At 44.3% G+C, this 143,643-nt stretch overlaps 3 protein-coding genes and 1 long non-coding RNA gene across 20 annotated transcripts in view; 1 reads left to right on the top strand and 3 right to left on the bottom strand.

The window, feature by feature from the left end:
• Positions 1-21,273, bottom strand: part of GFPT1 (glutamine--fructose-6-phosphate transaminase 1) — a 52,412-nt gene extending 31,139 nt beyond the window's left edge. For both annotated transcript variants that reach the window (XM_083368263.1, XM_083368264.1), the window contains exons 1-4: positions 21,220-21,273; positions 5,847-5,954; positions 4,037-4,144; positions 599-724 (exon numbers count right to left, since the gene is read on the bottom strand). In XM_083368263.1, the coding sequence (XP_083224389.1) occupies positions 599-724; positions 4,037-4,144; positions 5,847-5,954; positions 21,220-21,226 (349 nt within the window). In that variant the 5' untranslated portion in view covers positions 21,227-21,273. The remainder of the gene's footprint in view (positions 1-598; positions 725-4,036; positions 4,145-5,846; positions 5,955-21,219) is intronic.
• Positions 21,274-28,312: 7,039 nt separating this feature from the next.
• Positions 28,313-41,045, bottom strand: NFU1 (NFU1 iron-sulfur cluster scaffold). Of its 2 annotated transcripts, none has more exons than XM_083368105.1 (8): positions 40,986-41,045; positions 38,157-38,263; positions 37,077-37,212; positions 36,065-36,131; positions 35,040-35,154; positions 33,320-33,383; positions 30,654-30,828; positions 28,313-29,695 (listed from the first exon to the last, which is right to left on the bottom strand). In XM_083368105.1, exons 1-8 carry the CDS (start codon positions 41,024-41,026, stop codon positions 29,654-29,656), a joined length of 747 nt encoding a protein of 248 aa, XP_083224231.1. In that variant the 5' UTR covers positions 41,027-41,045; the 3' UTR covers positions 28,313-29,653. The 2 variants fall into 2 exon arrangements, with proteins under 2 accessions (XP_083224231.1, XP_083224232.1); XM_083368106.1 differs by lacking the exon at positions 40,986-41,045 and adding an exon at positions 39,491-39,546.
• A 5,829-nt stretch (positions 41,046-46,874) lies between these two features.
• On the bottom strand, positions 46,875-138,995 carry AAK1 (AP2 associated kinase 1). Of its 15 annotated transcripts, none has more exons than XM_083368591.1 (23): positions 138,670-138,995; positions 137,859-138,253; positions 109,905-110,023; positions 109,451-109,559; positions 107,137-107,279; positions 106,229-106,350; positions 104,937-105,018; positions 99,245-99,377; positions 98,797-98,900; positions 97,146-97,225; positions 93,177-93,331; positions 90,959-91,212; positions 90,016-90,243; positions 82,049-82,272; positions 80,265-80,422; positions 79,606-79,722; positions 77,241-77,330; positions 75,580-75,624; positions 69,441-69,542; positions 66,823-66,924; positions 65,574-65,684; positions 62,153-62,257; positions 46,875-53,174 (listed from the first exon to the last, which is right to left on the bottom strand). In XM_083368591.1, exons 2-23 carry the CDS (start codon positions 138,022-138,024, stop codon positions 52,072-52,074), a joined length of 3,852 nt encoding a protein of 1,283 aa, XP_083224717.1. In that variant the 5' UTR covers positions 138,025-138,253; positions 138,670-138,995; the 3' UTR covers positions 46,875-52,071. The 15 variants fall into 15 exon arrangements, with proteins under 15 accessions (XP_083224717.1, XP_083224725.1, XP_083224724.1 ...); XM_083368595.1 differs by lacking the exon at positions 46,875-53,174 and adding an exon at positions 58,714-60,693; XM_083368599.1 differs by lacking the exon at positions 75,580-75,624.
• Positions 138,996-139,696: 701 nt separating this feature from the next.
• LOC310643724 lies at positions 139,697-143,203 on the top strand. The gene is made up of 3 exons (XR_014493128.1): positions 139,697-139,722; positions 141,957-142,107; positions 142,915-143,203. It is a non-coding gene; the product is annotated as an uncharacterized lncRNA (long non-coding RNA).
• The last annotated feature ends 440 nt before the right edge of the window (positions 143,204-143,643 follow it).

Here is a 143,643-nt window from a genome sequence, read left to right as displayed (position 1 = left end):
TGAAATTTCTCCTTAGTTCCAGGTTGCTCCTCTCCTTGTTTAGTTTCCATCCGTTGCTTCTCATCTTGCCTTCAGGTGCTTTGGTAAATAGTTTGCTCCCTTCAGCTTTGTGACAGCCCCTCAAAGACTGGAATACTGCAAGCATCACATCCTGGATGGTGGACTTAGACTTGCCTAGGAATAGCTTAAATATTAGCTAGATTCAGTTTCCCATTAGGGACGTGGCCATGGCTTCTCCTGGCCACTGTGACTCGCCCTTTGGTCCACCAGAAGATCCAAGGAGCCCAGAGGCTTTGCTTCCTGGCTTCTGCTCAAAGCAGAAGGGCAGAACATCCCAACGCAGCTGAGCTAAATTCCTGCAGGTCCTGAAGAGCCAATTGTCAACTCCACAACAAACCTGGCTGAAGCCATCTTGCTCGTTTTTGGTTGCCACAAGATTTTATTTTATTTTATTTTATTTTGGGAGGGAGGGGGCAGGGAGAGACAGAGAATTGTTTAGGCTAGCACACCCTTTGCTACAGTAAAAGCCCCCACACCCACCATACAAATCCTCCCCCCCCCCCAAGAAAGCCACTTTGTGATCCCGGTTCCAGCCTACCATTGTCTTTGTCTGATCTCTGCGGGTGGCTGTTGACCGGACTAGGCTCGCCATGGGTGGCCCAGCGGGTATGAGCAATTCCAAGATGCACATCAAATTCAATGTCCAGATCCATATCCTGCTGTTCTATGGAGAAGGGGAGAAAATATTTGTTTCAATGTAAAGGCTTTCTTATACCGGTCACAGAACGAGGAAGAGGCAGCAGTTATAAGTCTCTTGTCTGGTTATGCTTAAATTCACCGATTTCAGAACTGTAGCAACGAAGCAGGACCTCTGGAATATTTGTTGGGATTTTTTTGTATAACGTTGCTTATGCAGTAAGTAAAAAAGAGAAAAAACAAATGGAGAAAAAGGAAGAGGGAAAAGAATGCAGCGCTTGCTTAAGGACAGTCTCAGGGACTGAACCCATTCTTAATCTGGCAACTTGCTATATGTATTTTTTCTTTTTTATGCAATCTCTTAATTTTGGGTAGTGATTTAAAAAAATAAAATTAAAAACAAAGGAAAATTGTGCCTATGAAGAACATTCAAACCCAACCCCCCCCCCAATTTGTTCTAAAACAGTGGTTCTCAACCTGTGGTCCACAGACCCCTGGGGTCCGCGAAGGCTTGAAGAAATGTTATGATTCGAATGTGGAGTTAAGCCTTGGGGGGTCCGTGGCCAGAAAAAGTATTTAAAAAGGGGGCTCTGTGGAGTGGAAAAAATGGATTGATTATATTCAGAATAAATATGGGACTAAAAAGTTTCATCTAGCATTTGAATAAGTATTGATGTGATATTTATATTGCTTGTAGTTATTTTATAAGAGTTAAAGTGCGATAGATTTAATAGCTTATTGTTGTTTGCATAAGGTAGATTATGATTGTTTGTATTTTTATACCCTGTATTGAGCTCTGGGAAGTCGGGGAGGGGGGAGGAGGAAGGGAGGGAGGTGTTGGGGAGGGTTGGGGAGAGGGGAGGGGGTTGGGAGGGGTTTTGTTTTGTTAAAAAAATGTATTGTAAAACTTTTCAATTAAAAAAAGGGGGGCTCTGTGGTGAAGAAAAGGTTGAGAACCATCGCTCTAGAATATTTGTTTATGAGGTAAGTATCACAAAGAAGACGAAATCAGGCAGAGGCAACAAAGATATAAACAGCAATATACTATGATATGAGCAGCCCTTGAATTACAACCACCATTGGGACTGGAATTTCAGTAGCTAAGTGATGTGGTCATTAAGTAAGTCATGACATGACTTGATCCAATTTCACGGTAGTCATTAAGCAGATCACATGGTCATTAAGTGAATCACACATCAACCTGAATCCAGCTCCCCTGACTGACTTTGCTCGTCAGATATTGTGCTCACCTGACCAGGGGGATGGTACAGCGGTTGTAGCTTTGAGAGCGGGTCATAAGTCACTTTTTCCAAGGCCGTCGTAACTTCGAAGCAGTCTTAAATGAAGGGTCATAAGCAGTGGTGGGATTCAGCCGGTTCGTACCACTTTGGCAGAACCGGTAGCTAATTTTTTGTTGTCCAGGCCCAGAACGGACTTCCGGAAGCGGCATCCACACAGAGAACCGGTTGTTCACCTATTTGAATCCCATTACTGGTCATAAGTCAAGGGCTACCTGTACATCACACTTCACTGGTCATATATAATTAAATTCTAATTAAAATTAAATTCTGCATCTGATTGACTCCAAATGCCAAAGGACGCTCCATAATCTAACCAGCCCTTCTTCCGAGCGAGGGAGTCAACCCCAGAAAAGTGCTCTGGGCATCCACCTGGGAGGGCCGCTGATTTTTTTGGAGCTACAAAAATGGTAAAATACAGGTCGTCCTCAACACACAACCACAATTTTCCAAATTTTCATTGCTAGGCAAAGCAGTTGCTAAGGGACTTTTTTGCCGCAGTTGTTAAGCAAACTACTTCAGTTGTTAAGTGAATCCCGTGGTTGTTGGATGAATCTTCCCCCACTGACTTTGCTCGTCAGAAGCCGGCTGGGAAAATGGCGGACGGTGATCACGTGACTGCAGGGCCATGCAACTGTTATAAATACAGGCCGGCTGCCAAGCACCCGAAGGTCCATTGTGCGACTGTGAGGATGCTGCAATGGTCCTAAGTGTGAGAATCAGTCATAAGTCACATTTTACTCGCTAAATGAATGGTTGTAAGTTGAGGACTACCTGTAAATAAATGCAGGAGGAAGAGAGGGAGCAGGCAGAGTACACAGGCTTCATGTTGAACTGGGCTCCCTCAGCCAGAATCACAGCAGCCCAAAGTCATCCCAGAAGCAGAGAGCTCCAGCGATGGAGCGAGCCCCCCCCCACACTGCTAAGGGATGTTGACCCGGAATTAGGAGACAGTATAGGAAGTATCAGTTGTGAATATGTGCAGATGGCCCTGGTGTCTTTGGGCGCTTGCAGGGTCATGAAAGGACAGCTAGGAAAGCACCCCGTACCCTAACCCACCCGAGAACGCACGATGTCTTTAGGGAAACCCCCCAAAAGGAACATTTTCAGCTACTTCTGCTTTCTCCCTTCTTATGTACAGTGTGCCAGAACATTTTCAGCTACTTCTGCTTTCTCCCTTCTTATGTACAGTGTGCCAGACTGACTGGGTGTAATCTTTTTTTTATTGAAAAGTTTTACAAAAACAAAGTTTTACCCCCAAATCCCCCCCACCCCAAAACCACCCACTTCCCCCCCCACTTCCCAGAGCTAAATACAGGATTATCCTGGGTGTAATCTTCATCTTATGTGTGTCAGCTTTGCTAGGTGGACTGCTTGTGTAACCAGAAAGAATAAATACAAGGATTTCTTGTCATTCGGGGCTTCTCTCATTTAGAGGAGCCTGTCTTTGTTCAGCTGAATAAAAACGTAAAAGCTTAAAGGGAACTTCTGGTTTCCTGTATTTTTTTATCAAGCAAAACCTCAGAAGCTGCATATCAGGGACTCCATCAACTGCAGGGTCCAGCATGGGCTGTACTTCACCCATGACGCCAACTGCTCAGAAGCAACACGCCAGAGAGAAGGCACAGCTGGAAAAGCAGGAGAGACGGCATGGAAGAAGGAAAACAGCTGGATCCCACAGCGGCCACCATCCTCCCCCATCAGCCAAACCACGACAGACACACAACCTCGGATCTTGTGCTCGTACAAAATGCTTCCTATTACAGGTCTCGATCATGGCTCTCCAGAAGCAAAATAAACTCTCTCAGGATTATCAAAAGTTAAATTACTTGCAGTTGATATGGTTTTAATTGTTTTTCATTTGTCTTTATGTTTTATGATACACACTGCCCAGAGTCGCCTGTTGGAATGAGTGGCTACAGAAATCAAATCAAATCAATAAGCTGAACTATATGGGCAGCGCTATCACTGGGCCCTTCTGCTACGTTGGGGCCTTTTTTTAATGCAGCCGCCAAAATGAAAAGGAGGAAAATGAGACTTACTGTTGACTTCTTCATCCAAAGCTTTCACTTTCCCCTTCTTCTTAATGAGCATGATCTTGCCAGCGTTGGCCTCCCAATCCTTGTCATTGCCGCCATCAATCCCAACACCTACCACACAGCAGGGAAGAAAAGCAAGAATGGCAGGCAACCCCGTAGCTTCCCGGGCAGGGTTAGTGGTGCCCAGACACACAGAAGGCTAAGGAAAGGCTCCCTCACATGCGCACACCGTCTCTTCACATTCAAGGACACATTAAAGGCCATCTGAATATACATGGACAGCCTTCTAGAAATATCAATGGTGGAACTAAGCATTGGGATCCAATATGGAGATCAATAGAACATCTTAACATAGACCTCTGAAGGAGATCTACCTGGAGGAGATAAAAAAAAGATTTCAAGAATTGACTGGACAACCATTTTACCAGGATGGAATGAGGTCTCCTGCCTTGGGCTAGAAGGGGGTTGGACTAGAAGATCTCCAAGGTCCCTTCCAGCCCCAGGATACTATGATTTTAGCAGCTGCAAGTGATTGATTGAAACCCTGCCGTTTTCAACATGCACCATAAAAAGGGTGGAGGGCTCCAATCATGCAGGCAGTTGTTTAATTTATATAGCCACCCATCTCAAATGGATGGAATAGTTTACAATTTTAAAAAAGTCAAAAAGAATGAAGAGCAATATTAAAATGTATAAAATCGTATTAAAAAAACTAAACAACAAAGCACAGCTGAGGTCTATACAACGACCTATCTGTGACAGGGCTGCCATCTTGACTTCTATGACCATCAATCCCTGAACTGAGGGGGGTGGGGGGGAGGATGAAGCCAATTGGGCAAGGCCACGGCCCTGCAGGTGGAAGCCATCAGGATCTTACCTTTTTCCTGGTTTGTGGGTGAAGGGAAGTCCCAAAGGTGCCTTAGCCAAAGGGCAACTGGACTTTTCTTTCTTTTTCCTTTGAAAATGTTTCACTTCACACCCAAGAAGCTTCTTCAGCACACCCTCAGTTTGCTTAAGAAGCTTTTTAAATAAGAAGTGAAACGGTTTCAAAGAAAAGAAAACCAGGAAGGTCCAGCTGCCTTTGGGAGACTGAGAATCTGGATGATTGAGAATCTCCATAGAAACCGAAGGGAAAAGGATTTGGCTGCTTTTAACTCTGTAAAATCTATTTCAGGGCTCACCTTCCTTTCAGGATTTCCAGCTTGGAAACTGGTGGGAAGTTTTCAGAATTTGCATTTGAGAGGGTCTCCAGGAACAGTGCACCAGATTCTCCAGTTAGACCAAAACCAGCGGTCCCCAACCTTGCTGGCTTTTTGGACCGGTGCACCGGGGGGGGGGGGGCGGGGGGCAGAGAAGAGAGATGAAAGGGTTCTATGTGAGCGGCAGACATGAGGGCTTGCATGCAGCTCCATTTGTGAGAGCAGGGCTACTCACACGTATGCATGAAGCTCCATCACACAAATGTAGCTTCGCACGTGCGCACAAGTGGCTACCACTCACACAAATGGAGCTGCACATGAGCACTTGCCTGTCGCTTGTGCGGCTGTGTAGTCCAGTTCCAAACAGTCCCCGGCCCAGTCCTGGGTTCTAGCCCAGGGGTTGGGGACCCCTAATCTAAACTACAGTTTAGCTTGAAATGCAGTAACGAAGGCAAAGCAAGCCATGTGTAAATGAAGTTGGAAAATTTTGGTTTCCGCTTTTAATATAATCTGAACCAGGAGCCACAACTCTAATATGCAGATGACATTTAATAGCACGACCACACAAAGAAGTTCAGGATGTAAGTGAACCATCCATCACACAAACAGCTTACCTGCAGAGTCATATCCTCGATACTCGAGTCTCTGAAGCCCCTTGATTAGGGTCTCCAAGATCTCCCGTCTGGTCCGGGGAACATGGTAATTCAGGTAAGCAAAGATACCTAAAAGATTATTTAAAATGGGAACAGGAACAACATTAAAGTAATTCCTTGCAGGTCTAGCATATTAGTAGTCTCATTAGCAAGCACATTTAAGACTTATTAGTAGTACATCTAAGCCAGTAGTATTTTTAAGCTAGGGATCTCCAAACTGGGCAACTTTAAGACCTGTGGACCTCAATTCCCAGAATTCCTCAGCTAGGATAGCTGGCTAAGGAATTCTGGGAGTTGAAGTCCACAAGTCTTAAAGTTGCCAACTTTGCAGAGCCCTGATCTAAGCAATGGCGCCTTAAACTATACAGATCAGTAATATCTTTTTATTTTGTTGAGGTGGAACCCCAAACAGCAACTTTTAATGCTTTTAAATATAAATTTTGGGGGGGGAAACAGGACAATCGAATATTACATCTCCTGTTCTCATGACACATTCAAAGCTGAAGCATTCTGGACTGGATGACATCTAAATCAAGTCAGGCAATCCTTAATATGCGGGAAGGATGTCTTATTACAAATGCAAACTCCTATCCCAACTCTGTCCAATCAGCTCCTCCCAGCATTTGGTGCTCAAGGATGGCCCTGCGTTTTGGGGCTTCAGCTTCCCGGAGATGCAATGACAAGAGTTTGCTGCTATTTTTGGCTTGGAATTAAGGACAGCTACGACTTTCTGGATGGGCAGAATTTAGGAACGATCCTAAACCACAGGGAAAAAAACAGTTGTCTAGTTTAATATTCAGCAAGATTCACTGAGTATCCATAAAAATTATTTCTTTTTACTGTATTTATTAAATTTGCCGCCAGGCTCAAGGTTGACTCAGCCTTCCATCCTTCCCAGGTAGGTAAAATGAGGACCCAGATTGTTGGGGGCAATTAAGCTGACTTTGTAATAATGCCGCTTGGGGGGGGTGTGAAAGCCCTAATAAGCAGGCATATACATAGAATGAAGGCTACTGCTAAGCTTGTAAGACGCCCTGAGTCTTTGGAGAAGGGCGGGATATAAATGGAATTTTAAAAAATAAATAAATAAAATAAAATAAAATTGTCAGCTGGACCAGGTCTGAAACTCATCCACAGCAGATTCCTCCGCTGTAGCAGAACCTGTATCTGCCTGCTCTAATCTCAAACCAGGTTTTTTTTCTCTTTATCTTTGCTACTGTTCTCAAAAAAGTTAACCAAAAGTTTTCTGCTCCCTAATTATGGGCTTTAGACCTTATCCTCAAGAAACAAGTGGCATTTATCACTTTATTTTCCTTTTCCTTTAAACTTGATCATTTTTATTCTGTAAAAAGTTCTTCACTAAAAAACAATTTTAAAAATTTAAAAGCTTGACAGGTGAACCAGTCATTAAAACAAGTGATCATAAAATACAATTATTCAGAGAAACCACTAAAAATTCTAGCAATCAGTAGCTCTTTATTTATTATTTATTGTATTGAACTTATTTGCCACCCATCTCATAACGAATGACTCTGGCCAGCTTCCAGCATTAAAATCCTAACAAATATCTTTCAAAGAACAAAAATAGAAATCTGTTAGAAGCTTGGCTGAATAAATGAATTCTAGCAATTTATGATTCAACAACTAAAAACAATGGACTTTGGTCAAAACTTTATAAATAAGATTCAGACAATATATCAGAAACTATCAACAAAAGCAATTGTAAATGGGGATTACACAAGAGAATTTTGACATACGAAAAGGCACAAGACGAGGACGTCCATTATCCCCATTGCTATTTATCTTAACTTTGGAAGTTTTAAATAGAAACATTAGGCAAGATCCAGAAATTAAAGGATTGAAAATAAAAGATGCAACCTACAAACTGCAAGCATTTGCAGATGATTTGGTATTCATTCTAGAGGAACCTTTAGACATTCCTAAACTGTTGGAAAAGATAGAACAATTTGGAGAGATAGCAGGATTAAAGATAAATAGAGAAAAAACTAAAGTGATAGTTAAAATTCTTTACAGAAAAACAAAAAAAGCAATTATCAGAAAAAATGGAATTGCAAATAATCAAAAAGGTCAAATATTTGGGAGTGTATTTGACAGCAACATGTTCAACAATAAAAGAAGATAATTACTGTACATTAAATTGTTAAACCAAATAAAGCTTGATTTGGAAAAATGGAAGAAACTTCAACTGTTGATGTTAGGAAGAATTGCTAAGGTAAAAATGAATATATTACCGAAAATATTTTTATTTCAAACGATACCTATAAAACTGGAGAAAAAAATCTTTGAAGATTTAAACTCTCTAATTCAAAAATTTATCTGGCAAGGAAAGAAAGCTAGAATTAAACTGAAAATGTTACAAGAAGACAAGGGAAATGGAGGCTTTGGCTTGCCAGATTGGGTTTTATATTATCAAGCATCAGTGTTAACATGGATAAAAGAATGGATAACTCTTAAAAATAAAAGATTGCTGTATCTGAAGGGACATGATCTACAACTTGGTTGGCATGTTTTTTCTATGGTACGAAAAAAATAAAATACATAAATAGTTCCAAAAACCACATTAGAAATGCATTATTATTAACTTGGGGGAAAATAAAGTGTAAAATTTATTTGAAAATTCCAGGATGGCTTTCAACAATGGAAGGAAGCTCTGTACATCCAAATCTAGTCAGTCTTGATAAAATATGGACATACAAAGATATTCTAAATTCTGAAGGGAACTTAAAATCCAGTCAAGAGATGGTAAATCAGGGTATCGATTTAACATGGTGGTCCCATTTACAAATGCAAGTCAAATATGATGAAGATATTAAACAGTATGGATTTTACAAAGAACAGACTATGTTTGATCAGACATTATTAACTTCTGATGAAAAGTTAATTTAAAAAATGTACAATTTCTTATTAAATTTCAAAATAGAAGATGAACAAGTAAGAGAGACAATGATAGTATGGGCAAAGAATTTCAGATATAATATAGACTTAGAAAAGTGGCAAAGTTTGTGGGAAAGAAACTATAAATTGACCATGTCAGCTTCATACAAAGAAAACTTATATAAAATATTTTATGGTATAGAGTTCCCTGCTTGAGAGGGGGCTGGACTAGAAGACCTCCAAGGCTCCTCCCAGCTCTATTCAGATTGAAGCTGTTAGCAGAGTACAGGTAGTCGTACGACCACAATTGAACCCAAAATTTCCAGTACTAAGCGAAGCAGTTGCTAAATGACTTTGTCCCACTTTACAACCTTTCCTGCCACACTTAAAAGAATCACTGCAATCTGTTAAGTTACAACAGCACTGGAAAAAGTGACTTCTGACCCCACTTACAACCAGCGCAGCATCCTCACCTGATCAAAATTGGGATGCTTGGCAACTGGCTCATATTTATGACGGTTGTAGCATCCCGGGGTCACGTGACCCCCTTTTGCGACCTTCTGGCAAGCAAAGTCAACAGGGAAGACAGATCCTCCTAAGAGCCGGATTACTAACTTGACGACTGCAGTGATTCACCGAACAACTGTGGCAAGAAAGTTCGTAAAACGGGGCAAAACTCACTTAGAAACAAAAACGTTGGGCTCAAATGAGGCCGTAAGTCGAGAACTACCTATACACGTGGCCAGGTTGAAATTATCTTACTTTGGACACACTTTGCAAAGGCCCAGCTCTTTAATGCTAGGAAAAATGAAAGAAGGGAGGACAGCCAGCAGCCAGGGGGAGGGACGCGGTTACAGTGAGGAGGGGGGTGAGGGCCAGATCCTCCTGGATGAAAATTTATCTAAGTGGTTGAATTTAATTACGGCAGCGAGACTTTTGATAGGTCAGTATTGGAAGAAAGAGGAACTGCCGACCATAGAAGAGTGGACTTTAAAGGTTTCCGACCTGGCAGAGATGGCGAAGATTTCGGCCTATTTGAAAGATCATTCGCAAGAACGTTATATTATGGAATGGAGAAAATGGATTGAGTTTATCCAGAACAAGTATAGGGTTAAGAAGTTTTATGTAGCATTTGAATAAGTCTTCTTTCTTTTTTTCTTCTAGTTTTAGTTTTTTTTATATATATATATATATTTAATATTACTAAGGCTTGTTTTATCCTATATAAGCTAGAGAGTGATGGATTTTAGAGTTTATAGTTGTTAGTATATGATTGTTTATGATTGTTTTTTATATATATATACCTTGTATTTAGCTCTGGGAAGTCGGGGGGGGGAGGGGGGGAGGGGGGAGAGGTAGGGGGGAGGGAGAAGGGAGGGGGAGGGGGGGTTTTAAAGGAAAATTGTATGTTAAAACTTTTCAATAAAAAAAAAAAGAAAATTTATCTAAGTGGCCACTAAGAACCAACACCAACTTGATGGCACATCATCAACCAACCCAAGTCAGCTGCCTGGAGGCTGTTTGCATGAGGCCATGGGTACAAGGCACAAATCCAATAACGTTTAAGTAACGCCCCACTGTGTCTCCAGGGAAAAGCAATCTTCCATTTCAGAGTCATGGTTCCAGCAGTATCATCTTCACTGAAAAATACAAAACCCCTCAAACATAATAATCCCAGGAGAGACTGGCCACTTTCCAATAGCTACAGATCCAAATCTGGTCCTCCAACAACGATTCCCAGAGCAGAACCCTTAGGGTACCATCTCCCAATCACCCCCAAAGAGACAGACTTCAAACAGGCTTCAAGCCTCAAATTGCTCAAGTCAACAAGACAAATCAGGAACAAGATCTCTGCTTCCTTGGCTCACAATTTTCTCCACATTGCATGAATTTTCTAATGAAGTTCCAATGCAGCGACATCCTTCTGGCTAGGAGCCTGTATCTTCTCATCTATGGCAGATATTTGACCTGGGTGCAATTGAGAATTTTCTAGTGGACAAACCAGCTGTAGGATAATTTTTGCCCTGGGAAGAATCTTGAATGTCTTTCATCTTTGTTGACACATTAAAGATGCAGCATAATGACAGAGATTTCCTTCATGATAGGTGAAGTTTTGGAGAAAATCAGAGAATTAAACAATGCATTGGCATTTTTAGATTAATGATACTTCAGAGCAACAGATTCTGAGTATGATGGATCTCAAATGGAAAGATAAAATAATGGCAACAGCTGCAGAGAATTGTTGAAAGATATGCAAAGTTAATAAATAATTTTAGTTGGTTGCCAGGGTGACTGAACATACTTCCTTCACAGAACAATAAATGCTATTGAGGCAACTACACTTTACTAGAATCAAATTGCTACTTACGAATCTGTGATATATTATACAATTACAAAGCTACAAAGGTTATTTGTGCGACTTTTCCGTAGCATGTTTGTTCTGCTACTTCCTCCTATTTTCAGCACAGATTCTCCCAATCATTCCTCAGAGCAGGTTTATTCTAAATTTAGTTATTTGGGTATTAGATATATAAATTCAGTTTACTTTGGCTTTTGGCCAAATACTTTACAAATCACCGAAGCAGCTGACACCTCAAGGCCAGGACACAACAGATGGCTCTGCATTTTCTAGCAATCCAAAGTATAAAATATAAATGGTGTAAAGAAAATATAAGATCAGCAAATTATTGCCGCCGTAGGTCACCTTAACTGGCAGCCCATCCTGCCCAGGAGATGCAAATGGTGCCCATGGCAGCAGGTGCAAAGGACAGGATTTTTCAGAACACCCGAAGAGGAAGAACTGCACAGCTTGTTCACTCTTTTTGCACACCTTGTAAGGTGCAGACGTAAGCCTTGGACGCAAACCCCCCAAAAAAGACCTTCCAGTCTGAAAGACACCCCTGTCCCCCAACCTGCTTAGACATTCAGATCTGCCGGGAAGCCTCTCCATGGAAATCTTTAGTAAAAAGCGGAAGATGTACAGTACAATCTATCGTTGACGCATAAAATACATGAACAAGTAAGTGTACAAAATACAATGATCAAATGTTTACCAATGTTAATGAGTGCATTTCTAGATTTAAAAAAAAAAAAGATCTGCGGGGAAGCCTTGCTGAAAATGTCCTAGGACAGGGGTAGGCAGCCTCGGCTCTTTTATGACTCATGGGCTTCAACTCCCAGAATTCCTGAGCCAGCTGGCTCAGGAATTCTGGGAGTTGAAGCCCACGAGTCATAAAAGAGCCAAGGTTGCTTCCCCCTGTCCTAGGGGCTCCAAAGGGGCCCAGAGAAGAGGGTCTTCTCCCCAAGATGAGGAATTGCCCTCCCCCTGCAGTAGCATTAACCCCCCCCCCTCTTTTTTTACTATGTATTCTATTGGGAGTCAAAAGTGACATGGCACACGCTCAGTCATTTATTTACTCATAACTTATCTCCTGCCTTAGGAAAAGAACCAAGTCTGTCTCTTTCATCCTGTTTCTAACCGTTGCTTTATTTTAGAACTAATTTTTGCATCTTCAATCATGGCTAAAATGATGGACCAGTGGAAGACATCAATGAACTGAATGACACATTTAACAAAGACTCGTAAGGTCAACCCTGATGTTGCTCCTGTAAGATGGATGACTATATAAACCAATTAAACAAATAACAGCTGTGATTATTTATGAGAGATAAGAACAAACGCATGACTAACTCTGACACGGTAGGAGGATTACTCCTCTTAATTTAATAATATTACATCGTAAGGTTGTGCAGCAATGCAGATTCAAAGGGGAGACACAGCCTTTTAGAATGTATTTTTCAACCTAGGCAACTATAAGATTTGTGGACTTCAACCCCCAGAATTCCCCAGTGAGCATGCCTGGACTTTAACATGGTGGCTGGAGAATTCCCAGAGTTGAAGTTCGTATTACAGGTCATCTTTGATTTATAATAAGGAAGACCAGAACTTCCCTCGCTAAGCAATCCAGACATTAAGGGAGTTGTGCCCAATTTTACATTGCTTTTGCTGCAGTTTATTATTTATTTATTTATTGATGGGATTTATATCCCGCCCTATCTCCCGAAGGACTCAGGGCGGCTAACAACAAAACATATAAGTACAGAAATTAAGATAAAAATAAAATTAAAATCATCTGTGCAATAAATTAAAATTGAAAACTAAAAATAAATTAAAAATTGTAAATATAATTAATTAAAATGCCTGTCAGTCCAGGTCAGCCTGGTGGAAAAGGAGTGTTTTGAGGCCGCGGCGAAAGGATTGGAGGTTTTGGGCCAGCCGAAGCTCAGGGGGGAGCTGATTCCATAGGGCTGGCGCTCCCACAGAAAGGCCCTCCCCCTGGGGGTACCCTGAGGAGGCCTTCTCTGTGTGAGCGTACTGGGCGATGGGAATTTGTTCCCGGCAGCAGATGGTCCTGCAAGTATCCCGGGCCTAAGCCATGTAGGGCCTTAAAGGTAAGTACCAGCATCTTAAATCTCACCCGGAGGGCAACTGGTAGCCAATGCAGCTCACGCAGGAGGGGTGTAATATGGGAGTATCGGGGAGCTCCCATCACAACCCGTGCAGCTGCATTCTACACCAGCTGAAGCCTCCGGGTGGTCTTCAAGGGCAGCCCCATGTAGAGAGCATTACAGTAGTCTATACAGGAGGTAACGAGCGCGTGGGTGACTGTACGTAGGGCATCTCGGTCCAGAAAGGGGCGCAATTGGTATATTAGGCGAATCTGGGCAAATGCCCCCCTAGCCACGACTCCAATATGATCTTCAAAACTGAGTCGTGAATCTAGGACAGACATGTCAAACACAAGGCCCGGGGGCCAGATCCGGCCCGCGAAGTGGTTTCATGCGGCCCGCGAAGCCATCCTGGAAACAGTGAGGGAACGGCCCCCACTGCCTTGGCCCTGGCCCAGAGACCCTCCTCCTGCCAGAGACCCTCAGATCTGTCCCACTCCTGTCCGGGCCCCCATAGGCACCCTTGATGCGAACGATGTAGAGCTGGCCACGCCCACCCAGTAGGCCGTACGCACTCTAGCCACACCCGCCCAGTAGGCCACGCCCACCCAGGCCACACCCACCCGACCTCTGGAGGGCAACCGCAATGCTGATGCGGCCCTCAATGAAATTGAGTTTGACACCCCTGATCTAGGAGGACGCCCAGATTGCGTGCTCTATCAATGGGAGGTAAGTTAAGTGAATCACTGCAGTGATTAAGCTAATCCAACTTCCCTCCTTAACTCTGTTTGGGTAGGCCGTAAAGGGCAATCACGTGACCACAGTACGCGTCAACCCTTGCAAATACATGCCGGTTGCCAAGCACCCGAAGTTTTATCTCTGGGGACCCTGCAATATGTGCAAAGATTGTTCTAAGTCACTTTTTTCATGCTGTCAGAATGGTTGTTAAACGAATAGACATAAGTTGAGGACTACCTGTGTTTTAAGCCTGCAATTGTCGGCAACTCTTTGAAGAAGATGCATCTTTTTCACAGGTTACACACTGTCCTGGAAATCATTTTTTATTATATGCCATTATTTTTATTGACAGGTATGACATATGCACTCAGACACTCCAAATGACTTTCTCCCCTTTAAATCTAGTTCTCATTGTGCCGTCTTTCTAGGGAAAGACATGAAACCGACCTGCATTCAGCCAGAAGAATAGCATCCATAATAGTCAATGGGTTTACACTCTGCCAATCCTCAAGTTTAGAGTACTGGAACTAATGTTTTCAACAGATTTCTCTGATTCCTAATGGTCTGAATTTAGATAAAGAGGAGTTTTGCATCCCACACTAAAAGCCAAAGAGAGGAACCTTTGGAGGCCTTTCCAGGAAGGGCATGAGTGTCCACTGTTCCTCCCTGGCTGTGGAGGATGGGTCCAGCTGGGCACCAGCATCCAACCCTGGCTGGCAGCCACTTCTCCACTAAGCTGGTTCCAATGCCAATTCCCTTCCTCCTCCACAACAGAGCCCTGGACTGTACATATGAAGAATGCCAAGGGGTAAGAGAAGCTGACAAAAGACAGAAACTGCCCCCCCCCCGCAAATGAAGCCCCAGCTCAGGTGGGAGGGCTGAGCCAACCTTGGCCGTTTTTGAGGGGGGAAAAAGAGGCTGGGCCAAAGCTGTAGACTAAACAGGAAGTTAAAACAGCATCCTGAATGAAAAGAGTATTTCACGGACACATCCGTGTGCCAAAAAGGATTTTAGCCAACTCACCTTTTTACAGAAAGCAAACATTCAACCCATCCTCCCACTCTTTGCTGGAATGCAATTACGGAGCAGGAAGGAGCCCCTGGATTCACTGCCCCTCCCCCCCAGCATTTATCTAAAACCATGTTTCAATAAGGAAACAAATGAAAGAAACTTGTAATTAATAAATAGGCTAATAAATTTAAATAAATGCTATGACTAATAACAATACTTGTCAGAACAGCTATCAGGATAGGCAGGATGGATCATAGAATCCTAGGGCTAGAAGGACCCTCGGGTGAGACAGGAGACCTTATTCAATTCCAGACAAATGTCTATCCAATCTTTCCTTGAAGACCTCCAAAGACGGAGCACCGACAAGTCCGGGAGGCATTGAAAAAAAAATAAATCAATTTTTTAAAAGCATCAGAAGAAATCACAATTCCGCTCTGCTCCGGAGCGATCAGACCACCTTCCTACTATTTTGGACACTGCATTTTGGGAAGGACCTTAACAAACTGGAAGTTCTTGGAAGAAAAACGCGGGAGGACTGGTTCAGGGGTCCCCAATCCCCGGGCCACAGACCAGTACCGGTCAGCGGTCCATTAGGAACTGGGCTGAGCAAGCGTGCAAAGCTTCATATGTGCACAGGCAGGATCTAGGTCAGTGGTGGTGAACCTATGGCACACATGCCAGGGGCGGCACTCAGAGCCCTCTCTGATGGCACGTGCGCCACCACCAACAGGGGGTCCATCAGGCCACCACCACCACCCCCTGGAGCAGGAGGCCCGCCCAGCACAAAGGAGACGAAGTGGCCGACTAGTAAGCTTGAGTAGAGGGGTAGAGCAGAGGTCACCAACCATGGTCAATTGGTGGACTGGAAGAAAAGGGAGGGGGAAGCATTTTACATGTGTGCATGTGCGCACGTGGCCGCGAGCACGCACACGCTGCAAACGGGGCGGGGCGAGTGCCTGCGTGATACTCACTAGCCCTGCCCCACTCTTGCGTGGTGCAGCGCCTTGTATCTGCACCCTGCAGTGCGGCAGTGGCCGTTTTTGTGTCTTGCAGCACAGTGGCCCATTTTTGCGCCCCCAGTTTTTGCGTGCCAGAGGCGGCACTCAGAGGTGCCTCCCTGCTCCCCCTGAGGGCACCACAATGCTGATGCGGCCCTGGCACTTTGTGATAAATAAGTGGGGTTTGGGTTGCGGTTTGGGCACTCGGTCTCTAAAAGGTTTGCTGTCACTGATCTAGGTTGTAGTGTGTGAAACTGTCCCCCTGCCCCCAGTCCATGGAAAATTTGTTCTCCACAGAACCCGTCCCTATTGCCAAAAAGGTTGGGGACTGGCTGGAGGCCCAGAGGTTGCTCCTCCTGGAGAAGACCCTCAAGCTGATCTGAAGTGAAAGGACTCCCGAAGCATTTCCGAAGGCAGGGCCAGAAACACCAAGGCTTTAAAATGCAAGGGAGCAGATTTCAGCCGGCCCTCAGGAAGAACTTCCTAACTTTCAATGTTCAACACTGGAGGCTGGAGGAGCATTTGTCAAGGATTCTTGCAGGGGGTTAGACTAAGTGATCTCTAGGGCTCCTTCCAACACTCCACGGTTAAAGGGAATCCCTCTCTATCTTTGAGGGCGGTATACACAATTTTGCAGTGCAGTAAATCAGTGTTGTAGATCGGACACTAAAAATCAGAATAAATTGCTAATTGCAAAGAGGAGTTAACAGATCCATTTTATTTTTTGCTAAGATGAAAAATCATTGCTCCTGTAGATCTGACATCTTCCCTTTATCAATTAGCCATTGCATGGAATTTCTCCCAAATTGCACCCTCTCTTATTTCACACCAATGAGTGTTGAATAAGCGCTGATTTAAAAAAAATCATTCCACCTTTAATATTCTAAGAAAAATTGCTATGATGCTTTGATTAATAAGTGACTTTACAAGATTTACTTTCTTTTATGTTCCCAATAATTTAAACCAACCAAGACAATAATCTCATAAAGTGACTATCAGTATTAGAAAATGCTATCCACAGCATATTCAGAGACAATAACATTATTAGTTGTAATGCAGCACACAGCTGCACATCCTGTTTAGAGGACACACAGCCCACAACCCAGCTCTATTTTGACAGTAGCAGCAGGACTTAAAATGCATTTATTTATCTGAAACATTTACACAGCCACCCATCTTACATTGACCTTTACACTGAACTCAGCAAAGAAGCAAAATAACAGCAATAAAAATAAATCCATATGCTTTTTTGGTAACTCTATTTTGGTCTAGCCCAAAATATTCAAATTGCTTTAATGTTATTCCAGTGTATTTAAAAGGATGCACTGGGACACAAAGCACAGTCCAGGCTGCCACACAACAGGCAAGCCCTACGATGAATTTGAAGACACAATGACAGTCTACTCATAGCGAGTTATTTATAGTACCAACTGCCTCTTCTATTGTTAGCATTCTCACAGTTGCGAGTTGCCCTGGGAAATCATATCCTAAAATTCAATCCTCACTCCCCCCCCCTTGCCCCCTATTTGAAAAACAAACACAATTAAACACAGAAGCTGGTTTTGGCTTAGCTTCCAGTCCTGCATCATGGGGTGAAGGGGGGGGGGCTGCCTGCCATCTTAGGAACTCAGCATACCTGGCTTAGTGATGTGTAAAGGCAACCATTGTGAGAAAATAATGGTTTATAGCTTCGTGATGCGTGAAACCAGGCTTTTGCAACAGAGAGCTTCGTACAGGTAATCCTCAACCTACACCATTCTTTTAACAAGCGCACAAAGTTACAAGGCTGAAAAGGTGACTTACAACAGGTCCTCACTTAGAATTGTTGCAACATCCCAAGGCCACGCAAACACAATTGGAGTGCTTGGTAACCCGCATGTATTCACCATGATGGGCATCCCAGGGCCTTGTGGTCGCCACTGCGAGCTTCCCAGCTGGCTTCCGAAAAGCAGTTACTGAACGACCACAAGATTCAGATGACAACCGTGGTAAAAAAGGTTCATGGAATGGGCCATGACTGAGTTAGCAACTGCCTTGCTTGGCAAAGGAAATTCTGATCCTAACCAGGGTCGTAAGTTGAGGACTGCCTGCAGCGACACCAAGTGAGCAGGAAGCTGTGAAGTAGGTAAGTAAGTGGTGATGAAGTGGGGGGGGGGAAGAGGGGTTAATGGGTGCATGTAGGATCCTAAATAAAGGCCCTAAATACTCTATGTGGGGAAGCAGGCAGGATGTCAACTGAATACAGGTAGTCCTCCAGTTACACCCATTTAGTGACCGTTCAAAGTTACAACGGCACCCAAAAAGTGACTTAGGACCATTTTCACACTTACGACAGTTGGAGCATCCTCATGGTCGTGTGACCAAAATTCAAACGCTTGGCGACTGACTCCTGTTTATGACCGCTGCAGTGCCTTGGGTCTTGCCATCCCCTTTTGCGACCTTCCGACTAGCAAAGTCAGTGGGGAAGCCAGATTCACTTAACGACCGTGTGTCTGATGATTTGCTGTGGCCAGAAAAGTCATAAAATGGGGCAAAACTCAACTCTCTTGCTTAGCAATGGAAATACGGTGCTCAATTGTGGTCATAAGTTGAGGACTACCTTGTATACACCGTACAGTCCAGCAGAGAGAGAAAATGTGTGCACACAGCACTTTAGCTACTCGGGAATCTGGAGCTGTTGGAAATGTGGAGCCTTCATCTTCACCGTCCTCACTTGAAGGCCAATTTTTTTCTGCTTCGGCTCTTCCTGCTTCAAAAGCCAGCGTAACTGAGACTTACTGAATTAGCCACAAGGATTTGGCTCTGTGTTATCCCGTTAAGCTGAAAGACATCACTGATGAACATCAACAATGAGGTTCACACAACTACTTATCCCCAAACTAGGCAAACCTCATCAGGGGCTTGGAGCCCAATTGGACTGCCTGTTATCGACAAAGGGGACTGGCTGGGTGGGCAGCCCGGAAGCAGAGAGGCTTTTGGCCATGCCAAGTTTCAGGGTATGTGGGCCCCCCCCATGCCCCCCACCCACAGGAATGCTTGTTGACAAGCAGAGCACAAAGAGGTGGCATGGACCAGGGGACAGGCCTTCTCAGAGTGGCCCCCATTTTATGAACCCACTGGCATTTCACAAACAAGCCAGTTTAATTTACAGGCAGTCCTCAATTGCAAGCATTCATTTAGCAACTGTTCAAAGTTATAACAGCGCTGGAAAAAATGACTTGTGGCTGTTTTTCAGTTCCAACCTTAGCAGCATCCCCGTGGTCACGTGATTGAAATTTGGACACTTGGCAGCTGGCGTGTACGTATGACGGTTGCAGTGTCCTGGGGGTCATGCGATCACCTTTTGTGACCTTCTGACAAACAGCCAATGGGGAAGCTGAATTCGCTTAGCAATCATGCTACTCACTTAACTGCAGTGATTCATTTAAACTGTAGAAAGAACGGTCTTAAAATGGGGCAAAACTCACTTAACTGTCTCACTTAGCAATGGAAATTTTGAGCTCAACTGTGGTCATAGGTCGAGGACCATCTGTACTGTGTGTTCCATTTAGGTCAGGGGTCTTCAAACCTGGCCCTTTGGGAGTTGAAGTCCACCAGTCATAAAAAGGAGCAAGTTTGAAGACCCCTGAATTTAGGTATTGCCTGTTTCTGTGTGGGGTACAATTGTTGCTTTCTCCAATGTCCACTAAATTGGTTTAATGTTAAAGTATTCACAAGGTTAATTATTTAGTTATATTATTTTAATTCTTCCCATTGAAGCTTTCTTTTATCTTGCAATTGCCCTGCCCAGAGTTTATCTCTCTGGCTATCACACCTGGCTTGGGAAGACACACACTCTATAAGAGGCTTTTCAGAATCCAACATTGCACTCCTCAGTGAAAGCCAGGTAAGGCACATCCTGGTTTATTAGCCCAGGACCTTCAGCACCCAGTCATTTGTGCACGCGCGCACGCGCACACACACACCCCACTTTCCCTGGTTTAACTATTTCAAGACCCCATTTCTTCCACTTATTGCATCCCACCTAACAATGCACAAGGGGGTATTCATGGCACGAATTATGCCTCAACAAGCCAACCTCTTGAAGTGTCAACAGGCTAAGACAACAGCTAGCTTCCCACAACACAAAGGCCCGGACTCGGTCACTTTCAACTGTTGGTGACCCAACCCTGCGGGTTGTGTGCACCCAGTCAAGGAGGACTGCAGAGAGTAGATGAGAAACCCCAGTTCTTTTCCCAATTCCTGTTTTGCCTCCCATGCACGCGTGCACACACACACACACACACACACAAGTACGCAGCCCACCCACTCGCCTTGCCCCAGCCACTGAGACAGCCCCTCCCTCACATCTGCCGTGGCCTGCAACAGGGAGCCCGGGGGCGCTAGCCGCGTATCACAGGGTCACCATTTACTAAACTTGTATGCCGCTTGACTCAATGACTCCAGCATCCAAACAATGGGAAAGGAGGGCCTCGCCTGGGGAAAAAACGGGTCTTCCGGGCTCTTCTGAAACCACAGCCAAGCGGGGAGACGCTAAATGATGTCTTCTAATACTCAACACGTGCACAGGAAGAGAGAGGACGCGTCAGGGATCCAACGCCTCCAGGCTACATCTCCACGAGCCGCTCAGCCCAGGTTAAGGCTCCGGGCAGATCTCATCTCATCCTCCACCTTCCGGGCCCAGGTTCTCTCCCTTTCACTCAGCAGGGAGAGCAAACCCGGGTCCTTTCCCAGCATTCAGACGAGCAGGGCTCCCGGGTGGCACAAGGCTGCCACTCTGCCAACCGGGCGCCGGCGGGAACATTTGCCACCGCCCGCAAGGGCCAAAGGGCCCCCTCGGCCCCGGGGACTGACCGACCGACGCCGGCCGCGGGGGAGGCCCTCCCCAAAAGGGCCCCCCTAAAGTTCATCGAGGGAGCCCCGGGCGAAGCGGGCGGGCCGGCCGGCAAGCCACAGAAGCTCGCCAGAGCCTCACAGACACGCGTCGGACGGTTCCCACATTTCTGGACACCCTTCCGGGGATGAGGGGGGGGGGTTGATGCCTCCCGGGCTGACCTCCAGCGGTTGGGTTCACACGATCTGCGAGTCTCGTGTCCGCGCGAAGCTGAGACCCCCAACACTCTGCACGCGCCCCAGAGGACGAGCGCGCCGGGCCGGAGGGGCCCCATCGCGAGGAGCCAGGGCAGGCCGGACTCTCCCCGCCGACCCCGCGAGGGCACTCTGCACATGCCCGGGAGACTCACCACACATGGCGACCTCGCTACTCTTTCCTCCTCCTGCGGCTGCTGCGGCGGCTGCCGGGCGGCGGGTCTGCGGCTGCCGGGCGGGGCGGGCGCGGGGAGCATGCGCAAACGCCGTGTCGCCATTGGCTGGCGTGCGGAGAGGCGGGCCCGTCCGACGCCCCGCCCACCTGGCTTGCTGGCGCTGGGGACGTGGCAGCTGGATCCGCGTCCGCCAGGAGGGAGCTTCGGTGGGCGGGCGCAGTCTACCTGCCGGCTCTTCCTGGTCAGGGGCTTCCCCGGCCTGAGGCGACGGGCCCGCTCGGAAGAGGGGATGACCCTCCCCCGAAGCCCTGGCCGGGGATAGGAGACCTAGGGCAGCGTTTCCCAACCTTAGGAACTTGAAGATGCGTGGACTTCAACTCCCAGAATTCCCCAGCCAGCTATCTGGCTGGGGAATTCTGGGAGTTGAAGTCCACGCATCTTCAAGTTCCTAAGGTTGGGAAACACTGACCTAGGGGTAACCCCGGGGCAGCGGGGGAACCGGGGGAAAAGCCGCCCACCTCGCTCCTTGCAACCCCCGAAGTCCAATTGGGCTTCTCGGGATGCTAAAAAGGGGTGTTTCCTGCTTTTTTTTAAAGGGGGTGCTGGGGTGAAAGGGCTTGGCTCCCCTATCCGGGGTTGGGCCAGAAGCCCCTGCGCCCGCTCCCGACTTTCTCTGCCCTGCTGAGCCCTGTATTATTGGACCATGGTTTAATCAGACATCTCTGGGCCATATACCATGGTTTAAAGATGATGGCGTCTGGTTCCAAGTCTGAATTATGGGAGGATTGCAATGGCTGCATTTGTGCAATGCCCTTGCACTTCGATTTTCTGAATCCAATTTTCTGAGATTGCACCATCAGCTGACTCACCCCAAAATATAGTTTGCTAAATTCTGTTTCAATCTGTCCTGCAAAGAGGAGCTCTGAGGTCTGAACCCACCAACTGGTGCTGCTGTAAGAGAGTTTTATTTACTTATTTGAATGTTTAAGCAGCCCCATTCCAATTTATCCTTCGTGTGTTTGTTTGTTTGTGTGTGTGTGTCAAAACTATGAATCCTCTTTCCATATAATACATCTCTTAAGACTGCAATTTGGTGCACATTTTGCTAGAGATCACACTATTTACTGAATTTACCCCCTACTCTAGCACGGTGGTTCCCAACCTTTCCTGCTTTGCGGACCGGGCTGTGCAGGGGGGAGAGGAAATGGTTCTGTATGAACAGAACCATTTGCATGAGCAGCAGGCACTCACACAAATCGAGCTGCGCACGTGTGCTTGCCTGCTTTTTGCACAACACAGTTCCAAGTGGGCCACGGCCTGGGAGTTGGAAACCCCTGCTCTAGTGGAATATAGGAGAGGAGCTTCAATTTTTTCCTAGCTTATATGGCTGAAGCTTTGAGTACTTGATCAATTCAGAAAATTTAAGATCTCTTCCAGTTTCTTCCAATCTGTCCTGTCCAAGCACTTTCTGTTTAACATGCAAAACATTGGGGCAAAGTTTTCTAGGATTCCTAGCATTTAAAAAGCAGGCAGAATTCATATAGTAGTTTCAGGTGATGCAATCCCCAGACAAGGGAGATTTCATTCCTTCCTATTTCTCTCTTCTGAATTTCCCCAGCCACTGCCACCATGTTCACACAATATTCTTTCTCCTCTTTGTCCCCAACTTCAAAAAACCCACCCAAAAAACTGGTCCTGCTGATCCGGGATGGCACGTGCTTGGCAGCTGGCCTGATGCGGATGGCAGCTGACTCAACTGGAACAATCCAAACAGAAGTGGACAGGAGAACAAACACATTTCATGCCAGTGAAGTTCACCGCACAGGTGATCTGGAAGTAGTGCTTCAACAGGCAGGTGGCAGCTAGAAAAAGATGACGAGGTTGCTGGCTCCTGGAATTGTCAGCACTTGTTGAATACGATAACTCTTGCCGTCTAACTTGCCCATAAATATAAATCTCGGCATGAGAATTAAGTACTCCGGGAAAGGGGCTGCCTGGGTTTTAAATCACTTCTGAATCGACTCTCAAGGGTCAGTTTCTTGGATTCTCTGTGTTCCCTTTCCTGATCCGGTATTGACTAAACCAGGGGTGTCAAACTCAATTTCATGGAGGGCCGCATCAGCACTGCGGTTGCCCTCAGGGGGCCGGGTGGGTGTGGCCTGGGTGGGTGTGGCCTACTGGGTGGGCGTGGCTACAGTGCGTATGGCCTACTGGGTGGGCATGGCCAGCTCTACATCATTTACATCAAGGGTGCCTATGGGGGCCTGGGCAGGAGTGGGGCAGATCTGAGGGTCTCTGGCAGACGGGGGGGGTCTCTGGGCCAGGGCCAAGGCAGTGGGGGCCGTTCCCTCACTGTTTCCAGGGTGGCTTCGTGGGCCGCATGAAACCACTTCGCGGGCCGGATCCGGCCCCCGGGCCTTGTGTTTGACATGTCTGGACTAAACCTTGTAAGCTCATCCACCCATCTTTGCCCCTGAAACCTCCCTCAAATTGCAAAGCCCACAAGCAGAGGCTGCCCAAACGTGAAACCAGCAGAGCCTGGTAACTTAAGGCCCACTGCAGGTGTCAACGCTGTGATGAAGCCAGAGGGGGGGTGTTCTCAGCCAAAACAATTCAAACACATGGGAACCAAGGTCATTGCTGATAACATTTTGGAGAGTTGGGAGGAGTGCCCACGTTTTCTAACAATTGGTGAATGTGATTTATGACAGCAAATTGGGATGGGAATTGCCACTTGCAACTCTGTAACAGAGGTGAGGGGAATTTAGTCTTGGGTTCACCTTTGTATGTGCCGTTATTTTGTAGCCAAATAAAAATGTTCTTTAAGGAAGAAATTCTTGCCTTGAAGTTCTTTTAAATGGTCTCATCTATCGGAACCATGACAGCAGGAATGGCAAACCTCTTCCCTGTGTCAAAGGCGACACAACAAAAGCATTGGGTGACATGCTAGGGTTCAGCACCTGACAACTATTCTTAAAAGCACACCCTGTTCTTGTGTGATTTTTTGGGAAGTTCTGGAGGCCGTGCAAGGATGGGGTTGCTCTCACATGGCCTCAACCCTCCAAAAAAATTAAGTGTTTTACTTGTATTTCAGTTTTGTAATTATTTGATGTTTCTTTGTATAACACAGCTCCATAGATTGAACTGTATTTTTTAAATAAAAATATACAAAGAATTGTTTTCTCTTGGTTTTTTTGTGTTTTTTTTGTGGGGGGGAGGCAGTGATATTCCAGCAAAGTCAAATTAAGCATTTTCCAAGTTTTTGACATGCAGAGCCCAAATGTCTTGGTAATCACTGGCCGGTTTCCTTAAGGTGGCCTTGGGCTGCTTCAGCTGCCAGCCCTCCAGAAAATGCTGTGGTAATACATTCTACGCCTCTTGGAGAGGGTTGAATTATTCCAGTAATGCTTGAGTATCCTTTTTTCCTGCCATCAGAAAGGTTTTATTTGTTGATTGTATCATGCCAGGAGACAATCTGGCTCTGGCCAAAGCAGAGGCGAGTAGCATGGTTTTTTTTTCTTTCAGAAAGCCTCACTGAGAAGGAAGTTGAAGAAGGTAGAAAATTAAGTTCCTTCCCATCCCAGGCCCAGAAGTGAGGGACACCCCACCCACCCATCCCTGGGCACGGAAAGGAGCAAGAAGGCCATCTCAGGAGCTTCTGGTTCATTCCTGCTTTGGGAAGAGGCCTTGAGGAACTTCAGAAAACCACCCACTTTGGGGGCTTCTAAAATGGAGGGGTTAGGGTGCCTCTGCCTTCTCAGGCATTCCTCCATGTCACACCAAAGGTGTCACCTTGGATTGCCAGTGTCAGAATCCATTTACGTTTCATTTCTAACTGCAAATCTAAATCTCACCCCCTCACTGGATTCTGCCATTCCCAAGGAGGGGAAGAGAAGGCAGGATGTTAATTGGCCATCTCTATCCCTTAGGTGCAAGGTTTGTGTATTCAGCCTGCCTGGAGGCCATCACAAAAGACCAGGGAAGAAACCCTTTGAACTAAGAAGAACAAAGAAAGAGGGAGGGGGGGAAACTCTGATTTGTATCTCCAACTGGAATGTTGAAGGGGAGGAAGTAATAATGTTGCAAATGTACTGGGGGGGTCTCCTTTCCCACGAGGGGTTTGACACCTGAAACTCGACTGATCCGGGACTGACCAAATGGACTGAGGGGAGGGGTTTTACTCGGGGACACTTTAAAAGTACCTCTACTCGGCTTCCGGTTGCCCTCCGGGTGAGATTCAAGGTGCTGGTGATGACCTATAAAGCCCTACATGGCTTGGGTCCGGCATCAAGTTCCCTTCGTCCAGTGTGCTCCCACAGGGAGGGTCTTCTCAGGGTGCCACTGGTAAGAGATTGCCGGGATAGGGCCTTCTCAGTGGGGGCGCCTGCCCTTTGGAACCAGCTGCCAGTGGAGCTTAGGACTGCCCCTGACCTTCGATCATTCCGCTGGGACCTGAAGACCTGGCTCTTTGAGCTTTCTGGCCTGGACTGAGTATTAACCGGGGTTTTAATTGTATTTTTAATTGTAATTGGGGTTTTTAGTTCAAGGTTAGTGTAATCATTTTAATTGCTTTTAATTTTTGTAATTTGTTGTATTGTTTTTAAAAGACCTTGTGAACCGCCCTGAGTCCTACGGGAGAAGGGCGGTATATAAGTCTAATAAAACAAACCCAGGAATTTTCTTTCTATTTTTGTAAAAATTGCTTGGCATGAGGAAGACAGTTTAGGTAGGGTATTTTTTTTTTTGGGGGGGGGGGGGAACTCCGCCCATTTATATTCCTTAAACAACTCCCAGTTCCTTTCTCCCTCCATTTCTTTTCAATCCGTCTCCCAAGTTGTAACATTTCCCTTAACAGCTCTATATTCCCTTTTTAAAAATCTTTTTCCTTGCCATCATATATATTTTGCAGACCTGAGGGGTAGAGGGTCTTTTGCATTGTTGTTATAGCTAAATCTTGCAATATTTTATTTGTATATAGTTAAACATTTCCTTTCTTTTATCTCTTCCATCTCTAAATCCATTTCCTCTGTTTCGTCTTCTGATTTCTGGATTATTTGTTCATACTTTGTAGTCATTATCTGGGAGCTTTCTAGTTATAGATTTAATTTGGAGATTTGCTCGTCTAAATGTTTAGTCTCTTTATTCCTTTTTATGTCCTCTTGTAGCATAGAATATATTTCTTTCTGAAAGGTGTTTTATTTTTTCTTGAGGCATCCAATAGATTTCAAAGTATAGGTTCAGTTCTGAAAGCAATATTTTATAGTAATCCCTTGTCTCAAGTATACCAAACATTGTCAATCAGGCAAGGTTATAATCCACAATCTTTAAAGTGTTCAAAATGTTCAACAGCTCAAAAGTCTCTCCCAGCCCGGCATAGTCCAAGGTCAAATTTTTCTTTCTCTCCCACTAGCTCTTGAAGTTAAAAGTCCAAGCTCTGTAGGTATTTATAATCCAAGGTCCTTTATTACCAGCTGTTCTCCAGTTATATTTCATTTCTATCTATCTTCTCTGATATAAAAACCAATTCTTACTATCTCCTGGATTTCGTCATACTACTAAAGGGAAAGGGGTATGCATGGGGTTTTTACTACTTTCACTTCCTCTATTCACTACAAAGTAACCTTTTGTTGATTCACCTTGGGTCTGCTAACCATAACAATGTGGCCATCTGCCTTTCATCCTATGCCCCCCTGAACTTCTCTTTACCTGGCAGCAATGGAAAAATGGGGGGGGGGAGGAGGCAACACCTGGGATCTAGGTAAAGAGACGATTGAGTGATCGTGCGAGGGAGCCGGACTGATATTATTTTTCCTGAAGTTAACACCTAGAAATCTGCTGGTTTGAATCGCCCAGAAGAACTGCGGGGTGGGGGGCTGCTTGGGAACATTTTAAAATATTGAATGGTACAGGGGATCCCCCAGATCCTGTCTAGCATGCCTTCTATCAATTTCTCTTAATAAAAATTCCTGTTGGAAGAGACCGTTTCCAAGAGTTCTGTTTTCTTAAGATGTAGATTGAAGTGGGTCCTTACAGGTGCTATACACCAATCCACCACTAGATGTCATTGCACTCTTTAAACAAAGAATTGATTTCTTATATTTCACCTCAATGTTTTTTTCCAAAGAGAAAATTTTAAGTTATCTCAGTTCTCAAATCTATTGAAACTGTAGCTTTATGTTACTTCCACTTCAGTATTGTATGTTTCTGTCCCTCATAAAATTAAAAGGCCGCTTCCGTTTACATTCAGAGGTTTTTAGCTTCTTGGGAGCCTTTCCCAGGAAATTCAGTTGTAAAATAGTAAAGAAAGGATCAATATTCTCACCCAGTTCCAAACATGCTGTTTATGACCTCTTAAGTAGTGCTTTTTTCTCCTTCAGTTGTCAGGAGCTAATGGCCGGCCACAGGAATGTAGCCAGTCTTTCCCCTGCCGGTTTGGAGGGCTTTCCTTGGATCAAACAGAAAGACTGCCATCTTTCCATGATAGACAAGGCACCCCTCCTCTTCATCACCTCTTCGAGGCAGTTTTAGGCCCTTTTCAGGACCCTCAGCAGGGTGAAATTTGGTGCGGAAGGCAGAGCCCTGCCTTCCTGTGTCCCGTCCTGCTGCGACGCAAACTGGAAGTCCTATACTATTCCCCCCTATAGGAGGGGTTCCCTCAGAGAGCGATTCAAGTCAAGATGGTGGCCACAGCTATGGGATGAAAGTCCTGCCCTCTTTTACACCTCCCCTAAAAACCAGTGGGGCTTCAGTTGCATGGCTGTGGCTACCTTGACTTTTTTGACCCCCATCCCACAGCACCACTAAGAAACTCCTCACTGGCACCCGAGGCCCTTGTGTTGTAAATGGCGAGGCTTGCAGGAAGATACAGCAAGACTTGCCACATCACAGCAGGGTAGCAGTTTGTTATTTATTCTTCTGGCCAGCTGTAATGTTTCTGCAAGTATGGATTCTACACACATAGGTGGGCACATCACAGTTAACCCAACACCTTTTACTTTGTAGTTGTACTCCATCCTATGGGGCAAGTAAAGAATGGCACTGGCACCATGAAAAGGCAGCACAATTTTAAACGTAATTTTGAGCCATGTTGCGTCTTTATTCACAATGTGCAGGCAATGTTACAAATCTAGAATGACCACACTTGTACATTCCAATTGCTTTAATTTAAACTGATGTTAAACCTTTGAAATCAGCCATCTCAAACTTCCTGGATTCTTACGCGAATGTCACCTTACAAGTGACCTGTCTCAGCTGCTGTACTTTGCCAGGTTTGAGCAGCACTGTTCTTCTATTTTCCAGAAATAGACGAAGAAGCATATAAAACTTCCAGCTTCCCATGTCTCTTTCAAAAACCCAATTTGGCAATGGAAGAGTCAGCCTGTCCCCTCAATGGCGCCCACAGATCCACAAGACTTCTTGCTGTCCTTGAGGATTGATTTTAAGAAGAAAGGCAGGGCCCATCTCCAAAAGCTCTGCCACCCAGCTTCAGGCTAAGCCATTTTTAAATTCTACCTGCCCCCAAAAGATCTCACCTTTAAAGGAGGAGACCCAGATCCTCCTCGCTCCATGCATTCCTCTAAAATGTAAATGCACTTAGTGGACTTTATTAGATCACAACACACTCCAATTATTTTCCTGCAATCACAGCATCTGCGAACACCTCACTGCAACGAAGGACGACTTGGAAATGGATTAGTTTGTTCCACGGATTCAAGGCATTTTTCTGGAGAAGTTCAACTTCACACGTGAGATCATCATTCTGGATCCAAAGCGTGATTATAAGTGTGCTCAGGCTCCAGTGCAAAAACTCCCTAGTCCAACTGTAAAAAGGATTTTTGGTTCCCTTGGTATTACCAAGCTGTAGTGAAGTCTGCTGAATTTTGGAACAAAGTATTATATGTACATAAGGTAAATGACCATGGTATTAGTAATATTTTATTGAACCCATGGGCATTTTTTAAAAAATGAAAAAATTTAAACCTCCTGATGAGAGCACAATTAAAAGAATTATTCTTGGAATCTAAGTACCAGGGGGAAAAGGTTTTTTTTTTTTTAAATGCAATGCTCTATGACCAAATCATCTGCAGAAAGTGATTACAGTGCAATGAGAGAAAGCCTGCTAAATAAATAGATGATTCACATTCAGGAAGATATCTGGAGATAAACTTGAGAAAAATTTGAATCCAAGGGAGGGAGGAAGTATCTTAGAAACTGTTAGGAACATCCCTATTCTGTATGCTTTCCTCTTTTTGTTCATGGAAAGCAAAGATGGGCCACATTTTTATTATTCGCTTGTTTTCTTATACAATGAAACAAAAACTGAATTGGCCCAATGAAGAAACTGCCTTTGGGCCAATCTAGACAGACCCACCAGCCAGATAATTTCTGCCTACAGTCCAGGGCTCTCTCTGATTCAGGTTGACTTCACTTCTTTTTCTTCATTATCATCAACAACCTGAAAAGCAACAGGAGGCAGGAAGTTACGCCAAGAATATTGAGAATCAAGCCCAGAAAGTAGGACACCTTTTAAAATAACCACAACATTGGAACGTAAAGGCACGTGTTGCTTATTGCAATCCTTTTCAAATTAGAACAGGGTTGGGCAACATGACTGACTTGAGGCAAGAGCAAGAAATAGCAGACACAAAGCTAAACCTAACCCTAAGGAACCATTACAAGGTTACGCCTGACGTGCAAGAAACCAACAGCTGAAACACAGCTAGTCTTTGACTTATGACTACCATTGAGCCCAAAATTTCCATTGCTAAGTGAGACAGAAGTTAAGTGAGTTGTTAAGTGAATTGCTGCAATTGTTAATCACACGGTTATTAAGTGAATCCGTCTTCCTCATGGACTTTGTCAGAAAGTTGCAAAAAGGGGATCACGTGACCCGAAAAGCACACGGCCGTCATAAATACATGCCAGCTGCCAAGTGCCTGAATTTTGATCACATGACCCTGGGGATGCTGCAATGGTCATGTGAAAAATGGCCACAAGTCACTTTTTAAAGTGCCGTGGTAACTTTGGTCACTAAACAAATGGTTGTAAGCCAAGGACTACCTGCGCTGTTTTCTTTTATTCTCTAAGCTGGAGTGAGGAGGGGTGGCCATCTGATTTGAAAGAGCAAGGCCACTGCATGGCACAGGTTCACACAATTTAGGCCAGGGATCCATGCTGCTGCACTGGAGGCCAGCAATGTTTTCCAAGACAGCATCATTCTCATCTTGCCTGGGCAGTGCGGGCAGCCTCCAAATTTGTTCAAAAAATTCCGAGATTCTGATATTAAAAAATCCAGAAGGAAACCCTAAATATGAGTCAATCTCTGTTTTAATTTTTTGCCCACACCGTGATGATTTGGGGGAACGCTGAAAAGACAGGTGGAGCCCAGCACACGTCCTCCCAAAGGGGCTTACCTGCTCCACACCTTCCACCTCTGGAATATAGAACTGCAGCATGTTTTGTATTCCACTCTTCAATGTGACGATGGAACTGGGGCAGCTGGTGCACGAACCCTGCAGTTTCAACTGCACGATCCCGTCTTCAAAGCCCTTAAAGATGACATCTCCGCCATCCTCCTGAACTGTTGGCCTGAGGAATATTAAGCCAGATGCATTGAAACCCATAGCCACGGGTCTGCGATGGACAAAAGACCATTACCAGTAGAAATAAATGCTCAAACGTTTCCATTACGTCTCAGAGTAAAGCTCAGATTCTCGGCCAACCCACCGGCCTTTCTCCTCTCTTTTCACATAGCCCTCTCTCCGCCTTCCATGAGGCACTGCTGATTCCTGGAGCAGCCTAAAGCTCGTTACGCCACCTTCCGCTTCTCCTGGCATTAGCAGCTTTTTCCTAAGACATCTGAGTCAAAGCTGTGGATACTCTGTTTACCCCAAAGCAACCTCTCAGCCACGTAAGCCTTCTGAGAAAAGAATCTGGCAAAATTTAGTCGCGCAAATTTAATCAGCCCGCATAAATATGCCACGTTTGCATTGTTTACTACATTCTGTCAGTGCCAATTGGGTTGAGATGGCCTGGAGAGCAGGCAGCGTTCTGTTCCCACTCAATCCTACTCTGGCTCTGGAACTGTCACAGATCAAAAGGATCCTACTGACCCAGTTAGAAAATATGTAAAATTCACGGGCTGGCGTGAATTCTGTAACTGAGAAAGAGTAACTTTTAAGGTTAGTTTGTGAGCACTTTCATTGTTTCCTTTCATTCCAATACTGAACAACTGAAGAAGCTCCTTGGATGAGAAGCGAAATGTTTTCAAGAAAAAAACTAAGGAAGTCCAATAGCCTTTTGAAAAGCACCTTTGTGACTTCATTCCAATACTTTTACAGCAGGGGTGTCAAACTGCCAGCCCACAGGCCGGTTGCATCACGCAGAGGCCGCGCCCACCCCAGCTCCGGCCATGTGAAAAAAGTCACGCTATGTCACGTCACATGACGCGGCGAGTTTGATACCCGTGTTTTACAGCAACACAAAGAGCCGTCTTTCTGTTAATCAGCTTGACTATTCAGGGAAGGTAAAACTCCATCTTTGTTCAAACTTCATTTTTTCCCCTTGAAAATTGAAATACTGCAGAGGCCAAATCCCAGAGGACATACTTCTCTCCAATGCATGGAATGAAAGCAAAAATTGTTAACTTGACTTTATATACAGGATCTTTTGATAGCCATTTGCGTCTGAAATGAAGTCATGGATTAACTTGGCAGAGGTCATATTTACCTCCACTTTTTATCGCCAGCTAATACCTGATACCTCAGCTGTCAGAAGCTGAAGAATGAACACACGGGATTTAACATGAATAACACTCTTTCAAGAATGCAGTAATTCCAATGCAATGAAAATCGGAGGCTTTCCTACCTCTTGAAAGTTAATAACGAACGTCCTGTTTGCACATTTTAAAACTAACACTAACACATTTTAAAATCCTGCTAATGTAGGAATGTTGAGAGAAGCACCAAAATGTGACTACTGTTTAAAGAATTTTCAGTTGATCTTCATGTTAACTTTTTGCTGAACACAAGCAATTTAACTGAAATATTCGGGACTTGAGCAATAAGGGTGAACATGTAAGGACAGCAACATTTGTTATTACATTTGTAGCCTTCAAACACAATCATAACTCTGCAAAGCATACAATACTAAAGTTTAAAAAATATGCTACAAAGAGAAATGTCTGTGAAAAATAAAATAAAATAACTTCATAAAACCAACAGCACACTTTAGCCAAAGACCTGGGGAAGAGCCAGGTTTTAAACAAGGTCGGAGTGGCTGGTTGTTCCAGAGGGCAGGTGCTACAACAGAGAGGAACCCCCCTTTTGTGTCCCATCAGAAGACCCTCATTCACGGATCGGGGCTGGAGCATTCTGCCTGATCATAAAGGGTGGGCATAAACTATGAAACAAATGGCCCCTCTCGTAACTCAACAGCATTCCCCAAAGGACTTAACCAATTATACTGTGGGTCAATTGCACCCACATGCCTACTGGCACCTGAAGCAGCAGTAGTACCGTATATGGGTATATTGGTATATGCCAGGGGTAGGCAACCTTGGCTCTTTTATGACTCGTGGACTTCAACTCCCAGAATTCCTGAGCCAGGTATCCTGGCTCAGGAATTCTGGGAGTTGGTCCATGAGTCATAAAAGAGCCAAGGTTGCCTACCCCTGGCATATGCCTATGTTACTGCATTCCAGGACCAACTGCAGGTTTTAAGACACTTTCAAGGGCAGTCCCATGTACAGCACACTGCAGAAGTCCAAGTGCCGGGTGACCAAAAGGTGAGAGGCCATCTCAGAGGTCTTCTGGTCCACATGCAGGCATCAGTGATAAAAACTAAACCAGCGATCTCCAAACTTGGCAACTTTATGACTTGTGGACTTCAACTCCCAGAATTCTCCAGCCAGCCTGGCGGGTGACCTAAGTGTTGGCCCCTGGAAACCAACTGTTTGAAATGCATTTTCCCAGTGTTTTACAAACTTGGCAGCTTTAAGACATGTGGACCTCAACTCCCAGAATTCCCCAGCCAACATAAACATTGCCTTCTATCAAGCACACACAACAGACAAAGGTACCTGATTCTGGTATCCAGCAGCTCTTTTATCATTAATACAACTTCATCGTCTTCTTCAGATGGGGCTTCAATGGTTTATACAAAACAGAAACAATAAATCATGTTTATCTCATTTAGCAAACAGTAATTAAAATACAGATAATCCTTGACTTATGACAACTGAGCCCAAAATTTATGTTGTTAAGTGAATTTTGCCCCAACCTCTTGTCACAATTGTTAGGGGAATCACTGCAGTGGTTAAGTCAGTAACACGGTTGTGAAGTGAATCTGGCTTCCCTGCTGACTTTGCTTTTCAGAAGATCGCAAAAGGGGATCCCGTGACCCCAGGATGCTACGACCGCCATAAATATGAAACAGTTGCAAAGCATCTGAATTTTGACCACATGATGCTACAACAGTCGTAAGTGTGAAAAAGGGTTGTAAATCCCTTTTTTCACTGCCATTATGACTTTGAACTGTCATTAAGCAAATGCTTGTAAGCCGAGGACCAACGATACTGCCTTATCCAAATACATCTGGCAAATATAATTAGTCAACACACCACAGAAAATACCGAAGATGCAACCAAATCAAGCTTCACGCCCCCCCCACCCCAGAGTAGGGAACAGACGGACAACCCACTGCAGCCAGAACGTGACACTCACATTATATCTAAAAATAACATCATTTCCATCACTTGGCATCACCTAAGAGACCCAGATTCTAATCCTCTCTTAAATGTGAAATAACAGCAACTGGCAAATGACATTATGCAAATGACATACTTTTTGCCAAATTCTGTATAGTTTAAATAAGGATCTCATAATGCAAGTGACAGAACTGCAATGAATGACATACTTTGGATTTAATGGACTTTCCTGAGGAACAGGCACCCCTCGCCCAATGGTCTCTTAAATTAAGATTTTATTGTTCTTTTATAGCCCCAGCCAAGATTCAGACTTAGGGGACACAGCCTTTTTTCTCCTAGTCTCCTTGAATTAAAACAGTTTTTCCTTCTCACAAGGAAAAAGGAGAGGCGGCATTGTCTCTCTCAAACGCAGAATCACAAGGAAAAGAGCCCCCGAAAGAAACCAAACAAAAATAGCTACAAGGAAAAAGCAAGCAAGCCAGTCTATTTCTATGATCCTATTAGAGCTCCAGAGGCCTTGCTAGGAGCCCTTATGAAGAACATGAAAATTCCCTGAGCCCCCCACTGGATCAGACAAAAGAAAACAGCCTTATCCTGTGTGAGTACAACAGAATACAGAATAACAAGAGTGGGAAGGGACCTTGGAGGTCTTCTAGTCCAACCCCCTGCTCAAGCAGGAGACCCTACATCATTTTAGACAAGTGGCTGTCCAGCCTCTTCTTAAAAACCTCCAGTGATGGAGCGCCCTCAATTTCTGGAGGGAAGCCATCCCATTGATTAATTGCTCTATCAGGAATTCCTCCCTAGTTCTAGGTCGTGTGTCAAAGATCTGCAAGATGGCAGGCCACGATGAGGGAGACCCTGGCCTTTCCTTACATTAAAAGGGGACGGGGGATGGGAGGGCTTTGACTGCAGTGATGCACTGGCCATCTTGCAGATCTCGACCCTTTGGCAGATGCCTCTGTGTGCAGCTCTACTGGAGAGTCCAGCTTTGCAAGATGGGTGGTGCAGTGGAGCAGTAGAAGCCTCGCCCGGGCAGAGCCCAAAGGAGGTGGCTTCCCACGGTTGCCAGCATCTGAATTTGCCACTGTACCTGTATCTGTACGAGGGACCTCTTCTGTGACAATGGGCAAGCCTGAAGCATAGAAGTCCATAATAGTGGCATAGATATCGGGCTTTATTAAGTTCCAATCCACATCCTCACTTTCCTATGAAGATTTAAAAAAAACAGGCCATAAATATGGAGAAAGAACTTTACTGGATTCCTATTCCTGGACATACCAACCTCACATAAACTTCTAGGAATCTTACTAGCCGGGCAAACTCTCCAGGAGTTTGTCTCCACGCACGCAGACTCTCTAGGAACTTGTCACTACACACACAGTTTCTACAGTCGTGAAGTATGATTTGTAAATGGGGCCTACCCATTAATAGTCAAAAGGACACTGCTATTTTTCATCAATTATGTCTGGGGCTGGTTTGAACAAACCCGAAAAAAGGGAGGAGGTTACGTATCACTCTTCGATCGCAAATGGCTCCGCTCATCCTTGTCTTATACATGTCAGACTGATGTCAATCAATCCAACAGAAAGACATGAAAACTAATCTTTTGAATGTTCAAACACTTACAAATGGACCTAAAATGCAGTCCAATCTCAAATAGTGGGGTGGGAGAGAAAATATTACCTTCTGCCATAGCAGGACAAACATTTACCAAATGTTACACAATGTAATGCCCAATTCATGCCCAGCAGACCAACAGAGAAAAATGTTAAGCTTTGGACTTTGGCAAACCTACAGCAGGACAGGGCACCATAACTGGGTCTGTCTTTTGTTTTATTTTTCAATTTTATGGTAAATATATTTTTACTTTAAGGTAAATGCACTTTTTAAATTTTTATAGAAATAGTTAAAAATTCTCAACACATTTCACTATTGAAAAGAATATTCTTTTTGAATTGAAATGTGATGTGTAAATCAACAGTGCAGAATTCCAAATGTTGTTTCACTGATATAAACCATCTCTGTGTTCTAATTCTGTAGTATATTGAGACAAAAGTCCATTATATGGCTAGCAATTTAGACTACCAGGCTTGTGTATAGTATTTTTAGATTTACCTTTGTGACAGTAATGAAGTCTGTTCCAAAAAATATGCTTTTAATGCCTTCAATCCGAAAGAGCTGTCTAACCAGAAAAGAAAATGAAGACTTTGAAAAGTAATGATCACCATTCAAACTAGTCATCAAAATCCCATTTCTTTATATTGGTTCACACATGCATGTTTGTTGCTTCATGACTGCAGTTTCTATAATGCTATTATCCTAAATCCTAACTTCTTAGCTAAATTCATTAGCATCATCTTTCCAAGAAACATGGATGGAGTTTTAGACACATCACAGCAAATCAACTCTTTCTGCTTTATATTTAATCCAGAACCTGTGCTAGTAGCAATGACTTCTAAGCTGAAAAAACTTTGTAAATAGAGATAGGTCTTATTGTGGGCCTTCAATCTTTGACGAGCAACTAGTATATGCTATGTATGGACAGCCAAGCATGCCAATTGTGGGCTAATTTGGAAGACTGATTCATAAACCTTCCACACGCCTGATAATTATGCAAATGGCCTTTTCATCCAGGACTGTGATAATTGTATACAAGGAGAAAGTACATATTAAGCCTGCAGCTGCATTGAATGGCATCCCCTCCCCGCTCCCTTTGGCTCAACCACATATCCTTAGGAGATTTTTTTTCCCTTCCAAGGAAGTGCTAGGAGGAGAAACTCATTTGCGTGATCCTCAGTCATATGGAAAAGGCCTGAGCATAAATATCCACTAAAAATCAAGCCAAAAATCACCCACGTCCAAAGATTTCAAAGAGAACCAAGCTGCACTTCTCTCTCTCTCTAATATCAGTAAGATTTACATTAAATTACAATCAATTTCTTAAAAGTCCTAAGAGAGGCAAGTTCCCCCTTCTCTGATTTCCATCCCTTTACAGGAATAGATTACATGGTCTATCCTCTGATTTTGGTGTCTCCAACTGCAGTCCAGGGTATCTTTGGCCCTAATCAGAGACCTGACTGGGACAGATTTCCAAATCAACCTCACGCTACATGCCACCCCTCCAAACCTTGCTAGCGGAGAGCAGTAGGTGGAAGCAGGAGACAGGAATTCCATTGTTCTGGACTCCAGGACCGGTTTTCCTGGAATAAACTTTAAGCTGTTTGGATTTGGAGTCTCCTGCGTCTGAATAAATAGAGACCTCACTGAAATTAAGAAAAGATAAAATAAATTATTTTGAAACACAGTAATTCACCTCGCCTGGATCAGAGTAAGCTACCTTCACTGACTCTTCCTGTTCTCTCTGCCCACCAGGAAGCAGCCAGAAAAATCCAGGTGCTCCTAAGCAAGAGAGGATAGCAATGAAATTCTAAGGCCTTTGTCGCCAGCGGTTGCATATTATATGGCCTAGAATATTCGGATCCGTAGGACACACTTGACAGTAAGAGTACAATAGAGTTGGAAGGGTCTTTGGTCGTCAAAAGCACGCAAGATACTAAGGATCTCATCCTAATTCACAAAATTCTCTTGTTCACATCTAGCATTCCATGGGCTCTTCACAATACTGCAAGATTTGGGCCATTAAAAAGAGATTAATTGGGCAGGTGTCACTGCACTCCCTGACCCGTTTAATGAAATACACAGGCCTATCCCATTCTCTCCACCCTGAGGTCTGATGAAATGAGCAGATTTAAGATATTTATCTGGTGATTTTTCAGGCAGGTTCAATTAATTGATAATCCACTAACCAAAAGTAATATTCATATTGAATATTAAACAAAATTGGACAGACATGAGTAACTCATGTGATTTGTTTAACCTTAACTGGTTAGTCCACAGAACAATTAACCCCAAACATATTGGTTTAGTGAAATATGTGGATCCAACCTAGAAAACATTAGACTCCTTTATTCTATTCTCATGCCTTTTTCCCAATTTATAAAAGCTGAAGAAAAGTGGCCTTAAATCTGAGAATAGGACAAACACATCTGCCCATCACACCAAGATGACATTCTTCTAACTTACTGAGAAATTAGGCATGCGGGGCTGAAACAAAATTATTCATCATGAATACATTTTAGAAAAGAATCATAAGCATCATAAGCATTTTCATCCCACAGAACTGAAAATGCACAAGCAAAACACCCACCTGGTATCTGTGGCACTGCAGGAAACAGGAAAGATTTGTGTGGTATAACAAAACGTTGGGGTTGTTTAATCGATACATTTGTGCTCTTTAATCCCAAATGACAAAAGCTGAATGGGGAAAAAAATACAGCTAAGAATGTCATAATTTGATTCTTAAAAACAGTTTAATGCAGGCATGTCAAACTGCTTACCCGCGGGATGGATGCGTCACACCGAAACTGCACTCACCCCATTGCTGGCAATGGGGAAAAAGTCACGACACGTCATGCAACGTCACGTGACATTACAAGTTTGACATGCCTGGTTTAATGGAATTTCCCATACTTCAACCCAAATAATGATGATAGACTTATTAAAGGCTGAAAGCCAATAGGTTTAGATTTAGTTTTGACTTGAAGCAAGGAAGAATAAATATTTCAATAAATAACACCACTAAGCAGTGAGGAAATCTGGGCACCTAAAGCATTGATGGCTGGGGGAAAATAAAAATTCTAGCAATTTTTGCTCTCCTTTCTCCTTTCCTTTCTCTGTATGAAAACAGATGTTGAATAGGCTGCAGGTCCTATTTGTTTGCATGTAAAGTTGCAAAAACAGGCAAGGAGAAAACTCATTTTTGGGTTACGCTTATGATTACCCTCAGCTTAGCACTACATGTCTGAATCCCGTCATTTACTTTGCAAGAACAGTCAAGAGTATTAAAGGACTCTCAGTGATGTATAGACAAGGCTGGGGAATTCTGGGAGCCGAAATCCACACATTTTAAAGTTACTGGGGTTGAGAAATACTGCACAACATGTTTGCATTACAGACCAGGCAATCTAGATATCAGCAAGACTGCCTAGGGGGGGAAAAATGAAATAAGCATCTGGCTGGCATGTTTTGGTGTGCTAGTCTTTGCGTTCCTTCTTCACAAAACTACACAGAAGATCAGAGCTTTGGAGAGCCTTTCTCTGGATAGTCGTGTGATTCCTTGCCCCTCCTGTTATTTTTTTTTTATTAATGCAATCAGCAGGAAACTAACATGGTTCAAAGAAAAATGCTAGCTTTCGGCTCCATCCTTCTTTCTCTCATTGCCTTGGAAGTCAGACCTGGGCAACAAACCAGATCCAAAAAGAAAAAGATGGCTCAGAGCACAACTAGGTACACACTTCCTCCCTTCAGCAGCACCTTAAATCAACCGTGTCTTTAAGACCTTGCTCAGAGGTGTGACATTTGGATTCCTGCATGCTTTGAAGCGCACTCTCCCCTTCACCCCCATTCAAAATCCTTTCCCCCACGGAAGCTGTGAGACCCTTGGAGAATGAGGAAGGGGGTAATGCCAGGGCTCCTAAGCACCTGTGAGAGACCATTAAGCACGAAGTCTGTAATTCTGTCCTGCAGAGACAAAAACAGTGACAAACTAATTGCAGGTTTTTAAACTAATCGTTCAGGCAGGGGGATCTGGATGGGCAGCAAAACATCTTTCGTAGTTGAGTGCAGATTTGTTTTTGTGTGTGGTTTCTTTTATTAACCTGCATATCCTTTTATATGTTTTAAGTTCTCTGTGTAGTTTTTAATTGCTACAAGCTGCCCAGACTCATGCATTTAACGGAACAAACGAAGGTCCAGTAACTCCAGACCGTCCTAAAGCTAAGGCAGAGCACCCAGTTGACCAAACCTCCGAAAGAGCTTCTTAGAAAAAGCTGTTTAGAGCCCATTCAGCAAATTCAATGCAGGTGACCTTTTGCTAAGCCAGATCTTTGCTAAGCCAGACCTGAGCTGCTGGGGGGGGGGGGGGCAGAAGTGACAAAACTCCTGCAAAGAGGACCAGCCAATGGTGCCATCTCTTCCCTACTTCCTGCACTTTTGGGGGGGGATGTCTCCAAACGTGACCACTTTAAGACTTGTGGACCGACTCCAGCTGGCTGAGGAATTTTGGGATTTGAAGCCCACAAGTGGCCCCATCCTACAAGAAGCATCAGTCCCTTTGCAGGAGTCCTATTTTCCACCTCCCCCTTCGGAGACCCTCCCCAGAAGGGATGGCCGACAGCTTCAAAGCAGTCTAGAGCAGCGTTTTCCAACCTTAGGAACTTGAAGATGCGTGGACTTCAACTCCCAGAATTCCCCAGCCAGCTGGCTGGGGAATTCTGGGAGTTGAAGTCCACGCATCTTCAAGTTCCTAAGGTTGGGAAACGCTGGTCTAGAGCAGCAGTAGGCAACCTCGGCTCTTTTATGACTCATGGACTTCAACTCCCAGAATTCCTCAGTCAGCTACGCACAACACACTGGCCTCACAAGTCAATCATACACAGAGTTATTTCCCATTCAGGAGCCTGACAGCCCATGGATCAGGGGTAGGCAACCTCGGCTCTTTTAAGACTCATGGACTTCAACTCCCAGAATTCCTCAGTCAGACTGAGGAATTCTGGGAGTTGAAGTCCATGAGTCGTTAAAAGAGCCGAGGTTGCCTACCCCTGCTCTAGAGAGAGCCTGTCGGGGGGGAGGGGGGGTTGAACGATGAGAAGAGAGTTGAATTGAGGCCTCCACAGCACACCCCTCACCCCCTTTCCCACCACCTGCTGTGGGATGGACTACAACACCCGTAACAGGAAATAAGGGGGAACGCGAAAGCGGGCAGCGAGCGAGGCAGGCCAGTTTCCAAAAGACATCAGCCGAAGGGAGGGGGAGAGTCTGGCTGGGGATCATGGGGACGAGAGTTCAAGACTGGGGAAGGACGCCGCGGCCGAGGAGAAGGGGGGAGGCAGGGCAAGGGCGGCTGAGGATCAGGGGCGCTTGGAGGCGGGGAAGCCCCCGGGAAGGGAGCGGCCTAGGCGCCCCTCCCGCCACCTACCGGCCCCCCAGCGCCGCAGCCAGACGCCGCGCGGCCGCCATCTTGCCGCTCTCCGAGGAAGGACCGCGCAGGGCTGAGTGCGCAGGCGCCTGAGGAGCCCTCCGCGCGCGGTATCGCGCCCAGAGCGGCCTCTACCGGGCGGAAGCGAGAAATGCAGGCTGTTCGGTCCGAGACGCCCGGGAGGAGCCGCGCTTGGGGGCCGGGGAAAAGTGGGGGTCCCGCCCGCCCCCCCCTCCCGTGGGTTGCAGCAGCTCCCCGGCTGTGAAGGAGCCGAGCCAAGGAGGATTCTTTCCCCTTTTTCCCTTTTGTCAGGACAGGCTAGCCCAGGGGTAGGCAACCTCGGCTCTTTTATGACTCATGGACTTCAACTCCCAGAATTCCTGAGCCAGCTATGCTGGCTCAGGAATTCTGGGAGTTGAAGTCCATGAGTCATAAAAGAGCCGAGGTTGCCTACCCCTGGGCTAGCCCGTTTCTAACCCTGCGGCTGGCTTTGCCTTAATTGTGCCATATTTTTCTATGGAATCAATTATTTTTTCAACATTTTATTCAGATGTAAAGTAAAATACAAATAGTTAGGACACAATGGGGAGGAAAAAGGGAGAAGAAAGGGAGGGAAAGGAAGGAAAAAAAGAGAGATTGACTTCCAACTTCCCCTGTTGCAGTAGAACAGGGGTGCTTTTATCCATGGGCTGTTAGGCTTTTGAATGGGAAATAATATAATATAATATAAACTTAATAATATAAACTTTATGCATAATTGACTTGCGAGGCTGGTGCGTTGTGCAATTAGCTCACAGGGTGTAATAAGATGGAGGGTTTATGTCACTGTGAGTTGGGGGTGGGGGCACGAAGGGAGGCTCAGCCAATCTCAATGTATACACGGTTGTACTTTGACAATAAAGGTTCATTCATTCATTCAAACTCAATTTCATTGAGGGCCGCATCAGCATTGTGGTTGCCCTGGGTGTATGTGTGTGTGTGGGGGGGGGGTAGGTGTGGCCTACTGGGTGGGCGTGGTCAGCTCAAGGTCAATTGTGCCAGGGGCCCCTGGGTGGGCCTGGGCAGGACTGGGGCAAATCCAAGGGTCCCTGGCAGAGGAGTGGGGGGTGGGCCCGGGGCGAGTGCCAGGACATGGTCCACTGGAGGAGCCTCACTGTCCCTTTCAGGCTGGACGGTGGCATGGACTGCCCAGAGCCCTGGGCAGCAAAGGTCAAGTGCCCAGCCCTTGAGCTCCCACATCACCAGGACCTCACAGCCTTGCCTAGCCCGGCCGCACTTCCTGGAGGGGGAGCCCAGCTGGGCTTACCTCCTCCTTGAGGCTATTGCTACTGTGCTCACTTTCCTTGGCCTGGTTGCTCATGGTGGGTGCAAGTGGGCAAAGTGTGTGGGTCAGAGGGAGACTCACTCCCTCTCCATGTGAGGAGACCCGGCTTTGTAACCAAATCATCCTCAGCAATACGATGGAGACCACCAGGTGATGGCGAAAGGGCAACAGGGCTGCTGGTGGCCAAATGCTAAAGCAGGACTTCCCTCAGACCCTCCCTCCCTCTCTCCTTCCCTCCCTCTCTTCTTTTCACTCCCATCTTCTTTCCTTCCCTTTCTTCCTGTTTCCCTCCCCTCCTTCCTTCCTTCCTTCCCTCCCTCTCTCTGTGTCCAGGAAGGGATGAGGGGAGGGGGAGAGGTTGGCAGCGCTTCTCTCAAAGAATAAGAGAGTTCGAAGAGACCTTTGAGGTCTTCTAGTCCAACCCCCTGCTCGAGCAGGGGACCTATACCACTCCAGACAATGGAATATCCAGTCTCTTCTTAAAAGCCTCCAGTGATGGAGCATCCACAACTTCTGAAGGCCTTTTCTCTGGTTAGTTGTTTTCACAAGTCCTTCGTTCTAGGCTGGTCTTCTTTTCATCTATTATTATTTCATCTTTGGAAAATATGTGGACCCCTTCTTCTCTGTGGCAGCCCATAAAATATTGGAACACTGTTATCATGTCAAACCCCTAGTCCTTTTCACTAAGCTAGACATACCCAATTCCCACAAACATTTGTCATATGTTTTAGCCTCCAGTCCCCTTATCATCTTTGTTTACCATCCATTTAGACCAGATGGTCCCCCTTGTTTGGTTTATAGGACAGTGGCCACGAGCAGAGCCTTCTCAGAGACAGCACCCCAATCACAGAGCTTTCTCCCAAGGAAAATACGAATAGTGCATCCATCACCCGTTTAGAGGCAACTCCAAACACACTGTTCAGCCAGGCATGTGTAAAACAACACCACATTTTATGGTCAAACAGCACTAAGTAAATTACTACTAATATTTTTCTTTCTTAAAATACACACTTTTAATATTGTTTTTAAGCAGTGCTGGTGATGCTTTGCAATAATTGTCTTTGACAGTTTTCTTGTAAACCACCCTGAATTTCTCTGAAATATTTAATTTTGAATTAGACATTGATTTAATAAATTAGGCAGAAGAAACAAATGTTTACATCTAAATCCCACAGACTTACTGCCTCCTAGGCGCATACTGCAGAGAAAATAACGCATTGCATTTCTAGCCAGCGTAGCCACAGGATCATGGGAACTGTGGTCCATGACACCCAAAAGACATTAGTTTGGGTAAGTCTGGATTAAATTATAAAAGAGCAGATGAGGGGAAGTAGAAGCAAGAAACACTTTCCACGTCTCCAACAAAATAATGGGGGAGGGCAGTTGACTTGGCCTTTTAATTTCAAAACTGCACCTGGTTTTCTGCCTATAAGATCCTTTGGGAAAATATAATATTCTGCCTTTTTAATATTTCTTCTCTGGGGGAGGGGGGCTGACTTCCAACAAAACAAAGGTACTTGTATTCTTTTTTTTAATCAAAACAGTCCATTTTGCCATCTCTGCCAACTCCATCAGCTTCTGTAGCCATTCGTCCATAGTGGGAATAGAAACATCCTTCTTTTATGGAATCAATTATTAAGCTGCCCGTGTCAAACAGCAAACCATAACCCATAGAATTAAAATATTACAACATCAATATAAACATTACAGAAATTTTAAACATGGCAGTTTCGTACGAGACAGAATAAAAACCAGGGTGGTTTGATTTGGTCTATTACCCATCAGGGAGAAAGTGTGAACATTGCAGTCCTGCAATCCCTTAGTCCACCGTTGCTCAAACTTGGCAATTTTAAGATATCTGGACTTCAGCTCCCGGAATTCTGCAGCCAGCATATTGGCTGGAGAATTCTGGGAATCGAGCTCCACACATCTTAAAGTTGTAGAGATTGAGAATCACTGTCTTAAAACGATGGGTAAATCCACATCTGCCCCCCCCGCCCACAAAGGGAATTGGGAATAAAAAGTACTACAAAGAACTCAGCCTTGCCCTGCAAATTACGCAGGAAGGAAACAAAATGAGGAGAAATCTCTCCAGCATGTTTGCAGTGCAGGAAGTGCCTGTTGGTGCCAGAGAAGGGTTTCTGCACCCTTTGCGGATGTGCAGCATTTCCCATTCCATCAATCAAGGAACCCGCACACTCCTGCTCCAATCTAAGAGTTGTACATATCACAGGAATCCACCTGCCTGACATCTTAGGGTGTGGGGCAACAAGGGCATTGCTTGACCTCCAAAATCGTGGGTCGATTTTGGCAGAGCATAAGAAGACAGACATCTGGCAGGGCAAAAGGCCCAGAAGGGACCCTCCCCTAGTTTCTTGGGCTGTAAAGGAGACCAGGTGGGGGAACATTCTACTGTCAGACGTGGATATTCCCAATTGTCCAGGTCATGGTTGTCCCAAGGGTGATTTCTCCAAAAGGCAACTGGACTTTCTTGGTTTGTTTTTTTTAAAAAATGCTTCACTTCTCATCCAACAAGCTTCTTCCAAACTGATATTCTTGGGCATATGTATATAACAAACACAAGATTAAACATTCATGTGCTTACACACATCTCCTTCTGCAGAAAATATGATTTAGGCAATACGACAGCAAAGTACATGTTGGGAATGGGTACAAGGAAGGCAGTTATCCTGCTTGAAAAATGCCTGTTCACCTAAAGCAATCTTTGAAGGGAGAGCTTGGTTTTAATCACCAAAAATAAAATGGGAGGAAAAAAATGTTTTAAATGGGAGCTGAATCCATGTAAGTAAAGTGTGTAACTTCAGTATGATTAAACCATCTCAAAGGCATGCATATTCTCTGTATTACTCGTTTTTAATGTTTGCTATGGACCTTGACAAAACAAATATTTGGAGCAGAGTGGGTCAACTGTGGGCCACAGAGTGAGAATTATGGAAGACAGGTCAGAAGAACAGAATCCCGTTGGAGAAACATCTGAACAGCATCTATTCTGGGGCTGATTATATTGAATATACTGGGGTGAATCTTTATACTAGTGCAGTATAATCTTTATACTTTTATACAGACCACACTTGGAATATGGCACCTAATTCTGGTCACAAAGAAGAGCACTGTATGAAGAACAGTTGCAGGATTTGGGCTTGGCTACTCTAGTGAAACGATGGACTAGGGGGACATGATAGCCGTATTTCAGTATTTGAGAGGCTGCCACAAAGAGGAGGGAGTCAATTTATTTTCCAAAGCACCAGAAGGCAAAACAAGAAACAATGGGTGGAAACTAATCCTTGGTGGAGCAGTGGGCTAATGCCTCCTTAAGTAACACCAGCTGCCTGCAATTAGTGCAGGTTCGAGTCCCACCAGGCTCAAGGTTGACTCAGCCTTCCATCCTTCCCAGGTAGGTAAAATGAGGACCCAGATTGTTGGGGGCAATTAAGCTGACTTTGTAATAATGCCGCTTGGGGTGTGTCTGTGTGAAAACCCTAACAAGCAGGCATATACATAGAATGAAGGCTATTGCTAAGCACGTTGGTTTGTGCTTTAAATTGTAAGCCTCCCTGAGTCTTCGGAGAAGGGCGGGATATAAATGGGATTAAATGGGATAATCAAGGAGAGGAGCAACTGGAATTAAGGAGGAATCTCCTAACAGTGAGGACTTGCCTTCAGAAGTTGTGGGTGCTCCATCACTGGAGGTTTTTAAAGAGATTTGTCTGAAAACTGTCAGAGACTGAACAGAGATGGGCAGTTTGGGAGCATTCAGGTTGTGAAGTGCCACCATCTAGCAGGCAGCAACCTGTCCTGCCATTCTGTTGAAGGGGGAGAGAGGTTGCCATTTCTGAGATGCTTTTGCTTTTGCTGCATGCTCCCTCCCAGCCTGTTCCAAGGCCGTCGTGCACTGAGAGTGACCTGCTATCTGCCCAGCACCTCAGTGTTCTCAAAACATCTTCTCGGCATTGCACTGGCTGCCGAGGGACGAGTCAGGGGGGAAGAATTGCTTTGTGCTTTGCGTGGGACTTTCAGATTCCATCCAACTTTACTGCAACCACTTTCTCTCAGTAAAAGTTCTTTTGATTCAACTCAGTGGATTCAAAAACCTTGCTTTCCTGAGGGACTAGCTGAGGCAGGTCCTTACAGTATTGGGTCTCCTGTTTGAGCAGGGAGAGAAGACCTCCAAGGTCTCTTCCAGCCTTAAGATTCTATGATGTCTATGAATGGGTTGCTTCTTCACTGCAATCACTCACATTTTGTTTAGCTGGAGAGATATTTCCCTGGCCGTATTATGATATGGTCCACTTTCTGCATCAAAGTGTCTCACAATACATCCTGGCACTGTGCCGATGGAAACTAGTCCTGTGTAGAGCTTGAAGTAAGAGTCCAACAGTGGATCCTACATAGAACAAGGAGGCAGCCATCAGGCTCACGAAGTAAAGTGATACGGATAGTATCTTCTGATCAGCAACCTGCCATTGTTACAAGGTCTAGTAATGTAATCCTGGGCAGTAGTCCAAAGGCAGCAGGAAAATAAGACAGACCAAACACTTGGTAAATGAGCTTTTGTCAATGTGTTCAACTTTTATTTCATTTGAACGCTTCAGAGAATACAAAATGCTTACATTACAAAAGGAAAGAATTCCTATCGTATACTGATTGTCATCCCAACGTTTTCTGACCGTTATTGATCCTCTGTCATTCCCCATCATCAGCATCCAACAGGGCTCTCCCAAAGACTCTTCTGGTTCCTATGGAGGATTAGAGGAAGTCCTGCAAGTCAAAACTTCTCAGACTGGGTTATTTTAGTACAGGGCTCTCCAAACTTGGCAACGTTTAAGACTTGTGGGCTGGCTGAGGAATCCTGGGAGTTGAAGTCCACAAGTCTTAAAGTTGCCAAATTTGGAGACCCTCTTCTAATGTGGGCACAAAGAGGAAGGGGCCATGCCCCCACCCTCCCTGCTTTGCCAAATGGCTCAGGACCAAGCTGGTTGGCCCCATAGGCCAGCTCCTCCTAGAATAGATGAATAAGGAAAAAATGGGTTGTGGTACGCAGGGAGGAGAAAGCTGCCAATCCTGCTTTGCGGGTCACGATCCTGCCCTTCAATCCATTCCCACAATGCAGTCCTCTGGTCTCCTTGGTGCAAAAGGGAGCCTCTTCCAAAAGGAACAGAGGTTTGTGTGTGTGTGTGGAGGCAATGGAGTGTTGTACGCGTGTTTGTACATCTAGCTCACTCGCATTCCCAAACCACAGTCCCCTTTCCCCCACCACAACCTTCAGAAGCTACTGTTTAAAAAATACAAACAGATTAAACGTATTCACATGTTTAATGTTGCACCTGACTAAAAAGCTGAACACATGACAGAACTTCATCACCTTCACTCCACGCGTCTCCATCAGGAACGACAGCACTTGCATGGGTCTTTCAAGAGTCCTATAGGAACGCTACATTTCAGGAACATTTAGCAGAATATTCCCCAAATTTAGATGATCCCCATTTTCATCATTATTATGCAGCAATGGCATGAATTTAAATCTCACAAAATAAGCAATAAGAGATAGTAGCCCACACATGCATACAAACACAAACCCAAGTGATTACTATATCAATACATTTCAACTCTGCATTATTTGGCTCATAATTTTATTTTGTTTTTTGTTTTTTTTAATTTACGCCTACCTTTTCCCATCACCATCAAGATTAAGACTGGGACAGGGGCAGAAATGAAGGGAATGCTTTAAAATGCCAAATAAATACAAGAAATCTATTAAGGTCTACATGTGTTGCATTCTCAGACACTGATATGAACAGAGAAATACCTGCACCCAAAGGACTAATTAGGTAAGCTGGAAAATAGCAGAGTGTTGGATTCTGTATTCTACAGTAGCGTTTCTCAACCTCAGCAACTTTAAAATGAGTTAAACCAATTAAATCTTAAAGCCACCGTGGGTGAGAAAACAGAACTACTGTACTATTAAAAGTACCATCTGTCAACCTTTGTAGAAGTTTTAAACTATTATTACTACTACAATAATAACATTAATATTAATAATACTAGCCCGTTCAAAAGCACTTTCTTTGAGGAGTGATTTCTGCAATGATTTTCAAAGCACCCAACTAAAACTAGTAGCAGCTGAGTTAACTGATTGTAACAGTGAGGTAAACATCAGAATTAGTTCTGAAGGTTCTGTTTATCACCAATATAAAGTGAAAACATTCCCACTGTCTTCAAGAACCATATGAGGAGGCCAAATTTCTATAGATCCCTAATGAAAATGCAACACAAGGACTATGGAAAATTCAAAACGGACATTTGTCTGCAATTGAACACAGATCACAGGTGTCTTCCTCAAATAAATCCCTTCCAGATGCATTGGATGTTCATGCTCCCAATTTGCTACCTGGCCAAAAGACCAACACATCTGGAAAACACCAGGTTGGAAAGATTGTGATGTTTTGACTCATCAAATGATGTCATCTTACACAGATGACCTCTTTCCACTTCCCAATTTTCTCACAATGGACATTTTGGCCTTAAATTATATCTTCCAATGTATGGCCTGGAGGACCTTCCTAAGAGCTATGGTTTCTTAAGAGTGGGTCTTCCTGATGTGTTTAGGAGCCCTCTCAAACCACAACACATAATATTTAACTTAACTGAAGAACACAAAACAGCATGGCAGTGCTCATTCAGAAGCAGAGGTACAAAAGTCTGCATCCATGCTTTTGAGAATTACCTCTCCCTCTTCCAAAAGATATCCAAATTTTTGAACCATCAAATTTCTTCCTGTAAGCTGTAATTGATAATATAAATTATGCAGCAAAAACTGGATTTAAAAACGAAGCAAACCAAACCCAGAAAAAAACCCACTCCGGCACCTGCTTAAGAGATGAGGTAGGTGCGCAAGGAGGGAGTCGTGGCCAGGAAGTGTTTTGAGCCCCATCGTGGTGTTGGGCCAACCTACAGCCAACCTCCTTTCTTACAGTCCAGGAATGTGTCAGCAGGTAATACCAGATGAGATGTTTCCATTCATCCAAAAGTCATATCCAGCATCTATTTCCTAGGAAGGATGAACCATAACATCTTGTGGGAAAAGGCTTCTGCACACGCTTACATGCGTCTGTTTAAACAGAATGCATGAACAGTTGCAGATCCCAGAAGTCAACATGGGAAGACGGAATAAAAACGGGTCTCCCTTTAGGACAGGAGGGCCCAGGCCATGGCCTGTTCGGAACCGGGCTGCACAAGCAGCAGCTCAGGCACACAGCTTCATTTGCACGAGCGGTAGGCACTCCCACAGGCACATGAAGCTCCGTTTGTGTGAGCGGTGGACACAAAAGTCAAAAATGGAGCTGCGAGTGTGCACACTCCCCCCACCCCGCCGGTCTGCAAAGCGCGAAAGGTTGGGGACCATTTGCTTTGGGAATCATTTTGTTTTTAGCATCTAAGTTATCTACATCCTTTCCAGCAGTTTCTGCTATCATTCTTGTAATACTCGTCTTTGAAAGATGCATTTTATTCTCCTATGAAATAAATCTGATCATTTTCAAAAGTGCAAGTTCTCCCAGCAGACCAGGGAACCCCAGAATCTAGGAGTTAGTTATTTGTCCAAAATGCTAAGACTGCGCATGCAGTTTACAGTCTTTTTTATAAAAGTCTCAACAAAATGGGAGAGCGTTATTTTCCCCGACTCAGGTCATGCCACTTCCCCACCAGATTAATGCAACAACACAGCCCTGGAGAATGGTAGAAAGTGCGTCCCCCCCCCTTCAAAAAGGAGACATCAAGTGAATATACTCCCCATTGCTAACAGGTTCAAATCTGAAGAAAAATACAAGTGTGTTCTTTGATACATTTTCAAGAGGTAAAAAATACGAGTCTCTTGCCTCATGAGCTCAGCAAATACGCAACAACATTTTTTCTAGAAAAGGCACATTGCAGCAGGGTTCACAGTTGAACGTCAACCTGTGGCCAGCAACTGAACTTCCCCAGCACGAGTCAGTTCGAGAATAGATCCCATTCTCGGTTCTTCTGGCTGGACACGGAGATTGTCCTAGCAAGGATTTAAACAGTCAACAGTCTTTTACAGAATCCGATTTCCACTTTCAAACACTGTCAAAGAAGAGAGGTTTGCAGAAGGAAGACCCACCCTACGCGGAATCCCATGACTGTAGTTAGAATGGGATGAAGCATTTCATTTGTTGTCCGTGCAATGCAAAACAAAAACACGGCTACTTGAAGAGGATCGACTCTGAACATCCAAGAGATGTAACTGCACACAGAGTTGTGAATGGGCTCTCCTGTGTATCGAACAGCCATTCCCAAACACGTGCACCCTAGGTGGGGTGAGACAAGTTGGCTGGAGGTTATGAAATTTGAAATCTAGCACAGGTGGAGAGCATCAATTTGAGAGAAATTGTGATAAGAGGGGACCCGTACGTGCCCTCCTACTCACATCTGCCCTTGCCCTTCCACCAGGACAGAACAAATTCATAGCAAGGCAAAACGGTCTGAATCACCATATTTGATGGTGGAAAAGTAGCACACCCAGACCAAGTGCACCAATTTTGGGCTTAGAGCTACATGTGAACAAAGGGACGAGGGACATCTGATTTTCCTTTCCTCCCCCATCCATTGACGAGGGGCAGAAGAGAGGAGGAGGTGGAACAAGGCTTATCTCATGGTTCACAAAAGCTAAGAAAAAGTGCATCATTCCTCAGAAGTTCCTCAAAGGTTCAACAACGGAGAGACTGCTTGCCTTCATTCTGCAGAGTTGGAAGGCATGACGGCCGGAGGCAGCTAAAGCAATTTTTCAGATCTGGGGGCTGCAAATTCAGGGCTTCAATGGCAAAAGAAGGGAAAAACATGCTCTGAAAGTAGGAAGCTAGGAAACTCAGCCCTGGAGAAGGTGCAGTTGAAAGCCAAGGAACTGGGAATTTTTCCCTTAACCGTTTTTTGATGATCTCACCGGTCTCATAAAGAAAAAAAAAAGCTCGTTTTGCAAAAAATGAAAAGCAAATGATGGAAAGCTTTACAAAACTTACAAAAACTCCTCTTAAAAGGTCAGCAAAAACTCTCTTTAAATTACCAGGCTCCCCAGGCTTATGCAAAGAACAGAAAATAACAGAAACTGTCTATAGTCTACTCAATTGTCTGTTATAGTGTCAGGCAAGACTATACCCTAAATCCTAGCCAACATTTGCCTAGAACAGGCTTAGGATAGGAATTAAATTCAGGTAAAAAGAACTAATGCACATTGTAGAAGAAGACTTGTTTCAAATTGATAATTACTCCAGAATCAGTAAACATTATCAGCATCAACTAGAAACACATGCCGAGTCCTCCCAGCTTCTTTATGAGACAAACAAAGCAAAATCTGGTTGCCTTTTTTTCCAGGTACACATTTGACATGATGTTAAGATGTTGTGTTAACCTTCAGTTGAGGTAAAACCGGTCCTGTCTATTAGATTCCCTGCGGGATTAGTAGCATAAGGACAATATTTACCCAAACAGCTTTAGACTGGAAAATGTCTTGGTCAGTGAAAGTGGCTGCAGAACAAATCAAGTCTCCATCCTTGGCTATTAGTGCTTGGAGGAGAGGACTTCCTGTGAGGCAGGAAGGGCCCACCACAGCAAGAGGGTTGAACATGATGGTTGAAGTAGAGTGCATTCCGTTTCGTGGGGTCCGTTTGCAATTTCTTTGGGGGAAAAAAGATACCTGTCGGAAGCCACGTACTGGACAGTAGAAACCATTTAAGGCTTCTGCTTCCCCAGTTTGGAGGGAAAGGGGGCAGATGCAAATGGGTCGCTAACGGACAGTTCTTTAGTCCTGGAAGACAGAGAGGCAATAGAAACGGAGCCAGCTATCACCTGCTTGTTGGTCTGAGATACAACTTTGTAGGCTGCTATGGGTTGGGCACTGGTCCCCTGCCTGCCCTCTGGACTGTAGTGTCGGGAGTATTTGGCTAAGGACTGTGGGTGGAAAGGCGGGCCGGTCTTTGATCCCAAGAAGCCTTCCTGGAGGACCAGCTGTCTTTGGAGTGTATCGTTGGAAATGGGGCTGAGCTCTCCAGTTGCGCCTTTGGGAGGGTGGGCATCTGGACCCTCACTTGCTCTTGGGGGCTGAACCAAGGAGGCCCCTGAATACTGACCTTGGGGAAGAAGGGAGCCGTGGCTTCCCACCTCCAGGCTCGGGAAAGTGGGGGCTCGTGTGTGCTGAGCCACTCCAGCTGAGCCTAGGAAGGCCCCGGTGGGAGGAGGCTCCTTGACGAGACTGTGAGCCGCCAGCTCCTCCAGGCTCTTCCTTTTTGTGAACGGAGCTTTAAGGAACACATCGCCTTCATCCGGCTGCCTAGAAAACACTTGGCTTTTGGAGAGAAATGGTGCTTTCGTGAAAATGTCCAAGTCATCACAGTGGCTCTTGGAGTTTCGGAAAGGAGCCGTGGCAAAGACATCGGTCTCCTTTCCAGACGTTTCTGCAGGTTGTGGTGGAAAAGTGTCGAACAGAACCGACCCTGGAACATTCTGGGCGGCTTGGAGGTTCAAGTCCTTTTGGGAACCACCTCCCCTTTCCTGAAGCTGGGGGTTCATTTTACAAGCCTCTTCTTCCTCTTCCGAGTCCATCAGCAGAGGTCTGGATCCACTGCAGTCCAAGATGTCTCCCTCATGGTCGGTCCCTTCTCCTTCACTGCTGTGAAAGGAGCTGTTGCTTGAAAGACCATCCCTCACCAAGAAGTCAGCTTCTCCTCCAGGTTGACTGTGCTGTTGCTTACTCAACGGCAAGCCCCTGGCGGCCCCCGGCCTTCGGTCTTGCTCAGTGCTGACCAAGAAATATGCAGCTGGGTTCCCCTGCAGTCCTACAAATTGTAAAACAAGAGTATTACTTGCCAATCTTTAAGATATTCCAAGTAAAACTAAACCACAGAGGTGTAATGATGTGGGATTTAAAATCAGCAGCACGCATGTTGGGGTGAGGAGGAAGGGAGATGGAGGGAGAAATACATATAAAATAAAAACCATACAAAAGTGAAGCCAGGTAGTTACAACCAACAGACACAACTCAGCATTTCTTCACATTTCAAGATTCCGCAGAACGTGGGTTAGAGAAAGTGATGGAAGGTGTTAATAAAACAGACACACAAGCCTCACTCAAGACTCGGGAGGATGATGAGAAGGGGGAGGAAATGGTTGTCCCAGACATCAGGAGCAGAGGGCGAGCTGGGTTTTCAAGGAAGGCAAGGTTCTAGATCTCATGATCCCGAAGGGGAAAATGGGAAAATAAGGGGGTCCATTTCTTCTCAATTCCAGATAAATTGAAAGTAGCTCAGGTGAAGCACACACAAACTGCATTTCTGCTGTCTTCCCATAGGGTTTCCTTGCTTTTCTGTCTATGATTTTCACCTCTCCCGCATCAGACTTTTTAGGAAAAATACTTAGGAAAATAAAGAGAAGATTCAAAATAAAATGTGTGCTAGCTTGCTATAACCAAATCTCGCTTCCTTTGGGGCAAAATGTTAGAAATGAGAAAGCTTTAGGAATCATCCGACTGGACCTGCAAGCCCCCCTGGGGAAGGCCAGCTGGAAGGCCTTCCACTCTGGAAGGACCAAATCTACCCATTCAAAGCTGCCACTAGTCTTGGTCTGTGGATGGATGGGGACCAATCAATTACATTGCCCCTTTGGGCTTGCCAGCTTTCTCAAGAGAAAAAACAACCCTCTTAAATGAGGGGGAACACAAGTCTGTTGCGACCCTAGTTTGCTGGTGACAAGGAACAGAGCTGGTTCAGTCCAAGCCAAAGCCTGAAGATCTGCCCGCCTTCCAAATGAGGGAAGGTACAAGCAGAAGAGTTTGCTCTTGCTACACACATGGGAAGAGATCAGATGAATCACACACATAGTTATTAGAACACAAGAGAGCTTACCTTCCAAGAAAGAGTAGCAGGTTACAATGTTAGCGAGAGAGCAGGAAAAAGTCACATAAAAGCTAAACTTCGGAGAACCCAAGTTTGCCACTATCCATAGACGTCATGGGGCATAATTATGGGTATCACTCAAATTCGGAAGGGGGGGGGGAAGAGGAATTTCTGCTAACTTAGGGAAGGCAGAGGATCACAGTTCGCCAACGGGCATGGGCTAATTTCTGGCGGACCCTTCTGAAGTTGATAGTGATACTCATCTGGTCCACATAAGGTTTGCAGTGTTCTTTAAGCAAAAATGAATGTTCTACATCCACTGTGAAGAGAGGGCTCTTTATAAATTTAATAAAGGTCTGGAATACAGGATCTCTAGTTCCGTTTATATAAATCTGTTTGAGCTTCAATAACATTTCTTAGCCAAGGTCATCAACTGTTAGGATATTAAGCTGCTTCTCATGATTAAAGACAGGACTCATTGGACAAGCATCGGCATTTTATTAACATAGCATTAAAACTAAGTTACATGATAAAATAAAAGCCATGCCAGATAAGAGGTAGAAATTTCTATGGCACGATGCTTAAAGTTCTTGATTGTTGATTCGTAGTTTTCAGCCATCCCATTTCTCCATTTTTGATTGGCTTATTTGCACTGCAGATCCCTCCAAGAAAAATCAGAAATGAAAACCAGCCAAGAATTTCCTCCTATTCAAGAGTCATTTGTAGTGGAACAGGCAATGTTATATAATAAGATAGCCTTTATTTTAACTTTCTTAGATGAATCCTTACTATTCCAAGTCTTTTTAATTTCTCTGAAATAACACAAATTATTAAATCAAATTTCAGCTGTTTGTAATTCTGTAAACAGGAACTAAGGCCCTAGAATTATTTTAGACATAGGAACTTTTCACCAGTTTAACCCACAAACACTCCTCCTAACCAGAGTTCCTGGCAGTGTGCACTAATATGGCCCTGAAAATCTCTACAGCCAATCTTTTTGTGCTCAAGGCTATTGTTATAATCTGGGGGAGTGAAGGGCTAAACATGTGAGGGGATTAGTGCCATATCAACCAATAAGCAAATCAGAATTTGGGACTTTCCTCTCAATTGTTGGAGTGTTTAAGGGCTTTGTTATTTCAACCAGGTTAATTTTGTTTGGGGGGGGGTTCACTCAACAGAAAAGCCAACTCTGCCATTGATTTTTGGCAGCAATAGTTGGTGGAAGGGGAAATCCTAGGCTGTTAAATTGTTCTACAACAGGGGTATCCAACCTTGGCCACTTTAAGACCTGTGGACTTCAATTCCCAGAATTCCCCAGCCAACTAGGGAATTCTGGGAGTTGAAGTCCGTAAGTCTTGAGGTTGCCAACTTTGGATACCTCTGCTGTACAAGAGTATTGTAGAAGCTGATGTTTCCCCTCTCCTTGTTTTCTTTAAGCCACACAAATGTTTAAAAGTTGAATTTTATTTATTTATTTTTAGCCTGAGCATCATAGAGAACAACTTTCTCCACCACACAAATTGGAGCACCAGTCTGGTCACACTGCTGAAATAAGACATGGGTAGAATTTGTCAGAGTGACTGTCTTCTGTGGTTCTTTTCTAGTATTACCCCGAAGACAACCTCGCTGCAAATTCAAGCTGACCAATAAATTTTATCCATAGAGCCAACCATTTCCAAAATGATCTCTTGAGCAGTCCAGATGTTTGCTATCTTCTGTTGTCTTGACCAAAATCTTCTTGCCTGTGATTCTTCTCTGGGATTTCCTTTCTGAGATGGGATTTCTTATGTCTGTTATTCCCCACCCCTTTGGCAGAAGATCTGGCGATTTTTCCAAAAGTCAACTGGACTTACTTTCTTTTTTTAAAATCCTTTGCTTCTCATCCAACAAGCTTCTTCAGAACTGATATTCTTAGGCATATGCATATACAAACACAAGATTAAACACTCACGTGCTTACACACATCTCCACACTCTTCTCTTCATCCATATTTGCATCTGGAGTTCCAGATAGGGGATTTTGTGGGCTGATGTTTCCCAGCCATTCTGCTCTCAGCTTCCAGAAACTTGGAGCGAGGCCTTTCTCAACTTTTCTGGAGGTCTTTCAAAGGTGGGGGGGGGGGGGAATGAAACGCAACTGTTTGGTATTTCTCCGATTGACAGTACTCAATCAATCGGAGTATATACCGGATGGGTGAAGAACAAATTGAGATATTCTAGCAAATGTTTGTACTAGTCCCAGTGGATTGTTAGCTATAAGATCAGGAATTTTCTGCCTTAAGAGCCCTGGTTACTTGGCTGGCCTCTGTACCTTGACTTGGGAACACAGAGGAAACATTGGTACACTACTAATGACAAAATGTCTTAATAACAGCAATGCTAATCTAGAAGGCATCTGGAACTTGGAAGTTGAAAATTATGTTTTCTGGAAACCTGGGACATGTAGGTATGTGTGTGCGTGTGCATGAGATGACTTCAAAACTCAGTTCTGATTGTGATCAAAATAGTCTAAGCTGTTCCTGAATTCTCAGCACCAACCTCTAGCAATGCGTGGAAGAGGCCAGCAGATCTCCTGTTCTTGTCCCTCCCCCACGGCAAAGTGATGTTCAGGGCAGGGAGCTGGCATTCAAAACCCTTTGGCATCTGCCAGTCAGTCTGCAAAGTCCTTCACCTAAAAGGGTTTAGCTTTTCAGAAACAAATAGACAGAATGCACCAGCTCATCTTTCAGAGTGACGTATGCCACCGGTACCCCAAGTAGTATAAGCAGGCAGTCCCCATATGAATACTGTATTAGAAGTTGCATTAGAATGCTGTAGGAATGAAGCCTAATATAGCATCGATAGAAGAGAATATTTGTAGCTTAGGGTTGAACTGTGGAGTTGTTAGTGCTCTCTTGGCTTGGTGGTTTGCTTGCAGATGTTTCATCACCCAACTCGTAAACTGATGTTATCTAGCTGACTAAAGAAATATCAGCAGGAAAACAACCAAGCTCAGAGAGCACCAAGGAATCCATGATCAATATAGCATATCACGTCTAGCTCCTTGGCTTTGAAAAAGGCATAAAAAATTATCACACACATACGCACACGTGTTAAATCTGCTTACCAATGCACAAATGTCCCTATTAGAAATGGGTTAATTTTATTTTTCCTTTGTCCTCCTTAGTCACAACTCAATCCCAGTCGCACAATTTTTATCTCTAATTAGAATGGGATTAGGTTTGCAGGAGAACTAGGAAGTTGTGGTGGTTGTGGACTATCTGTATTTAGTAGCTGACCTCTGGGCCTTTTGGCTAAACTCTGGCGCTCTGTGGATAAGAGAACTGGGTCCAATCCAGATAGCAGAACAGGGAACCATTTCTTGTGGGACATTTGTGTGATGTCCAGCACACTACAGAGTGCAGTTGAGGGATTGGGTACCTCTTCTTCATTCCCGAGATCTTTACAAAATGCTAATCTACTGGGCCCGGAATCTACTCTTGCCGGGCACATCTTCGATTGCTGGGTGATCCAGCAACCTGAACAGATTGCTGTGATTATCCCCATGGATCGGTGAGCTACTGTATAAGAACTATATGAGATAATTCTAGTACTGGAATCCCTGCAGCGGATCGCTGTCATTCATTCTTCAGATCTCACCCCAGGAATTGGAGTCAGGACAAATCTTTGCCTTGGTCTCAGTTGCCGGGAGGGGCAGAAAAATTACATCCATCCCAACTTGTCCTATGGTAAAGATCGGAATGGCCATTAGTTGGCCTCACATGAATGAGGAACGTTGTAAGAATCTATTTCCCAGGTTGCAATATGAAGAAATTCCAGGGACTATTATAATGAAATGCAAGTTCAGCTTTTAATAATCAGTGTTCTACATTTATTGTCTCTCTTCCCTTTGTTTTTCTGCTCAGAGATTATAAGCAAATGACTTATAGCAGATTCCATCTGCTCCTTGTTTTGGTAAAAAAATATCAAGTTGTGTCCTTTTGGTCAAATAAATACTACTTTCACAAGGAATAGTAAGAGACAATGGTAAAACATGGCCAAAGTTTTCAGCCCATTTTGGGCAAAGAGAACCAGATAATGGTGCCTTTGATCTAAATACATCAATGGAAAGATTAAGACAGAGCAAGACCACCACTGACGCTCAGCCCCTCTGAGCTGGATCTCCTTTCGAACAAGAAAAACAGCTTTTTGCAGCTTCTAGCAATGAGCCAAGAATCCACCATTCCCAGGTCAACCTTATCATGGTTTGTCACTGAAGCATTTCCATGGTGACTAGTAAGCTTTAATTTACGATATCCTTTCAGTTATCCAGCTAACTGGAGGAGTCATTTCTTGGGTGGATGGGAAAAGACAACACCCCCCCCCCATTCATACTGATTAGTTAACAGCACTATCCTCACGCACCCAGGTGCTTCTGTAAAATTCCTTCCAAAACTCTTCAACAAGTTAATTAAACTTAAAATGTTAAAACATTCTTTTTTAAAAGTACTTTAATTCACAGGGTGTTTTTTTTTGGTTTCTAATGTACAGCAGGTGATTACTTTGTTTAAAAAAATCCATTCTTTTTTCCATATATTTTCAGTATCATCTGACTATACAATAACATTCTATCTAAAGCTTTGTCCATGTGATCCAACTCCAGTTGCCTGCACTTCAGGAATCAAGAGTCAAGAGAAAGAATCAAAGAGTCTGCCCCAAAATGTGAAGAACTATCGACAATTTTGCTACGATCGTTTTCATAGTTTTGTCAGGTAAGTCAGGAAAGTGCAGCAAAACGACCTATGGACACACACATCACACAGAAGCAGTAACTGTTTCATAATGAAGAGCGTCAGCAAGTAGGCTTTTAGAAAGATTCAAGAGAGGATTGACACGACAGTGAAATTCTATTTACATAATTTGTTGAGCTAACTTCTGGAAGGCAGAGATTTGTATGGGGTTCTTGGGAAAGCTGGAGAAAAATACTCAGGCTTACATCAGAAGGTCTTTCAATCTTGTAGGAGAGGCCGATACACCTAGAAATTGAGCCATTCATACACTCACACATAAGGAAACTGCACTTTTTGAACTACTACAATACATTTGCACATACACGAAGTTAGCATTAAGCTAATGATTATTCCACTACGGAGTAAGAGTCATCCTCCTTTTCAGAAGAACATCTTGGACGGGACCATTAATTTTGGACTTGACGATCAGAAGCCAATAAAACAAGTTTACTATATCCAATAGTTTGATGAAACTGAGCATATCAACATGAAAATAAAATATAAAACTGTTCAGATACACCTAAGCTGGAAAGCACTTACTGCAAACCGGTCGGCAAGGAGTTCATGCTAGTTCAATAAAGAAAGAAAGATCTAACTTAAAAAGTACAGTCTGTCTATCAAGAAGGGGGGATGGCTTCATATTACTGTGTTCATATGATATGCAATTACAGAGAAGAATAGCAAAAACTGAGAAAGAAAAACAGAACAAAACATCAGTCTTACCTTCAAGAAACTCTGACATGTGCATACAATTTATACAAATCCTCAATAGACCAACCACCCTAGTCACAAAGGCTTCCCCCCTCCTAATGTTAGTTCATCCAACAGAAAAGATCTTAGCCATGCTGTTTGACACAATATTATGGTTCACATTAACCATTTTGAGTAGAATAATTTCCACAGCTTTAGTATCTTTATTTATTGATTGATTTATTTTAAGCACAATCCATTCCTAAGCAGATTGCAAAACAGGAGTTTATGGAGCAAACTGTCGTCTTTCAGGGCTTGAAATGTCTTTATCTAAAATCATCAGGCCTCAAACTGAATTTTGTCTTTGGAAGACACTCTGTCCAGGCCCCAATCCGTGATAGGACTTCCTAGCACCGGAGAAGGACAATGCTACTTCTCTTCACTGCCCTTAGCCTCCCAGCCCTAGGTTTTTGTTTTTTGTTTTTAATCAAAAAAAAAGTTGACAGACAATTTTAGTTAGCATTATTTTAGGCAGATTAGTCGTACGTATTTCTAGCAAGGATCATACATAGATTACATGGGGTTTTTTACAATTAAGAGTTTTGGTGGCGCTAAGGGATAAATCGTAGCAAAGTGATTAATACACGGTAGCACTCCCTTAAAGATAGTAGAGAATTGCACGAGAAACTGTCGCAGGTTGCATCAAGGCTGTGCTGGAAACAAGTACAGATAAATCCTAACAGAGGGTACAATTTCAGAGCAGGGTCCTTCCACTGGGTGTTATTTCAAACAAAACAAAAGCAAAAACCATCCAACAACTAAAGATTAGCTCTGTTAGGAGAGAGAGAGAGAGAAAAGGAACGAAAGGATTTTAGGTACGTTACAGAAACCGCCTGTTACTGAGCGACTGCTACAGGTCTATGAGCTGATCCACCAGCAGAAGAGACCTGGCTAGGTTGGGAAGACTGGATTCAGAGCTTCCACTGCTGTTTCTAGAATGCCCACCTGAAAGGGTGAGAGACAGCGATTTAGTATCCAGCAAAAGACACAGGTGTAGAAAGTTAGCTTTTTAGTTAAAAAAAGAATTAGGAGAAAGACATCCACCCAAAAAAAAAGAAGAGCCAGATAAAACTGAAGGGACCTCGGTCTAGGTCAGGGGTAGGCCACCTCGGCTCTTTTAGGACTCATGGACTTCAACTCCCAGAATTCCAGAGTCAGCTGACTCAGGAATTCTGGGAGTTGAAGTCCATGAGTCCTAAAAGAGCCGAGGTTGCCTACCCCTGGTCTAGGTGGTATCTACACAAGCTTTGGCTCTGTTAGAATTGCTGTCTGGAGGGAGAACTTTTGCAGAGGCTCTCCAACATTGAGACCAGGCCATCAATCAAAGCAGCCTGCAGCAACAGAACTCAACCTCAGAAGCAAGAAGAGGAACCCAAAGGCTGGGTCTGCACCTTCAGTCATCATCACAGACATTCATTAAGTAGGGCAGGATTGACACCGGCTTTGCGGAAAGGACCCTACCCCAAGTTACTTGATGGCTTGGACTAGAGAGGAAAGAACAGAACCCAAATTTAGAATCTGAGTGAGGATGGTGGAAAATCCAATGGGTCACCTAGAGAAACAATCTCACCCTTGCCTTTTACGACAAAAGATCCTGCACTGGGAATCCCTCTGGTAAGACTCATTCAGTGTTCTACTGGAAGCCCCTAGGTAGGGAATTTACACTCTAGACCTCCCACAAAGCCAAGCAGTCAGGATTCTGATCAGCAGAAAATTAGCACAGAGGTCCGGTGCAGGCTAGATCTGAGAATCTCAACCACTTGGTGGCAACGCTGCTTTTGAGAATGAAAGGATCCATGAAGTTATTTCAAGTAACCCTGGAAATGTTATTCATCTTACAAGCACGGATGAATCGGAATGAAGGACAGCTGGATTTTCCCCCCCCCCCAAAGCTGTAAATTAGAGTTGCAACACAGAGTTTCCCTATGTCCAAGAAGCCCAACAGAAGACTAGGGAATGCTCAACTCTATCTTTGCCCCATAAACTTTTGTATGGTATGATTTTAATTGCCCTGTAAACCGCCCTGAGTCCTACAGGAATAGGGCGGTATAGAAGTCAAAATAATAAATAAATAAATAAATAAATAAATAAATAAATAAATAAATAAATAAACAAACAAGTTTGAGATCTGAAAACAACCTGGTACAACCAGACGCTCTAAAGCACGGGTGTCAAACTCGCTGTATCATGTGACATGTTGCGACGTATCGCAACGTTTTTTGCATTGTCGGAGCTGGGGTGGGCGCAGCCTCCGCATGATGCAACCGGCCCGCGGGCCAGCGGTTTGACAACCCTGCTCTAAAGAAACTGAAACCAACGAATTCTGGGTGGGCAGGAACAGTACATGCAAACACGTGACCATAATGCATTGCCTGGGCTTCTCCCTTGAAATCTGCCTGCTTACCTTGTGAATTTTTGGATATTAACACAGGGATGGGGTCAAACTCATCTTCTGCCACTTTTTCAGAGCCATCAGGGACATCAAAGCCTGATATCAGGTTAGTATCTTCTGCAGCACGATGGGGGAGGGTTGAATTTAAAAAGGATGATGAAAAAGAGCAGAGAAAGCTGGTTAGGAACCACCAAAACAACATTCGCCGTATGTGTTTTGTTGCAAGGGACCGTTAAAGCAAACTGGGTATTTAGAAAGCCAGGGAAAGGAGAGAAGTAGATGAATATATGAAAATTATATGGAAGGGAAGCAGCAGCAGAAGTAGTTTGTCTGAGAGGAAATAGCCAAGTTGCACCAGAGAGTTAGTGATGAAAACATTTCTTCGGGAGCCGAGCTGAGATAATGGAAAGATGAAAAGACTCAGATTCTCATCCTGATTAGATGACTTCCTTTGTACAACTGGTCTCACTACTCCTCAAATGCACGTCAGGATTTATAACACCGGAGTTTTCCACCACTGGTGCTACTTGTGAAGGGCTGGGTACCCATTTCAAGATGCTGCAACTGCTTCCCCCTCATGGCCAGTTCTTGAGACTCTTGGAAGAGCACCGCTGAGGCATCAATTTGCAAACATTTAGCTCTGCCTTCAAGGCTCACATACTGAGGATAAGGATCACTTCATCTGATTGAGACCCATTCTTATGCCTTATGCCTAAAAGGTTACAGTTGTGGTGCACATTTTTAAAAGAGCAGCATTAGTTCCCTTCTCGGACACGCTGTTCAAACCAAAGAAAGACTTCAGTAATAGCCAACAGGGGCCCTATGAGGAAACTTAAGGTCCTCCGCTGGATGCTTTTCTTAGGGTGCTGGAAGCACAAGCACAGCAGAAACAAAGCTTTGAAAACTTTTCACATAGTAGGAATAGAGTGTCTTCCCAAAATGTCTAAGAGGTTTTTCGAAAGGACTTGGCTCCTACACACTCCTACACAACTCAAAACTGTCTTCTAAGAGCAAAACATCAAAGTAGATAACAAATATAGTAGTTTAGTCAGACAGATGGCCACCTATGCATTGATTCTTATTGGTCTGTGAAGAATATCATTTGGATTTTATCAGAGCTTTTGGTGGGGAAATATTTCCATACTGAGCATGGCTAAGGTGCTCCACAGACTTCAGTTGCTTGGGTCAACACAGTCTCTCAATACATTGGGAGAGGGGGGGGGGAGAAAAGAGAACCATGTGCTTATGGGGACAATGGGTCAGTTGTATGAACACACAAATGAACACCAAAGAACTTAAATCTGTTCACTGGGACTGCTATGGGCCTCACACACAGGAGACTAAGGAAAAGTATTGGGACAGGACAGCCCTAAAAGAAAGCCTCACCTCACAGAATGTAGTCAGCCGTGTCAAGATTAATGGTTGAGGACTAAGAAGCCATTTGCATGTTTGCCCAGACAGAAAACATATCTGAGAAACGCTCTCAGGGAAGCAGCCACCCTGGTGGGACCAGACTCAGTGTTCACTGGAGATAGTTTATTCTTATTCTACCTTATTCTACAAGGCTGTAAAACAATTCCTGACCTATGTGCTCAGAGCTGTAGAGTGCATGAACAGAAAGAGGAACTCTAAACCAGAAGAGCATGTCCCATGTTGTGATCAGAAATAGCAGTGGTGCTCATGTCTAATTGCCCCTCCTTCTCCAAGGCTGAAGAAGGCAGATTGGTCTCTCTTTCAGAGGAGAGAAAGAAGAGCTGCTGTGGTCACTGTGAAGAATCAACGTGGGTAAATTTAGATACAATTGATTGAGCGTGGCTCAATTCCGACTTCAGAATTGTAAAGCAGGGGTCTCCAAACTTGGCAACTTTTAAGACTTGTGGACTTCAACTCCCAAAATTCCCCAGCCAGCCATGCTGAAGTTGAAGTCCACAAGTCTGGAAGTTGCCATGTTTAGAGAACCTTGTTGTAAAGTACAGGAAGCAGAAGTGTAGGGAGAAAAAGATTTCTTCTTCCAGGAGAGCTGAAGAGGGATTCATTGGCAGGAATTCATGCAGTGGTAGGGTTTGTTGAACTCAATAGCATAAGCCATGGTAAACATCCAGTGAAATGAAATTAATATTTGTCCAGGTGTCTCAGAAAAGTTGAGATGGCTCCAATGAAAGCCCTCATGGAGATGAAGAACATGAGTCAGAAGCACCAGGTAGGATGGCAGCTCTCAGCTTCCTCATCAGCAGGGGATGGGAAGGAAAGCTGATTCTGAGGACTCCGTTCTTGACTGAAAGGCTCAATGAAATTGGGACCCCCACAAAAAAAGGGCACGGAGAAGAGGAAGGAAGGATTTAAAGGGGCAAAATTACCTTTTGGATAGTGGAATGACTGTTAATCCAAATTAATGATCCTTTCCCTTTCAAATGGTAGGTATTTTGCTCCGTGCAATGTATCTTTATAAGCCCCAAGAATCTAAGACAGTCCTGCTTCTGTAGCACCAGGGTTTTGGGCAAGACTGACGGCTCACTCAGCAATCAACCACTTTCTCTCTAAGAATTCCTAGTGGACTTTGGCACATCTGGATGATGCCCTTTGCTGTTTATCCTTAAAAGACAGTCAAATGCTAGAGACTAGATCAGCAACCGTTTTCCCTCATAGCTTACAGAGGTTTTGAATGGCTGCTTTTCCTCTGCTGCACCTGGTGTCGTCCTGGCCTTTCGTTTGTGGATGCCTCCTTTCCCTGCTTCCCCGCCAGGTAAGCCGACGCTCCTGGATGGCACAAAGCCCACAGGGATGATGGGCAGAGAGCACGAATTTTTTTTAAAACCCTCACATTTCTCCAAGGGACCAAATCCATTTCCAAATCGCCACCGGCTGACAAGTTTTGTTTCACAATTTTTCTACTATCATAAAAATTTCTGTTAGAATGGATGTCCCAGAAATTGTTAAAATCCAGTGCAGGAAATTAAAACTAACATTGCTGTATTTTCCAATATTGGAAGAGGCTGTTTCTCTCTCCTTTTCCAGGATAATACTGGTCTCACTTAAGCACCAAGGTAACAATGTGAATCCCACAAATGCAGAAAGGAAATAAAACCTCAACATTCCCAATAAGAATATAACACTGGAACGGGTGCCAGAGAAACAGACTTTCTTCTCTCAGTCACTGGATTCAAACAACTGTGGTTCACAATGGACTGACTCAGTGAACTGATTTGCACAACGGAAAGCCGGATTTTGGGCTGCCACTGGAGCCTCAACAATGCTGACTGAGGTGCAGTGCAATCTTACACAATGGACAGAGAACCATCAAAGCATTTAGCAGAAATCACTGACCAAGGAATTATTCTTACATACACCTGCCTGCATTCCATCACGATCTATTCAGACCTTTGTTTTTTGGTCTCGTCTCTTCGTTCAAATGAAACTCTAAAAAGGAATTTACCTTTGTGAGTTTGGGATGAAACAGCCAAAGGAGCGAACTCATCCAGGAGGTCAGTGCCAGGGTTAGAAAGCAGAGAGCAGTCAAGCAGGGACTCCTCCACGGTGATGGAATCTGGAACCAGGAGAGCAAGCAGATCACAGCACGGAGAGGCATCTTCCTTTGGGTGGCGGAGGCTCATTTCCAACCCTCTAGAGCCATCCTTTGTTTTGTTTTTGTTTTTTTAAAAAATGACCTGAACTGGGGCTAAAGTGCTCTCTCTCTATATATAAAGATTTGTTAAATTCCTTCCAAAGTCAGCACTATATATAAAAAAGGTGGGGGGGCTTTGATTGCATACCCGTGGCTACCAGTTTAAGTTTATTGACCCTCCTATGGGCACCCCTGGACCTCACATAGAGGAAAGGTATGTTAGAGCCTTGGTGGAGCAGTGGGCTAATGCCTCCTTAAGTAACACCAGCTGCCTGCAATTAGTGCAGGTTCAAGTCCCACCAGGCTCAAGGTTGACTCAGCCTTCCATCCTTCCCAGGTAGGTAAAATGAGGACCCAGATTGTTGGGGGCAATTAAGCTGACTTTGTAATAATGCCGCTTGTGGGGTGTGTGAAAGCCCTAATAAGCAGGCATGTACATAGAATGAAGGCTACTGCTAAGCTTGTAAGCCGCCCTGAGTCTTCGGAGAAGGGCGGGATATAAATGGAATTAAAATAAAATAAAATAAAAATATTTCAATTTATTGAAACAAAGCTAAGAGTCCCCCCATATTGACTTTGGAAGGAATCTAATATTTCTCCAACTCCTGAATCAGAGAGACCTCAAACATCTGAAGAGACAGCTCACAGAAACATCTAAAAATGAACGCAAAAAAGTGTTTATGTACGAACTTGAGAAAAGATTCTGGTTTTCAAATCAGCCTGCTGGGAAATGCAGTGGTCCTTGTTCTAATTTTAGGGGACTGAAATTCCTCTTAACTTGAGACAGACTCTAACAGATTTATCTGCTAGAATGCAAGAACTGGAATAGTAGCAGCTTAATATTTTGCACCCCTTGTAGCTCTAGCGTGCCGGGAAGGGTCCGTCAGTATTAGTTCAACCAGCAGAACTAAGGATGCGCTAAAGGTTAAAGCGAAAGGCTGTCAAGAAAGGAGCCAGTTTCTGTTCCCAGGGAAATCCCAGTGACGGGAATTGGAGGTGGCTGCCTCCATTCCTTCCCAGACCACCACATCAGTGACTGAGCCCCAGCTGCCTCACCAACCTGCTCTGCTGGAAGCCACTGAGTCTGCCTGGGAGGATGTGAGCTGGGGCGCAGGAGCCTCAAGGCCCGGAATGAGACTCTCAGCGGGGAGGTCAGCTTTTCCTTTCCGAAGGCACAAAAGAAGCAGAGCAGAAACCAGGGTTAGCAGAGGCAGGAGGAAAAAGAAAGCAGCAGGCTGGGATGACGACCTCCACTCAGGGGATCAGTGTCAGAATGTTTGAAAAGAGCCATGGCGGCACGGTGGTTAGAAGGCAGCATTGCAGGCTAATTCTGCCCACCGCCAGGGGTTCCATCCTCACTGGCTCAAGGTTGGCTCAGACTTCCATCCTTCTGAGGTTGGTGAAATGAGGACCCAGATTGTTGGGGGCCATAGGCTGACTCTGTAAACTGCTTAAGAGAGGGCTGTAAAGCACTATGGAGTGGTGTATCGGCCTAAGTGCTAGTTATCATCAACCACCACCTGCACAATGCCTAATCAGTTTCAGAATGCTGAGTTACAAACATCTTGAAGACAACTACACTCACAGTGGAGACATCTCCAACCTGTGTCGTGATCCCGATGAGCAGCACTCAAGAATAGCATAAGCTCGTTCAAGTTCACTGGGTTGGTAGGCCTTCACTGAATGGAAACCCACACTTGCTTCTGCATCATCCTCATAAGGTCCATCAGACTAGGAAATCAATACCACGTAGACACAATCTACTTTTATTGCAGATATACCAGAGTTATAAAAATTAACACGGACTGAATGTGCTCTGCCCTCCCTCTCATCACCTTCACCTCAATTGGGGGGGAGGGTGGCGCCCTCTTCTGAGACATTCTGTCAAGATATCTTCTTGTCCGGGGCTGAAGCCCCTCTTATCTAACCATCACCTTGCTAATGCTGCTCCCCCTTATCCTTCAAGGTCATTTCCTATGCCTTCCACATTCTGGTATTCGTATGCACTTTGCACCAATACGGGACCTTCTGGCATTCTGGATGTGTAAGAAGAACTTCTCAAACTGAGGTTGGCTGTTGTTAACGATAAACTTGTTAATGCGTGAAAAAACCCCACTCTAAAACTAAATCTACAGATCAAACAATTCTTTTTCATTGTAAATTCTAATTTTATTCAGTTATAAAGTTTAGGTGACTGACTACCTGCCCAGCATACAAAATAGTTTGCAAGAATCTATTTTGTAAAATTCTTAAAAGTCAAATTGGTTGGCTTTAAAAATATCTCTTTTAAAGTATCTAGGTTGTTGCATTCACTGAGACTGGAACTTAAAAAAAATTATGCTTTCAGAACGCTGACATTTCACTGTCATCATTTCAATTTAAAATGGATTTCTAGAATCTCTTCTTGTTTGGCCATAGTTGTGCCATGTTACATCTGCAAAATTAGTTCTTAATCAACTTGGGGGAGTGTGCAGCACCAAGTAGCTTAGAAAATCTATTAGTATAGATCAGGATGCTTCTCCTAGATCAGGGGTAGGCAACCTCGGCTCTTTTATGACTCATGGACTTCAACTCCCAGAATTCCTGAGTCAGCCATGCTGAGGGGAAAGGGAGAGGTTTCCATGCTGAGCCATGCTGGCTCAGGAATTCTGGGAGTTGAAGTCCATGAGTCATAAAAGAACTGAGGTTGCCTACCCCTGGCCTAGATCACTGGCAGGCAACATTTTAAAGTCATTTTCTGCATTTCTTTTTTATTAGGCCATTTAATATCAGAAGGTCATATTTTGAAATGCCACCAAGAGGCAATCAATCCTTTATTTCACCATATATTATTAACATGGGGGAGGGGTGTCATTTAAACTGTAAAATAATGTGCATATTTTGCCTCCCAGAAAAAAAAAACAAGCATAAAACCTTGACATCAAATTTCAGGGGTACCATCATGGGATTGCTCTGCCAGAGGAAAAACTCTGGTTGGCAGGAGGCAAATGCAAAACCCAAACCCTTCCCTGCTCCTGCCTTTAATTCATCCAGGAAGCAAATTTACAAGTGTAAAACTGGCAAAATGTGCAAGAAGAAACACCAATAACCCTCAAGGGCAGGGGTCTTCAAACTTGGCCCTTTTATGACTTGTGGACTTCAACTCCCAGAATTCCTCAGCCAGCATGCCTAGCTGAGGAATTCTGGGAGCTGAAGTCCACAAGTCATAAAAGGGCCAAGTTTGAAGACCCCTGCTCAAGGGGAAAAAACATTGTGGAAATATCTATATGTCTTCCTTAATTGGCATTTGCACATCCTGGAAGATGGAAGGATGAGGCTGGGAATGGGTTGAGTCCCTTCAAACTTTAGACGTGTTCTTTCATGGAGATAAGATTGTTTTTCTTTAATGATGCTCTTTTACCTGGTTATATTATTCTTTTAGAAAAATGTTTCTTGGCTTGATTCCCAACATTCTACCTGTGGTTTTGCTTTTATAGACATTGAGCCTAATGGATTTGTCAGATTTACCTGGTTTCCTCGGGCCTTTTCCGTTCACCCCCCCCCCCCCGTCACATCTCCTGGGGTGCCATCATTTGGATGCACTGTAGGTGTGTGCAAGTGTGCAAAGCATGCAATCTAAACAGGTGAACGTGCAGGATGGGACAGGAAACAACAAAGAGGGTTCTAGGTTTTTTTTACCATTCATAGCATCAGAGGTGCTACCGAAGGGGTCGGCCAGAGGCAGGATATTGGGGAGCAGGAGCGGAGGCTCAGGAGATTTGAGGCCCTCAATCAGTTTTTCTGGTAAGGAAGCAGGAAAGAGCAAGAAAGAGGAAAGAAGCAAAAAAGAAGTAAAGCAAAAACACAGTAATGAGAGCTGCTCAAGTGTCACAAGCAACTCCTCCTCCAGACTTGGTCATCCTTATCAACGTTCATTGATTTTGACAGAAGAGAATACTTGTAGTTCAGGGTTGAAATGAGGGGTCCTTGGTGTTCTCTCAGCTTGTTGGTTTTCTTGCAGACAACCAACTAGGTCAGACCTTCAGTGCTAGCATGATGATCCTACTTGGGTAACCTAGTAGACACTACCTTCTTGTGCTGATAGTGTGACCTAGTTGAGTAATAAAAGGTCTGTAATAAAACAAGCAAGCTCCTTTATTGATTTAAACATCAAGGCAGGCATCTTTTATTAAGTTTCCAAAACTTGATTTCCTCTGGACTAAGTCCACTGCTCAGTGGGAAGCACAAACATTTCTCTATAAAAAAGACAAGAGAAGACATTCTGATAACCCAGAGTCCTCCAGGTAGATAGATGTTGTATGATCCAATCTGGGCCGCTCAACGGGCCCAGAGGTTTTGTCTTCCAAGCTTTCAGACTCATGTTGGAGTCCATCTACAGGGAACTTCTCTCTAGCCTGAAGATGGGCTCCAATACGAATCCAAAAGCTCAGAAGACAAAACCTCTAGTCCCACTGACCAACCCAGATTGGAGCCTACAACATTATCCTGAGACACGTATATTTGCCTTCAGACGAACTTGTGGTTATACGAAGGCTTGGAATTAAGAGAGTTGGTCCAAGATCTTCGGAAGGCACCATTTTTGAGAAGTTTGAGGAAGGCATTTCCAGCTATTCAACTCTCCCCAAAATGTTGCCTATCACTATTCATCTTCCTGAATGTTTTGGGACTCTTACTCTTAGGGACTAAGGCAGGGGTAGGCAACCTCGGCTCTTTTATGACTCATGGACTTCAAAGTCCATGAGTCATAAAAGAGCCGAGGTTGCCTACCCCTGGACTAAGGCATCTAATTGGCCAGTTAAAATGGGATAAAATATGCTTAAATATACAGTGACACCTCAGTACTTAGCGTTAATTGGTTGTGGGAGGTGTGACTAGTACTAAAAAGGATGGTTCCCAAGCAAACCATATGACTTACCTTGTGACCCTCTTTTCGGCCAGGAAGAACTTTCTGTCTGCCCCTTTTCCTACGTCAGTGCCCTTCTCATAATGGCTGACTTCCTGTCTGTTCCCCCCGTCCTTTTCCCATTACAGCGTGCCGAGCACTAAACAAACAGCCAGTAGTACCGGGACAACATTTTCACATCAAAATGTGTCGAGCACCAAATTCAATGAGTTTTGAAGCAGTCAAGTTCTGAGGTACCACTGTACTCCCAAACAAGGCTAAATTGAACATTAATCAAATTACTATCATCTGTCCCATTTAATCCTGGGTTTTCTGCACACCGGTGGGAATTGGAAGAAGACAGATTAGGTTGCCCACTTCGCTGGATGCTAAATGGAATTCCCTCACGTCTCTTAGAGGACATCTAACAAGAAAATACAAAGAAAAAGGCACTGGAAAATCTGGTGTTTATTTTTTAGTAGCACCTCAGGTGGCCGTAAATCAGCTCCCAGACAGACAAGGTTAATTCAGTTTCATTAATAATGCAGAGCTGCGTGTTAAAAGACCCCATTTTACAAGTAGAGTTGAACAAAGCAACCGTTTCATGCAGCCCTCCCGGCCTGTGAAGCTAAATTTGAAAATACGGTTTGAGGTTTCAGTTTTGAACCCGGAAGCCCTCTGGTCCAACCGAAGCTTGGGTGCCGTTTGCAATCTCTCACCTCCGCTTGCTTCCTAATGTTTGTGACTCTTTTTTGGTTTTGTCTTTAAAATGCATTGATCTCAAATACCATCAGCTGCTTTGAGTGATACACAGGCATGTGGAGAGTAACACAGAACACAGTTTCTCAAACTCAGCAACTTTAAGATGTGTGGACTTCAACTCACAGAATCGTCCAGCTAGCCATGCTTGTTGGGAAATACTGAGAGAGAAGTTTAAAATAAATCCATTTTCAAGTCTGAGGAAATATCTGAGTTTATTTTTGATAACTACCAGCAATGAGCCTGAAATCCAGCTGTGAGGGGCTTAGAGTCTCTTACTCCCTTCAGTGGATTCACAGATACAGAAAGAGAAACAGTTGCAACAAATGTGGATAACTTATGTTATGCATGCACCCCTTCAATGTCAAAAGTGACATTGCCATAGGTGGATATTATAGGCCACCCAACCAATCAGAAGAAATAGATGCCAACCAGTTAACAAATGTACGTAGGAAGCGTACCACAGTAGTAATGGGACACTTCAACTACCCAGATATCAGCTGGGAGATAAACTCTGCAGTGAGTGGGAGATCAAACAGATTCCTAACCAACCTAGCTGACAACTTTGTCACCCAAAAGGTGGAGGAGGGAACTAGATGTATAGCTATACTGGACTTAATCCTTACTAATAGAGAAGAAGTGATAGAGGGAATTGAAATTGCCAGAACCTTGGGTGAAAGTGACCATGTCATACTGGAATTTAATATAATGCAAACACTAGCAATAGAAAACAATCCAACCAGTGTGTTTAACTTCAGAAGAGCCGACTTTAACAAACTCAGAGAGAACCTAGGAAAGATCCCATGGATGAAACTCCTAAAGGGGAAAATAACCCAAGAAGTGTGGGAAACCCTGAAAAATGTGACCATAAAAGCCCAGACCATCACAATACCACTGAAAAAGAAAAGCAAGACATTCAAGAAGAAACCAGCATGGCTGCACAAAGCTCTCTCTGACAAACTGAAAGACAAAAAGGACAAATACAAAAAATGGAAAGAGGGGCACATAAGGCCAATCAATTATCAGCAGACAGCCAGAACGTGCAAAGATGAAGTCAGGAAAGCAAAGGCTCAGAACCAACAAAGACTTGCAACAGAAATCAAGGATAATAAAAGTTTCTTCCAACATATTAACAAGAAGAAAAAAGTCAAGGAAGCTGTAGGTCCACTAAAGAGAAAAGATGCCAAGAAAATAACAGGCAACAGGGAGAAAGCAGAGCTGTTTAACTCATACTTTGCATCAGTCTTCACACAAAAAGAAACTATAGCCTAACATACCAAGAAAGAAATCACTGCAAAAGACAAAATAGAAACAAAAATTAAAATAAGCAAGAAAACGATAAGAGAACACCTATTCGAGCTTGACAAGTATAAATCATCAGGACCCGGCTACATCCCAGAGTTCTGAAGGAGCTGGCAGATGTTATCTCAGAACCGTTGCAACACATCTTTCATAAATCTGGAGCACTGGGGAAGTACCCGAGGATTGGAAAAGGGCTGATGTGGTTCCCATCTTCAAGAAAGGGGGAAAAACAGACCCTGGAAACTACAGACCAATCAGTCTAACATCAATACCTGGGAAGATCCTAGAAAAGATAATCAAAAAACAGATCTGCGAACAACTAGAATCAAACAAAGTTATAACTAGTAGCCAGCATGCCTGTGGCTTCCAAAGGGGTGTGACTGAATTGCGATAGAAGCAGGTGCAGTTATTATTATAGCCTTCTTGAGCTGCTCTTCCCTTATTTTCCTACTAACAAGCAAGTAAAGATGCATGACTTGATTTCTCCATTTGTGACCTTTGTAACCCCCCAAGCTGACAAGAAATCTTTGCCTTTTGTCTCCTTGAGCTAAGATGCATAATTATTTATGCAAATCAAGTTGCAGAAGGGCTACAATTAACTGGGTTCTGCGAAGACTCTTCTAGCAGCTGTGTGCAAATTTCTGCAGGCTGATTTGCTGAGGTGGTGAGAAATGGAGAATAGCAAGCTTGAATTGACCTAAGAATCCACCTACCCCCAAAATAAAAGGGACATCATCAAAGATCTGAGCATAAGACGTCCCCCCCCCCCCCCCGAATGCAAGGCTCTTTAAGATCAAATGCTGGTGCTGAATTCACTCAGCTAACTCAGTTCCATTGACGGCTGGTAGGCAGAGGGTTGTCGTGTGTGTGTGTCTTTGTATAATATGAAGGGAAAGTGGTTCTCAAAGGTTCCGACCTCTTCCCAAAAGCTCTCTTTTCTGCCGTGGTCTGAAATATAGGGCCTGTAGCAAAGCAGCTTTCTTCAACGTTTAGGGCCCACTGGGGCCACACCTTTCAAATTTCAAAGTAGTTGCAACAGCTCCAGAAGACACAAGCTGGGGAAGAACTGACCCTTCTGGATCCTACTCAGACCTGAACTTCATACATTTTAGAACCTCCAGAGAATAAAAGGGAACACTTGGTGAGGAGAGAAGGGTTAGGACATCCTGCTGAGACTGACGTACTCAGTTGGCACTCAGTTGGATGAGGGTTCGTGGAAGAACAGATGAAAAACTGGTTTCCCCAGTTTTGTAGAATCAGATTGATAACTGTGGCTTGGAATTTCCTCATTGCACTTGATTAAGAGGTTTCTAGTAACTCAACAAACCAGAGTCAATAAACCTGCCATATCATTGCAGCATTCTATCCTAGGCCACCCATCTATATACCCACGGTCTGAGCATTAAGTTAATTTTCATATTTGGAAATATAACAGAAGAACAGAGTTGGAAGGACCTTAGAGGTCTTCTAGTAGTCCAACCCTCTGTTTAAGCAGGAGACCCTATACCAGGGGTAGGCAACCTTGGCTCTTTTATGACTCGTGGATTTCAACTCCCAGAATTCCTGAGCCAGCTATGCTGAGGGGAAGGGAGAGGTTTCCAAGCTGAGCCATGCAGGCTCTGGAATTCTGGTAGTTGAAGTCCACCAGTCCTAAAAGAGCCAAGGTTGCCTAAAGGTAAAGGTCAAGGTTCCCCTGCACATGCGTGCTAGTCGTTTCCGACTCTAGGGGCCGGTGCTCATCTCCGTTTCAAAGCCGAAGACCTAGCGCTTGTCCGAGGACGTCTCCGTGGTCATGTGGCCGGCATGACTAGATGCCAAAGGCGCACGGAGCGCTGTTACCTTCCCACCGTAGTGGTCCCTATTTTTCTACTTGCATTTTTACGTGCTTTCGAACTGCTAGGTTGGCAGAAGCTGGGACGGGTAACAGGCGCTCACTCTGTTACGCAGCACTCGGGATTCGACCAGCCAAACTGCCGACCATCTGATTGACAAGCTCAGTGTCCTAACTCACTGAGCCACCGCATCCCTTTTAAGGTTGCCTACCCCTGCCCTACACCGTTCCTGACAAATGACCATCCAATCTCTTCTTTAAAATCTCCAGTGATGGAGCACCCACAACTTCTGAAGGCAAGCCCTTTCACTGGTTAATTCTCACTTGCAGGAAGTTTCTCCTTAGTTCTAGGTTGCTTCTCTTCTCCACTGTGTCTTGTCCTGCCTTCCTGTGCTTTGGAGAACAGGTTGATTATAGGAAGGATGTATCTTCCTAGGGGTTCTTGTTCAACAAGCTCCTAGAGATGATTTCCTCTCTCTTACCAAGTACCCATCTGTCAACGGTTTTGTTCCTGCTATCTGACGTCACAGGAGCCCAGGGGACTCGGCAGGAAGTGTCAATGCACATCCCTGACTGTTTCAACCACTTCTACCAGCCTAACAGATCGAAGCTACAGCCAAAGGAAGTGAACACACACACAGTCTCCCTGGCTGCTGGTCTGCAGGGACCACCGTTGCCTCCACCCAAGACTTCAAAGCAGGAGAAGGAGGGTCCGTTTCAGTATTTTTGTGCTGTTAGAAAAGCACCTGACAAGCTGCTTCAGCAGAGGCTGTTGAAATACACCCACAGTCACCTCCCTTGTTTTATAGCTACCCCATGGTATCAAGATGCCCTAGCAAAAGATTCAATGTAAATCAACAATCCATAAACACAAAAGCTGGGGGGGGAGCGAGCAAGAGACAGAGATGAAATCCATTCAGCAGCTGTTCCACTATTTGGTTCACTTATAGAATCAAGAGCGCCAACAGGCTTTGCATAAAAACACACACTTCAAACTGGATTACTCACTCTGCAACTACGGAAGATAAAAAAAGGCAGCTAACCCACTAAACACACACTGCAGCAGAGTCCTTTTCTTCGGACATCAGCTGAAGAGGAGAAATTATCTTATCAGAATCCAGTCAAATAACATACTTGGGTGAGCTCAGGCCCCAAGAAGACGCCCCAAGAGGAAGCCCTCAAAGAAAATGTCACGAGGTTCAGAAAGTAAATGAGCAGGAAGGACAATGATCTACTTCAGAATGATCAGCATCAAGGAACAGCTGGACTTTGCATTCGTGCAAACCATGCATAATCCCATTTTTGCATATATTACAATGACTTTGCATCATTTACTTCAGTTTTGCTAGTCTTGGGTAGACAGTACTGAGTTGTGTAGCAACCATGGAAACGTGAAAGCTTTGAAAATGTTCTTCAACCACCTGTGTGGTCTCCAAGATTTCAGGAGATGGGCCTGATGCAATTTTAAGCAGGCCCTTCAACCAGCCACCAGTATTAAGACGTCAAGGTATCCATAATTTGCACCAAGGGCCTCTCGAGATTTAGCTAAACATCCACAAAAAAGACTGAAAAACCGGTTCATGACTGCACAAATACGCATCTCCTTACTTCAGGTATCTTCAAGAAGCATTGGAACTGCTTTTTACTTTGGTTGTCAAGAACAAAAATCTGGATTTGACCAGCCCTGTGTGATATGCACAACAACACTGAATCAAATTCGCACTGGCCACGGTAGATGCACTGACAACCTCGATCAGTGGCGCAAAATACCATCATTGCATTGTGGCTGTGGGGCCGAAAAACAAACTATCCAGCACACAGTGACAGAGTGTCAAAATAGGACCTATATAGGAGATTTCACTAATTTCCTGGCTGCGACAAATGAAGTAAAAATTTACATTTGCAACTTAGATATAAGTTTGTAATCTTCCTATTAAGGTTACAGATTTTATATTTTATGTTTTGAATTCTACCCCGTGTTCCTTTTTAATGACATCTTATGTGAATGTGCCATACAATAAATAAAATAAACACTAGGCTGATATTTAAATAGGCTTTTGAGATTAACCTACCACTGTCTTCCCCAAGACTTTATGATATGATGCTCCTGATCCCTTCCCTTAAATTCTGTCATCGTGCCTTTTTGTGACAGTCCCTGCCCTATGGAATACTCTTGCCCTTGATGTTTGGCCGGACTCTGCTCTCCGAAAAGCACTGAAGATCCAGCACTGGCATAGGGCGAGAGGATTTAATGTGGTATTGTGTTGTTTTATTTTTTATATGGTTTTAATTGTTCATTGGTAACTGCCCAGAGTTCTATATAAGACAGATGTCTATATAAATGTTTTAAATAAGTAAATAATAAATAAAAATGATATGGATAATAAAATAGCCTATGTTAAAATATTACAATACTATTTAAACAACCCTAAAAATCTTATCAGTGTCAAACACAGATGGAAGGCCATGCAAACAGAAATAAAGCGAAACTGATAAAATTAAAAGCAGAAGTCATACGTGGAAAGTCTAGTATCTGCTGACTAGCAAAGAAACAGGATGGACCTTGAAAAGAATGCTTTTCCACAACTACGTATGCCACCAAGAGGGCCCTGTTTACTTCTGCCCCCTTGTCGAGTGGCACTGCATTTTAACAGGCATCAAAGCATTTTGCTATGTCATATTGTTCACGTGAGTCATAATTTACCTGGTGTATCTGACAGTGGAAGAGGAATGAAAGGGTCAGGAACAGCCAGAAGTGGAGGGCTGGTATCCAGAATATCTTTTGCTTTTTCAACTGGAAGGAAGGAAGGAAGGAAGGAAGGAAGGAAGGAAGGAAGGAAGGAAGGAAGGAAGGAAGGAAGGTAGGAAGGAAGGAAATTGAGAATGAAAAAAGGAGTCAAGCAAAATAGAAGATAGCAGAGAGAAAAACTGGATTTGTTCAATGCCTGTTTAATATGCTTTTCTTCTGGATATCTTAAGCTATATTTCCAGACACAGACAAAATAAGACTCATAAATAAGACCTATCTCAACATTTTGCATCATTAGTACAGGAGTCACTATGTATTTGTCTAGATTTTTTTTTAAGATTTCAAGATTTTCTAGGTACACAAATAAAGCCCTGGGTTGACATACAAAGCCAAAGCAAGCTGCATCACACAGGTAGAGAATGAGGGTGTAGATTTCCTTTTTGACTGACAGCATTAGAACAAGTGCAACAGACTCAGAAGGAAGCTAGGAAGACATATAGAAGAGGCACCCCTAAAATAATGTCAGCAGTTTAGCGTTTTAAAAATCCAGAGTTCTGAGTTATACAGAAGCAAAATGACATTCAGGAATGAATCCATCCATTCAATCTCCCAAGAAGCAGCTTCTGTGCTAGCTAAAACAGGGGCGTCTAACTTTGACCAAGGTTAAAGACTTGTGGACTTCAGCTTGTGGAATTCTGGGAACTGAAGTCCACAACTCTTAAAAGTTGCCAAGGTTGGACACCCCTGAGCTAATGTTACCAAAATGTTTCCATAGTAGCCACTGATGAAGCACTAGATGGCTGTCATGTTGCAGAATGTGTAGCCAACCATATTTCACAATTCTTCCCTGTGGATTTGAAAGTTGGTACAGTTTATCTTTAATTTGTAAGATTCCTTCTTGCGAAGGAGATCATTCCATCACATTTCACTTTCTTGGTATAGCTCAAGATGGGGGAAAATGTGTGCACCTCCTAACGCTGACAAAACAAACCTCCCAGTATTTTATTCATCATGATTAACTAGGTTGGCTTAGGCTGATGGGAGCTGTGTAGCAACATCTGGAGAGCCACAGATTCAATATCCTTGCTATAAATCCACCATTCCCAACTTGGCATCTGCAGTGATGGGACTATAGTTCACATGTCAATTTTAGCCAGCATGGTGGGACAGAACCAATTAAAGCAAACTCAAGTCAACTGGCCGGGAAGATCTAAGAAACAGAATATATTCATTGATATTTAAAAGCAGAAATGGAAGTGGCCAGCCAGAAGATGCTGATCCTGACCTGATGAAGAGTGGGAAAACCTGAAATGTATCCGTCAGCAACTTCCAGAGGATTGCAGAGTGGAGAGCAGATGGAGGAAAACTCTAAGCATTAACATTCAGCCTCCTGTGGCACTTTTTCAGGGTGGTTTCTGCAGAAAGCAGGAATCTTCAGCTGCTGCTGAAGTTGGCCAGTCTTACTCAAACCCAACCAAACCTCAGAAGATTAGAGACTGAAATGAGTATTTGACTCTGCCAAGAATCAACTCCCTGAAAACATCTCTGGGGGACAGAAGAATGCCCACTGGAATGCGTGGCTTACATCCGACATGTCATCCATAAAATGCTCTCCCCTTCCAGCACAGCCCTGCTCATGTATCAGCTGTCCAATCCCCACTATGTTCTTTGCATCACTTTGCATACATTTTGAGAAATACTTTCCTCGTGTTGCAGAAACTGGATATGGAGAAAGGATTGCAAGTCTGAACACCCTGATGCATTTAGAGAATATGCAAGTAGTCTTCGACTTACAACTATTCATTTACCATTTACAACGACCATTAAAATTATGATACTGAAAAAATGACTTATGAACAGCCGTCACACTTAACGACCATCACGTCGCATAAACAGAATTCGGGCGCTTGGCAACTGGCAAGTATTGATGACAGTTGCAGCCTTCTGGGATCTAGTGACCGCTATCTGCAACCTTTCCAACCAGCTTCCAACAAGCAGGGACAACGGGAGAAGTTAGGTTCTCTCAATGACTGCTTGATTCACTTCACAATTGCAGTGATTTGCTTAACAACTGTGGCAAAATAAATCAGGTGCGATTCAACACCTGCCTTCCTTAGCAATGGAAATTCTGGTCCTAACTGTGGTCATAAATGGAGGACTACCTGTATAGTCCAGATTTGGATCACCTTGCAGCAAAAGCTCATTCCTGACATCATCCCCAGCTTCTTTCTGCTGTCTTCTGTTTCATCCAGTGGCCACTCATACAATTCGTAGTTGTGCTCGAGACAAAATTCAGCCTGACAAACCCAGATCAACCTACCCGATATGGGCGCAAGAGGAGAAGAGCCGAACGCGTCCGTCTGCGCTGCGGAAGGTGCGGGCTGAAAACCTGGGATCAGGTTCTCCGTTGAACTGTCAAGCTTCTCAGGAGGTTTACCTGGAGTTCAAAGAGCTTGGTCATTAAGTACTCGCCACTTCGGGGTGGGGTTAGGGGTACAACTACATGGAGATCAGGGAGTGAGAGAAGAGGACACCCTGCAGGAATTCCGTGGGAGAGTTCCAGTGAGGGAAGGTGGCGCAAAGGAGAGAGGAAGCGCCACAGAAGGGCAACCACGGCTGCTGCTTATTGGTCATTGTACGCAACGAGAAGAAGGCCTCCTACTGAGCCAGGCGAAGAAGCTTCAGGGGATTCACCAGGAAGCCGGTTGCCAGAGAATGAGTTACTAAAGGCGTAAACAGGGCTTTACAAGGGAGGTCCAGCAGGGACACACACACACTCCTTCTCTTTCTCCATCTCAGGACCATGGAAGCCCAGAGGATTGCTTTGGTGAGTGCAAGGTACGAAAAATGGGGGAAGTGAAAACAAAGCTTGTCTGTTGTGAACCTTTCAGTTACTAAGAGCCACCAAGATGTCCTGTTTTGCCTATCATCTTTAAATAGCCAGCTTTGGTCCAGCTTCTGTGCCCATCCCAAACTAACCGTCGCTTAGTTTTGCAAAATCCTTATTCAGCAGCTCCTCTGCGGTGAGCTTGGAGAAGTTGTCATCGTCAAAAGGGTTCCAAGTAGAGACATCTGGTGGGTTGTAGACATTCTGCTGTGAGGTCCTCGGAGACCCCGAAGGGGTAGTTGAGGCAGACCTAAAGAAGGCCACCCCGAGAAGTCAAGAGTTGGGAAGGCTGAGTCAATGGTCGATTGTCAACTAAAGCCACTAGGCCACTGCAAGAGTTACAGACAAAGCCAGACATGCCACTGAAGCCCTATCTGCCCAACCACAAAATGGCAAATAAATTTGATAAATAAAGTAAAAAATAAATACAAATTGCCCACGGCAGTCTAGAGGTATATTTGGAAACCCAGGAACAGAAATTAAGTTGACTTCCATATCTCCAGGGACGTCAGACACATACTTTTAATTTGGGACATAAACCAAGAGAGCGCTAGGTTTTCCCAGCTCAGAACAAAAGAACACGTTAACTGTACGTCATTTAATACTTCCGCTCTGTTTGACAAAGCATTAAAAGCACAGCTGAGAGAGAATCTCTTTTATTACCTATTTTGAAGAAAAGGGGACATAAAGATACCCCGGGTCTTTTAGTTGGTATAAGAAGAAGTCCATTGGGGGGTAACACCAGGATGATTCCTTCAACCCTTTTTGTATAATCAGATTCTCATTAAAACTTGGTTGCCTGGTGAAATCCTAAGAGCTCCTTCCCTCCCTCCCTCCCGCACTCAATGGGAGGAACACTCCAGTTATTTGTACTGCAATCAAAAAGGAGGCTTTGACCCAAAGCAAGGCAAAGAAACCACAGGCTACACACATCCACACCATCTTTCTCCAGGATTATTTTTGGCAAAGTGGAAGAGAGTTTCATTTTTTATCCTGTTTGCTCTCTAATGAACTCACAGTGAAGTTCGCCATGGCTTCCCCCCTCTCGCTGCTTCCTTTTATTTTTACAACATCCCTGTGAGCCACGTGAATTCAAGAACTTGAAACTGACACAAAAACTCTCCATGACTTTTACAGCCAAAGTTGTAGAGATGCGAACCCTCGGTGCTCTATTGTCACAGCCGTGGGCTCTTCCTCACAGCTTGTTAACTGCCCTGTTCCAGCCCTGGACTTGGCATCGTTTGTGCTACCCGATGGCCGAGTTCTAATGCTGCCATTTCAAAGCTGTCTGCAGTCCTTGGAAATGCAGCAACAGAAAAGCCAAGAGAACAACAAGCAAACAAATAAAGTATCTGCCTGTGTAGTGGTCCTCTCCTTACAGCAGTAGTCCCCAACAACCTTTGGGAGAGGAAATGTTTCTGTGTGAGCAGAAGGCATGCATGCAGCTCCATTTGTGCGAGGGGCAGGTATTCGCGTGCAGGGGTGCCCGCCAATTGTGCAAATGGGAGTTGCACGCTTGCTTGCTGACGCTTGCACAACTGGTTCTGAACGGGCCGCAGTCCAATACCAGGCCACAACCCGAGGGTGGAGACCTCTACTCCAGCTGAATTGAATTCCAGTCATGTGGACTTAGGGAAGCTGCAGTGCAACATCTCTCAAGGGTAACAGATTGAAGATAGCTGGAAAAGTATGGCAAGATGACTTCTTCTGAGGGGAATATGAGAAAATCTGGACTGGATTGTCTGCTGTCACTTCCCTTGTTCTCCCCTGGTCTTATGTCTACTATAAAGTCCTTAAACTTCCCATTAAATTACTTTCAGTGCCATCCCACTCACACATGCTCCCCAAGAAGAAGAGATGACAGCCCCAGACTTACTTGGACTTATTCAGGCTGGCTTCTGCAGCTGCCGCCTGTAGCAGCTGTGTTGATTTACTGGCTGGGACCCCAAAGACAGTGCTGTGGGTCACATCACTTAAAATCCTCCGGTGTCCACCTCGCTGAGTCTTGGGGGAGGATGGTGGTGTGAGAGACCCCACCTTCTGACCCTGGACAGCCGAGGGAGGAATGGTTGGTATCTTTTGTTGTCTTGGAGGTGCTTGCTTTTAGGAAAACAAAATGGAGAAACAGCGATGAGAGAGGGAGGGAGGGGGAGAGAGAGAAAGAAAGAAAAAAAGAAAGAGAGAGAGAGAGAGAGAGAGAGAGAGAGAGAGAGAGAGAGAGAGAGAGAGAGAGAGAGAGAGAGAAATGAAAATGCAACCAAGCAGGATTGCATCAAAGAGTATCAGATTACCATTGTGTGCATGATTTGGTTATTCCATAATCTCCTGCATGTAAAATGTCAATCTATTCTTCCGTGTGTGTACAGGAACACACACCTGCTTAGAGCTATACACCCCTAATTTCCCTCCCTGTATATATGGAAGGAGACTGAGGCCAAAACACACCAACAAGATTATACCTAAATAAGATTGACCTAATTTATATCCCATTTATGGACTGATGATTTCCCCCCCCCCCCAAACAAAACAACACTAACAGTGTAAAATGTTCAACTTACAATACAGGTAGTCCTCAACTTACAAAAGTTCATTTACTGACCGTCTGAAGTTACAACAGCCCTAGAAAAAGTGACTTGTAACCATTTTTCACACTTACAAACGTAAATGCAAAGAGGGAACCTTTTACCATTTATGGTGGACCTGTGATAAAGCAAGAAAATATTGGAGCAGGATTCATACGTTAATGCAGAAAATTCTTAAAGTGAATATAGAAAGAAAACCAGAGGCTTTTCTCTTGGGGCTAATGGAGAAAGACCTGGGAAAAAATATATGGAACCTCGATGTTATACATCAGGGGTCTTCAAACTTGGCCCTTTTATGACTTGTGGACTTCAACCCCTAGAATTCCTCAGCCAGCAAAGCTTGAAGACCCCTGCTATACATGTTGATAGCAAAAGTGGAAGACCACGTCGATTCCCACAACGGAGGAACGGTTGCAAAAAGTGACGGAGCTGGCAGAGATGGTTAAACTCAGTGTACTGGTTAAAGAAAGGAATACGAAGAGCTTTATTGCTAAGTGGAAACCACTTCTGGACTTTGTGCTTGAGGTGGAAAAAAATGACACTTTGATTTTGGGCTTTACCAATTAGATAGATTTGATGTTATCGAAATGGCTAGTTTATATTATTTTGTACAAGTAAATAGTTGAGGTCTGATGTTGAAATTATATTTTACTGCACCAAAGGAAGTTGGAAGTCAATGCTTTCCCCCCCACTTTTTTTTTTCTCCCTTCCCTCACTTTTTTTAATTCCCTTTTCCCTTCCCTATCTTTCCCGCTATTTAGTTTTGTATTTTCATTGTATTGTGTATACTATAAACTAACAAAAAGTTTAAGGGGAAAAAAGAACTGTATGAAGAGCTACTGTCCCAAAGGTGCTTTTTCCAAAAGGCAACTGGACTTGAGTTTTTTTTTCTTTGAAAACGTTTCGCTTCTCATCTGTTTATTCAATGATTGGACGAGTGAAATATTTTCAAAGGAAAAAAAATTTAAAAAGTCCAGCCGCCTTTTGGAAAAGCACCTTTGGGACCATCACGACCTGGATCTCGGTAGACATGAAGAGTTACTGTGCTGCAGAAAATGAAGAACCTCAATTTATTTATTTATTTTATTTTTATTCCATTTATATCCCGCCCTTCTCCGAAGGCTCAGGGCGGCTTACAAGCTTAGCAGTAGCCTTCATTCTATGTATATGCCTGCTTATTAGGGCTTTCATACACCCCCCAAGCGGCATTATTACAAAGTCAGCTTAATTGCCCCCAACAATCTGGGTCCTCATTTTACCTACCTCGGAAGGATGGAAGGCTGAGTCAACCTTGAGCCTGGTGGGACTCGAACCTGCACTAATTGCAGGCAGCTGGTGTTACTTAAGGAGGCATTAGCCCACTGCTCCACCAAGGCATTAGCCCACTGCTCCAACAATGGCCACAAACTGTCTTCAAATCACGGAATTGTGCAATTGGAAGGGGCCAATTCGTTGTGATGTGCCGAATAACCAGCTACCCCACTCTCGAGAGCCATCTGTTATTCGTTAAGTGAATTTTGCCCCATTTTGCAACCTTTCTTGCCAGAGTTGTTAAGTGAATCACCGCAGCTGTTAAGTGAGTAGCACAGCTGTTGAGGGAATGTGGCTTTCCCATTGATCTCGTTGGTCAGAGGGTTGCAAAAGGGGACCGTGTGACCCCAGGGCATCCTGACCCTCATAAATACAGTCAATTCGCAAGCGCCTGAATTTTTCTCATGTGACCATGGGGATTCTGCAACGGCCGTAAGTGTGAAAACTGTCTACAAGCCACTTTTTTTCGGAGTCACTGTAACTCTGATCGGTCGCTAAATGGACTGTTGTAAATCTGTAGTAAAGTTGGGATACAACTAAATAAACAAAATAATAGGATGGCTGTTCCAGAGTTGAACAGCTCTTACAATCAGGACACCCTCATTTCCCCCTTTTATTGAAATGAAATCTTGGAAGCTGCACCTTCTTGCCATTATTTCTGGCCTTGGTTTCTGTAGCACGCACTCTTCTTTCACCAGCTGGGAACAATTTCAGTGAAATTGCATAAAAAGCTTCTTTGTCATGCCGTTTAAAGCCCGGGAAAGGATCTGCTGAAGTGCAGATGCCTGGAATATTATATACCAAAGCCCAACTTATTGGAAATATGTACATAAAGATCAATTTGCTGCAGGGTTTCCAAATGAGGGACCCCTTCAAGGAATGTGGAAAGAAGCCCCCAGCCTCTTGCAAAACACAAAAGCCACAGAATCCCCACCCGCTCTAGGAGGAGGTCTACACCTCAACAAGAACGGCCATTGATCCATGGATTTATCTAGTCCTCTGTCAAAGGCCACTTCTTGACCAGCTCGAGCTCAGCATCAACTAAAGGCCAAAGTACAACAGGGCAACTCAGTTTTTTGCATTAAAAACAGACAAAAAAGTGAAGTGTAGGGGTGTGTGTGTGTACATACACAGACAGACAGATATAAGCACTTTCCAAAATCTTTGCTTTAAAAATGCCCTCTTCTCTTCTAATGTATTTGCTCTGCGTTGTATGCTTCAGCTTGACGGAAGAGAAGAACCCTACGTGGTGCAAACCTGTACCAAATTCAGCATTTCTCAATCAGAGGCAGCAATCGACTGTTTTGCACTAACTCTGCAGGAACTTCCTGCAGTTATCAAAAAAGGTGTAATAATGTGGGTGAGACCGGGAGGGAGGGAGGGAGGGAGGGGTGTCTCTGTCTAGTATTCATCCAGGGCACTGGAGTCTATAAAGTCTAGTCCTAAAAAAAAGTACAGGTAGTCCTCGACCTATGACCACAGTTGAGCCCAAAATTTCTGTTGCTAAGTGAGAACTTGTTAAGTGAGTTTTGCCCCATTTTATGACCTCTCTTGCTACAGTTGTTAAGTGAATCACTGCAGTTGTTAAGTAACATGGTTGTTAAGTGAATCTGGCTTCCTCATTGATTTTGCTTGTCAGGTCAGAAAAGGGGATCGCGTAAACCAGGGGCACTGCAACCGTCATAACGATGAGCCAGCTGCCAATTTTGATCACGCGACCAGGGAATGCTACAATGGTTGTAAGTGTGAAAAACAGTCATAAGTCACTTTTTTCAGTGTTGCTGTGACTTTGAATGGTCACTAAACTGTTGTAAGTCGAGGACTACCTGTATTTCCCTTTTCTTGCCTATTTTCTAATCACAGCATGTCCTAACCTGACGAAGCAGGTTTTTATTTCTTTTGGAATCAACCTGTGTCATTTCCCACCCAGCCTCAGCTAAATTATCACAGGTAACTTGTGATGCTCTTCAGATGAAAGTGAGATGGAGGAAGCAGCTGAACTATTTGCTGATTTATTACAAACACTTACATACTGGCCCATTTCAAGACTCCAGGCAGCTCAGAGTCCATAAAACATCATAAAAACCAGTATTACAAAACACAAAGAGAGAGAGAGAGGTGAATGGGTCAAGAGAAGCAGAAAGAGTAAGAAAGTCATGGTTGGATGAAGCTAATGAGATGTTCAGAAAAAGAGAATTGAACATTTAAAGCAGCCACGTCTAGCCCTTGCCTCACAGACTGCATGCAGCCCTGGACAGCTAGTAATGTAGCCCCACACAATCCTAAACTTTTAATATTATGTGATTTTTAGCAATGGTTACGATAGCTAGTGATGGTTACATATTTTATATGCAGCCCAAGACAATTCCTCTTTGTGCAGTGTGGCCCAGGCAAGCCAAGAGTTTGGACACGGCTGGTTTAAAGAATCAAAGGAAATGTGTGGGTGAGATGGAACATGGATGCAAATGAAGGTGTGCAGAACTTATGGAGAGGTATAAAAATGCTGCTCATGTGAACTTAAGTAATTTCCTTTTCTCATTCCCTTACTTCCTTGTCTCAGTATAACTCCTTTTCTGTACTCTGCTTCCCCTAAATGCAGTGCAAAGAGTGCAGTGTGTGCCTCCCTCCCTCCCTCCCTCCCATTTAAATTGTGTTAATCTGAGCACTGTCCACACACTTAAAGCTGTCCCTTCTGCTTCTGGCTGAATTCTGGGGGATTGTATTCCAGGCTCCTGAAACCACACGCAGCCCTGCTGATCTTGACTGTGTTCTTCTGCCCTGATGGCCATGGAATTAATAAAACTGGTCACTGAAGAAATCTTTTCACCCGTGCACATTTTACTTCCATTAGCAGGAATATCTGGGGGAAGCAGGGAGGGGCTTTCCCCCCAGACCAGCTCTTGAAACCAGATGGTTTCAGAGCTTTGCAGAGGAACGGGAAAATTGTGCGCAAGGACATCCAGCTCTGGCCGGAACACTTTATTTTTTTTGCCATTTGTATTTGAACACACGCAAGAGCCAGAAAAGCTGCATTTCAAAAAGAAACAAATGGGAATGATTACAGTGGAATATAACTAAGAGTCAGTCTAGAGGGGAGGAAGGGTGTGTGTGTGTGTGTGTGTGTGATGAAATTTACTTGCCAGCATCTGCAGGGGTGGGAGTGGAGACCCCTGGCAAGTCTCCAGGCCTTTTATATGGAGGCAGCTGCTTCCCTTGGTAAGGGAAAGCCCTGGTTTTCATTAAGCAAAGAGCACTTGTTGGAGATAAGCACACACATTATAAACATTAAATGGAAGGTTTCTTAGGATGGGGGTGTGTGTGCTCTGGAAGTAAGAAGCCAGCACCAAGAGCTAAAATGCTCCTGGGAACTATGGGGCTTCAGCACAGCTAACCCTAAGAGTACATCCCCCCATCCCACGAGCTTTCCCAGGTTGCCTGGGGAATTCTTGGCCCCTCTAAGAACCCGGTTCCATTTTCTGAGGTGTTGGAGATAGACTGGTGAGCCAGAGGAGGAGTCAAACAGGGAATTAGTCTAGAATCCCTACATGGCTAGAAGAGGCGATGTCTGACCCTTCTTGAATGCCGCTGAACCTCATCTAGTCTGAGCCAGGTGCGAACCACTAGGCTGAGGTTCCTGTGTATAGGCTTGGGCAACAGAAGAGCTAACTGAACTCTTTAGATATGGACCTGATCATTTGGGCCTCCTCCTGGGCATCCAAGAGACACCTCTTGCCTCCCTCCTGGTCAAGCTGCTGTTAATAGTGGAGTGGGGAGGTGAGAAGCACTGTGGATCGTTTAGCTTTTGCATGTCCAGTCCACAGTCCTCCACGTACCTCCCTTGCCTTTACTTTCCAGAGGATTGAGGGTCGCTACTGAAATGCTTTCTCCACCCCCATTCCTTCCGAGGGCTAAGCTGTCTCTGGCCTGACCGTTGTCTAGGCTGCGTCTCTTCCTCTCGTCTCCTGAGGTTCTTCTCACAGGCCATTAGGTAAAGAAAGGCAAGGGAGCCCCCCAGCATTTTTCACGGACTCTGCTCAGAGGGGACGCCAACTGCAGAAAAGGGACCCGGGGAATCCATGCAGTGCTGGGCCCTCAGGTTGGCCGCCTCTGAGCTACATGAACCCCAAAGAGAGCCCTACAGCAAACCTCTCCGTGCTTCTGAAGCCAGCCAGTCCTTGTTATGTGCAAAGAGGACAAGCTGGGCAAAAACCAAGGACTTCAAATTCAATCCCAATTGAACGGACGATCAGCCACGTTTCAAGAGGTTCTCATTGGACTGACACACACCGGGCTGCATTTGCAGATCATGCATCCCAGAACAAATACAATCCAAGTTTCAAGGTTCACGGAGAGGCTTAAACCAACCATATGAGGTTGGTCCATACCCCGCGCTAGGCTAATTTGTAGTTGCCTGTTGTTTAATGGATGGTTTGGTGTCTTTTCCAAACACAACTATACTTACAAACACATGAATTATCTAGCTGTAGTTATGGCAGAACTGTAATATTTATTTTGATAAATCTTTATCCGCCCTTGCTTCAGGTTGCTCATCAAAGTGAGTTAGTCCCACAAATCTCATCAACTGAAGCTTGTGGTTGTGGGTCAATCTGAGCCAACGGTAGCATCTGGCACTGATGGAGTCCGTATTCCTCAAGTGGACATCCCTGCAGTGCTTGTAACTCACTACAAAGAGGCACTTTGCTGCTCTGCTGCATGTGTCCCAGTCGGAAATCTAGCCCGGACTCCACGCTCGCATGCCCTCCGCTAGTTGACATCAAAGAAAGAAAGAAAAAGAGCCCTCATTTGCTGTACACTGGTCAATTGACCACCATCTTCCCCAGCCAATGAGGCTGCAATCTGACTGAAACACGTCAGCGCTGTAAGGCAGAAGGAACCAAGGCCAAAGAGACCAGGATCACTTTATTTTTGGGGCAGAGCCCCTAGTAACAGAGTTTTGCGAGTCCCAGTGTGCTTCCTGATCCCTCCTTCATCTGAACTAGGCAAGGGCTGGCCTGAACTGTTTTCCCAAGTTACTTTCTTGGAACAGGCTTAAGCCATGTTTCTCTAAACATTATACAGGTAGGCCTTGACTTACAACAACAATTAAGACCAGAATTTCCATTGTTAAGCAAGGCAGTTGTTAAGTGAGTCAAACCCAACAGTATCTTTTTTTGCTATGGTCGTTAGGCGAATCACTTGCAGTTGTTGATAAAAAGATTATGAAGTGCATCTGCCCTCCCCACTGACTCTGCTTGTCAGAACGTGGCAAAAAGTGGTCACATGACCCTGGGACAACAGTCACAAGTATATGCTAATTGCCAAGTGCCCAAATTTTGATCACGTGACCATGGAGAGGCTGTGACAGAGGTAAGTGCAAGTACCAGTTTTAAGTTCCTTCTTCCATGCTGTTGTAACTTTGAACGGTTGCTAAATGAACGGTTATAAGTCAAGGACTACCTGTGTTGGTAACAGACCTTCCCAGGGCCCTTCAAGGCCACTCCCTCTGCCCCCCACAAAGACAAGTCACAGCTGCTACACGTTGAACACAGTGCTACTAAAAGCACATTTATTAGTGCCTTTTGCCCAACGGTTCCACAGGTGTCACTCGCTGGAGTAGCCTTTTGCCCCTGGACCTTGGAGACCGGTTCGCATGGCACCTTCCACGACAGCACTGGGTTGACCTTAAAGAAGGTTGGCTGAGAGCCCCTTCAGCGGCAGAATCTGGTTCCGGTTCAAGCTACCAAACACTTGCTGGCTACCTTCAGACTATCCCTAGTCAAAGATCTGGTGGCTGCCCAACTTGGTTAAGAGTTCTCAATTTGCCTTTCTTCTTTATGGTCTGGACCCTGAGCACCAGTTAGCCCATCGGGTCGGTCTCACGGTGCGCGGTGCAGAACATGGCGGGCATGGCGTCGAAACCCCTGGTGGGAAAGGACTACCCGTTCCTTACCGGGTGTTCCTGGTTTGGGGCTGCTGGTGCAACTGAAGGCGGCATTTGCGGTTGTGGCAAGAGCTGTGCAGAGGGCTTCTGCTGCCCGGCAACAATCTTGGGTTGGATGGTGGCTTGCTGAGCCAAGAGTTGCGGCGGCGGCAGCTGGGTGGCAGCCACTGTTCCCTGCTGCACCACCGGGAATGGAGGCTTTCCGGAGGCCTGGGCAGCCGGTGGCATCTTGTGGGTCTAGGAGAGGAAAGCAAAGCCTTCATCGCTGCCTGCCACTTTCTGGAAGACAGAAAGCTGAGCGCTGTGAGAGGTTCACCCTGTGGCCATCCGCCATGGAGGGTGCAAGTGGGATTAAACCCCGACTCCAACGGTCTTTCCAACCGATTCTGCTCTGCTCTAACACATTCTTCCTTCTCTTCCTCGTTCTCATTTGCAAAAGGATGGTGGAGCAAATGCAAGTGAAGACTTTGCGGATTACAGCAGATTGGGATTTGTTTTCCTGGGCGAACTGGGTCCAGTGGGGCACCAGGATTAGCCCAGAGAGCCTGTGTTTGCGCAAAGACACGCTGTGGGCTCGGATGACCCTCTCCCCCCAAATATAAAGCTAGTTCTCTTTTAGCCACCACAATTGTGGCCAACAATTTGTTCATTAAGCAAAGCAGCTGCTAAGCAAAACCTCAACTGTGCTTATGATCTGACTTCAGCTTTCCTTTGCCTGGCAGACTTATGACGGTCACAAACAAGAGGATTGGCCACCGAGTTACTTTTCTGCCACTGTTTTAACTGCAAGCAGTTGCTAACTGAGGCGAATAGTTGCTCAGTGACGACTGTTGCAAGCAGGGCTGCTGACTTTGACTCTGCAGCTCTGCTTTGCCTCTTCAGCCCTCGTGCCAAAGGGAGAGGGAGGTGGCTGACAAAGCCGGGGAAAAAAGCTGGAACCTGCCAGCCTTACCTGTTGAACCTGCAGTGGTGGCATCTGGGGGGCCTGCTGATAAAAGAGAGCCGAGACCGGCGGCTGAGGCTGCTTGAGGAAGAGCTGATGCTGCGGCGTGGCCTGGGCAGAAGGGAGCTGGGCTTGTGCGGTGGCAGCGGCAGCCACCGGCTGTGCGCCACCGGCGGCCTTGGGCTGAGTCGGTTGAGGCAGAGAGTTTGGCTGAGCAACTGCTGCAGGGAGGGGAGGCTGGCCACCTGCCAAAGGAGCCGGAGCTGCAAGCAGAGAGCAGGATGGGCAAAAGGTTAAGTGGGGCACAGGGGAAGCGGTTCCTTTATGCTCACGTTTGGGAGCAACGGTGAAAAAAAAACAAAAAACCAGACTAGGAAGGGCTGCCCAGGGAAGGAATGTAAATGAATGGGGCCAGAAACACACACACACACACACACACACACACACACACACACACTCAGAGGTCCCCATGGATGACTTCTCAACCAGACATTCTGGCAGGAGAAGTCAGGCGGGGACCTGCAGAAGCCTTTGTCAACAGGATGCAAGTAGCACGATGCCACCACTGCTGCCCTTTGGAACAGCATGCCACATTGAGATGCACACACCAAGGGGGAGGGGGCTGCACTGCAATTGTGTAGCCTGGCATATGCTGTTTGTCCTCCCCATCCTCTGTGCAAAAGGCCGGGCCCTCATTAGGGATCAGTATCGTTTCTAAGCCTCTTTCGCCCTCGTGATTGTCTTCCATTTTTGTAGGCTATCCTATTTATAGCGACCACTTTATTGTTTTAGTAGAACTTGGTGGTTTTAAAGATCTTTTCGGCGCTCTAATAGAGGCATTCGTCTGGCTAAGCCCGCGAGGTTGAGCTATTTGGGTGCTGGCTTTGCTTGTGGTAGAACCCTGCCCGTTTTTCAGAGCCACCTCCAACCCAGTGTGATATTGACACAACCGCTTCCCACCCAGCCGTGGGCTCTGAAGCACAGCCTTTAGGACAGGGGTAGGTAACGTCGGCTCTTTTGTGACTCGTGGACTTCAACTCCCAGAATTCCTGAGTCAGCACAGCTCAGCTTGGAAATCTCTCTCTTTCCCCTCAGCATGGCTAGCTCAGGAATTCTGGAAGTTGAAGTCCACGAGTCACAAAAGAGCCGAGGTTGCCTACCCCTGGCCTAGGCTGCTTTATGACTTGTGGACTTCAGCTCCCAGAATTCCTGAGCCAGCCATGCTGAGGGGAAAGGGAGAGGTTTCCAAGCTGAGCTGTGCTGACTCAGGAATTCTGGGAGTTGAAGTCCACGAGTCACAAAAGAGCCGAGGTTGCCTACCCCTGCTTTAGGAGAACAACAAAATGGGAGGGGAAGAGCTACACAAGAGCACAATCTCTGCCCAGGCTGAGGGAGAAAGAGAGAGAGTGTCCATCCAGCTTTCTACTGTCAGTGCTCAAACCCAACACCGATCCTTCGGTGACAGAAAAAAGGCCTTGAAGAGAGGGCGGAGGCCAGGATCCACTTTCTCTCCTATTCCAGAGAGCACCAAAGAGGAGTTCCTAACCTACCTGGGTTCAGAGATGTTCCTAAAAGCCTGGGGGGGAGAGGGGGGGCAATGCCTGTTAAAGCCTCAGAATCCAGAACCAGATAAAGTATCCAGATCTGGAGAAGTGGAAATTAAACATTTTGTGTCTGCTTGCTCTCGCCAAGGAAGGCAAGGGCAGAGGAATTAGGCAAAAGCTGACAAAGCTCCACCAGGCCTACGGGCTAGAAAAAGAAGGCCACAGCTCATCTTAACAAGGGACATGGGCTGCCTTGGCAGATAACTCTCATTCTCCAGAGTTCTGCACAGCTCTAGCTGTAGAAATCTCTGGGCCTGTCAAACTGGCCTCTCCGTAGCTTTCTGCCCCAAGGAGAAAGCTCCTGCCCCTCCCCCTCCCGCCAAGGTGAGACTGGCTCCCACCCTCCTGTAAGAGCTTCAAAACCTGGCTCTGCCAGATGGCTTGGAGAGCCAATGGGGGAGTTTCACAGTGGAGGTGGTTGGCTAATTAAAAGCTAATTCCCGCCCCCCCCCCCCCAATTCAGCTCTCTCTTTCGCCATCCTGCGTTAATGATCTTATCTACTCTGCCATTTTATGTCTGATGGTTTTAGTGTCTTTATACTGTAAGCCGCCCAGAGCCATTTGGTACGAGATGGGAAGCAAATACATTTCATAATAAATACTAAATAAATAAGGATTCCCACCTTGTGGCTGGACACTGGCCTGGACTGCAGGCCTCTTCCTGGGAGTCAAGGCAGGTTGAATGGGCAGAATTCCTGGATTTGGTTGAGTTTGCCCAGCTTTGGGTCTCTGGCGTGGTGTGATGGATGTTTCTGTTGTAGGAATAGGATCTGTCAGCCTGTCAACCACACACACACACAAAATAAAAGGTTAGAATAATGGCTGCTTTTGAGGGAAATCACTGTCAGTTACTTTTAGTGGGCCCAAGCGTTTAGAGAATCCTCTGGTCCTGCAGATGGCAACTAAGATGTTGCCCCCTAAGACAACTAATTCCCTTCTTTTTCTGGAACAAAAGGATCAAATCGAGAAAGCAGCGAGCACAAAATTCTACAACTTACAAGGGAATTCCACAAACTATAGAAAGATGCAATACTACGCATACGGTTTTCACTGTTTTCTTGATTAATGCCAACTGCAGAATCCTACATGTTCACAATACAGAAATCTGAAGTGCGGAATCCTAGAAGGTGAGTCTTTGTGAGCCAATCAGCAAAAGGGAGGGTCCAGGGAGATCAGGTACCCAAAGAAGACTGCACAAAGTCATTAAATTGGGCGGTAAGGCAGGGGTCACCATCCCCCTGGCCGTGGTCCGGTACTGGGTCGTGGCCACTTCAGAACCGGGTTGCACAAGTGGCAGGCAAGTTCGTGCGCACAGCTCCATCTGTGTGAGCAGGAACACACCCGCCGTTCGTACTAATGGAGCTTCGCATGTGAGTGTGCCCGCCACTCATGCAAATGGATCTGTGCGCTAGCCTGCCGCTCACACTGAACTATTTCCTCTCCCCCACACCCACCCACCCATCCATAAAGCCAGATAACTTGGGAACCCTGGTGGCACTTGATAGACATAGAGAGCAGAAGATCATTCTGGGCCAAGATCTGATGGAAAACATGGAGACATCTGTGACGGGCAGGATGGTGCCTTCAGCACCAATATCATCATTAAGACCAGGTCTTGGAGCAAGGAACAGGTAGTCCTCAACGGACAACAGTTCATTTAGTGACCATTTGAAGTTACAACAGCATTGAAAAACGTGACTTATGACCATTTGTGCACACTTACAACCGTTGCAGCGTCCCTGTGATCACGTGATCAAATCGAATTCGGCTGCTTGGCCACTGGCAAGTATTTATGACAGTTGCAATGTCCTGGGATTATGTGATCACGAGCAAAGACGATGGTGAAATCAGATTCACTTAACAACTGTGTTACTATCTTAACAGCTGCAGTGGGGCCAAACTCATTTAACAACTGTCTCACTTAGCAACAGACATTTTGGGCTCAATTGTGGTCGTACGTCAAGGACTACCTGCTGAGAAATCATGCAAGAGGCGATGGAATCACCGAACCCCAATACCAGCTCTTGAAAGCAGATGTGGGACTCTGAATCTAGTTGGTGCACGAACCCTGTTAGTGGATTCTGTCCCACATCTGTGTAGGGTCACGACTTCCAGATAGGCAGGGACAGATGTTTTTTAGGGTTCTTCCCTTTAAAAAGGTTTTTTACACTATTTTAGAGCATACCCAATAGTTTTTCTACTGCCTGCACTGGCAGGAAACCACGCTTTCCTGCACTGGCAGGAAACCACGCTGCTGGCCTTGGCAACAGTGGCCAAGTGGGTGAGGTTCCACAAAAACAGGCTCTGAAGGACCCGTACACTTGTCCATTCCTGGAAGTTTGCCTTTCCTAGAATATATTTTCAGTCCAATCGAAAAGACCTGGAGCACTTTCAAGCAGGAGTCTCAAAACTTGGCAACTTTAAGATGTGTGGACTTCAACTCTGTTGGGCTGGGCTGGGGAATTCTGGGAATTGAAGTTCACAAAAAGCTGCCACGTTTGGAGACACCCCCCCTTGCTTTAAAGTCACAGAAGGCATTCACACTTTGAAGGCCACCTCCTGTTTCAGATGGGCACTTTTACATGCAGGGAAGGGAAGGTAAAATCATCCCGAGTTCACTCGGAAACAGCTGCCGGAGTTGAGTGCAACTGTTGTTGATGCTTCTATAAAAAGGACTTTTGTCCAGATTTGGCCAGATTGCTCTAAACTGCTTTGGTTCCCTTCCAGTTCTATGAATACACCACAAAGAGCATCTTTCAGCGGTCACGGAAACAACTGAACCTCCCAGAAACACCCAACCCAACGAAGACCAAGCAGAGACTCAAAGGGGAGCCGCTGTCCTACAGTGAAGAGGCTTCCAAGTAAGCGGGAGAAGTTCACAGGAGGGGGAAGGCGGAACAGGTGAAATGAGTCACCTCCAAAAAGGACAAAAACGGCAGTTCACGAAAAACACAGATGATCAAGGAGGATTTGAATCACCAAGAAAAACGTGAAGGGCAGGAAAATTGGCAACTCTTGATTCTTAACACCAGCCTTGAAATTCTGTGTTCTTTATTCAGCGTTAAGTGGGAGAGACTTTATTTGTGTCATTTCAGGTTATCTAGGTCTGAATTTGTCACTTTGTTACTTTGATTTGCTTCTCACTGTATCTTCATTGTATTTATTTTATTTATCCTATTTATAGAACTGCCCATCTTGCAAAATGTGACTCAGGGTGACATATAATACAACCATAAAATAAACAATATTTTTAAATTTTTACAATGTTTTTCATGGTCCATTGTATTTGTCCTCATCTATCCCATTTATTCCTTTCCTGCTTTTACTTATGTATTCATTTTTGGGACCTGCCATTCTGCTGGGGGCGGGGTGCTTGCATGGGAGGGAATGCCAACTGTTTTGCTCTGCTCTGTAGGAGATGTCCTCCCTCTGGGTGAGAGGAATGTGACCTGAAAACATCTGCCTTATCTCCAGACAAGGGATCCTGGGACCGTTAGAGGGTGGCACCTGTGGATTGGCTGAATTTCAACCAGTCAGACACTGGGAGTAGTTCTGAATTGCCTTTTTGATGTAATCCTTTGCGCACCAAATCTTTAGACCTTGCTTTGCTTTCTAGTCATCACTAGCTCTCAATAAAAGTTCCTTTTGAAACAATGCCTGTTTCAAGAGTTCTGCTTTCTTGGGAGATCTAGTTGAGGCAGGTCTTTACATCCATATTGACAGCAATCCCAGCTACTTTTATCTTTTATTATTTTTGTGTCACCTCTAGGTGAGATTGGTGGCACATAAATCTAATAATAAATGTCTATCAAGCTTTTTTCCAGTACCAAATTTGGATAGTATTTTACTTAGCTCTTTCCTCTTCTTTATAAAATTCTATTCTGTCTTTCCAAGGTTTCCCAGCTTTTGTTTCTCGGTTCCTCCCATTCTTACTGAAAGGTCAGCTTTGATATCTTTTATTTTGATCTACCCTTTTACCTAAAAAGCAGATGATGCTCAATTTAAACCAATCCTCTGTGAAAAAGTTTTTCCCCCCCACAATAAAACCTTCCTTGTGCCACTATTATGATTCTCATCAATACTAAGACGACTTCTATTCGAAAGGTCAATTTTGGGGGTGGTGGCTGGAAAACAGTATACTTTTCCTTTCAGGTGTATACCAATATCTTTTCCTTCTTTTTGTAAATTTCAAAAGAGGATATATTATTAGTTGTGTTAAGCCTATGGTGTAAAAAAATAGGAGGCTATTTAATATATTTTCTACTTTATAAATTTTATTGGAAGGCATAGGCTTTTTATTATTAACTCAACTGTTAGTCAGACAGGGCGCTACCATGCAGAAATGGCAAAATGGGAATTTTGGAAACTCTTTTCACTGAAGGAAACAGAAGTCCGAAGTGAAATAATGGCCTGCCCCATCCCTTCCTATTGGAAATAATGGGATCCTGTTTTTGCACATTCTCCTCTTCAGCAAAATCCAGTTCTTGTTCCCTCAAGTCCTAATATTAATACTTGGTTTTACATTAGCACACTAGTGTCCAATTTCATCCTCTTTGGCCACAACCACCGAGAGAGACCAAAAGCGAGCTCACCTAGCTTTGGGCTGGGTTTTCTTAGCAGCAGCTTCGCTAGCTTTCACAGGCTCTGGAAGTTTGGCAGGAATTGGAGAATTCTGAAAATTAAAAAAATCCTGTGCTCATTAAAACGTAACAGAACAAAACAGAAGAACAAAGTTGGAAGGGACTTTGGAGGTGTTCTAGTCCCATCCTCTGATCAAGTGGGAGATCCTACACCATTCAACTAATGAAGGAGAGAAGCAACCTAGAACTAAGGAGGAATTTACTGAGTGAGAACAATGAATCAGTGGAACCGCTTGCCTCCAGAAGTTGTGGGTGCTCCAACACCAGAGGTTTTAAAGAAGAAACTGGACAGCCATTTGTCTGAAAGGGTAGAGTTTCCCACTTGAGCAGGGGGTTGGACTAGAAAACCGCCAACTCTGTTATTTTGTTATTTCAGAGAAATGGCTGGCCAGTCTCTTCTTAAAAACTCCAGTGATGGCGCAACCACAATTTCTGAAGGCAAGCTATCCCACAGGTTAATTGCACACCTGCATTCCACTAAAGTGGTGTTAAAGTTCAAGGTAAAAAGTTAAAAGTAAAGTAAAAAGTTAAGTTAAAGTGATGTTAAAAGTTAAGGTGCACACCTTCATGCCACAAAGCTACCAAGGGTGCTCAAAGGCTGGCCAGAAGGCCCATGAAAATTTTTAGATAAATAGATAATAGATGGTAGATAGACACCTTTATTAGTTTATAAATAAGGGGGCAAACATAGTCACTTTCCTCCTCCTATTTTTCCCAGAACAACCCTGTGAGGTGGGCTGGGCTGAGAGAGCGACTAGCCCAAGATCATCCTGCTGGCCTTCATGCCTAAGGCAGGACTAGAACTCACAGTCTCCTGGTTTCTAACCTGATGCCTTAATGACTAGGCCAAAATGGATTAACCCCCTTAAGGCCTTGAGGGGCAAGTAATAAAAAGGTATGGAATTTTAGCGTCCCTACCCAAGCAAGAGAGAGTTATGTTTGGGGGAAAAAATCAAGTAATAAACTTCATAGCACCTTATGCTCCAACCAAACCTACTGTTCTACATGTTCTACTTCTGCTTCAACAAACACACCCAACAAAATATTTCAAGCTGAAGAAAAAAGTCAGTTTGCAGCATGAAAAGCTCAGGCTTCAACTAAATCTCCCACGCATGAAATGATCGTGTGATTCCTGCTCCCCTCAAAATGCCCATTTGACCAGGGTGGCATAAGGACTCCTGCCTTGATGGGGGCCAGAAGACTCCCCAGTCCTTTCCAGCCCTAGGATGCTATGTTCTATGACAGGGGTCCCCAACCCCTGGTCTCTGGACCGGCACCGGTCCACGGCATGCCAGAAACTGGTCCATGCAAAGAAGCGAAGCCCCATCCGTGGGATGCAGGCAGCATGCAAAACCATGCACCCTCCGGTCCGCAAAAAAAGCTCTCTGCACAGAACCGGTCCCTGGTGCCCAAAAGGTTGAGGACCTCTGTTCTATGACATGAGGGACCTTTTTGTAATGTCAGAGCGAGGGGCTTTTAATGACAAGGAGTGCTGTTGTTTTTATGGGAGGTGTGGCCTCTCGGCAAACCATCCTCTGCCTTCATCGTCCTGTGACGGCTGGGGAAAAGGCCTGCAGCCCCACAGCAGAGAGGCGTCACTCACCTGAGTGTTGGGGACAGGACATTCCTTCTTAGCCAGCTTGAACGCAAAGTAAGAGACCTGATAAATGTCAGGCCTCTTGTCAGGATCAGGTTCCAGCATATACCCTAAGGAAGAGAAGGTTGGTTGAGACGAGACGGCCACATCAATACTCGACAGGATTGCTCTACAGCAGCCCTCAACTTTGATACGGGGAGCTAAGCAGGTTGACCAGACCCCTCCCAAGGACTTGAAGGCCTACAGTTGCCTCTTCTCCTGGCTTCTCCTGTGCAACTACAGAGATGAAGCAGAAGCTTCCATTCTGAAATAAACCAAGACAAGGCCAGCCTCATAAAGTAATGGTTTCTTGAAACAAATCAAGAGCAAGCTATGTTTCAGAGTCTGTTTCAATAAACAACTTGTAAACCCCAAAGCAAGAACCAACCTGGATACTTCCAAACTGGATACTCACTTATTAGGCAGTGCATGCCTTGGGAGTAGCGCGAGTTGTCAGGAATGGTGAAGTTGCCATCGCAAATTGCCACTTGGCTCTCCCCAAATGGCAGAGTAAAGTAGCAGAGTTTGTAGAGCAAACATCCCAGGGCCTGAAAGGAGGAGATTAGCCAATCTTCAGAGTCTCATAAAAGCAGCCACTGCTCATCAACACCACCACACAGAGCTTCACCACTCTTCTTGTCTTTCACTGTTTTTGCAGTCGTCTGACTTGCCACACTGATGTGGCCAGCCTAAACCTGTGACCAGGAAAAAGCATTTTCCTCCAGATAGAAGAATTATGGGGTTCTGCAAGTTGTTATTCGAGATTTGTGCTGGAGAACCGAGAATATGTTTTTCAGAATTGCAGAGCTCTATATACTGCCAAGATTAGAGATGTGATGTTTCTGAATATGAGGCGAAGTTGCGAGGATAAAATTTGGGACTAGGCAGGTCATCTGACATTCTTAGAAGCTGCCCTAAGCTGCCCAAAAAATACCTTTGGACTCTAAAAAGAAAAGAAGAAAAAAGGCGAGAGTTGGGTGAACTCTGAAACTGAGCTTCTATTCTCCTGAGCAGATGGTGACCCCCAGCTCTCCCCCTACCACTAGATTCAAGAAAGCCATGAGAAGTTTTATCATGTAAGAGAATTCAAAAGTATCGGAAAGACATTGATACTATAACGCAGAAAATCTCAGAATGAATCTCTGAATGCCCATAGATACAATGCCTACCCTGAAAGATCTCCCCAGTGGTCTGGTGTTGACTTTTAAAATCCTACAAGCTCTGGCTCCCTAGAAGTTGGTTAGATCAGCAGGAGGGGTTCTCCTGAACATGCCCCCCCCCCGTTAAAAGCAGACTGAGGACACAGAAGGTCTGCCTCCTAAGTCAAATGTGGCTGGTGAAACTTCCACTGCTCTAATATTTAAAATAAGACCAGATCTCTTTCACCCAGCTTTCAACTGTTAATTATTTTAATAATAAATAATAAACCTTTATTGTCAAAGTACATGTGTACATTGAGATTAGCTGAGCCTCCCCCTGTGCTCTCTCCCCCCAACACACAGTGACAACAAACCCTCCATCCCACCACACTATGTGAACCAACTACACCACACACCGGCCTCCCAAGTCAACTCTGCATAAGATTACATCCCATTCAAAAGCCTAACAGCCCACGGATAAAAGCTGTTCTTCAGCCTGTTGGTACGGCTGGCTATATTCCTATATCTCCTACCGGATGGTAGGAGAGTAAAAAGATACCGTCCAGGGTGTGAGTTAACTGGCTGAATTAACTGTGAATTTTGTTCTGCTTTATATATTGTACATTTCACTGCATTGTTGCTTTAAATGTTGAAACCCAGGATATATACTGTAAATACACACACACATTCTTCTAAGTTCCAGCCTAAGAAGGCTCCTAGTCCTTCCTGGAATGTGAATTAAGAAACTGAGTAGCCCATGTTATGACAAGTAACTTTGGTGTTCTACCTGAAGGCCCAACACCCGCAGCTTCTGAATCACAAGATGCCCTACAGAAGAGAGGTCATCGGCCACCCAGCTGGGGAGGGTATGAGTAGCCCTGTGAAGCACCTGCCTCAAGTGCCAATAACAAGGAGAACATCCGTCCATTCCTTCATCCCAGGTGCAAAGTCTATGATTCTAGAGCCTGTTTTTCCAAGTGAAACTGAGCAACTATCATTTAATCTATATGCAAGAGAAGAAGAACAAGTCTTCCATTCCTTGCATGTAGACTCTTGGAAGCAAAAAATAAACAAACCTTGGAACTTGGTTTTGATTCAAGAAATGAAACTCAGGGAAAGAAGCCTAAGGCAGTTCTCTAGACGTGGAAAATGAAGAACACAAAAAGTAGATTGCAAAGATCAGGGGGGAAAAGTTCAAAGAAGCACCTCCAGAGCGACCATCCCTATTTAATGTAATTTACAAGGCACCCTTTCAAACAGCTTTTGTCCATAGGCATCTAGCAAAAACCACAATGATGTCACGAGCTTTACGGGTCAATTCACAAGCTGATAAGACTTAAATGGACAGTTTTGCACATTGACACTTTGCAGGCTCATCTAACAGCTCATCCAAACCCAGATTAATTAGTCACATGATTAATCTCCACTTACTTCTCCCGGAAAATGTGACAGGAGAAGGAGCAACTTGCAAAAAAAAAAAAAGTGCATTTCCTGTACTGTGCTACCTTGGTGTTAGCTGTTTGCCCTCTACTCCGTGGACAAGCTGGGGCCCGATTTGAAAACCACCTCACTTGTTCACAGAAAAACTGCAAGAATTAAATTACCGAAGCCTAATACCTAGGAGAGGAGTTGGTTTTAAGTGGGAAAAAGCTTAGCTGCTGAAATTCTTATAACACACTCACATTAATCAGTCTTGCTAAGGAAGCCTGTGAGATTCAAACTTGGGGAAAGGATTTACTTCTGGTTTGAGACAACTGCCCCAAAGCCTGATATGTGTGTCATGATATCATCATGACTAGAATGTGAATTATGTAATATGCATGTCTATCAGTATGCATAATACACATCATTTGCATAATGATGTCACAGGGCGTGTGATGTTGCTTCCCATGCCTTGCTCCCTCCTATGGCCATCTCTGTCTCCTTTTGTTCAATTTTATTTCTAGCTTCACAATACTATCAAAAGATTCCAAGCAACGTACAGGCCTTAATGATGTAAAGACAGACTGCAGCCAAGAATGACATACTATAAAATATTAACAACTCTCTCCATAAAACACTTCAATAAAGCACACCACTAAATATGCCTCATTACTGATCAGGGTCTTGCCTGATTTTGTTATCCCAAAATGACACGTGCTTATCTACATCAGAAAAGAATGAGGTGGTGGAAAGCAGCTCCTGGAATCTGTCCCTCTCCAAAACAAATGTCCAGCAGCGTTTGCGCCATTGAGGTACCACCGTGCTAACTCCAAGATGATGTCTTGCTACGGTTGCCTTTTCCTTCTACTTGTTGTGTGGCCCCAAGACCCCACTTCCTCCTCACCACTGCAGAGATGCTAGGCTCAGCAGAAGCCAAGGCAACATCTTCACATCTTCAAGTCAGCTGAATCTCCCTTTCTTTCATGGTATCTGGGGGGGGGGGGAAGGGGGGGGAAAAGCCACAGAAAAGGCATAGCAGGTACTGCCTTACCTGACCAGAAACAAGATCAGGAGCCGCTTCCTCTTTCAGCAGCTCAAGTCTTTTCCAGATTTTAAAAATGGTGCTTGTGACATAACCATGGCAGGATTTTGTTTTGTTTGTTTTACTTGAAGGCGCCTGAGAATTCTACAGGTTGTGCATCTATAAATGAACAAACCTTTGATACTCCTTAAGTCTGGTAGATTAACCAGTAAAGTTGGCTAGTTTTGAAAGGGCACTAGACTTCGAATCTGTTCTGTTGCTACAAACTAAGATGGCTGTTAAACTCTTGTTTATTGTAAATATGGATGGGATGGGATGGGATGGGATAGAATGGAATGGAATGGAAATAGAATACCTTTATTGTCATTTTTTACTGTGGGCACATTGGCACACATGAAAAATGAAATTTTGTTGCTTGCTCTCAAAAGTGTATACATACTTAACCCACATTTAAACATGCTATATACAACATATGTATAAACCTATACTTATATATAAATAACATATAAATATTAATCTGTCCATCTTGAATACATAGCGGAAAAGGGCGGGGTAATAAAGATAAAATTTGTCTATCTTGATAGACTCCTTAATGATGATGATGATGATGATGATGATGATGATGGAAAAGACCTTGGAGGTCATCTAGTCCAACCCTGCTCAGGTAGGAAACCCTATACCATTTCAGACAAATAGCTGTCCAATCTCTTCTTAAAAACCTCCAGTGTTGGAACATTCACAGCTTCTGGAGGCAGGTTGTTCCACTGGTGAATTGTTCTAATTGTCAGGAAGTTTCTAAGTTGCTTCTCTCTTTGGTCAGTTTCCATCGTTTTTTGGCAGCTGCGGCACACGGCTGGCTCATATTTAAGTGATTGTCCACTAGGACTCTAGATCCCTTTCACAGTTACTACTATTGAGCAAGGAACCACCTATAGCATGTCAAAGTGCCGGCCTGTGGGCCGGATGCATCACACCAAAACCACGCCCACCCCATTGACGGCAATGGGGGAAAAGTAGTGATATGTCACGCGATATCACGTGACGTCGCAAGTCTGACATGCCTGACCTATGCTATACCTGTGCATTTGGTTTTTCTTGCCTAAATGTAGAACCTTACTTTTTTCACCACTGAATTTCACTTTGTTAGATAGCGCCCAGTGTTCAAGTCTGTCAAGATCCTCCTGTATCTTAAGCCTGTCTTCTGGAGTGTTGGCTATTCCTGAAAGCTTGGTGTTGTCTGCAAATTTGATGAGTTCCCCATCTATCCCCTTGTCCAAATTATTGATGAAGATGTTGAAGAGCACTGGGCCCAGAACAGAGCCCTGAGGCACCCCACTACATAATTCCCTCAATGTACTCGCTATTAAAAGCTTGATTTTGCTTGACAGCTAGGTTGACATTCTTGTCCACACACCCCCCTGTGTTACATGCACTGATAACCCTATAATTTTTAGATTGCTGGGGACAGGAATGTTCTGTATCAATTAACTCACTGTCCCCGTTTTTCAGTTTAAATATTTCTCCAGGTAATCTGTGAATTTATTGCCAAGTAACACAGTCCCTTTCTTTGATGGATGGGAATCATCTCTTTTGTACACTTTTTCATTGGACCAGCTACAAACATCGTGGCTAATATAACCAAACTCTTCCCCTTTACACCAGTCCTTTAGCCGCATATTGATTTCTGCTACACGCTGGCCATTTTGTTTTGTTCCTTGTACACTGGTAAAAGCTCTGAAAAAGTAAGCCTACAACCTCTCCTGCTAAGTTCCTGCCCCAAGCTCTGGAAATCCTTCTGCACAGAGTACATCTTTTTGGGACAGATCGTTAGTGCCAAGATGTACAATAGCATCCACATCACACTCCTTGCCTGCATTCTTGACTATCTTAAAAATACACTTCTTGACCCTACTGGCAGTAGCACCTGGAAGACACCTGGCCTCTTTCGAAACTTCTGTATCCTTTCCTAAATTTACATCCCTGAATCGCCAACCAGAAGGTGGCTTCTCTTTTTCGATGCCTTTCTCTTCTTGCACAACTGATGTGTAATATCTGGCCATAGCTGGCTGGAAATTCTAGGAGCTGAGATTCATAAATCTGGAAGCAGAATCAGGTTAGGGAAGGCCTCAGTTTGCACAAAGTATCTTTCTTTCACACAAAATCTTTTTTCTGCTCATTTAGGTCACAAAATAAATAAAAAGGGGCATACTAGTTTGATCTGAATTTTTACAATGGTACTGAACCTGGTAAGATATTTTCAAATATTCCCGAATTATAGCTCTCAGCATCCTAATGTTTGCCAGACAGGCAGAGTGACACTGCTGGGAGTTTAACTACACTAGTTGGATAAAGGATCGCCAACTCTGATTTAAAAATACAAAAGCGAGGACCTTCTTTGGTCACAGCATCCAAAGAGCTAAGAGCTGAGAATCAAGAGATTTCTGATCAATTTCTGCCATAGGGACCTCAGGACACCCTTGGCCCACCATCCCAAGGGTACATACCCAGATATCAGCTTTTGTGGTGATCAGTTTGCCGCTGTAAAGGTTGACCATCTCTGGAGCCCTGTATGAGAGTGTGGTATACCTACAACAAAACCCAAATTTATGTTTTTGCAATCAAAGAGTAAGCTGTAACACTTTTAGCAACCTCACATAAAGCCAATCAGTATTTTCTGTTCCTTGAACAACCTTTAGAGTTAATATTTGAAATGGCTGAGCAGGTTCAAAAGTAAATGATTTCAAGGAGACATTTTCTCCTAACAGAAAAGAGGACCAGCGCACTTTGGATAGTCAAAACAACCCATAATAGTTAGATTATGTACGTTTTCCCTCCTAGTCTTGAGATAAAATGTCACGTTTATGTAATTACTGGTGCCAAAATAAGAAGCAGACTGTATGGGATTATTTGAACCTGAAATATATAATAATGGCCTCCAATATAAGCACGATTATTAAAATTCTAGGAATCTATCAACATCTTTATTCCAATTTCATATTCATTTTATGTGCATGCTAGAAATTCCACCAGCAATAAAGAGCAACCACACAAAGGATCGTTCTCAGGATCTCTTATTCAGTGGGAATAATTATTTATTTTAAACTTCTGCCATGTGGCCATCAAGTAATCTTTCAAATGTTCCATCAGAAAACTCAGCAGTTCCTAGCCTGAAATAACAGAATAAGAGTGTTGGAAGGGACCTTAGAGATCTTCTAGTTCAATCCTCTGCCCAAACAGGAGACCCTGTACAGTTCTGGACAAGAGGCTGTCCTGTCTCTTCTCAAAAACCTCCAGGGATGGAGCACGCACAACTACTGAAGGCAAGCCGTTCCGGTGGTTAATTGTTCTCACTGTCAGGAAATTTCTCCTTAGTTCTAGGTTGGATCTCTCCTTCATTAGTTTCTCATCTAATTCTCAAAGCATTCAAATATTCTCAATTTGCTGTAGTTTTTTCAAAGTTCCTCAAAAGGTACAAATATTTGCTTTTTCTGGAATGTCTGATGTCACCATTTGCCCTTAATTTCTAAATCTTGCTGCTTAATCCTCAGCTCTTACTATTTTTTTTTCCTGATGAAGGGTTACTTAAAACCTTAAACCTTTGGGCTATTATGGTTGGTACTCATATTCGAAGCTTGCACAACTGGGGATTTGGGATTCATATAGATGTGGTGGATCAACGCAGCCATGAAACACCGAAGAGTAACAGTGGTTATTATTTTGAGTCTGGTAGAGGTAAAATGTTTTAGATGCAAAAAATCTTTTTTTAAAAAAGAACCTTGAAAACAGGCAGACTCACTTCTTGATTTCTTCTTCCACTACGTTCACCCCTTCCAATTGAGGATTCTGTGATTTATTGGTGGCGCTCCCAAAGTCACAGAGGACATAGTGGCCACGGTCGTGTAACAGGACATTCTCCACCTGGAAACAAAACAGGCAAGTTGCTGTGATAAGCTCAGGGCAGATAAGTGGGCAGTGGTTGGGTTGGGGTTTTTGTTTTTTTTTTGGATAATGGATAACTTCTGGAGCTGCCCAGAACCAGGTATTTCAATAGACAAACATTTCAAGCCAAACCAGTTTCTGTAATACTCCAGTGGTTTCCTACTTGAGCTCAAACAGATAGAGGTTGTTGGCCAAGAGCTATCCTTGTAATTATTGGTGCTGCTTTTATTCTGGTTTTGTCCTCTTTTAATTGTCAGAGTCATTCATGCGGAATATTATTCATGTTTTATATGAGATGGGCAGCTACATAAATCTAATAAATAAAGGCAAGAGGTCGGCTCTCTCTCTCGTTTCACTGATGTGTTTCAGAATTTACTTCCTGCAGCCAGCCAGCAATTTCACTGGGATGAAAAAGCAGCTTTGCAACCACTCTACGCATTTATAGCTTTCGCAGTCTGTAAAGCAAAGGGAAGCGGAAGGAAGTTCATAAACACCGACGTGGTTTCACTTAGCAACCACTGTTTCACGTAACGCTTAATGACCAGGTTGCTGGTCTCAACTGTGGTCGCTAAACAAGGACTACCTAAAATGCTTTAAAAAGTGGCCTAAATCCACCACTCCCAGCATTCTTTGTGTAATCTCTTGCCAGCTGGATGAGGCCCTTAAAGCTTGTCCAGGTTGAAAGGCAGCAACGGACAGACAGCGTGCCTTTTCATCAGCGCCTCCAACCACCCCAGGCCTTCGTACAAGACCCTCAGTCGCTACCTTCAGGTCCCTGTGGACGATGGGTGTTTTGAACTGGTGCAGCCTGGCCACCGCTTCACAAGTGTCACAAAAGATTTGCAGAACTTCGTTTTCCGTGAATCCCATCTGCAAGCGCTGGTTCATCAAATTCACTACCTGGCCTCCTGCAGAAAGGAAGAAAGAGAAGGAACGCCATCAGGCAGATCCACACGAGACATTTTAATCCAGGTTAACAAAATGAGTCCCATCTTCGCTTGACCCAGAAGCAAGCCACCTTGTTATGCTGGACTTTGAGGGTCTGGCTTGGAACAGTGGGGATTGCACACCTTCTTCAGCTGTCCAGTCTCTTTTTAGCCTAAGCTGGCATGCTGTGCAAAGCTGGCCACCAACTTTGGGGGGTGGGGGGGGAGGGACAAGCTGAAGTGTCCACCTTGCTCAGAGCTTCTTCTTCTTTCTAGAGGCTGTTTCCAAGCCAGACTGAGAGAAGACGAGAGGCCCAACTGCACATCTTTGGCATGCAAAAAAGGCCCTTGGACACATGGTGAGAAGAATGGACACTGCTATTTATTTATTTATTTATTTATTTATTTATTTATTTAAATTTATTTTTTATTTTATTTCTGGCAGAGAGAGAGAGAGATGAAGCCTTTGAGAAGAATGATCGATTCTCTGTTCCTCCTCCATCAATTCAGACTTCTAAAGAAGGAAAGCTGGTATCGATGGAAGCAGAGATAAATAAAACTGCTGTCAAAAGTCCAGGTGACTTCACTAAATGAGGCTAATTCCTGGATCTTTCCCCATTTCTCTTCTAAGCTGACCAACTGATGATTCCCAGAGGCAAGAGGCAAACGTTTCCCAAATGTTGCCTCGAGTTAACCTGGAAGCCACAATTCTCCCCTCCGAATTCTACTGTATATAAATGCAAAGGACTTGGATGGTTTTTCCATATTGATCTCTAAGCAACTGGGAAAGCTTCCCCTGAAATGACCCCCACCCCACCCTTTTCATCCAAAGTAAAACAGCAGCTACTTTATTAGCTGGCAGGAAGCCAAAAATGTGTGTGTGTGTGAGAAAGAGACAGAGAGAGAGAGAGAGAGAGAGAGAGAGAGATCTGAAGATTTGGGGTTTAAAAATTCACAGCTGTCTTCCAAAACCAGGTTCCACCCACTGTTGGCAGGGTGGCTACAAGCTCTTGGCTGCAAAGGCATGGAAATTTAGGGGCCAATCTTGTTCTTTGCGGGGGGGGGGGGCAGACTAGAGAACTTGCTCCCGAAAGTGGATAGGGCTGGAATAAGAACTCAGTACATCCTCATTAAACGCACTTTGGATGCATTTACTAAATACTTATTTTATCACATCAACAGTGACAATTTCAGCAACTCTGCTTGGAGGAGATCTGTAGCTGTATTGCAGGCACACAAAAACAAAAACCCTGCGCAGAAGCATGGAGACTTTTGCAGAGCCGAGATTTGTTAAGACTGTGGCAGGATGTAAATTCAATAAATAAAAAAATAAAAAATGCAATGCTTTTCCTTCAAGATGGACTTTGGTGAGCCATCCGCCCCACCAAATTATTTGCGGACATGATTTGTATGTGGCTGGTTGGCTATTCAGCTAGGTTGCGTACATTGTCAAAGAGAAGAAACGCATTTACTGTATCACCATCACTGTTATTGTTATGTTCTGCTTTTCTGTTCTTTCTTACTTAGACTTAGACTTATATACCGCTTCATAGTGCTTTACAGCCCTCTCTCAGCAGTTTACAGACTCAGCATATTGTCCCCAACAATCTGGTTCCTCATGTTACCGGCCTCAGAAGGATGGAAGACTTTGTCAACCTTGAGCAAGTCAGGATCAAATTCCCGGCAGTCAGCAGAATTAGCTTGTAATACTGCATTCTAATCACTGTGCCACCACGGCTCAATAAATAAATGAACTACGTTGTATAAATACAATTGATGTACAATTTTAAGGTTTCAGTGTTCCATTTTTGCTATTTTTCTGACTTGCCTGCACTACTGCAGTTAAAGGAAACGTGGCATTTAAGGCATATTTTTCTGCTTTGGAGAGAAGCAACTGTTTGAAAATGGTTTTCACCATATTCCCATTTTCTGCAAAATAGGAAAGATGATTCAGATTTAGTGATTAATTTGCACCAAAACAGTAAAAATGCACTGATTAGATTTTGGCTTAAGCCGAGATATAGTAAGTAGTCCCACGTCAGTCCTACAATTTAGTCAAAAGTCTGATGATCTTTTTGGATAAGTAAGAACTTTGCAGAATTCAAGGAACAGTAGACAGCTTGCAAATATGGTTCCCATGAATGTTTACATACCTCGGCAAAAATCCATCAAGATTAGGACTTCCCATACATCTCCGCTGCTCACTGAGTTTATTGTGGAGTCAATGTAGCCAACAATGTTCTTGTGCCCCACGAGATCCCTCTGGAGAAGAACAAAAAGGCACCCTTTTACTGTAAGCCACAGCCATAAACAAACCTACATGCAAGACCACTAATTTCTTAATTGAACAAAGAAAATCCCTGGTTTCTTTCCTTTAACTAGCCTGTTTGCTGGTTGTTCCTTGACCCTTAGCTTTACATCTGAACTCCATGCCCTGATTCCACGTTGGTGAGTTTAAGTAAGTCGCTCCTTCAAGGGTTTATAAGATCAACTAGCATTGCACAACCTCGCTCAATAATCGCTGTTCCCCCCCAATCTATCTGTTAAAAATCCTTATCATCCCATGTAAACATATAAAGCAGGATCACAAGGGCTGCACACACCTACCATGATCTGGATTTCCCATTTGCAGACTTGCAAATCGTATTCATTGTTCACGTACATTCGTTTGAGAGCACATTTCATCCCATTGCTGGTCCTTACCAGAAATACGATGGCGAAGCCACCTGCAAATGCAAGCGAGAATCAAATTCAGCTAGTACAATCTAAAGGATGAACTATGGACCTGGCCCAGAGTGAGGAAGAATATGAATTGGTGTGGGAGTAGCAGAGCAATCCGTTTAGATGCCTACAAGACCTAATGTTCTTGGAAGACGTGGTTTTGCCAGGGGTCCTGGGGAACCCAGAGAGGAAAGAAGCCTGTTAAATGGCTGATATGACAGTGTGTTGTCACTGGGCTGGGGGGTTCTTGTTATTATGCTTCCTGATTGCCCAGAGAGGTTCAAGACAGACTGCAATGGTGAGTCATTATCCTATGCCTGTGCACTGGGTGTGGCTCCATGTCTGCCAGTAGAGGACATCAAGCCCTGCAAAGCTGGGCACGGTCAAAGAAGAAACATAACACAGAATTCAGAAAGATTTCTGCCCAAGTATATAAAAATGAGAGGAAACCCCACTCCCTTCTACCACTGATGAGGTTACCAAGTTTGGTAATGAAACGTCTGCAAAAAAACCCACAAAGTTCAGTGAACACCACAGACCTCTTTAACGCTGGACTTGCAAAGTACAAAATCTTGGAAAGGGTAAGAATTTCCCTCCCCCAGTTTTTCATAAGCTCATTAAGGCGGAGTCTCTTTGAACGATAAGAAATGCTTCATCTCAGTTTCTTGCCCCCCGGCTGTGTCACTGCTTACGAAATAAGCTACTTGCAGATAAGGTCTCTCAGGTTGTTGATTTCCTCCTCGCACTCCCCAAGTCTTTTTATCCCAAGACAGAGGCAATCATGCTGTATGCAGACCAAAGGCCTCCCTTCTGGACTTAGTGGTCATAGGTGTTCAATTCCTTGCTGCACGGTAGCAACTTCTAAATGGTCTGGGAATTACTTATCCAAAGCAGAATCAGACACCCTCAGGAATAAAATCAACTCAATTCATCTAGTAAATTTGCAAAGGGTAAAAGTGTATTTCTGAAGCAAGATGCATCCTTTGTCTTAGAGATCTGTATTTTTCAGCTTGGAGATATGTGGACTTCAATTCCCAGAATTCCCCAGCCAGTCCACACATCTTAAAGCCGTCAACATTGAAAAACACCGCTTTGGATTAACATTTTGGAAGAGGCATTCTGCCCAGAGAATATATAATGCCTCTTGATGATGCTCTCTATACAGTTTTCCAAGATTAAAATTAGATTACTGTAACTGCAGTATTTTGCTTAAATAAGAAGGGCTATTGCCCAGTTAATTAGAACATCTTTTGTATTTCACAATCCATAGAAAATAAGAATTTTGGAAGCAGGGTCAAATTGTCAACCCTGCTGGAAGACCCAGTTTCTCAGGCTCTTCCATTCTGGAACAGGATCCAGCTGATTAGTACACAGGAATTCCCTTTTAGCTTGAGAACAGGTGCCTGAATTATCTTTTTCCCCCATTTTCTTCTCCATTCCCTTCCCCCTGTCATTTTTTCAGGCTAAAACTTTTCACCGATTGTATACAACTGCCTTACATGCCATTTTCAACAGCAAAATTCAAATATATAAGTACACGTACAGATGTGTTTTAAATCAAATAGATGTGAAAATGAGTACTATGAATTCAAGCAGTTTAAACCAATTTTTAAACGGTTGTGTTTCCAAAATGGCAAGAAAAAGGAATTTGTACATGCTTTTCCCATGTGTGTGAAGAGTACATTCTGTTTAGCAACTCCCTCCTTCTCTAAAGTAGTTACCATGATATTCTGACAGCCGCTACAAGCTTAGATTGTGCTGTCCCACTAACTCACACAAACGTGTAATGGTGGTTTAGTGGGCTTATTAATATTCCCCAGCAATTCCCTTTCACCAAAACCCCAAATTGTCCCAATTAAGTCCAGCCAAAAGCAGACCAACACTAGTCCACAGAGCAATAGCCAATGAGTCCACAAGGCACTTGAAAGTTTCCCCAGCAAGATAAACCCATCAGGCAAAATTAAATCCACAATAGAAGAGGGTCCACGAGGCAAGAAAAGTGCAGAATTCACAAGGCATGATCCAAAGCAAGGCAGGAATCACAACAACCGGGAAACATGCAGCTAGGAAATGAACACGTTGTTCCATCTGTCTGCTGTGCTAAATAGCCAGCTCTTGATTGGTGCAGGCCATCAAGAAGGATGAGGCTGCCTCCTCAAAAGGAGTAGGGCTGATCTTCGCTGCTCCTGCTTTCTCTCTCCCTTGCGTGTCCTCAGATCAGATCCAGAAGGCATCTCCTCTTTTCCATCACTGACCGGCTGCATCTGCCTGCTTCCCCACCTGAGGCCTCGGGACTCTCCCGCCGCAGCTGTGCTTCAGCCAAATCCCTCTCATCCAGTTTCTCTCCCACCAACCACTGCCCCTCACCTGGACAGGCAGCCCCTGCCTCAGAGCCACTGGCCAACTCCCCTCCCGACGGGCCTGGCACTAGTTCCTCCTCCTCCTCCAAACATGGCTAAAGCTTTCTTCTAGAGATGCAAGCACCCAAGGAAGCACCACTACTCAAAGGGACAAGTTTCAATCAGAAAAATCAAAGACGAGAACATATTAATAGGAACAGGCTATTGTGCAAGTCAGAGTTGTTCCACGTGATGTTTTCTCGCTCCATTAATTTGCACTAGGCAGAGATGCTTGGAATTAGACGAGAGGATCAAAGACGCAAAGACAACATTTCCCCTATAGCAAACGTGTTAAACTCGCGACCTCGCGTGACGTATCGGAACTTTTTCCCCATTGCCGGCAATGGGGTGGGCGCTGTTTCGTCGTGATGCATCCGGCCCGTGGGACGGCAGTTTGACACCCCTGACCTATAGAGTCAGTTTAACGATGGTGAGTTGCAATTATTAATCCTACCCTTTCAACGTAGAGGCAAATATAGCATAAGGACCTCCCCCTCCCCCGAGAGAGCCTGGACTTCCAAAATAATCCCCAGGGCTTAATTGGATGGCACCACTTTGGTTCAACTGCTCAATTCCACTAGAGCAGCGTTTCCCAACCTTAGGAACTTGAAGATGCGTGGACTTCAACTCCCAGAATTCCCCAGCCAGCATAGCTGGCTGGGGAATTCTGGAAATTGAAGTCCACGCATCTTCAAGTTCCTAAGGTTAGGAAATGCTGCACTAGAGAAGCCACAGTCCTTAGAGCCAAGCCACAATTCATGTTCCCACCATGCACTGTTTTATCACATTCTGCCATGCAAAGGCTGTGCTGGAGGGAACCAGAAGCTCAGGCTTTCAGTTTGCTTCAGTACAAGTAAATTTCCCCAACTGACGACCGTAATTGAGCCCCACATTTTCATTGCAAAGCAAGACAGTTGCTAAGTGAATCACTGCAGTTGTTAAGTTAGTAACTGGTTGTTAAGTGAATCTGGCTCTCCCATTGATTTTGCTTGACTGAGGTTTGTGAAAGGTGATCATTTGACCCCGGGACACTGCAACCGTTATAGTGTCCTGGGGTCTAGCGATCGCCTTTTGCAACCTTCTGACAAGCAAAGTCAATGGGAAAGCCAGTTTCACTTGAATTGAGGATTACCTGTATAGCCAAGATAACTCACACTCCCCATAATCCCTGAGCGTAACCTCTGATGATCACTATCAGGATTCTTTTACCGCATAGTGAGCATTTTTCTCCTTTCAACACACACACTTTTTAAAAATTTAAAATGAGACCTTCTCCAGGAACCTTGATAGCAGTGTGGTCTCATTTGCCAGAGTCATGTTCAAATCAGAACAGTCAATTCCAGCATAAAAGACTCACCTGGGCAAATCTTCTACGATGAGGGGTCTGTAACTTCTCATACAGACGCCCAGAGCAATCTTGAGGGTGATACGATTCTCCCAAACTGACTTAAGGCAAGTTCAATCTCATGGCAAACCAGCCTACAGCCTTTAGGACAGAGGTGGGCAACTATGTCAACTTTATCACCTGTGGACTTCACCTCCCAGAATTCCTGAGCCAGCTAGAAGTTCACCGGTTGTAAAGTTACCACGGTTGCCCAGCCCTGCTTTAGGAGTTCAAGTAACAAGGATAGCGAAGAGAGATTCGTCTCAACCTTGAGATCCGCTGTTCAAAAAACTGCATTTCCAAGGCGGCTGGGCGTGAGCCTTGAGGGAGACAAGGTGAAGGAACAGAATCCAGGAACGCTCTGTACCGTTGAAGGTTTACTAGCAAAAACCTGGGGGAACTTCTCTCTACCACATCCTATACCAAACAAACTCGAGGTGGGTGGGTGTTTTTTTCCTTTAGCTTCTTTCTCATGCTTTCCTCTTTCCTGGGGCTGACTCATCTTTTCTCCTCTCTTAAAAATTCACTGCTTCTTTTGTAGGCCAGGCTTGTCCAGCATTCCAGACAAGGGCTCCCGGGTGGTTAGTCTCTCCATGTCTTCCTACCTCCCTCCTGCATTTTCCTTACATAAGCGTGGGACAAAGTCACCCTGCTCTGCTTTCTGGGTTAGAAGGAATCTCGGCGGCTGCTTTAGCTAAATTCATTGCCAAAATGGGCAACAGCATCTCCAACTGCTAAGAAACGCAGAATCCGAAACATGCCCGTGGCAAGAAAAGAGGTGATTTTAACCCAAATAAGAATTGGAAAGTCAAGGAGAGATCAGGGCACCAAAGTAATCTTCCACAGTGCTTTGAATTGGCACAGTTGGCTTTCCTTACAGGCTACCACCCCACTTGAGCAAACTGAAAGAGGAATTTAATTTAATTTTAATTTTATTAGATTTATATACCGCCCTTTCCCGAAGGACTCAGGGCGGTTTACAGGGTATTTAAAATCAGCAATACAAATACAAAAGTTAAACAAACAATTAAAAAGATTAAATTATCCCTTAAACTAAAAACCCCGGTTAAAAAATTCTCAGCCTGGGCCAGAGAGCTCGAAGAGCCAGGTCTTCAGGTCCCGGCGGAAAGAACGAAGGTCGGGGGCAGTCCTCAGCTCCACGGGCAGCTGGTTCCAGAGGGCAGGCGCACCCACTGAGAAGGCCCTCCCCCTGGGTATTGTCCGCCGGCAATCTTTTACCGCCGGCACCCTGAGAAGACCCTCCCTGTGTGAGTGCACTGGACGAAGGGAGCTTGATGCTGGCAGCAGGTGTTCCCTCAAATATCCCGGACCCAAGCCATTTAGGGCTTTATAGGTCATCACCAGCACCTTGAATCTCACCCAGAGGAGCAGAAGTGTCAGGAAGCCACAAACCTTTGTGCCACACAACAGGGTGCAAAGTCTTAGGGCAAGGAGGTCTCCAGGTGGCACAAGACCTCTTTCCCAATCAATGATGGAGAGGAGGAGGCATTCTTGAAGCTACCCAGAAACCCACAAAATGGGCCGAAGTCACAACATTGACAGGGTGTGGAGGCCCACACGCAATACCTTCCATTCAGCACTGTTTGCAACAGAGTCGAGTTGGGGAAAAATTGCTGTGGTAGGACGGGGGGAGAGAGGTGTGACAGCTAGCAACAGATTATCATCACAAGCTATAAATAGTAAAATGTTTAGTGTTCTCCATATAGGTGAGGAGTTAGCAGAAATGAAGGAAAGTTGATTACAGGAATCTGCTAAGGTGGGTTTTCAAACTGTTGAGGGGCGATTATGGTCTAAAAAAAATCTGTAACCAATGCTCAATTTTTTGTATGTTTTAATTTTCACGAATGGGTTATCTGTGGGCGGCACATTTTTCATTGTATTTTTCATCAAAATTTGAGGGTTTGCTCACCTGTGGAGAAACCTATATGCATATATATATGGGATATACAGTATTTGTTTAAAATATCTGTATGGCCCTCATTTTAAAAGTCAATTCTGAGTGGCTCACAACAATTAAAAAAATACAATACAAAAGATTAACTAAACTCAGGAGTTTGGGGAAGAAAAATCCTGTTGACCAATTCAATGCAGCAAGCACACCCTACTGATGGACCTCTCTTTCCCATGGCATCGTGACTTTCACTTAAATTGAGGGGGTGGGGAGACACCTTTTAAAGAAGACACCAAAGTTGTGCAACATCCAAAGAGATCTTATTAATACTAAATATTTCCTGCTGAATGGCACCCAACACCCCACCCCACAAACAGCTCCTTAGACCGCTTGCTGCATGGGCATCACAGCAGCGTCTGCCTTCCCAATCCAGATGCCCATACCCTGGGAAAATGAAAGGCACCCCGCCCTACCCAGCTGTTGTTTCAAAGGCAAAATATTTGTGAAACTTTCATCTTTTTTTTCACGTTAATATTTTTTTTTAACAAAACCTACAGAGGAGGAGGAGGAGGAGGAGAAACAAGTGAACCGGGACTTTGGCCAAATTAGCTGCTTCCTAGCAAGCTGAGAAATTCTGTCTGCTGGGTCATCTGGCATTGGATCACTGGGTAGCAGCTTATTCATGACTTATTCCAGAGGGGATAAGATAGCCTGAGAGTGACTCAGGCAACTTAAGAGACGGTGGGAGTCTGCTCAGAAGTGTCAACCAGCTCATCTCGGGAGGAGAAAACACTGCAGAATTCAGCTCACAAGGCAGGATTTTGCCCACCCGGCCTCTCCCTCTGACCGCTCAAGAGCCGGACGGTTAGAAAGGACAACCGAGCCAGCTTTACTGCCTCCTCGGTTTCCCTTCTGGCCGAGAGGAGGCTCAGTTATCTGCAGCTGCCACTTAAAAGAGCCTCAAAGCAGCTCTGCTTCCCTGCTGGCTTTTATTTCTTTATGGATGGTTGCTATTGTTTTTAATTTAAAGGAAAGCGTTCAAAAAACAGCTTTTTAAAAGTGCCATCAATAACCACAAAATTACTTCCTCAAGGGACAAAGAGCAGAGGAGACTGGGAATAACTCTGCAGAAAGGGAAGGGTGCAAGGATCCGATCCGATCCTTCGGTGAGAAGCAATTCTGCTCAGAGGAGCAAGTTTCCCCTAATCTTCACTGCCTCCAGCTATAATTTCCCTTTTGTAAGGAACATACCAATTTAACTTTTTATGAGCTGCTCAAAGTATTTGTGGAGTTGGATCTTCTTAACAAATCTGATAAACAAATCTAAACAAAACGCACTGGCAAAACAAGATCCTGTTGGAAGAACAGGAGATCATCCAAGTTTCACTAATACACTGAGTTAAATGCTACGACTGAAGAGGCACCCATCCTGATGGCTCCAGGCTCCGTATTCAAGGCAAGGAGCCATTGTGTGCAATTACCAAAATCCATGTGTAAGATGGATTTTGTGAGGCTTAATCATAACATGCGGGTCATTGGTTGATACTTTGCCCTAAAAGAAATTACCATACTCCAAACATATTACTCATGACAGCTAAACAGAGCTTTCAAGGAGCATGCCCAAGCATCAGGAATGAAAAACCAGTTTGGCCAAGAGGCTAAGACATCAGGTTAGAAAACAGGAGACGCCGAGTTCTAGTTCCCCCATAAGCATGAAAGCCAGCTGGGTAATTTTGGCCAATCACCAGAAGATGGTGGGTGTTGCAGGCTAACTCTGCCTACAGCCAGGAGTTCAATCATGACCGGCTCGAGGTTGACTCAGTCTTCCACCCTTCTCTGGTCAGTAAAATGAGGACCCAGATTGTTCGGGTCAAATGCTGATTCTGCAAACCACTTAGAGAGGGCTGTAAAGCACTATGAAGCGGTATATAAGTCTAAGTACTGTTGCTAGTGTTATGAGTTCTAATCCTACCTTAACCATGACAGCCAGCTGGGTGACTTTGGGCCAGTCCCACTCTCAGTCCAACCTGCTTCACAGGGTTGTTGTTGTGGAGAAAAGAGGAGGATGAAGGTGTGTTGGATATGTTTGCCACCTTGAGTGAGTTGTAAAAACAATAAAGGTGGGATATAAATAAATAAACAGGAATGGAATGGACCCAACCTTCTTTAAATGCACTGGAGACCCTTTGGCCGACTCTTCAACAGTTTTGGCTGCAGCAAGAGAAGCAACAGTGACGTGGAGCTTTTCTTGGACACCCCCAAAGCATATTTATGATCTTAACCCCCAGTTTTAACCTGGAAAATAACCTTTTTAAAAAATAGCAATTCAGCAATGGGTGCAAGTTGGGCAAAATAACAGTGGAGTTATTGCCTTTTTTACTATTTACCAATTACACTTTCAAACTTTATTAATTTGCTGCCACCCAACCGCAAACAACTTTGAGAAATAACAATAGTGTACAAAAAGAATAAAATAAGAAGCATCCAGTTTCTGCAAGAAATGCTTCTAGGTGTGTAAAAACTAAGGAGAAGCCAGACAGCTGGTCTGTATTTGCTCAGTTATTTGCATCAGTGAAATGAAGAAGCCAAGCCAGGAAAGAGGCAGAAGGGTCGATTTAGAGTGGAGAAATATTGTTAAGCGCTGGATCCCATGACTGAGCTAGCTAGGCACTCTCTGTAGTGAAGAAACTGCTTATGGGTTGTAAAAGTAAACTGGTTTTTAAGTTTAAAAGAAAGCTTGGGGAGGAATTACTTCAAAACCTAATTATAATGACAAATATTCCACAGAATACCAAACTATACCAAGATTTACCAGATGGGAGATGATTCCCGGCTAAAGTGCCTTTCTGTGGAACTTCTATAAGGAGTGAGTCAGTCTATGAGCAGGACAAACTTTAGCCCAGCACTACAAGACGTGTTGCATCTACCCAGATATGCCAGCCGTGTGCTGCGGCTGCCAAAAAAGCCAATGCAGCCCTAGGCTGCATCAACAGAGGAATAATAATAATAATAATGATCCTTTGGACATATTTATAACATCTGCCCTAAGAGGCTATCCTAGCGCTGTATGGTTTATCGTTACTCCGAAGCGGACTTGTATGCCCTTAGGGGGGTTCCTGCCTCCTGGGCGCGACCTACCGCCTGTTTCCACACTCCCCTTAATGACGAGCCCAAGTGTTGGGACTCCGAGAGGTGGCTGGGCTTAGATAGGGGCCTCGAGTTAAGACGTGCTAAGAGGCCCCTGATAAAGTTTTTAGCCGGTTATTTTAAAAGGTTAGGGAGGGGTAGGGGGGGTAGGGAGGGAATCTTTAACCGGCACTCAGTCTGGTCCTGTTAGAGGTCCTGACGGGACGGGGTCGGTGGCTGCTGGTTCTGGGAATGTGGGGGTGGGGCTTCAAATCCCCACGGCGATAGGGAATGGTAGCAGGTGTTTGCGCGGAGGGCCATATCGAGACCTGGGATCGCGCCCCCGCTATCTCCGAGCGGTGGCGCGCTCCGACCCTCCGGTTAGCACCCTCTTACCCGGGGATGAGGGTGATCAGGGCCCTGAGCTCAGGTTGGTCTATTTTAACACTAGATCCGTAGTTAACAAAGCTCCCCTCATCCATGATCTGATCGAGGAGGAATGTGCGGATCTAGCGTGCATCACGGAAACTTGGTTGGGTTTGGAGGGAGGGGTGCCTCTCACCGAGTTATGCCCGCCAGGTTTCCGGGTGCTGCACCAGCCACGGGCTCAGGGCAGGGGTGGTGGGGTGGCAGTGGTTATTCGGGAGACTTTGTGTCCCCGGGAGGCCACCATTGTCCAGATGGCCGGGAGTGAATCCCTCCTCTTGAGATGTGGTCCTCGGGTTCAGTTGGGCTTGTTGCTTACATACCTGGCGCCCAGCTGTGTGGCAACAGCCCTGCCTGAGCTGCTCGACACCCTCTCAGGGTTGGCGGTGGAGTTCCCCAGGCTTATAGTCCTGGGTGACTTCAACCTGCCGTCACTGGGAGGGTCGTAGGAGTTAGCTCGGGAGTTCATGGCTTCCATGACAGCCATGGGCCGGACCCAGGTTATTGAGGGCCCACCTCATGTGGGGGATCATACTCTCGACCTGGTGTTCCTGTCTGGACAGTGGTTGGATGATCTGGGAGGGGGTTCCCCGTCCATCACCCCTCTGTCATGGTCAGATCACCAACTCCTGAGGCTGGTTTTCCGTCATGTCACCCCCCACCCTCAGTCTCCTGACTGAGCAGGGGTTTGGGCTAGAAGACCTCCAAGGTCCCTTCCAACTCTTGTTATTTTGTATTCTGGGTCCTGGAAGTTCAGAAGCATGGACATAAGAGTGATCATCTTTTTCCATCATTCTTACCCAGAAGACAACCCAACGGATGCAACCACCAGCTTCCAGACACTGGCAGACATACCCATGAATCTTACCACTCCTGTTTCAATGCTATTCAAACTGCTGGTCACCAACCCCATGCCTAAACTGTTAACCATGGAATTTGTTGAGATCCTGAATTTCCCATCATTTTCTTTGATTGGATTATCCCAACTTCTAATATTGAGAAAGGAAGAGAGTCTTTTCTCCATCCACATTTTCCAAAAAAGCTTTCCTTATCCTCTTCCAAGTTAACATGCCTCAAATATGGATCTTTTTATTCATTAGAAGCTGTTCTAGCCCCCCCCCCCCAATTTCTTTTTCACAGGACTTTCCAATGTCACTTTTTTGAATAGTGAATATATAGATCACAACATTTTAAAAGAATACTTCTTTGCACTGAAAGTTGGAACGATTATAAAATACAATAAAATGAATTCCTTATAGCAAGATTTTTTTTGAAAAAAACTGGTAAAGTGAAAAAAAGATAGGATGGCTGGTGTATAAATTGGGTACATTAAAACACTACACTAAGTGAGAATGGCCTTAGAGACCATTCAGGCCAAACTTAGTGAGATATACTGGTATAAAGACCCCAAAGAACAAAGCCATGGTTTGTTTTTGGTTTATTAGCAACTTAATTATCTGGTTTCTTTGGGGAAGATGAAAGCAGTCTGTCAATATAGTAAAGACCTCTATACATCACATTTGGATACAGTATCATTAACATTTTCCCACTTCAAATTTATCTATTTCTTCCTCTCTTTCCTAACAACCCAGGTTTCTGTAGTTGAAAATATTTATTTTGGAGCACTATCAGTTCTCTCACATTCATTCATTTTCCATTTACTTTTAAATACTTTTTGCAGCCTAAATATTTCCTAAAAGGGATGAGGATCTCCCAGACCCAATGTCCAACTTCAGCTTTCCTGCCAGTGTTCCATTTAAATAATCTCTCTCAACTCAGTGAACAATTGTTCCTACCGTTAGAAGAAGAGCAAAGTTGGTGTGTGGGTGGGTGTGCATGTTGTGTTCCTGCAGCAAAACACAGCTTTCGAGCCTGGATGCACTCAGGTAATCATAGGTCAACCAAAACTAAAACAACACACACACAGGAGCTCTTCCCCATTCGCTACAGACATGTGGCTCATTCAAACCATAATCTGGTGCTGGATGTGCTCCCTGGCAACCACCATGAATCAGTACAGTGAACAAGTCACTTGTGGGTGTTAGTCATGAGTGACGTGACCTAAGAACGCAAGCATACTTGCCCAAAGAGACGTCTACGGACATCCTCCATCACTCAGGTCATGCTTGTCCCAAAGGTGTTTTTCCAAAAGGCAACAGGATTTTCTTGGGTTTTTTTCTTTGAAAACATTTCAGTTCTCATCCAAAAAGCTTCTCCAGTTCACATTTTCAAGCAACCTCCCTCAAGAAAGTCCAGTTGCTGTTTGGAAAAAGCACCCCTTGGGGACTACAAAAGGATTAGAAAGTCCTCACACCCAGCTTCCTGTCTCATATTCACACGTTATGCTGAGCTTGGCTAGACCAAGGCGGCTTGTTAGCTGTACCTACTCACAGACGCAGCGAGTACTTTCTCTTCTACAGCAACCTTAAAGGGCAACAAGAAGGACCAGGTTGGTCACTCATGCATCCATAGGTAAAGGTTCCTCCGCACACGCGTGCTAGTCTTTCCGACTCTAGGGGCCGGTTCTCATCTCCGTTTCAAAGCCGAAGAGCCAGCGCTTGTCCAAGGACGTCTCCGTGGTCATGTGGCCGGCACGAATAGACGCCAAAGGCGCACGGAACGCTGTTACCTTCCCACCGGAGTGGTCCCTATTTTTCTACTTGCATTTTTACGTGCTTTCGAACTGCTAGGTTGGCAGAAGCTGGGATGAGTAACAGGCGCTTGCTCTGTTACGCGGCACTCGGGATTCGACCTGCCAAACCGCCGACCATCTGATCAACAAGCTCAGTGTCCTAACCCACTGAGCCACCGCGTCCCTGGTATGTGGTCACTACGAGTCCACAATAACTTGATGGCATGGAATTAGTCAATCCATCATATTGTTTTGAACCCTGCATCTATTTCAGGAAGCTGTTAAACACAAGTTAATTTTGTTTCTTACTTTTAACATCGTAATTGCTCGAGGCTAAAATTACCTTCAAAGAGTTCTTCTCTTTTAGAGACACTTACCTGGACAAAGATTTGACAACCAAGGAAGGAATATTTTCAGCAACCTCAAGCTATCTTTTTCATGCCAGATTAAGTTATGGGTTGGTTATTTTCTGAGTTCCTTAAACTTTTAAACTGGTTATTATCCTTCCATATATATGAATGTTAGTGAGTGATGTTATTCATAATATTTGCTGTTTTCTCACTTAAAGTGAAATAAATCTGAATCTCTTCTATGTGAATTCCTTAGTTCCATTTATTTGTCCTCTGAAAAAGGACTTGCTGGGTTTTTTTGTTTTTTTTAAAGATAAGTTGCATGTCTCAATCACCACAATATAGGCTTATTTTATATTTACTCTTATATTCAATCTTCCAACATCTCATCAATAGCATTGCACGCACTTTCTCTGCATTTGGTAAAACTACCACTAAAAGCTATTTAGTAAAACTACTGGAATCTCTACTTGCATGTTAAAATTATTCAACAAAAAACCCCTCACGCTTGTTTAATTATCAGCATCCTTTGGGCGCCCTTAAATCTCACTTGTTCAAAAGCTGTATAACAGAATATTTTATTCCCAATGCTTTTGCTTTTTTTTGAAATTGCATTTAGCAATTGTTTTGCAAGGTATGCATCTTTATTTATTTATTTTGATTTGGCATCGCCCAACTCCAGGTTGACTCTTCCTTTACTTTTTTAGTACCGGTAACCATAATAAACCTTCACACTTGCGTCATTTAGAACTTCTGCAGCTTTGCCCCTCTTAGTGTGAATTCTGGATTACAGACAATCCTAAGGCAAGGAGTGCCTGCCTCTTCCCTAGAAATGCCTGTCAGGAAAAGAACAAAAAAACACAACACCTTTGTTCAAAGAGCTTTTATCTCCAATTATTAAAATGTTGTCAATATTTTACCCGCTAATTCACTGAATATCACTGGGTTTTTTAAATTACTTTTTAACTTGCATCCTGTTTTGAGTCCTTTTTTCTGTAAAATCTGCCTTGTCATATAGATTTTAAGGCTTCTAAGGCTTTAGAGCACGGTGTCAAACTTGCCGTGTCACGTGACGTATCATGATGTGTCACGACTTTTTTCACATGGCTGGAGCTGGGGTGGGCGTGGCTTTTGCATGATGCAACTGGCCGGCAGGCCGGCAGTTTGACACCCCTGCTTTAGAGCATGTTTAAAAGACTTTTACTAGCATCCTCAGGAAAGCAGAAGTCAGCCCGAAGTTTCAGCTGCTCGTTCAACAGAAAATACAGTCATAAAAAAAAAACCTCGTTTAAAGCACTCCCAACAATACAAATTCACGTTTCTACACAAGGGGAAAATGATTAGATTACAATGCATAAAACACATGACTGACTTTATCAGCTTGCCCTGGAAAGGAAAAAAACGCCACTCTGCTGGCCCAAAATCCACTACAGCAATGTATCCAAAGTCCCATCTGCCCTGAAGCCACAGAAAAGGGATCAGCACAACTGGAGGGGAGAGAAGGCAGAGGCAAAACATCCTGATTGCACAGATCAAATAATCAACAACAGGACGATACAAACAAGTTAACCCAAAATTCAGCAACAAACTACCAAATGACCGAGGGAGGGAGGAAGGACTGTAACCCCCAACCCTTAGTACTTCAAATGGTCTGGCCTTTTTTGACAATGTCACAGTCCTCATTTGTCCTACGGCCCCTGGGCACTGGAAAGTAATTTATTGATTATCAATGAGATTATTTCAGAAAACAAAATGTAGAACAATAATAAAACTACATGTAAAAAAAAGCAGAACTAAAGTATTTCTGGGTCACTTCTACAATTTATTCCAATCAGATCCATGGATGCAGCTCTCAATCGAGAAGTTAAAGAGAAAAAAAGTTGGAAATGGGTATTGACATAATTGCTGTGTAATCGAAAGTAATAATCTCTTATCCCAAAGGGAAAAGAATCCTTTGCAGATTCTTCCTAGAGTTTCCTCCTTCACCTTGAACAGAAGACTCCAGCCGAAATTCTCTCTTCCAACATGCATCAAGGAAGCCACATTACTCAACCCATCATTTTCACTCAGCAGGACGTTGTATAGCAAAGGGGGACTCTCTGCTACGATTTAGTATTCATCCAGAGTACTGGAGTCTATAAAGTCTAGTCCTAAAAAAAGGTACAGGTAGTCCTTGATTTATGCCCAAATTTGAGTCCAAAATGTCTGTTGCTAAGTGAGAACTTGTCAAGTGTGTTTTGCCCCATTTAATGACCTCTCTTACCACAGTTGTTAAGTGAATCCCTGCAGTTGTTAAGTAACATGATTGTTAAGTGAACTTGGTACCCCCCACTGATTTTGCTTGTCAGAAGGTCACAAAAGGGGATCACACAAACCAGGGGCACTCTGCAACCATCACAATTATGAGTCAGCTGCCAAGTGTCCGAATTTTGATCATGTGACCATGGGGATGCTACAATGGTTGTAAGTGTGAAAAACAGTCACAAGTCACTTTTTTCAGTGCTGCTGTGACTTTAAACTGTCATTAAACAAACTGTTGTAAGTCAAGGACTACCTATACAATAAATCAGGGGCAACTTTGGCAACTTTAAGACTTCTGGACCTCAATTCTCAGAATGCTGGCTGGAGAATTCTGGGAACTGAAAACTTAAAAGCTGCCAAGATTGGACACCCCTGCGATAAATGCTTTTAAACAAAGAAGAAAGCAAATGGTGCTGTGTTCAAAAACATGCCTTGCATAGCATGCTGTGAAGCATGCCATCCTGCACAGGGCTTTCCAAGTTTATTCCACTTGAATCCCGTACAAAATTCCCACGGCCAAATAGGCAGGACATCAGCTGAAGGAAAGGAATGTGAAGATTGAGCCAAACACTCAATTTCCACTATCTACACCAAGAAACCTGATCCTGTTTGGAATCAGGCAGCAAGTACAACAATTTGTATGCTTTTGTAATCAAAGCTTGGAGCGGTTTCCACTTTTACCCAACATTCTAAGGATGTTTTATGATGGCTTTGCACATTTTCCCAGCATGCTCACATTGAGAAACACCCTGGGATGTCAGACAACACTGGGTTGTTATTCACACAAACTTTACAAACTGCCACTCAGCTGAATAGACTTTCGCAGGGAGACTTCCTCAGAGGACGGTGCCCTGCAGTTTATTCCACATGTGAATTCTAACCAGTAGGTAATCCAACAGCTGAATGCAAACCTTAACTTAGGTTGTCTTGAGCTGTCAAATATACAGCCTTAAGAAGTGGCTTAAAACCCAAGATCTCCCTTTTTGCTATCGCCTGACAGCCGACAACTTCTGAATTGCAAGGAAAAGCACCGGGGAAGTGTCAGAGCAAGCGAGCATGTGCACAGGAACATGACTCAGCTGAGAGAAGTCTGCAGTCATGAGACAGCCAAGATGTTTGGAAAAGTTTCACTCTTTTTAACGCTGACATTCTTCCTTTTGATCGTCTTTCCTAGAAAGCAAGCAGGGCAGGGCACAGCACTGGGATCGGGGGAGGGGGGGTCAGCTCCCCTCTCTTCCTTTCAAGGGGTACTTCTCTTCCAATCAGAGCCGTCCTCCTTAACTGATTTTAATCCTATTCTAAGAAGAAGGCACTAAGGTACAGATCAGACCAGCTGGTCTGTATTTGTGGGGAAGGGGCTGTCTGCATTGCAGAAGGGAATGGAACAAAGGGAACTGAGCCATTCCCCAAACTGGCTCTGCTTATTGCACTCCATAAGGAGCCAGTTTGAAAGGAGAGTCCTTGGCACCAGGGCTATGTCGGGATTGTCTTACTCAGGCAGCTCCACGTTGACAACTTAAAGACTTGTGGACTTCAACTCCCAGAATTCCTCAGCCAGCATGGGAGTTGAAGTCCACAAGTCTTAAATTTGCCAATGGGGAAACTCCTGGTCTTACTCAACATGATTCTGTCCATCCAATCCCACTGTCAAGAGGTCCCATTCTTCAAGGGATGCAGAGAAGAGGCCGTTCCAGTAGCAGTCTCCCCCTCCCCAAAATATGTCCACCTCTTTCTGTCCTTTTGATTAGAGATTCTGGAGCCTTGCTCAATGGTCCTTCTGACCACAGAAGATTATTGGGTAACCAATCTGATTATGTAAAACAGAGGTCTCCAAACTTGGCAACTTTAAGACTTACGGCTGTTTTCATCATCAGAAAATCATCAAGGGCCTTGGAAGATCTGAATACTGATCTGGTTTTCATCAGCAATATTTCAGTGTTGTTTAAGATGGGCAGTCATATAAAACTTTTAAATAAATAACAGAATAACAAGAGTTGGAAGGGACCTTGGAGATCTTCTAGTCCAACCCACTGCTCAGGCAGGCAACCCTATATCATTCCAGACAAGTGACTGTTCAATTTCTTCTTAAGTGTCTCCAGTGATGAAGCATCCATAACTTCTAAAGGCAAGTGTTATTATTATTTAAACAAGTAGAATAAAAGATGCTGTAACCTAGCTTCTTATAGTGAAGGAGTTAGGCTGGCTGAGGAATTCTGGAAGTAGAAGTCCACAAGTCTTAAAGTTGCCAGGGTTGGAGACCCCTCAGTTAGGTTGTTAGACTTCCCCATCTTGGTGCCTTCCAAACCAAGGCAGCTAGGAATTCTGGGAGCAGCAGGTCCAGCAACCTCTGGAAGGCAGGGAAGACTGAACTAACAGTCTGGATGCAAAACATGCTTTTGATTTCACAGCCCAAAACTCTTGATGAAAAGTGGGCAGGAAGAAATTGCTTAAATATGGGCAGAATTCATCGGGATGAAATCCAACTCAACCAGAAGCAGACAACTTGATTCCTTATCACTAGGATGATAGCCAAAGTTGCAAACAGTCTCAAATGGAAAGCACTACATTGGAGAGATACCAGGTCAAAAAGGTTTGCAACAAGTGGTCTGTGGTGGCTCTTTCCCACATGCAAGTCAAAGCCTTAAAAAGCTCAGTCAGCATCCTGACAGTTACATCAAGTAACCCACACACATGTGAAATCCAATTGGCGCATCTCGCTCTGTGAAAGATATTAATAGGGATGTTTGACTGCAAGAAAAACAAGAGCCAAAAAGCCAAACTCTGTATTAGGTCACCTGCAGTTGTTCAATATTGCTGCAGACCTTTAAACCTCAAGTCTTCAACAGGCAAGTTGACAAGCGAGGTGGGGGGGGAGAGGGGAGGGGAGACATGTTTCTAACAGCTCCCATGCTTAAATGGAAGGACTGTCAGAACCTATCTTTCTATGGGGTTTTCTTATCCTTTTCGGGTTCTGCCATACTCTGGGGAGGGAGGGAGGGGGAAGCTTGGGGTGCTGATGTGTATTCCTTTATCTCCTGCTCTATCCTCTTTGATGTTTCTCTAATGGGGTGAGAAAGGAATGTGCCTCCGACCACCTGCCTTATTTCCGGCAGCCCGTGGCAGCCCGTGGAAGAAACGGCACAGACACCTAACAGCCTTGGAAGTGGCACCTTATCATTCTGTTCCCACAGCATTTTTCACAACTGCGGATTGGCCTGTTTGAACCGTCCGGATGGACAGTTGGGGTGGGGTTACTATGGACACTTCTGATTACTTGATTTGCGTGGGATACCCTCAGATCCTGCCTTCTATTCCTGCTGTCAACATCTCCCAATAAAAGTTTCCTTTTGAAATGATGATGTTTCAAGAGTTCTGCTTTCTTGGGAGGACTGATTGAGGAGGGTCCTTACAAGGACAGGGGGCTCTCAAAGAAGCAAATAAGACCTTAGCAGCACAGATGAGTTTTATCTTTTATCTTCTTAGGCTAGCTGCCCAAAAGATACTAGAAAACATTATATTTTTTCCATTTTTGGCTACATAAATTTCAGATGTTCTCAAATGTCATCTGAAGCAATGTCATTAAAGCGGAGAGTTGATCACTTGGGTTTAGATGGAACACCTTCAAATGAAGCACTTCAAGCTCTGTCCCCAGAACCACGAGAATCAGTGATCTTCTCAATGGCAGTAAAGAACTTCATTACCCTCAGACACTGCATGTGTCTGCCCTGAAATTTTGGTGGCCATTCTAGGAAGAGAGGGTTGGACTACAACAACCTTTCACTACCATTTTACCCTAGAGAAATCTTTGAAATAATCTTCAGGTTTCAAGGAAGCCCTATAGATGATAGATAGATAGATAGATAGATAGATAGATAGATAGATAGATAGATAGATAGATAGATAGATACTTTTAGGTGAGAGGGGGAGGGGTTTATGTATCATCAAGTCAGTGCTGATACTTAGTGGCTAAATTTTCTCCAGAATGGTCCATCCCTGATCTGTCTCTAACCTGGTCTTTCAGGTCTTGCAATTGTATCCTGATCCCACTGTAACAGAGTCCATCCACCTTGCTCCTAAGCACTCCTCATCTTCCCTTTTGTTCCAACCTTTCTATGCGTTATGGATTTTTCAAAGAACTTGGGTCTTTCCATTGATTGCTTCTGTTCTATGAAGCCAGTTCAACACAGATGGAACTTTTCTAGCAGGAGATGCTCCCAAGCTGGCCTTTCAGATCTTCCAATGGTGCCCCATCACCACAGCATTCACCTTGCTACTGATCGTCCACTTCTTCTCTTTCCTTCTACATTTCCTGGCATCAGAGCCTTCTCTAGAGATCTAGGTCTTCAAATAATAGGCCCAAACTAGGATAATTTGAGCCTGGTCATTTTGTGTTTCCAGTAAGAACTCCGGATTGATTTGTTCAATGATCCATTGCTTTGTTTTGTTGGCTGTCCACAGTAAAACCATGGGATAACTGACTATATCTGCCATTGCCTCAGAGGACTAAACTGGGCCCTCAGTATATAGCCAAGGTCAGGGCTTTTCAACCTTTTCAACCTTTTCACCGATTGTACCACTTTTAGGATATGGCAATTGTACCACCAGTCACCTAGCAAGGTATCCAAAACTTGATGACCAAAAAACCCCGGGAAAAAGTGATAAAGTACAGGTAGTCCTTAACTTACAACAGTTCACTTAGTAACTGTTAAAAGTTACAACTGCACTGAAAAAAGTGACTTACGATCATTTTTCACACTTAGGACCATTGCAGCATCCCCACAGTCATGTGATTTACATTCGGATGCTTGGCAACTGATTCATATTTATGATGGTCACAGTGTCCCAGGGTCATGTGATCCCCTTTTGCGACCTTTTGACAAAGTCAGTGGGGAAACCAGATTCACTTAACAACCGTGTTACTAATTTAACAACAAACAGTGATTCACTTAACAACCATGGCAAGAATAGTCATAAAATGGGGCAAAACTCATTTAACAAATTTCTCTCCCCCCCACCCCCCACCCCTTTTCATATTGTTAATGAAATTCCAAGCTGTAGACGAGACTGGAGAGTCAACATCAAGAAGAAGGAAAGACAATCTGTTTCGGTTCTACAGCCAAGAAAACTCTACCAATGCTACCAGGAGTTAAGTTTGGTTAAGAGGGACATTACCTTAACATTTATTTACAAACATGTAAGTATACGGTGTACCGGTTCAGTCTGAGGCAATACTAACTAAAATACAGAAGGAATGAGAGTAATGGAAATACCAATGCAAAGTCAAATAAAATAAATCATAGCCCAGAGATATACTACTATACTACTCATTCGTCACTGCCAAGAAACATGATCCCTCTCCAAACGGCTTCTGAAAAGCTTGAACAAGCTGTGTGTGTGTGTGTGTGTGTGTGTGTGTGTGTGTAAGCAGACCACCAGGTGAGACAGGCACCGTAAGGAAATGCCCACTTTTGCAGCTGTTCCTGTTGAACCTTTTGGGACATTCATCACTTGGACTTTGGGAAGGGGGCAGAATCTACCTGGGAAAGTCAGTCAAAGGGTCCCACCTCCTGAGCTCATTAGCACTTTTAATCAGCTCCTTGAATGGGACACCAGGAGGTGGTGAAGCCTCCACAGCAACGGTGCGATATGGCAGTAATCAGACTTTTCCATAAGAAAAAAACGGATTTTTTTTTTTCAAGAGCAGCTCCATGCAAAATAAATTACAATCATCCAAACCAAAGACAAAGGTGAAAGTGACTGTTTTCACATCTCCTGTTCTAGGCAATGCCACAACTGGTGCAATAGTCAAAGCCGAATAAAAGCCATTCTAGTTGGTACCGTCCTCGCAAGACAGTGGGTTGGACAACTATGGCACCTTTATGAACTTCAACTCCCAGCAATTCCTTCCATGTGAGGTCTTAAAACTTAATTTTTGTCACAACCAAAGAGAAAGAACAAAGAGGCAACAATGTACCCACAACAATCACTATAATCTTAAATACCTGCTTGCTTCGATACTGCTTTACAGCTGTTTAACCAATACATAATTCAGGTATAAAAAAAACCAAGTTTTCAGCAAGAAGTTAGATGTGAATATGAACGCCATACAACTATTGTTGCTTAGAAGTATTTTGACTCACCCTTCAGCCAAAAGACACTCTTCCATAGGATTCTGTGTCACATTAGAGCAAAAGGCCTTCAGACCAAGTGAAACTAGGTTTCCTCACAAAATTGAAGAAGACATTCTGGTAAAACTTACTATTTCAGGGTTAAATTATTCATAACTTCAATGCATTATGCAAAGTGCAACGTGAGCCTTACCACATTGAGCTGCCACCATCCTTTGCTAAGACTTGCACAAGTTCACTCACAAAGGTTCACAGCTAAGTGGGATTTTAGGCCCAAGCTCATGGCCCTGGTGAGACCTTTTAATTGAACATCAATCTGTCTCTCACAGATGCCCTCCAGAGAAACTGGACTACAACTCCCAGAATTCAAGAGTCAAGATCACATGAAGCATTACTATCACTTTATACTGCCACGGTAAGACCACACTTGGGATACTGCATCCAATTTTGGTTGCCACGATATGGAAAGAATGCAGAGAAGGGCAATCAAGATGATTCAGGGGCTGGAGGCAAAACCGTAGGAAGAACGGTTGAGAGAACCGGATATGTCTAGTCTAGTGAAAAGGAAGACTAGGAGTGACAGGATAGCAGCGTTCCAATATCTGAGGGGCTGCCCCAAAGAAGAGGGGGGTCAACCTATTCTCCAAAGCACCTGAAGGCAGGACAAGAAGCAACGGATGGAAACTAATCAAGGAGAGAAGCAGCTTAGAACAAAAGAGAAATTTTCTTACAGTGAGAACAATTAACCAGTGGAACTGCTTGCCTACAGAAGTTGGAGGTTTTTAAGAGACTGAACAGCCATTTGTCTGAAATGGCATAGGATCTCCTGCTTGAGCCAGGGGTTGGACTAGAAGACCTCTAAGGTCCTTTCCAACTCTGTTATTTTGTTATTTGCAGCCAGCAAAATCAAACCCACATTCTCTAAATGAAAATCTGGGCAACCACACCTTAACTCCCTTTTCTGTGCTCATCACACACACTTGGTAAATCTATAAGAGAGTCCTTGCTTGCACAGAGAATCAAAAGCCCTTTGGAAGATCCTTAAGCATTTTTAATAAATACCCTCCCACCCATCAAACTTTGCACACTATAAGCAACACCTTTACTATGGTTGATAGCTTTGTCTGAGGAGACTGGCCAATGAAGATTAATTAACAGATAGGCCTCCAGTTTTGCGCAGTAGCGCAGCAGCCGAGGAAGCACAGGCTCCGCACCCTACGGCCAATTTCTGCCTGCTAGGGGCCCCTAAATGGGCCTGAAGTTGCCCCAAAGAGGCAACAAAGAAGGAAGTCCAGCCGACTGTGGAGAGATGGCAGTCGATCTGATCGGTCTGGGAAAAGCCCTCAAGAAACCAGCAGGAGAAAGGCTAGCCCAGGGGTAGGCAATCTTAGCTCTTTTATGACTCGTGGACTTCAACTCCCAAATACAAACTACAAGCAGCAAGCCCAAAATCACTATTTTAAGCTGACTGTAAACAACATGTTTGGAACTGGGTAAGAACAGTGATTTTCTCTCTTGAAAACTGATTTCCTGGAGAAAAGAAAAAAAGAAAAACCCCAAGAAACAAAAAGCCTCTGAAAGTAAGAAGGAGGGGGATCTGCCCCACCATCCTGCAGACGGAAGCAGTGAATTAAACTTTTCAGGGGGAACAGAAATATATTGAAATGAAATGAATATAAGACTTAATTTGGATAAGTTTAAAATTGGTGGAAACTGTTAAGATTTTCCTTTTAAACCATGAAAATAGAAGTAAATAATAGAAGTAAACAATTGTCTATTGCTGAAAAATGAACTGGTGCTGACATCTAGTGGTGGATGAAAATATACAACAGCAGTTGCTCTATCACAGGAGCTGATAAAGCCCAGGAAAAGATAACTTGTTTCTGCTGACCTTCAATGTCTTAATAACAGAGAACAGCTGTGACAAAAAAGAACACATTTTGGGCTATTTATAAAGTGAGAATTATAAAGTTTAGGGGGGGAAATGACCTTTCTGGATTACAAATACCAACTCAACTGTGACACTAAAGCTATCTGCAGAGAAAAGAAAACCCTGATATTTGGCTATCATGGAAAACCAGAGATCTCCAGAAAGAATATATCAAGAAAATACCAATACTTTCCAGAAGGAGATCTATACTGTGTTGCAACAAATCCAAACAACAATGATCTCAAACCATGAGGAAATTAAAAATAACTTTGAAAATATAAATGAACACATCTCCAATTTAACTTTGCAACACAAAAATTAAAAGAAAATAGACCAGAAAAAACAAGACAACTGAATACAAGACAGAGTTTCTCTGCCAGAAGAACTATGAGAACTTGAGAGACAAAAAATGACAAATAAAATCAAGAAAGAAAGGAAAAGATTTTCAATAAATACAAAGGGGTGAAACCTTCCTATAAAACAACTTAACTGTTTTGCCTTTTGTACCTGCAACAAAACTTACAAGTTTATGGAAGATTCTTTGATTCAGCGAAGCATATTGATCAGGAAAGGTATTTGGCAAAAAAAAAAAGGCTAGAGTGAGAATTAAGAAATTAGATGATGGGACTTCCGGTTTGCCATCGTGGATGCTGTGGATGCTGGAAGGCGAGCTCCATCTTCCATGTCCAATTTCACTCCACTGGGGGTAGCCCTTCCACTCGATCCGGGGCAGCCCTCCAAACTGGCGGAGGAAAGAGCAGCCATAGTAATATGGCCCATCACTAGGCTGCAGATAGCTGAAGTCAAACTCACCACCAAGCACTTCGAAAGCAACGCAGATGAAACGGTGAGATCTGATCTTCTCTTTACCCTAAGTACTTTCTCTTTCTGTAAAAGCTGCCTGAAGTATCTTTCCCCCTGTGAGGAGAGAGGGAAAGGAATTTCTATCCCACCCTCTAAGAATAGCAGCATCTGACTACCCAGGGGAATTAAAGCATTTAAAGAACTTTAATCTAATTGGATTTATATGTTCCTGAAACTTGGGGACCAAAACTTTTCCTATTTTTATTGGAGATTCGTTTTTATCTACAAAAAAGAAATAAAATTGGAAAAAGGTGACATCTTGTGGTGAGGTTTGGTATTACAACTTATTTCCTAAAAGAGACTTGGCTTGAAGCCTAGACCTTAGATAAGACTTTTCTGACCTTGGCATCACCTGTGAGAGACTTAGTTGTAAGAGAACAGCTAGGTGGCATAAATGGCTTACTTGAACTATGAATGTAAACCTTTACTGACTCTGGGTTATATGTGGGAAATTGCTTTCCTATCTCTATTTGAGGAATATTGGTCAGTATATGAGATGTTGAAATACCTTGGACTATAAAGTCTTGCTTAACAAACAACTTCTACTAGAAAGACTATAAACATGTGAAAGAGATGGATGAAGACCAGGAAAAGATCCTTTCCATGTTGAAAGCAATACATGAAACCATCCTTCAGCTTGCAATAAGACCTAATGTAAAAGATCCAAGATGCCAGCTTAGATACACAAACCCAAACTTTGACTACAACCAAAGAACTAGCAACACAGAAGATAACAGAAGTAGTGGAAAAATCAAATATTAAGACAGAGGACTCAGCTGACCAACAGAGTTAATGGAAAATATAGAAAAGGGAGTGACAACACTGAAAATGGAAAAGACTTTCTATATAAATCAGAAGAAATTTGAGAAAGAACAGATTGAATGGAAGACAAACATGGGCAATCATGGGGAATTGGAATAACGGAGACAACTTAACGAATACAAATGGGCTAGTCCTTCCGAAAAAATGGCAATTAAATGGTCTCCTTTATTTCAAATAACATACATAATAATAGAGGGAGATCTATTTGCCGATCTAAAAGCACTGATATGGAAGCCTAGTTGGCAAAAGAAGAAAGCCAGAATATGGTTGAAGAAAATTGGGGTTTTGACTTATTAGAGGAGATTTCATATTATTAATTAGAGGGTTAAAGGAAGAAGTTGAGATAAGGGGAATTCTGGTTATTAAATTTAAAATACTTGGAAATTAGTTGAAAATAAGGACTTTATCCATTTAATATTTAAAAAATAGACCTAAAAGGAAAAAGAAAATTAATTATGAATATGTTTGATTTATTGATTAACCCAGGTAATATACACAATGGTTTTGCTTTATTAAAAGGGATACTGTATTATTAAGTGGATGATTTAATATGGTGGGAAATAGATAACTCTTAGGAAGTAGAACAAAATTACATTCAAATAGATAAAATGTGTATTTTGGATATAATATTTTGTTATGAATTGAGACAAGGGAAATCTTGGTTACCTAAAGCCTGAAAATTATAAATATCACAGGTTAAATTGGAATATTGATGAGAAACTAAAAATTGGGGAAAAATAACAGGATATGGATTGTTTATGAAGATTGAATGTAATTAAGATATGCATAAGCTAAAAAATTATTGATAAATGTAATAATGATGTTTTTACTGAGTTGATAAAGAACTGTACTAGCTTGAATACTAGACAGTAAATGTTAAGGGAAAAAGAAAAGAAATATCTAATGTTGTAACTTGAGATTTGTACTAAAGATTTTGTTATTGAACTATTGATTAATCCCGTCACCACGTTGCTTTTTTAATACTTAAATGTAAAATTGGAAAATTAATAAAATATTATTTAAAAAAAGAAATTAGATGGGATTTACCAGAGGGAATATTTAAAAATTAAACATCTGTTTGAATATGGTTAAAGAAATAGAAATATTTTGGATATAAATGAAGATTAGCTTAAGAGGGATGAGCCCCTCAAGTAATACAGTTATTTTTTTCTTTTTTCTTTTTTTTTTGTTTTTTGACATGAGAAATATAAAAATTTTGGAATGTTTTACATTAAAAATTTTTTTTTGTTTTTTTAGATATGAGAAACGTAAAAGTATTGGGATGGCTTGTATGAGAAAAAAGACTTAAATACTTAAGTGCAACTAATTTTGAGAAAATCTTAACCAGAAAGAAAGTTTTGAATATTGTGGGGAAAACAAACTTAAATAAGAATTTTGTAAACAGGATCTATGACGAGGCAATCAAGATGATCAGTTAGAAAAGAAGCTTTATACCGATGTGGTTATTGTTTGCAGCAACATGAGAAAAATGTCTATATTTGTCATTTATTCAAATAAGAAATGTATTAATTTAAGGTTGGCAAAAAGAGAATATTATTGGAAAAAGAGAAAATCAAGCAAAGCCATTATATGGACTATAGAATTATAGAAATTATTGTTTTGTAAATACCAACCCAGACAATACGCTGTTTACCAAATATTAAGGTGATTATGTTAAAAATCTATAAAACGTATTTTTTTTTAAAAAAAAAAAAAGATTCACAGAAGAGTAGAACTTGAATGTAGAAGGGACCTGAGGAAGTGGTCCTGGAAACCTAAGCCCACCGGCAACTCAGCCTCTCCCGGAAAGGCAAGCTGGCCCAGAGTCCAGCCCAAGCTTATAAGTTCCTGCTCTGTTCCTCCCGGATCTACACTTTGACCCATCTGCGCTTCAGCAAACATCATGTAGGTCTCAACATCCCCTCCCCCCATGGGGAAGGGAAGGAGAACGCCACCATTTTTCCCAACCAAAATAAGCCACAGTTTAGAGAGACCCATCAGATCGCCCTCATTCCAAGCTCACTATGTTGAGGTGGAGCAGGCAAGTTTCGGGGCGAGGGGGAGGAATTGAAGGGATCACATTCTCTCCACGAGGGAGGGAATCTACTGGCAAGCAGCTGGTGAGGATCATTCAGCAATTACTTTAACCACAAAGAAGGCCTTAACTTCCCCAGCCTCCGTAAAGCTTCCTCCCCAGGTCCCTGCGTAGCCCAGGTCTTCCCTGAATCAGCAGGATTCACCCTGCCCAGGATCAGCCGGGTAAAGTGGGGACTCAGCATTTTGTCCCGGTTTCATAATTGTTGGAGCAAGGGGAGAGAGCTGCTTGCCCGATCTCTGTGTCACGTCTGCGGCAATCTGCCATGACCAGCAGCATCTCGGAAACTTGGGCTGAGAGTCAGAATCCCAGCTGATTTTGTTCCAAAACCCAGGGTGGAAGACGCCCCACTTGTTCCCTCATATGCCGGAGTTATAGAGAATTGCCCATCCCTAAAGCCAGAACCATCTCTGCTGCATTCTGCTAAGCAAAAGTCCCTCTTTCTCTCTCTGGCTATTTGAGCATTTGTGATGCATTGCATAAGACTGAACTCTTCCCCCCCCTTCCCCCCTCCCAATGATGCTCTTCCATCACAATGTCAAGGAACAAAGAAATCTGGACAGTCATGTCCATTTCTTCCATACGGAACTTGCTCTCAAGCTTTTACAGACAAAGTAACTGAAAAGTGCATTTTAGCTCAAAGGTAAGCCGCAGGGGTGGGGGGTGGGGTTGCATAGCCTATGGTAAGAGTGCAATCTTTAGGGAGCCATGCTTAAGGGAGAACCACAGCTTTTGGAGCCCAGAACCCCTGGTGACAAACAGGCCCTTGTGACGCAGCAGGCACTCTTAATACAGAGAGGAAATTCCAAATGCATTTAATTATCCCTTTATTTACAGTGCCGGCACCAGAAGGAAAAGAAACGCATTTGCATCAGTGAAGCCGAGCACATTACGTAACACCATTAAGGAAGGGGAGTTATTACGCGGGTGAAGGAAATGCCAAGGCGGTTGGCAGCACGTTCTCAGAGGAGCTATTTCAGGACTGCCTGTGGATTGCAAAGTCAAGACTGGGTTGTCCCCCTATTCCAGGGGTCTCCAAATCTGGCAACTTTTAAGGCTTGTGGACTTCAACTCCCAGGATTCCTCAGACAGCTGACAAGAGGAATCCTGGGAGTTGAAGTCCACAAGTCCTAAAGTTCCCTAGGTTGGAGACCCCGGCTGCCTATGCCATTGATCCATCACTCTTAGCCCTCAGCACTATATATATATATATATATATATATATATATATATATATATATATATATATATATATATATATATATATATATATATATATATATATATATACTAATATATATATATTAATAAACAACACTGATTTCCACTCTCAGGAGCAGTAGCTCTCCTGCAACACAACAATGCTGGGATCGGGGGAGATCAATGCCCAAATTAAATTTAAGCCTGTTTCTCCAGATTGGATTAACTAAGCAGCTTAAGACAGAGGAGTAAGACACGGGCCTTGGCTTACCTTCCGCCACTACCTCCTCCACCGTCACCTGATGCCTTCCCACGCTGAAGACCCGGCCGATGTATCCACTCCCAGGGCCGGTGCTGCTGCTGCTACTGCCTCCAATGGTCCCCGAACCAGCTCCGGATCCTCCCTGCTCCCGGCGAGAGTCAAAAAATTTCTTCATGGTCCCCAAAGTGCACCCCCCGCCTTGGGCTTCTGCTTCTTCAGCTGGGGTGCCTGACTCCCGTCCGCCACAGATAGCGAGGGAGAGATGATTTGCCTGGCGAAGGAGAGGAAATGAACGCTTCTGGGGACGCAGGGTCTTCTACTGCCCCCTCCTCAAAGGGCAGCCGAGGAGGGTTCCGGTCTCCCCGTCCAGGAAGGCAGAGCCCGGCTGCGATTCGAACTCAGACCTGCGGGGTGGGAGAGGGAGAAGAGCCAGGTTATAGGCCGAAGGGTCCCCGGAGCTGCAGGTGCAGGCCACCTTGGCTCTTTTAGGACTCGTGGACTTCAACTCCCAGAATTCCTGAGCCAGCGCAGCTGGCTCAGGAATTCTGGGAGTTGAAGTCCACGAGTCCTAAAAGAGCCAAGGTGGCCTGCACCTGTCCAGGTGTCACTCTTAGGCCCGCCAGGGCTGGAAACGGCCGCCTGGCTCGCAGGGCCCATCCTGAGCACCCCGGAGCCGGGCAGCGCCGAGAGCGAGGAGCGGGGAGGCCCCGGGACGCCTTCTCAACCCCCCCACCCCACCCCAAAAGGAGGAGGAAGAGGGCGCGGAAAGCCCCCCCTCCCTCCCTCCCTCCCTCCTCCGGCCTCCCGCGGGCGCAGCTACCTGGCCGGGCCGCAGCGTGAGGATCGCGGCTTCCGCTGGCCCTGCGGCATCGCTACCCGGTAGCGGCCGGAGGCGGAAGAGGAGGAAAGAGCGACGGCGGCCGGGCAGCGAGCGAGGGCCGCCGGGCTCGGAGGCAGCCGGGCGCCGGCGGCGGGAAGACCATGCCGAGCAGCCCGCCCGGCCAGGAAAGGAACCGTCGCAGGAAGAAGGGCCGCTTCCCCGCAGCCAGCCGGGCGGAGGAGGAGGAGGAGGAGGAGGGAGACAGACGCTCGCCCGCCCTTCCTCTCCCCGCCCGCCCGGCGCCCTGAGAACCCGAAGCGGGGAGGGGGAGGAGCTTCGCCGCGGGGCTCCCTTTTCTTTCCCCCCCCCCCGCGCTCCGTCCACCTTCTTTTCAAACCCACACCGGCCGCTCTGCCGCTTTGCATTCTGGGAAGAGTAGTTTCCTTCCGCGGTTGAGGCCCGGCCAGCTCGGCCGGCCGGGAGGAGACTACAAATCCCAGGGAGAAACGGGCGGGGGGGGGGCTTGACGAGGCGGCCCGTCGGGCGCCCGGAGCGGGTGGGGGGGGGATTAGGGGACGTGTAGTCCACGAGGTTCTTAGGTGGAGGTTTCAGGCCCAGCCGAAGCTTGAACGTCGAACTCTCCGTTCCCGGGAGCGTCACGTTTGAGCCCCGCGAAGGGAGGGCGGCGAGGAGAAATGGACGCCTTGCGGATTCCCCGCGGGGAACGGCTAGCCCCCTTTCCCAGCCCTCTCGTAACCGCCCTGCACGCGGCTAATTCTAAAAAAGGCAGTTTCGTGCAAGCTTATCCCAGCCCTACTTCAGGTTCTCCCACGGAGCGCTTACCAAGCGTTTTGGACTTCAGTTCCCATAATCCTCTCCTGCCAGCGTGGCCCCGCAGAGGACCCTAGATAGGAGCAGTCGTGCAGAGAAGCGAAGGCGGAGTTTTCAACTAATCATGCCACCCAGAGGCATTCTGGGAAATTCAGAGGCCAATCGTGGATTCCTGGCTTATATCTAACTAGGGATACTGGTCTCCTCTGAGGGGCAAATGACGTGGGTTTTGCAATTTATTAACTAATTGTAATTTTGTATTTTGGTTTGATGTATTTTCTCTCTTAAAATAATGTTGGTTCATTACGGATTGGAATGTAGGTTAGTTGATGGATTAGTTTTTAACATTCCTAAACTGAAAAGATAAATCTTCAGGTTATTTTCTCTGTTCAGGTATAACAGACAGGAATTTAGGAATAGCTTTTAATATTCCTAAATTGAAGAGATAAACAGGCTGAAGATAAGAAAAAGCTTGTTAGTACAAACTGGGGTCTGGTTTTATCTCTTGATAAACCAGTAAACAACCTTTTCCTTACAATTTAAGCCTCTTCTGAGGTCAGACCTCATTTTAATGAGCATGTATGATAGTATGGGATGCAAATGTGCAACATGCTTGACCACATGTAACTGATTTCCTATACAAAGGGGAGGTTACTTTTATCCTGTCCAATTAACATTCCTCTTGGATTTTTCTTTGTTATGCTAAGTAAAAAAGATGTTGTAAGCTAAAGATTGGGGTTCCCTCTTTGAATGAGAAGAAGAATCCTTTTTCTCTGGAAATTGTGATAAATTGTAATAAAATGATCTTCCTGTCTCGGTTTGTCTCATTGGAAAATATGCATGCCGAGGCACAAGCCTAAAAGAGTTGTGGTATTTGGCCTTCATCTCCAAGGAGGATGTTTGGGTCACGCTGAGCCTAGTGAAGCTCTATCAGTGCAGACAGGCCACTGTAGTCACCATCCAAATTACACATGAGCCTCAACCAGATTCTCAACTCGTATCACGCCAAGGTGGAGCAACAGTCAGTTTTCTGTGAAAGATGAACGTCTCCTGTGCACAACAACCCAACATTAACCCAGCAGGTTGAGGCAGAAGCTAGCTAATGATATTTTAACCCAGTGTACTGACTGTATCCATGTTTGGTATAGTTTGGGATTAGAATTGCGTGAACCCGGCTAATTGTGTTTTACAAGTTGTTGACAAGTTGTGTCTATTCATTTATTTGGATTTAAATGTTGCCTTTTGGGTACAGCAACCCTATGAAGTTGATGAGAGGGAGGGAGGGAGAGAGAGGAAGAGGAGAGGGAAAGAGAGAGAGAGAGATCCAGGGATTCAGGGCTTAGTCAATAGTTTGGTGCATTGTTCCATCCAGATGAAGTCCCACAAGCACAACCAATGGCTCTCTGCCCACCTTGGGACATATTCTGTCAGCTGCCCAGGGGTCTGAGGTTTGGAGAGCAAGAGATCAGGAAGCTGGGGCCCAGAAGGAGGAAGTGACGTTTTGCTAGCCAGGGTCAGACCATCTGAGTTCCCTTTTGGGACTCAGCTTTGGGGCCAGGTCAGTATCTAAGGATTCTGCTCACACACCTGGCTAATTGTGAATGAGGATGTTGTCCTGCAAGTAGAAGCAAAACCTGAGTAGGCCCAGATGGGTCAATCCCCGCCCGCGTCAAAGATGCTGCCAGTTGATTTTTGGATGAAATTCATGGTGCTGGGTGCCTCTGAACCAGGGTTGTCCAACCTAAGGTAAAGGTAAAGGTTCCCCCACACATGCGTGCTAGTCATTTCCGAGTCTAGGGGCCGGTGCTCATCTCTGTTTCAAAGCCGAACAGCCAGCGCTTGTCGGAGGATGTCTCCGCAGTCATGTGGCCGGCATGACTAGACGCCAAAGGCGCACGGAACGCTGTTCCCTTCCCACCGGAGTGGTCCCTATTTTTCTACTTGCATTTTTACATGCTTTCAAACTGCTAGGTTGGCAGAAGCTGGGACGAGTAACAGGCGCTCACTCTGCTACGCGGCACTTGGGATTTGACCCGCCAAACTGCCAACCTGATTGACAAGCTCAGCGTCCTAACCCACTGAGCCACTGTGTCCAACCTAGGCAACTTTAAAAGTTGTGGACTTCAGCTGCCAGAATTGCTCAGTCAGCTCTCACAAAGAGAGAGACTGGCTATCTCAGATCATTTCTGCCTCTTGTAAATCCAGCAGAATGGGTCTACTCCTGTCCCCTTTGATTAAACTGTCATTTTGGGGATCTAGAAAGCAAACCTCCATCTCCCATAGAGACCCATATGGTTCCCCTCCCTCTTGTTCTTCAAAAAGGCATCAAAGAGTTGGCTGTTCTCCCAGTCCTTGGGATGGGTCCCTGTAACTTTTTATCCAATTAGGTAGCTCCCTGCTGACATGGTTCCCATTATTGATTTTTATTTTTTGACTTTTTGCTTTTAATGTTTCAGGCTACCCAGAGTGTTTGAAGTTGGAGGACCCCTAAGTGGAATGAATGGATGAATGAGAGACTGGAAGAACAAACAAATTATCTGCTACTATCTAGTGTCCATCTGAAGTTTTGCAGCTCAGGTCCACTTGTCAAGCCAGAGGTTGCATAAGGTAAAGTGAAAACTCAGATAATGGCTTGTTCCATAAACCATGGTTAAACCAATTAAGACATGGTAGGATGTGCACACCTAGTCTCCAGCAGGATCATTTAGGTTTTAAACAAAGATATGTGGGAAGGGAAGAGGGGAAGAATAGCTGTACAGGTAAGTCCATGACTTTCAATTGAGCCCAACATTTCTGTTGCTTAAAGCGAGACAGTTCTTACATGAGTTTTGCCCCATCTTACAACCTTTCTTGCCACAGGTGGTCAGTGCATCCCTCCAGTTTTTAAGTTAGTTCCATAGTTACAGTCAACCAATGGACCAGACTCCCTTCAGATGCTGTTGGTGCTTCGCCACTGGTGGCTTTCAAGAAGAGACTGGATTACCATCTGTCAGAAATGGTGTAGGGACTCCTGCTTGGGCAGGGGGTTGGACTAGATAACCTACCTGGTCTCTTCCAATTCTGTTGTTCTACTGTGTTCTAAGTTGTTAAGTGAATCTTGTTCCCCCACTGACTTTGCTTTGTGATCACATGACTGGGACATTGCATATCTCATATGAATGCATGCCTGTTGCCAAGTGTCTGAATTTTGATCACGTATCTACAGGGATGTTGCAATGGTCATAAGTGTGAAAACCGGTCAAAAGTCACTTTTTTCAGTGGTGTTGTAACTTCAAACGGTCCATAAAGAAATGGTTGGAAGTTGAGCTCTACCTGTATCTGGCAATGTTGGAGCATTTCAACCTAGCACCATGTTACAGTGCCATGTTGCCCATTTAACCAGTCTCCTCAATTATCTCAATTATCTCTCATCAGGCTGATTTTGAACTTGGACCTGGACCTTTTCTGGAAGAGGGCTAAATCCATGTCTCGAGCAGTCAGGTTGACAGGCCACAGGTGCAGAAGAGGACCCAGAGTTATGAAGGAGCTGGCACATGTTATCTCAGAACCACTGTACCGTATATTTTAAAAATCCTGGAACATTGGGGAACTACCAGAGGATTGGAAGAGAGCTGATGTGGTTCCCATCTTCAAGAAAGGAAAGGAAAAAAAAACATAAACACAGGAAACTAGAGACCAATCAGCCTAACATCAATACCTGAAAAAATACCAGAAAAGATAATCAAAAAACAGATCTGTGAACATCTAGAAACAAATAAAATTATAACTAGAATCCAGCATGGGTTTGTTAAAAATAGATAATGCCAAATCAATATTATTTCATTATTTGATAAAGTGACAAAGTTAGTGGACCAGCGAAATGCTGTACTTAGATTTCAGTAAGGCATTTGATAAAGTAGACCATAATCTACTGCTTGGTAAGCTAGAAAAAGATGGAATAGACAACATCACCACCAGATGGATTTGTAGCTGGCTAACAAATGGTACTCAATGAGTAGTCCTCGATGGTACTACATCCACATGGAGAGAAGTAAGCAGTGGGGTACCACAAGGTTCCGTCTTAGGCCCAGGACTCTTCAATATCTTCATAAATGACATAGATGAGGGACCTGAAGGGGAACTCATCAAATCTGCAGATGACAC

Source organism: Vipera ursinii, assembly GCF_947247035.1.
Source record: "Vipera ursinii genome assembly, chromosome: 8".
NCBI classification, from domain to species: Eukaryota; Metazoa; Chordata; class Lepidosauria; order Squamata; family Viperidae; genus Vipera; species Vipera ursinii.
The sequence above is the reverse complement of the archived record's forward strand: the minus strand, read 5'-3'. Positions and strand labels throughout refer to the sequence as shown.

What these genes read in the sequence shown, in the direction of transcription:
- NFU1 (XM_083368105.1), bottom strand. Translation starts at nt 41,026, where the DNA reads ATGGCGGCCGCGCGGCGTCTGGCTGCGGCGCTGGGGGGCCG. An exon ending in TGCAGTGCCACAGATACCAG is followed by an intron (nt 37,213 to 38,156) that starts GTGGGTGTTTTG and finishes TCTTAATTTCAG; the next exon opens with TGAGGTCTCTATTTATTCAG. An exon ending in GGTCCCTCGTACAGATACAG is followed by an intron (nt 33,384 to 35,039) that starts GTACAGTGGCAA and finishes AAACCATTGAAG; the next exon opens with CCCCATCTGAAGAAGACGAT.
- AAK1 (XM_083368591.1), bottom strand. Translation starts at nt 138,024, where the DNA reads ATGAAGAAATTTTTTGACTCTCGCCGGGAGCAGGGAGGATCCGGAGCT. An exon ending in TTTTGCAAAACTAAGCGACG is followed by an intron (nt 79,723 to 80,264) that starts GTTAGTTTGGGA and finishes TTTGAACTCCAG; the next exon opens with GTAAACCTCCTGAGAAGCTT. An exon ending in AGTGGCTTCCAGCAGAGCAG is followed by an intron (nt 65,685 to 66,822) that starts GTTGGTGAGGCA and finishes TCCTGGTTCCAG; the next exon opens with ATTCCATCACCGTGGAGGAG.